Below are 121,896 nucleotides of genomic sequence, written 5' to 3'. Positions count from 1 at the left end.
TCTATAGGTGTGTGGTTTTATTTCTGGGCTTTCAATTCTGTTCCATTGATCTGTGTGTCTGTTTTTGTGCCAGTACCATGCTATTTTGATTACTATAGCTTTGCAGTATATTTTGAAGTCAGGGATTGTGATGCCTCCAGCTTGGTTCTTTTTTCTCAGGATTGCCTTTGCTATTCAGGGTCTTTTGTTGTTTCATATAAATTTTAAGATTCTTTATTCTATTTCTGGGAAGAATGTCATTGGGATTCTGATTGAGATTGCACTGAATCTGTAGATTGCTTTAGGTGATATGGATATTTTACCTATGTTTATTCTTCCAATCCATGTGCATGGAATATCTTTCCATTTCTTTATGTCATCTTTGATTTCTTTCAATAATGTCTCATGGTTTACAGTGGATAGGTCTTTCACTTCCTTGGTTAAATTTATTCCTAGATATTTTATTGTTCTTGTTGTGATTATGAATGAGATTGTATTCTTGACTTTTCTTTCCGTTAGTTCATTATTAGACTACAGAAATGCAACTGATTTTTGTAGGTTGATTTTGTACCCTGCAACTTTGCTGTAGTTGTTCATTATTTCTAATAGTTTTCTGATGCATTCTTTAGGATTTTCAATAAATAGAATAATGTCATCTGCAAACAGCAAGAGTTTCACTTCTTCCTTTCCAATTTGGATACGTTTTATTTCTTTTTCTTGCCTAATAGCTCTGGCCAAAACTTCCAGTACTGTGTTGAATAGGAGTGGCAAGAGCAAGCATCCTTGTCTTGTTCCTGTTCTCAGAGGGATGGCTTTCAGTTTTTCACTGTTGAGTATGATGTTGGCTGTGGGTTTGTCATAAATAGCCTTTATCATGTTGAGGTACTTTCTTTCTATACCCATTTTGTTGAAAGTTTTTATCATAAATGGATGTTGGACCTTGTCAAATGCCTTCTCTGCATCTATTGAGATGATCATGTGATTTTTATTCCTCATTTTGTTAATGTGGTGTATCTCATTGACTGATTTGCAGATGTTGAACCATCCTTGTGTCTGTGGTATAAATCCCACTTGATCGTGGTGTATGATCCTTTTAATGTATTGCTGTATTCGATTTTCCAATATTTTGTTGAGAATTTTTGTGTCTATGTTTATCAGCGATATTGGCCTGTAATTTTCCTTCTTTGTGTGGCCTTGGGATCAGGCTGATGTTGGCCTCATAGAATGAGTTAGAAAGAATTCTGTCTTCTTCAACTTTTTGGAATCGTTTGAGAAGCATAGGTATTACCTCTTCTTTGAAAGTTTGGTAAAATTCTCCAGAGAAGCTATCTGGTCCTGGACTTTTGTTTTTTGGGAGGATTTTGATTGCTCCTTCAATCTCTTTCCTTGTGATTGGCCTATTCAGATTCTCTATTTCTTCTTGATTCAGTTTTGGGAGGTTGTATGAGTCTAAGAATTTATCCATTTCTTCTAGGTTATCCAATTTTTTGGTATGTTGTTTTTCATAGTATTCTCTTATAATCCTTTGTATTTCTGTGGTATCCATTGTAATTTATCCTTTTTAATTTTTAATTTTATTTATTTTTGCCTTCTCTCTTTTTCTCTTAATGAGTCTGGCTAAGAGTTTGTCAATTTTGTTTATCTTCTCAAAGAAGCTCTTAGTTTCATTGATCCTTTCTACTGTTTTTTGTTGTTTTGTTCTTTCTGTTTCATTTATTTCTGCTCTAGTTTTTGTTATTTCCCTCCTTCTGCTTGCTTTGGGCTTTGTTTGTTCTTCTCTTTCTAGTTCTGTTAGGTGTAATTTAAGATTGCTTGTTTGAGATTTTTTTCTTGTTTGTTGAGATAGGCTTGTGTTGCTGTGAATTAGAACCACCTTCACTGCTTCCCATAAGAGTTGGTACAATCATTTTCATTTTTATTTGTCTCTGAATATTTTTTGATTTCTCCTTTAATTTATTCATGGATCCAATGGTTGTTCAGTAGCATGTTGAGTAGTCTCCACATATTTCTGACTCTCCCAGTTTTTTCTTGTAGTTGATTTCTAGTTTCATAGCATTATGGTTGGAAAAGATACTTGATATGATTTCAGTCTTCTTAAATTTATTGAGTTTTGCCTTGTTTCCCAGCATATGTCTATCTTTAAGGATGTTCCATGTGCACTTGAGAGGAATGTGTACTCTGCTCTTTTTTGATGGAGTGTTCTGTATATATCTATTGAGTCCATCTGGTCTATTTTTTCATTTAATTACAGTATTTCTTTGTTAACTTTCTGTCTGAATGATCTATCCACTGATGTAAGTGTTGAGGCCCTCTAGTATTATTGGGTTGCTGTCAATTTCTCCCTTTAGGTCTGTTAATAGTTGCTTTATATACTTTGGTGCTGCTGTGTTAGATGCATATATGCTCATAAATGTTATGTCCTCTTGGTGGAATGTCCCTTTTATCACTATATACTATCTTTCACTGTCTTTTTTCTCTTGAAATCTGCTTTGTCTGATATAAGTATGGCAAAACCTGCTTTCTTTCTTTTTTTTTTTATAACCATATTTGTGTGTGTGTGTGTGTGTGCGCGCACGCGCACGCGCTTGTAAACCATTCTGGCTTTTTTTTTTTTTTTGAGGAAGATTAGCCCTGAGCTAACATCTGTTGCCAATCTTCCTCTTTTTCTTTTTTCTCCCCAAAGCCCCAGTACATAGTTGTATATCATAGTTGCAGAGTTGTAACTCTTCTATTTGGGACGCTGCCTCAATATGCTTTGATGAGCTGTGTGTAGGTCCGCGCTCAGGATTCAAACCAGCAGACCCCAGGCCACTGAAGCAGAATGGGCAAACTTAACTGCTACACCATCGGGCTGGTCCCCAACACCTGCTTTCTTTTGCTTGCCATTTGCTTGGAGTATCATCTTCCATCCCTCCACTCTGAGCCTGTGTTTGTCTTTAGAGCTGAGATGTGTTTCTTGGAGGCAACATATTGTTGGGTCTTGTTTTTTAATCCACCCAGCCTACTCTGTGTCTTTTGATTGGAGAATTCAATCCACATACATTTAGAATGATTATTGATATGTGAGGGCTTAATGCTGCCATTTTATCACTTGTTTTCTGGTTGTTCTGTATTTCCCTTGTTTCTCGTCCCATGTGTTTTGGACTGCCAATTCAGTTCTGGTTCTCTATGATGGTTTTATCAGTTTTATCTTTATTTATCATTTGTGTCTCTGTTCTGATTTTTTGTTTAGTGGTTACTGTGAGGTTTGTATAAAAGATCTTGTAGATGAGCTAGTCCAATTTCTGATAGCCTCTCATTCCCTTAGTCTAAGTGCGTTCCATCCCTTTCCTCTCTCCTGTCTAAGTTATTGTTGTCACAACTTATTCCATTTTGCGCTGTGAGTTTGTGTTTAAAGTGAAGTGACTATAGTTATTTTTGATGTTTTCCTTCCCTTTATCTTTAATGATATAATTAAGTATTTGCTAACCTGTTCTGATAGAGAGCTGCAATTTTCTGATTTTGTCTGCCTATTTATCTCCTTTCTCAAGGCTTTATAAACCCTTTCTTTTTTTCTACAGTTATGAGGGCTTTCTTGATCGTTTCTTCTAGGGGGGGTCTTGTGGCAATGAACTCCTTCAGCTTTTGTTTATCTGGGAAAGTTTTTATTTCTCCATCATATCTGAAGGATATTTTTGCTGGATAGAGTATTCTTGGCTTAAGGTTTTTGTCTTTCAGAGTGTTGAATATATCATTCCACTCTCTCCTAGCCTGTAATGTTTCTGCTGAGAAATCTGCTGAAAGCCTGATAGAGGTTCCTTTGTAGGTTATTTTCTTCTGCCTTGATGCCCTTAATATATTTTCTTTGTCATTGACTTTCACCAGTTTTACTAATATATGCCTTAAAGAAGGTTTTTTTACATTGATGTAATTAGGAGTTCTATGAGCTTCTTTTATATGTAATTCCAGCTCCTTCCACAGGTTTGGGAAGTTCTCGGCTGTTACTTATTTTACCAAGCTCTCTGCTCCTTTCTCCCTGTCTTCTCCCCCTTCTGAAATACATATAATCTTTATGTTGCATTTCTTGATTGACTTGGATATTTCTCAGAGAATTTCTTCATTTCTTTTTAATCTTAGTTTTCTCTCCTCCTCCATCTGAATCACTTCTATATTTCTGTCCTCTAAATTGCCAATTCTGTCCTCCATAATATCAGCTCTGTTGTTTAAGGACTCCAGATTTTTCTTTACTTCATTTATTGTCATCTCATTCATTTTTCACCTCCAAAAGTTCTGATTGGTTTTTCTTTATAGTTTCAATCTCTTTTGTGAAGAATTCCCCCTTTTCATTAATTTTATTCCTGATTTCATTGAGCTGTCTTTCTGAGTTTTCTTGTAACTCATTGAGTTTTTTTATGATAGCTATTTTGATTTCTCTCTCATTTAGATACTAAATTTCTGTGCCTTCAGGATTGATTTCTGAGTGTTTGTCATTGTTCCTTCTGGTCTGGAGTATTAATATATTTCCTCATACTATTTGATGGAGTGGATTTATGCCTTTGCATAGTGATAGTATCTGGTCGCAGATTCCACCTGCTGTCACTGGGGGTGGTCAGGAGCTGTGTATTCGGAGCCCACCTTGATCCCCTGGCAGCTGTGCCTGTCTGAGCCTGGGCCACTCTCTGGCACTGCAGTGGCATGGGGCCTCTCCCAGTGGATGGGAAAGCATTCACTTGGAGGCTCAGGGCTGCCATTACGTCTTCCCAAAGTTGCACCCTCAGGGTTGCAGCAGTACCGTGGGTGCTCCAGCTGGGAGAGCAGTTGCACACATCCACTGTGCTGCCAGGGGGCCAGAAAGTGCTCACCTATCTCCACTATCTCCTGGGAGATAGTGCATCCACCTTCAGATGTATAGCTTCCTGGGTCTCTCAGGCATCCTGTTGTGCTGTGTGGGTATCCTCTGCTGATCAATGAATGTCCATTTAGTTGTAGTTCAAAAGGGGAGAGATAAAGGGAACAGTTCACTCCACCAAGTTGCAGACATCACTTGTGTCCTCCATTTTATCTGGCAGCCCTCCCCCTGGCAGACTGCTCAATTGTTTTATTCCCCCAGTAAAACTCTTCAACCATCTGCAAATCCACATTCACTTCAAGGGAGCCCCAGGAAACCGGGGGATTCATCCCCTGCCCCGCCCAGCCCTGATCACCTGGATTGAGTCCATCACCCAGGGCAGTACCTAAAACATTTTCCATGTCTAATGCTTAGTTTTTAAGTTGTGCTTGCTTATAGGGACCAAGGCAGAGCAATGCCAGATGGCCAAGTGGCAGAACTAGTTCAAACTAGAAAGGCCCGAGACGGCATGGGGTGCTGTGCACAAAAGAAAATGAGTGCAAAAGGTGCCGTCCGCAAGAAGGGAAGATCTGCATCCGTGTATGCCTCAAATGTTTCTGCCACGAGTGATGGTGCAGAGATCCCTCCCCCTTCACATCCCGCAAGAACCCTGCTCACCTTCCCTTGGGGGAGAAGGTGTTTTAGAGCACGAGCTCTGCCTAGTCCATTTGTTGACCAATGAATAATGTTTCTGCTCTGCTATTCTGAACCCAGTCTCATTCTATTGGCATGAGTGGTTCTGGGCAAAATGACCTACTTGGGGTCACTGGTCTCTTAGGGCTCAGTAACAAAATATGGTGACTCTGGTGGGACTGGAATGGTCCCTGGCTCCTCTCTTTGATTCCGGCCTCTCGACTCCCAATAGGTGAAACAATAGGCTGCAGAAGCATGTCCTGGGCTGACTCACCTATGTTGTCAGAAGCTTGTGAATGACAGGGAAACTAGGACTGTTCCGTGCAGTGGTTGGCCCCCAGACTCTCCCCACTGACTCCTAACTGAACCAGCACCTATGACCGCCCTTAGACTTTTGTCTTCTGTCACTTCATTCGAGTCAAGGGGGCTCTCCAGTGAGCCAACATAAAGTCTACCTTCTCTTTAGCATCAGAACAGGGTGTGTGCAGGCATGCAGGACTGAGGGAGAAGAGGGGCTTCTCCCCAGGAATGGACTGAGGGAAAGGAGAAGGCTTTCCCCAGGAATGAACTGAGGGAGCCCCTCTCCCCAGGAATGGTACCAGTCCAAAGGGACAGACTGGGTGAGGGGTCAGCGATGCCTGATCAACCCCAGTCACAGTTGGGGGCACCCGACCCTCGCAGCCAAGACACCTCAGCAGGAGGTTTCGAGGTGGCAATGGAAGGAGGTAAGATCAGCTTGTTCAGAGTTTTGTTTTGTTTTTCTTTGTGCTAATCTTCTTCCAACAGGACCGGCCAGGAATGATGGGCTTTGTATAAAGGTGATTACCTCTCTTATGCCTGATTGTATATTAAATTACATTGTGGGGATAAATATTGTGTCTGACTGGGAAACGTTTCCCTCGTCTGATATTGTGAGGGCACATAAATCCACCCTTAGGCAATGTTAACTAAGCATAGTAAAGGAGATCTCACTTTAAAAGGTCAAATTGACTTCAAAAACAGCTATAAAAAGGATCCTTACTGCAAAAAGAAAAAAATCTTTTGATCAAGATAACCTGGGATAATTTAAAATTACAGTGGCCACTTTGGGGCCCCTTTGAGCCTCCAAAACTTGTACATGGATTATTAGAAGGACCATTCCAATTGGGTAAGATCATTTAAGAAGTACACTTATTAAGTCATGGCTTTATGGACACCACCGTTATCTGCCTTCAAAGGAGGACCCAATATGAGCCCTTCTCAGGGTTAACGAGACTCTGAGAGATTTTCTGGGACACTGCTACCCTTAAGCAGTCAAGGAGAAACTGAAAATAAAAAATTAGTGGAGTTGTTTAATGCTGTCAGGAATAGTTACTGTTTGTCCCAGCTGAAACTTGACAAGATATTTGAAAGGATTTAGTAACTTATGATCAGAAATTTAGCCAAATTAGAAGCTGATATTTAAAAGTGGATAGGAATTTTTTCCCTAAATTAGGATCAAACTATGTACCCAGAGGGAAAGAAGCAAACTAAGAATAATGTAACTGGTTGGGCATTTCAATCCTTTGGTAAGTAACTAACCTCCCCTGTTAATATCAAAAACTTGTGTCCTCTCTGAGAGCTATCATCTAGACCATCCCAGATCCCTGAGATGAAAGACAGAGAGAAAGAGAGAAAGGGAAGAAAGGAAGGAAGGAAGGAAGGAAGGAAGGAAGGAAGGAAGGAAGGAAGGAAGGAAGGAAGAAAAGAAAGAAAGAAAGAAAAGAAAGAAAAGGAAAAGGAAGGAAGGAAGGAAGGAAGGAAGGAAGGAAGGAAGGAAGGAAGAAAGAAAGAAAGAAAGAAAGAAAGAAAGGAAGGAAGGAAGGAAGGAAGGAAGGAGGGAGGGAGGGAGGGAGGGAGGGAGGGAAGGAAGGAAGGAAGAAAGAAAGAAAGAGAAAGAAAGGAAGGAAGGAAGGAAGGAAGAAAGAAAGGAAAGAAAGAAAGAAAGAAAGAAAGGAAAGGAAGGAAGGAAGGAAGGAAGGAAGGAAGGAAGGAAGGAAGGAAGGAAGGAAGAAAGAAAGAAAGAAAGAAAGAAAGAAAGAAAGAAAGAAAGAAAGAAAGAAAGAAAGAAAGAAAGAAAGAAAAGAAAGAAAAGAAAGAAAGGAAGGAAGGAGATGCAGACTCCTATGAAAGCACCCTTGCCCAAAAATCTAAGGGAAATTTTTAAAACAGAGACTACAAAATCTTTTTTGTGTCTGTCTGTTGTTTATGTGTGAGTCTATAGATACACGTTCTCAATGTGAAATATTTTTCTACCTCCAGATAGTAGGGCCAAAATTAAGAGCTCTGTTTAATTGGCTTAAAGTAAGTGCTTACATAAATAATTTCTAGGGCTGGCCCCGTGGCTTAGCGGTTAAGTGCGTGCGCTCTGCTGCTGGTGGCCCGGGTTCGGATCCTGGGCGCGCACCGATGCACCGCTTCTCTGGCCGTGCTGAGGCCACGTCCCACATACAGCAACTAGAAGGATGTGCAGCTATGACATACAACTATCTGCTGGGGCTTTGGGGGAAAAATAAATAAATAAAATTATTTAAAAAAAATAATTTCTAAATGTAATAGAAACTAATGCAAATGTCTTTCAACTTAACATGATTTGAAATAATCTTTGGTAAATAAAAGCTTATTTAAGTTTGTTGGTTTGATTAAAATAGACATGTCCTCAGAGTGATCAGCATTGGAGATGAAGCAGACATGCAGCATCATGTTTATTCAGCATCATGGTTACTGGGTTTACTCATCAAATAAGCTCATGGTATCCCTGTTACAAATTTGTCAGCAAAATAATAGCTTTGAATGATAACTGATTTGTCTGATGTCTCAAAGTCTTTATAGGGAATCTAAATAATTATTTGAAACAGGTAAACTAAATAAATGTAAAAAAGGTAAAAGTTTTTGAGGAAACTTTTAAACAATGATTATGTGTTATGATGTATATACTTAAGATGATGGCTAACTGCTTTAGTGTCACATAAAGTTTTTGAGGGTAATCTGCATATGATTGTTACAAAAAATGATCTCAATGCAAGTGAGATAAGAGTTTATAGATAAACTTATAACAATAATTATAGTTTATGACATGAATACTTAAAATAGCTACCAAAATCTCTTTGGTAACTTGAAACTTTGAAGTTTTGAGAGGTTAAATTGAAAGATAAAAATTCAGGGTCAATCTTCCTTGCCAAAAACACACACAAGCAAACCAGAAATTCTGGATATGAATAGCACAATTAATGAGATAAGAAATAACCTAGAAACCATAAAAAATAGGGCTGATGTTATGGAGGACAGAATTAGTGAATGAGACGATAGAAATATAGAAATGGTTCAGGTAGAGGAGGTGAGAGAACTCAGATTTTTAAAAAATGAAGAAATTATTCAAGAAATATCCAACTCAATTAGGAAAGCAATATAAGAGTTATAGGTATTCCATAGGGAGAAGAGAGGGAGAAAGGAGCAGAGAGCTTGTTCAAAGAAATAACAGCTGAGAACTTCCCAAACCTGGGGGAGCAACTGGACTTACGAGTACATGAAGCCAATAGAACTCCTAATTACATCAGTGCAAAAAGGCCTTCTCCAAGGCATATACTATTAAAACTGGCAAAAGTCAATGACAAAGAAAAAATATCAAAGACAGCAAGGCAGAAGAAAATAACCTACAAATGAACCCCTATCGGGCTTTTAGCAGATTTATCAGCAGAAACCTTACAGGCTGTGAGAATGGAATGATATATTCAAAATAATGAATGACAAAAACTTTCAGCCAAGAATACTCTACCCAGTGAAACTATCCTTCAGATATGATGGAGAAATAAAAGCTTTACCAGATAAACAAAAGTGGAGCGAGTTCATTGCGACTAGACCTCCCTTACAAGAAATTATGAAGGAAACCCTCCTACTTCTAACAAATAGGCAAAGGTTTACAAACAATTGAGCAAGGAGATAAATAGACAGACAAGGGCCGGCCCCATGGCTTAGCGGTTAAGTGCACACGCTCCGCTGCTGGTGGCCCGGGTTCAGATCCAGGACGCGCACTGACGCACTGCTTCTCCGGCCGTGCTGAGGCCGCGTCCCACATACAGCAACTACAAGGATGTGCAGCTATGACATACAACTATCTACTGGGGCTTTGGGGGAAAAATAAATAAATAAAAAATTAAAAAAAAATAGACAGACAAAATCAGAAAACTGTAGATCTCTATCAGAACAGGTTAACAAACACTTAATTAAGCACAAAAGATAAAGAGAAGGAAAGCATCAAAAATTATTACAAATATTTCAATTTAGTCACAAACTCACAGCACAAAAAGGAATAATTTGATGATGACTCAGAAGGCAAAGAGGAAAGGGATGGAACCTGCTTAGGCTAATGGCTATAAGAGTCTCTCATAAAATGGACTATCTCATCTATGAGATATTTTATAGAAACCTCATGGTAACTAAACAAAAAATCAGAGCAGAGCCACACATCATAAATAAAGAGACAACTGAGAAAACCATCACAGAAAACACCAACTGAAATGGCAGTCAGAAATACAAGGGAAAAGAAACAATGGATATATACAACACTTGGTACACGAGAGATAAAATGGCAGTATTCAGCCCTCGTATATCAATAATCACTCTAAATGTAAATGGATTAAATTCTCCAATACAAGGACACACAGTGGGTGGATGGATTAAAAAACAAGACCCAAGCATATGCTGCCTCCAGGAAACATGTCTCAGGTCTAAAGACAAACATAGGCTCAGAGGGAAGGGATGGAAGACCATACTCCAAGCAAATGGCAAGCAAAAGAAAGCAGGTTGTGCCATACTTAAATCAGACAAAGCAGACTTCAAGAGAAAAATGACAATGAGAGACAAAGAGGAGCAGTATATAACGATAAAAGGGACATTCAACCAAGAGGAAATAACACTTATGAATATATATGCATCTAACACAGCAGCACCAAAGTATGTAAAGCAACTACTAACAGACCTAGAGGGAGAAATTGACAGCAACACAATAATAGTAGGGGATCTCAACACCCCACTTACAACAATGGATAGATCATCCAGACAGAAAGTCAACAAGGTATCAGTGGCCTTAAATGAAACACTAAAACAGATAAACTTAATTAGATACATTTAGAGCATTCCATCCAAAAACAGCAGAATACATATTCTTCTCAAGTGCACATGGAACATTCTCAAAGATAGACATATGGTGGAAGACAAGGCAAGCGTCAATAAATTCAAGAAGATTGAAATCATATCAAGCATCTTTTCTGACCACAATGCTATGAAACTAGATATCAACTACAAGAAAAAACAGGGAAAGACACAAATCTGTGGAGATTAGACAACATGCTACTGAACTACAATTGGATCTAAGAAGAAATCAAAGGAGAAATCAAAAAATACCCAGAGACAAATGAAAAAGAAAACACAATATACCAACTCATAGGGGATGCAGCAAAAGCAGTGCTAAGAGGGAAATTTATAGCAATAGAGGCCCACCTCAACAAACAAGAAAAATTGGAAATAAATAATTCTTTTTCTTTTTGCTGAGGAAGATTCACCCTGAGCTAGCATTTGTTGCCAATCTTCCTCGTTTTTCTATGTGAGCTGCCACCACAGCATCGTCACTGATGAGCCATGTAAGTCTGCATCTGGGAAATGAACCCGGGCTGCCAAAGCAGAGCATGCCAAACTTAACCGCTAGGCCACCGGGGCTGGCCCTCAAATATATAATCTTAAACTATACCTAACAAAACTAGAAAAAGAAGAACAAACAAAGCCCAAAGCCAGCAGAAGAAGACAAATAATAAAAATTAGAGCAGAAATAAATAAAATAGAGACTAAAAAAACACTAAAAAGGATCAATGAAACTAAGAGCTGGTTCTTTGAGAAGATAAACAAAATTGACAGACCCTTAGCAAACTCGCTAAGAAGAGAGAAGGTGTAAATAAATAAAATTAAAAAAGAAAAAGTAGAAATTACAACAGATACCACAGAAATACAAAGATTATAAAAGAATACTATGAAAAATTGCATGCCAACAAATTGTATAATCTAGAAAAAATAGATAAGTTCTTAGACTCCTACAACATCCAAAAACTAAATCAAGAAGAAATAGAGAATCTGAATAGATCAATTACAAGTAAAGAGATAGAAATAGCAATCAAAAACCTCCCAAAAAACAAAAGTCCGGGACCAGATGGCTTTTTTGGAGAATTCTACCAAATATTCACAGAATAGTTAATGCCTACCCTTCTCAAACTATTCTGAAAAATTGAAGAAGACAGAATGCTTCCTAACTCATTCTATGAGGCCAACCTTGCCCTGATACCAAAACCAGACAAAGACAACACAAAGAAGGAAAATTATAGGCCAATATCGCTGATGAACATAGATGCAAAAATTCTTAACAAAATATTGGCAAATCGAATACAGCAATACATTAAAAGGATATTACACCATGACCAAGTGGGATTTATATCAGGGACACAGGGATGGTTCAACATCCACAAATCAATCAATGTGATACACCACATTAACAAAATGAGGAATAAAAATCACATGATCATCTCAACAGATGCAGAAAAACATTTGACAAGATCCAACATCCATTTATGATAAAAACCCTCAATAAAATGGGGATAGAAGGAAAGTACCTCAACATAATACAGACCATATATGACAAACCCACAGCCAACATCATACTCAATGGTGAAAAACTGAAAGCCATCTCTCTGAGAACAAGAAAAAGACAAGGGTGCCCACTCTGAAAACTCCTATTCAACATAGTACCAGAGGTTTTTAGGCATGAGAAAGAAATAATAGGTATCCAAACTGGAAAGGAAGAAGTAAAACTCTTTCTATCTGCAGATGACATTATTCTATATATAGAAGACCATACAGAATCCACCAGAAAACTATTAGAAATAATGAACACCTACAGCAAAATTGCAGGGTACAAAATCAACCTACAAAAATCAGTTGCATTTCTATACACTAATAATAAACTAGCAGAAAGAGAAGTCAAATATACAATCCCATTTACAGTCACAACAAAAGGAATAAAATATCTAGGAATAAATTTAACCAAGGAAGTGAAAGACCTATACGCTGAAAACTATAAGACATTATTGAAAGAAATCAAAGATGACATAAAGAAATGTAAACATATTCTGTGCACACGGATTGGAAGAATAAACATAGTTAAAATGTCCATATTACTGAAAGTAATCTACAGATTCAATGCAATCCCAATCAGAATCCCAATGACATTCTTCCCAGAAATAGAACAAAGAATCCTAAAATTTATATGGAACAACAAAAGACCTTGAACAGCCAAAGCAATCCTGAGAAAAAAGAACCAAGCTGGAGGCATCACAATCCCTGACTTCAAAATAGACTACAAAGCTATAATAATCAAAACAGCATGGTACTGGCACAAAAACAGACACACGGATCAATGGAACAGAATTGAAAGCCCAGAAATAAAACCACACATCTATGGACAGCTAATTTTCCACAAAGGAGCCAAGAACATACAATAAAGAAAGGAAAGTCTCTGCAATAAATGGTTTTGGGAAAACTGGACAGCCACATGCTAAAGAATGAAAGTAGACCATCATCTTACACCATACACAAAAATTAACTCACAATGGATGAAAGCTTGAATATAAGACCTGAAACCACAAAACTCCTAGAAGAAAGTATATGCAGTACACTCTTTGACATCAGTCTTAGCAGCATCTTTTCGAATACCATGTCTACTTAAGCAGGGGAAAGAAAAGAAAAGATTAACAAACAGGACTACATCAGACTAAAAAGCTTCTGCAAGGCAAAAGAAACCTTGAACAAAATGAAAAGACAACCCATCAACTGGAAGAAAATGTTGGCAAATCATATACTGACAAGTGTTGATTTCCAAAATATATAAACAACTCATACAACTCAACAACAACAACAAAACAACCCAATCAAAAAATGGGCAGAGGAGATGAACAGACATTTTTCCAAAGAAGATATTCAGATGACCAATAGGCCCATGAAAAGATGTTCAACATCACTAATTATTAGGGAAACGCCAATCAAAACTACAATGAGATATCACCTTACATTTGTCAGAATGGCAATAATTACCAAGACAAAAAATAACAAATGTTGGCGAGGATGTGGAGAAAAGTGAACCCTCATACACTGCTGGTGGGAATGCAAACTGGTGCAGCCACTATGGAAAACAGTATGGCGATTTCTCAAAAAATTAAAAATAGAAATACTATAAGATTAAGCTATCCCACTATTGGGTATTTATCCAAAGAACATGAAACCAACAATACAAAGAGATTGCACTCCTATATTCATTGCAGCATTATTCACAATAGCCAAGATGTGGAAGCAACCCAGGTGCCCATCAACTGATGAATGGATAAAACAGATGTGGTGTGTATATACATATATCTAGATCTAGATCTAGATATATAGATATAGATATACAATGGAATACCACTCAGCTGTAGAAAAAGACAAAATTGTCCCATTTGCAACAACGTCAATGGACCTTGAGGGTATTATGTTAAGTAAAATATGCCAGACAGAGAAAAACAAATACTGTATGATTGCACTCACATGTGGAAGATAAACAAACACAGGGATTAGGAGAACAGATTAGTGGTTACCAGAGGGGAGGGAGTGGGCAAGTTCGCGAAAGGAGTAAAGGGGCACATATGTATGATGACTGATAAAAACTAGACTATTGGTGGGCATCACGATGTAGTCTATACAGAAACTGATATATAATAGTGTACACCTGAAATCACACAATGTTATAAACCAAAAAAGAAAGTTATTAAATATAGTTTTATCTATCTTTGGCTTCCTATTACAGAGAAACTAAAATACGTTTTGTATTTTATTTAGTTTTTATTTTAGTTTTAAAATACGTTATGTTATTAGTAAATGTGCCTTGTATTTTATTAAAAGATTGTACTATCAAGCAGTATGTTTCTAGAAATTATAAGAAGTATTTACAAATTTGCCAAGCCACAGAATGATAATATAAATGACAGTTTATAACTGCTTACTTCTTAGTTTTCACTAAAAATTAAGGTCTGTAAGGCTTAAAAATTCTAATTAATAAATGTGATTAAAGCTACTAAAATTTAATAAGAAAGACATCTTTGTATTCAAGGAAAGTAAAATATATGTTTTCAGTAAAGAAGGTATAAAGAATGTAAATTGTTTTGTTTTGTTTTGTTTCGTTATGTTAAGAAAGGTAAATTTGTCCTAAAGTACTAGGAGGGAAGAAAGAAGGCATGGGACAAATTCTGAATGTAAAAAGAAAGTTACAGAAGGTTTGTTGAAGAACCCTGAGGAAAGTGTTTCATGCATGGTCAAGTTGGCTAAGATTGAAGTAAATCTAATCAAGTAAACGGTTTTAATGTCAAAAGTAAGCTGGTGCAAAATTAGAATTTGGACTTTTTCTCTCTCTTAAAAGGATAACTGGGGCCAGCCCAGTGGCAGAGCTGTCAAGTTCGCATACTCTGCTTTGGCTACCCAGGGCTTGCCAGTTTGGATCCTGGGCGCAGACCTACGCACCAGTCATCAAGCCATGCTGAGGAGGCGTCCAACATAGAATAACTAGAAGGATGTACAACTAGGATATACAAATATGTGCTGGGGCTTTTAGGAGAGGAAAAAAAAATAGGAAGATTGGCAATAGATGTTAGCTCAGGGCCAATCTTCCTCAAAAAAAAAAAAGATCACTTTCTATAGCTTTTAGTCTGCTCTTGATAAAGAGATTATGAAAGGTTTTGTCTTTGAGAAGTCTACCAGAATGGTAGGGATTTTATGTTGTATTGAATTAAATTTCCTGTATTGATTTTATCGAGTCTTTCATCGCAGGCACTAAGGTTTTTCTTATAGCTACTTAGTTTTCTGCATTTGCCTGAATATCTTTGTCACCATGGTTAACTGGATAACTAAGCATTGTTTCATAGGTACCTATGATATTGTGTGGGTAAATATTATTATAAGTGTTTTCAAAATTCTATAATGTTCCTAAAATTCTGATCTCTCCTGGTTATCAGTCATAATTCTAGTCAGCACTTCAAAGTGTTGTATGTCACAAAAATAGCCAAATTTCTTTGTCAATTGCCATTTTAAAATCTTTTGTCATTTACAGACAGTTTTGTTTTATTCTACTTTTGCAAATATGTTTCATCTTCAAAGAGAGTCATGGAAAGGACTCTAACACTTACTCTAGAATACAAGTTTCTGAAACTTTCAGATCATAAAACTGATCTGGGTAAAAAAATTACAGAACTCTAATGGAGAAACTGATGACTTCATGAAAGTGCTAACGTGAGATCAAGATCAAGAGTTGATTACACAGGACTGAATGAACTGATGAGGATGATTATAATTCTTATGACTTTTCATTTGAGATACTGCTGATTTTTTTAATGTTTTGGTTTTTTTCAGATTTAAGGAAAATTTTCCTCTTTCCTCTTAAGCTGACTATGACTTATAGCAATTTGGTAATTAAGCTTTTGTAAGCAGAATTCAAACATTTCTCTTTTTCTCCCTACCTTATCCCTCCAGAATTTGGAAACTCCTAGTGAGTGAATATTGCTATTTTTGTGGCAATATAGTTATTTACATAAGTTCAATAAGAAACTGTCCTCCTTATAACAGGACACAACTGGAAAATTGATTATATTGCCAAAACTTTGACTGGAATGTCACATTTGAGAGAAACAAACAGACTCAGACATGACCAGACAGCTAAGAAACAAAGATTGGACTTTATGGAATAAAGCCACTCAGAAATATTGGCCTGGTATCTTGTTTACAGGGTTCCCAGAAACCTTACCAGATGAGTAAAGAATGTCACTTTCCTGACAGGTGCAAGGAATCTCAGGATATTTGGGGGAACCTCAAGAGAAGACAGGAATCCACCCAAATCTATAGGTATTACAGGCTGAGTCTGATGATAAGTCCTTGGCTTTGCTTTCTTTTGAGAGGCCTTTAACGTTCAGTCTGAGATTCCTCATAAAAAGTTCCAGCTAAGCAGATTTAAAAGGGCCTATATGATCAACTGCTATTCTTGCTGTAATTATGTAAATAATTGGGCCAAGTTTATTGAAACTATATTTATTTTACAAACCAATGAGTGTTAATTTAGCTATTTTTGGTAAAAATGAGGGTGATCTTAGAGAAAAAATTATGTTTCAGTAGAAACTATAATACACACTTGTTGATATTAGATTCTAGTTCTATTAATTGTCTTTGAGCTTTTGGTTTTCTACCTGTAAACTGGACTGGATCTTAAATTCTTCAAGTTTCCTCAAATATCTGGCTATAAATCTCCAAACTTACCAGCCAGAGGTGTAATATAGTGGGGGTATCAGGGGCCACAGAGAACAAGCAGTTTATTAAACCTTTAAGCTACAAGTTAGGTGAAAAGCAGTTAACGCATTCCTTTCTATATGTGCCAGAATGCCCTATTCCTTTGCTGGGTAGGGACCTACTACATAAAGTAGGAGCCTCCAATTATTTGAAAGGGGACCAATTGGAGGTAAATGTCCACTCAGCCTTTGGTCACCAGCTGATTATGCTCCTGACAAAAGGGACTGAGTCAAAAGATTTAAAAGGAAACTTAGGGGCCAGCCCTGTGGCATAGCAGTTAAGTGCACGCACTCCACTGCTGGTGGCCTGGGTTCGGATCCTGGGCACACACCAATGCACTGCTTGTCAGGCCATGCTATGGCGGCATCCCATGTAAAGTGGAGGAAGACAGGCACAGATGTTAGCCCAGGGCCAGTCTTCCTCAGCAAAAAAAAGAGGAGGATTGGCATGGATGTTAGCTCAGGGCTGATCTTCCTCACAAAAAAATAAAAAATAAAAAAATAAAGGGAAACTTAATGGAATTACCAGAGGTAAATCCTTGAGTTTGGGCCCAAGGAAGAGCAGGACATGCCATCTGAGAAGAACCCATGATTGCCAAACTAAAACCTAGGCAGAAGAGGCCAAATGTTAAATAATATCCTCTCAGACAGACTGCCCTAAACAGCATGGCCCCTGGCATAAAGAATTTGATCGATCAAGGCCTCAGGAGGCCATGCCAATCAGCATGCAACACTCCAATCCTCCCGGTCAAAAAGCCAACTGGGGAATACCAGAGGTACAGGAGAACAGCTAGAGTATGCCCTCCGGATAGGGAAAACAGTGAAGGCACTCAGCGTATGGCAACCAGCCCAACAGACCTGGCCCTCCATCCCTTCTAGCCTGGTGATTGGCTATACCTAAAAACATGGAAAACTGGAAGCCCACAGGACCAGCTCACTCCTAAGTGGAATGGGCATTATCTGGTGATTCTTACCACTCAATCTGCCCTAAAATTACAGTGAGTCACCCCTTGTGTGCACCATACCCAAGTCAAGAGAGCCCCCGAACCAGAAGACTTGGAAACTCCAAGCCATCCTGACTTCTATGAGCCCCTCTCAGACCTGAAACTCTTATTCCAGAGACACAAACATAAGTCCTTGGTGGGCTGGCATCCCACCCCCATGGAGGTGCTGGGACTCCTTCTTCTATCATCTCTCATGACTATACTTATCCTCACCCTGACGTGTGCTGCCCCTGGAGTGCCTATACCCACAGCACCTCTAGGCTACAAAGACAGGCTAACTGGTTAAATGAAAAAGGCCAAGCAGACCTAACCACACAGATCTGGAATGCGGTTGAACAGGCTCTTCCCAGCCTGACTTGGTTTCTACCACTTTTTTGGCCTCTGGTGGATATTCTGCTTCTTCTACTCTTCGGACCTTACATTCTAAACTGTCTGGTTTTCTTTGTTGGCAAAAGACTAGAATCTAGTAAACTCCAACTGGTATTAACCCAGGGATATGAGAGGTTGGCAGTTCAACCCGGTGACAACCAAACATATCTAAAATTTGCTAGGGATAAGTTCTGCTCCTCTATGGTCCCCAGTGACAATGCCCCTGGTCAGCTAGAAGTAGTTATGGAAGACAGACCTTCATCCATTGACCCCCATGAATGAGGAGCAGGACATGGTCAGAGGAGGGATTTTGTCACCAGAGAAGTCCCTAAAAGACTTTCCATGTCTAATGCTTTGTTTTTAAGTTGTGCTTGCTTACAGGGACCAAGGCAGAACATTGTCAGGTGGCCAAACAGCAGAACTGGTCCAAACCAGAAAGGCCCAAGATGGCGATGGGGTGCCAAGCGCAAAAGGAAACGTGTGCAAAAGGTGCCGCGTGCAAGAAGGGAAGATCTGCGCATGCCCCAAATGCCCCCTTCACATCCCATAAGAACGCTGATCACCTTCCCTTTGGGGAGAAGGTGTTTTAGAGCAGGAGCTCTGCCTCCTCCATTCATGGATCAATGATTAAACTTTCAGCTCTGCTATTCTGACGCAATCTCGTTCTACTGGCGCAAGCACCTCCGAGCAAACGGAGCCACTTGCAGGTGACTGGTCCCTTAGGGCTCGGAGGCAAGTCCACTTGGCCAGTGCCAGTGAGTCTGTAGGACTCTGGCCGGAAATAGCTGGAGGGTGTGGAAAAGCCTTAGCGCTGGGAATTGGAAGATCTGATTTTATGCTGGCATCCCTCATTGACTGGGTGAGCTTGGGGACATATTCACCTCTCTGAACCTCGGTTTTCTTGGCTCAAAATTGGAGGAAGGGGTAGACCGGATGGTCCTTTCAATTCTAATCTCTAAACCTATGAACACCCAGGAAGTGGGAAAGGATGAGTTTCCTTCTTGGACAAAACGCCATTGGTACTAAATGTTCCCAGGCTCCCTTACCTTGGAAGGTCCCCCCAGAGCAGCGGGGAACACTGGCTTTCCCAACAGTGGACAGCCCAAGATCTCAGGAGCCCTCTGAGCACCAGGCCCAGCCGCTCATCCCTGCAGGCAGGACTGGTCCTTAGTCAGGGAGCCCTGGTATTGAGGGGGCAGATTAGTTACAGCAAGGAACAGGACTCAGGGTCACACCCCAGGGACTCTAGTGTGCTCTGGGACTGGTGTGAGAGGGGATCTAGCAGAATGAGATCCCTAGCTCTTCTCCAGGCAACAAGCTTTTTAATTTACCTGGTCAGGCACCCAAGCCCAGGAGGAGGCTCATGATGTACAGACAGCAGCAGCCAGCTGTCCACAGTCCAGACAGCCCTTTGTGCCCTTCCTAGACAGCCCCTCCTCGGGGCTCAGTGCCCTGTCTAGCTGCTGCGCTCCCAGGCGGTCCAAGGAGTGTCACCTCCCTCCCTCCCTCCCTCCCTCCATCCCTCCCACCGCCCAGGCCCAGCCCAGGGCTGGCTGTAAAGCTGGCCCAGCCTGGCTCTCAGCACACCCCCTTGGACTCTCCTGCAGCGTCCTCAGGGGACACATTGCTCTGCCCCTCCTCCTCCTGAGCAGCACCATGCAGCCCCTGTGGCTCTGCTGGGCACTGTGGGCGCGGCCCCTGACCAGTCCCGCGGCGGCCCTGACCGAGGAGCAGATCCTGGGCAGCCTGCTGCAGCAGCTGCAGCTCAGCGAGGTGCCCGTCCTGGACGAGGGCGACGTGGAGCAGCTGGTCACCCCGGCCCACGTGGGGGCCCAGTACGTGGCCCTGCTGCAGCGCAGGCAGCCACGGGGCCCACTCCCAAGGGAAGAGGTTCAGCCAGAACTTCCGAGGTGAGGCCTCCCTCCCTGCTGCACCCTGGTCCCTGGGGAGGGGGGCTGAGACTGCATGTGCCCATCCGGGGAGGCTGTCTGGGGGCCCGGGGCCCACGGGGCAGTGAGGAGGGACCGTGGACTATGAGGACGGCTGGGGCTGGGCCCCTGTCTGCCCTGAGGGCCCCACCCAGTGTGCAGGCTGGACCCACTGCCAAAGCCGAGGCAAGAACAGAAATCCACAGGGAGGGGAGCAAAGAGGAAGGAGGGGAGAGCAGACAGGAGAAGACACACTGGCCAGAACTTCGTGCTGTGGACACAGAGGCTGGGCTCAGCAGAGAGCTGCCTTAGAGAGAACGGACCTCTGGGGTCAGTTCTCAGCTCTGACGTTTGTTGTTCTACTTTGGACAAGTCATAGAACTTCTCTGAGCCTGTTTGCTTCTCTGGAAATGAGGTTAAACTGGCTGTGAGACTTCCCAGGGTCGTGGGCAATAATGGGATGTAGGGGACGATTTCATCATTTTAAAGTTCATAGTTTGCAAAAAGGCCTGTCAGGGATATGGGACCTGAATCCCCCTCACTCCCTGGGGCCAGGGCTCAGCTCCTCAGCACCCAGAGCTAGACCCACACCCATCCCGCTCTCCAGCCAGGCTGGGTCCCCGGGGAGACGGGGAGAACGGTCCCCAAGGCCTCAGCAGAGGCGAGCGCTGGTGGCCGCGGGCTGCTCGGTGATCACAGTGCCAGCCGTGGAGCCTCGGGTGTTAGGGACATGCTGCCTGTGGCCTCTGACAGTGGTGCTGGACCTGTCCCCACCATTGACCTCAGGGCTCAGTTGTTTCCAGGTCCCGGCCCCTCTTCCTCCTCTTGGGGCATGACCCCCTCTCCAGAGAGGGAAAGGAGAGTAAAGGCGGGGCTCTTCCTCTGCCCCTTAGGACAGCCGGGGTCAGCTGGGGCCCACAGACTTCCCCGGGCTGGGTTCTCCGCCTCCCACCCCCATTGCTCCCCTTCCTGCCCGCCCCCTCTGCCTAAAGAAGGCTGTCCGTCTGCTCTGCACCTGAAGCCCCAGCCCTTGGCTCAGGGTCCTCAGCTGACCGGCCAGCGGAAGGGGGAGGTCGCCGGTGGCACAGCCCCACCCCAGACGACTGCTGTAGGAGACTGGGCCTGGCCCCAGAATTTCTTCAGAGAAGGGGGAGCTCCCTTTCCGTCCTGGCGCACCAGTTTCCCAGCCCCAACTCCTCCCTGTGGGTGACTGGGGAACTCTGTTCTCTGGCTCCGGGCCCTGCCACCCTCAGAGCCCCCCTGGCGCCCGGAGAGGCCCCTGACCCGCTCGTGTCCCCAGAGGTGGCCGGCCGGCTCCTGGCGTCCGAGGCCTCCCGGCACCTGCTGGTGTTCGGCCTGGAGCAGCGGCTGCCGCCCGACCGCGAGCTGGTTGGGGCCGCGCTGCGCCTCTTCCAGGAGCCGGTCCCCAGGGCCGCGCTCCGCAGGCACGAGCGGCTGTCCCCGCGCAGCCCCCGCGCCCGCGTCACCGTCGAGTGGCTGCACGTCCGCGACTACGGCTCCAACCGCACCGCCCTCATCGACTCCAGGTGGGGAGGCGGCGGAGGGGGGGGGGGGGGGTCTGTGTTGGGGGAGGGGACGGGGGGCGGGGCCCAGCGCAGGGGGGGAGCGGAGGGGAGGGGGGAGGGGAAGGGGGGAGGGGAGGAGGGAGGGGAAGGGGGAGGGGGCAGGGGAGGGGAGGGGGAGGGGGCAGGGGAGGGGAGGGAGGGGACGGGAGGGGGGGAGGGAGGGGAGGGGGCAGAGGCTCCCCAGGGCCCTCCGCGAGCCCGGCCCCGGCCCCGCTCAGCGCCGGCTCCTCCCCGTGTGGCGCGCAGGCTGGTGTCCGTCCACGAGAGCGGCTGGCAGGCCTTCGACGTGACCGAGGCCGTGAGCTTCTGGCGGCAGCTGAGCCGGCCCCGGCAGCCGCTGCTGCTGCAGGTGTCTGTGCAGAGCGAGCCCCCGGGCCCGCGGGCCTCCGGCGCCCACAGGCTGGTCCGCTTCGCCGCCCAGGGCCCGGCGGGCGGCGCGCGGGGCGAGCCCCAGCTGGAGCTGCACAGCCTGGAGCTCAGGGACAATGAACGAATGTATAAAATTTCTCCTTCACTCTTAGGAGTAATATCAGTTATTATCTATTATTTGGTTATTTCTAGTTATCCATCCATATCACACATAGCCAGCATCTGAACATAATGAGAGATGGCTCATAAATCTCCCTCCCTGATGCCCCACTAGGCCCCGCCCTGGGCCCCTGACCTCGGCCCTCCCAGCTGACCTCTGACTCTGCCTCTCCTTGCCCCCACAGAGCTCCGGGGGACTGTGACCCTGAGGCGCCAGTGACCGAGGGCACCCGCTGCTGCCGCCAGGAGATGTACCTGGACCTGCAGGGGATGAAGTGGGCTGAGAACTGGGTCCTGGAGCCCCGGGGCTTCTGGCCTATGAGTGTGTGGGCACCTGCCAGCAGCCCCTGGAGCCCCTGACCTCCAAGTGGCTGTTTCTGGGGCCGCGGCAGTGCATCGCCTCGGAGACGACCTCGCTGCCCATGACTGTCATCCTCCAGGAGGGAGGCAGGCCCAGGCCCCAGGTGGTCAGCCTGCCCAATGTGAGGATGCAGAAGTGCAGCTGCGCCTGGGAGGGGGCGCCGTGCTGAGGAAGCTGGAGCCGTACGTGCGGGTGTAGCCACTGAGGTCTTGGCTTCCCTGTGCGTCAGAAGTGTCCTGGGACACCAGGAGAGACGGCGATTGCTGCACCGCTGATGGGCCTGTGCTCTCTCCTTGGCGCCGAATTTGCTTCCTCTGACCAGTCAGCTCCCCTCCTAATTTTTGTTTCCCAGGAACAAGACTCCCTGGCCCTGGGGAGCCCTGCCCAGTCTTACCTATTCTTCATTTGATTCACTGCACTCTATCCTAAGCACTTACCTGAGCGGGTTCTGGAACCTAAGAGCGGAAACCCCAATTTGTGATTGTTCCCCTGTCCTATCGCTGGATCTGGGCTGAGCTCTGTGGTATGCACGGGAGACCCAGCTGCCACTCTGGGCTTGAAACCCAGGATCAAGAAGGGCCGTGCATTCCCATCTCAGATGCTACGGGCATTTTGCAAGAAACAAAAAAACACACTTTATTCTCTATTTCTATATTTGACCCAGAAGCCTGCAAATTTGGAGGGACTAGAAAGTTCTACAGGGATTAGGTCAACCTGATTAGAAAACTAAAAAAGACTTGTTCAAGGTCTCAGGTAAGGAACAGAAAGGTAGAATTGAAATGCATTTAGATTCTGGTGTGCCTGTCCTCTTAGAATTGAGGCAGAAATCTTTTTGTCATTGTCGTTGACATTTGTACTTTTCTGGGCAAAGTGAGTGGGCTCTATTTCAATTCTACTTGCTACAAAATAAAAAAAAAGATATGTTGTCCAAATCATGATCAGGACTACAAGAAGAGGGGTCACTCCTTTAGAGCTGGGGCAGATGAAGGGAGCGAAGGTTGAAATGTTGGGGATAAGATTTTAGGATGCCGAGATTACAGTGCCTTTTAAGCTGTGACTTGGATGTAGGATCCCGGCCTGGGGCATGGAGGCTTAGATTCCTTGCCAGTCTGCACAGCTCTTATTAGCTATAAATCCTACATCCTCTAAGTCTCCATTTCCTTCTCTATCAAATAAGAACAATCCCTGACTCCCGTACTTTTACTGGAGATGTAAGGAAATGTGTCTGCCTGACACATTAACAGAGGCTGTGGTTATCTCAACTCCCATTCTCATCCATCTTGGCCTTCTCTTGATTTTGAAATAAACATAACCTACTGAAAATCAAATTTAGAAATCCGTTCCCTCTGTGAAATCAAGGATCGTAACTTTCCTCTTTGTCAGTGGTTCCTCCATTCTAATTACCGGGGTTGGAATCTTGCCCTTCCCTGGACCCACGGCAGAGACCAGATAGGTGGTGGTGGCATTAATGAGCAGGGAAGGAATGAGGACAGGCAGGTTGGGGTGGGGGGTAGGGGGAGGGGGAAGAGAATGGACAGAGTCAGTCTGAGGAGCCAGGGGGGAGTCCGGTGGGCCACACCCAGGAACCGGCAGGAGGTCGGGTGTGGGGCCGGCAGCAGGAGGACACAGCCGGGGAGGAGAGATGGCCAGGCACAGGTGGGAGGGACAGGGGCTGAAGGCAGGGGCCAAGGGCGAACTCTGAGAAATAACTAGTGCCTGGGGTTTAAGGAGGGGGAGGGGAGGAGGAGGAAGCCAGATGGGGCAGAAAAGAAGTGGAGGAGAGGCAGGAGACCCCCCCCCCCAACTCCCAGAGAGCCCCAGGCTGGTGCTAGAGCCACGGCGGGGAGGCAAGGAGAATCCCTCTGTCATTACAATACAAGAGGAAAGCCCAGAAATGAAGAGAGGACAGAGGCCCTGCAGAGCTGCGCGTGCGCGGAGGGAAGAGCTGTTCAGGACTTGGAGATCTTCAGTGCTAGAAAGGGTCTGAGAGGAAGCTTCGGTCCAAGCCCCTGGTTTTGCAGAAGCGGAAACGCAGGCCTGCGTTGGGGGGCAGTTGGCGGCGGCGGCAGGCAGGTGGCGCTCTCCGGCTCCCCAGGACGCGCGGTCCTCTCTGAACCCCGTCCCGCGCCCTGCGCGGTGCACAGCCCGGCGCCCTCGGCGAGCTTCCAGTCCAGGCGCCGAGGCCACTGGCTCAGTGGAAACACCGTGCTACCCGGCCCCGGAGACACGCCGCGCTCAGCGAGCCGGGCCAGATCGGTGCCCCCGGCGGCCCGGGACCCGGAGAGCCGCTGGAAACACTGCGATCTCCCTTTGGGGCCAAACGGAGCACCTCGGGGCTTTCAGGGTCCCGGCTGCTTAGAGCGGCGGCGCAGTCGCGGGCTGTCGCAGCGGCCCCGGCGGCCGAGGTGCAGGATGAGCCGGCCCAGCTCCCCATCCTCCCACTGCCCCGGGCGGGCCTCAGAGCCCGTCGAGGACATTCAGTGCCATCCAGGGACGATCAGGACGTGTGCAGATGCTCTCCCCTCGCGTCCCCGGGCCCCGACCCCCCTGTGCTTGGCCCGGGTCTCCCCGAGGTGCCCGGGGAATGGGGACGTGCGAGGGCCGAGGAGAGGAATTCGCAGAGGCAGCGCCCTCCTCGGCCCCTGGACGCCAGCAGACGGCCTGGAGGAGCCGCGCGGGCTGAGCGGCCGCCCTGGGGCCGGGCCGGGGCGGAGCGGGGCCGAGGGGCGCACGGCCCAGGGCGCGGGTGGCGGCGTCTGGGCGGACATCCGCGCTGGCCGAGGGTCCAAACTGGGCAAGCCGTGGGCGCAGTTCTGCGGATGTGCAGGAGGCGCCGGAGTTTCACTTTGTAACTTTTCAGTGGTGGGGACCCCGCCCCGCCCGGCCAGGTGGTGCCAGAACATCTCCCCAGGCTGCGCCCGCCGCGCGACCGCTGCAGGTAAGGTGGGCAGGGCCGTGAGGAGGGGAAAGTCGCCCTCCGCCTTCCGGGACCCGCAGGACGGGGGCGCTAGGCCGGGGTGCCACGTCAAGTGTCTGGATCTGGGGCGCGAGGTTCTGGCCTCCGCAGCCCCACCACCACCACCAAGCAGGGGTGGGCAGGGTGGGTGGGAGGAGAAGGTCAGTCCCCGGGCCCCGTGGAGCAGGAACCAGTTCTGGGAGTTGGGGGAGAGGGCCAGCGCGGGAGGGAGCTCTTTGGGAAGAACCACAGGCTCCAGGTGAGCGTTTGAGTTCAGAGACACTGGGCAGGTGTGAGTGAGTGCAGGGGGATGTGCTGGGGGTCCGGCCAGAACCCCTGAGCCGGCAAAGGGCCGCTCCCACATGACTCTGGCCGTCCGTGTTCCTTCAGGGGGGTCTCTAAAGGCTGGTGCCCCCGACCCTGTGGTCAGGGAAGCCCTACGGGAAATGAGTGGCGGGACCGACGCAGCTTGAGAGGTGGCCGGGCTTCGGCTGCCTTTGCCAGAGCCAGCTCCCACTGAGGACCCCTCCAAGGACTCATCCACAGTCCTTCCTTCCACAGGCGTCTGGTAAGTGTGGGGACAGGGAGGGGCGGGCATTGGCCTCGCAACGTTGGGCTAGAATGTTCTATTGGAGTAGTGCCACTGGGTGGGGTTTAAAGGAAGGAAGCCAAGACCATCTGTCTCCCAGAGGTAACTTTCGGGTCTCTGTTCAGAGTCACCATTCTATGGCTCTGACATCACATCCTCTAGCCATTGCCAAATCTCTCATAGGGGTGAGAAAGTGCCTCAGCCTTTGGGGGCATCCTCCCGTGCCCTTGGACCTGCTGCCCCCACTTCCTGCATTTCCTGTCGTGTGTGTGACATGTGACCCCAACCCAGCGGTCCCAGGGGTCAGAATTGGGAATGACCCCCCTACTCCCCTCCCCCCACACACATACGCCCCACCAGCATTACCAGGTAGTCCAAAGATCTGTTTGGGTTCTCCATACTTTTCCTTCTTGTCCCCAAGATTTTTGTCCCTGTGACAGGTAGAAAGAGCAGCAGAAGTCCCCTGAGGATCTGGTTTCAGCAGACTGGGGAGGTGGGAGCTTGAGGAAGGGCCTGCTGAGCATCTCTGCTGGCTCTTCAGCCGCAGACGGTGTGAGAGAGGCCAGAACTTGGGCACCAACTCTGGGCCTTTGGTGTCGGGAGACAGACACTGGAGATTCCATGAGCTGCACCAGGGCCGCCAGGAGCCTCAGAAAGGAAAGGTCAGCCCCCAGCCTGGAGCTGGTCTGCTCTGGAAATGCTGGGCCTTCCTTTTAGACCAAAGGTACCAGGAGTGCAGGGGTGAGAGGGCGGAGCTGGGGGGGGCGCTCCCTGAGGAGGCCCTGAGACCCCCTCCCCACCCTCGACCACCCCCTCTTTGTCTCCTCCGTGTTCTCGGTTCCCACATCTCCTCTCCGGCTGCCCCTTCCCCGCCTTTCCTCTCTCGATGAACTAAGGCGTGGTCATCAGCGGGCTGGAGAGGGAGCATGGCACAGCAGAAAGGGAACTGGGAGTCGGAGGCTGGGTGTGGGACCTGATTCTGCCCCAATCAGCTCGGTAATCTTGGGGTGGGCTCTTAGCTCTGAGCCTCCGTTTCCAAGTGTGTCCAGTGGGCCTGTCTCTGAGGTCCCAGCCTGACATGCCGTGCGCAGTGGGCGCAAGGTCTCGTCTGTGGCTCGGGTGGATCACCAGCTCTGCATTGTTGGGTGTCCCTTCTCCCTCGTTGCTGTGTCTCCGCGCTGTCCTCTGCTCTCCCTCCCTGTACCCCTGTCCCCTGCCTGGACTCTGGGGCTCCAGTGGCTCCCACGGGAACACCTTCCCAGCAGTAGTGCTTGAGGCTGCAGGAACTCGGGCACCTCTAAAGCAGGCAGCCACTGCAGCTCCTGTTCTTCCCTTTCCTCTGGGTCCCCCCGCCCGGGGAGGCTGCCCGCTGTGTCCTGGATGAGCCATCCGCCCGTCCATCTGACCCTCGGGACTGTTCCACAATGGAGCTATTCTCTGTAGACTCTGCCAGGCACATGGGGGTCCGGTGTCCTTGCTGCTCTCCCCGAGTCCTTGCTGCTGGCTCCCTGCGCCCCGCCAGCCCCTGGAGGAGACACCCACCCTTGGCTCTGCCAGCGCTGGCTGGGGAAACTGCGGGAGAGTTCCAGCCCTGACCATGTGTCTGGTGCTGTTCTCCAGGGAGGACAGGCGTGATGACTGACTCCTCATTCCTGGAGCTGCAGTAGTCCCAGGAGATGTCCGTCCTTGGGCGGCAGGGCATTGGACACCAGCCCGATGACTCCTACTGCTACAACTTGGCCAAAAATGGCACTGTGCTCCAGGGGGTCAACTTCGGTGGCATCCCCACTGTCCTGCTCGTAGACGTCTCCTGCTTCCTGGTGAGACCCCTCGTGAATCGTGTCCCTGCCCTTACTTGTTTGTTTGACTCGAGCCGCCCCTATCCCTACTACGGCCTTCTGGAAAATTCAGGTTTTTCAGGAGCCAGACATACCTGGATCAAATGCCAAGTCTGCTACTTACCAGCTCTGTGACCTTGGGCGTGTTCCATAGCTTCTTGGGCCTCAGGTTTCTGCTCTGTAAAATGAAGTAATAATTCTCACCTCAGAGAGTTTTGGAGAAGATTAAATGAGGCAATGTATGGAAAGAACACACATTGCTGTTCCCTGGATTATTACCGAGTTATCAGCCTGTCGTGTGTTTAAGGCCCTCGGAAGGCTCTGCACAGGGAGGAGAGATGTGAATGGACAGTGTGGGTTAGAATCAGAGCAGCTGCTATTCCCAATTTATAAATGTCACCTCCTGTTCCCCAGTAGGTCCCTGGGCCTTTTAGAGTATCAGATGTGGAGAAAGCTGGGGAAAGGCAGACCTGGTCAGAGTGACCTTGAAGGTGGCCTTTCTGTAATGCAGACCTGCTTGTTCCCAAAGGTCCCTCCAATTTGAAATACACCATTTTCTTCCCTGTGCTGACTCAACATTGGCTGGGTGAAATTTACTGGGGCTGAGGCGCACCTTCTTTTCATAAATGCCGGTGAGATGGTCGGTCCCTCTCCATGCCTTCTCCTAACAGGCAGTGGAGACCATCTGAGTACAGAGGGCAAGGTGGGGGAGGAGGGAGTAGGCACCTTTGGGCTGCTTTTGGCCAGAGGCGAGGCTTGGGCGGGGCCTCGGGGAGGGGGAGTTAGGGTAGCATCCAGCCTCACCCCTGAGAGGAAGTGGGTATCAAACACGAGTTTGCTGGCACAAAAATGTTCATAGAAAGGGGGTAGTGAGTTCTCACTCCTCTTTCCGGTTTCCAGCCTGAGATTGTGGTCTGAATTGTTGTGCTCGAGTTTTGCTACATTGTTGATCCTTTATGGGCTGCCCGTGGGAACCTGCATGCTAATCATGTTGCATTTTTGAAAAGGGGCTTTTTAAGTGTCAAATAATGCATCTCTTGGAGCTAAAACCCATTTGCAAGAAGAGAACACTGTCCAGACTTGGTTGAGAGTGGGGAGTAGGCGGGAGTGTGGTGATGGATTTGAGGGTCGGTGGGATTAATGGAGGAGGGTGGCCCTGGAGCTGTAATCCAGCATCTTCAGGGAGGGGAGAGTTTGGGCCAAGGTGAGAAGTCTGGAGAGGGAGATGGGCAGGGCCCCAGGCGGGTGGGGTGGGTATGGCTGGAACAGGATCAGTGGAGGAGAGAGTGGCTGTCCAGTGGGGTGTGCTGGTGGGGGTGGGTTTTTATTGCAGGGAGTTATGGGGGTGCACATAAGAGCCAGAGGGGCCTGGGGAACATGGACACGTGGGAGATGGCCACACCACAGGAGCCTAGGAAGCAGCAGCCGGGCAGAGAGGGCAGTACTGTCTGAGCAGCCTTCCTGTTTATCCTCCAACACGCCTCTCCTGCCTTTGAAAATGTATCACCAACTTCCTGATCCACCCTGAGAAAATTCTGTGGGAATTCAGCCCCCGTGGTGTCCAGGCCTTCTGGATTCCCTTTAGGAAAACAAAACCCGCATTTGAAACCCCAGTTCCTGACTGGGGCAGGTAGGGATGTGCTAATGAAAACATCTCTCTACCTCCTGAACCTTGAAGGAGGGAGCCTGTCCCGGGAGGGGAGAGAGGCAGGAAGAGGTTCGGGAACCTGCCAAGATGACTGTGTAGGGAGAGAGGAGACAGACTAGAATTTATAGAATTTTAGAGCTAAAAGGGGTTTAGAGAGACGGCCTAGGGCCCCAGCTAGTGGAGGCTGAGCCGGCCAGAACACCAGGTCCTCGGTGGGCATTGTCCCCTGCCAGCTTCATGCTGGGCGTCCACAGGGCTTGCCTCCAGGAGAACCAAACTCGAAGTAGAGATGTGACCACTTCTGGCTCAGCCCAGGGGTGCTCTGTACCTTGGTTCTGTAATTAAAAATGAAATTATACATGATGGAACATTCTCAAAGATAGACCATATGTTGGGAAACAAGGCAAGCCTCAATAAATTTAAGAAGCCTGAAATCATATCAAACATCTTTTCCAGCCATAATGCTATGAAACTAGAAATCAACTACAAGAAAAAAATTGGGGAACTCACAAATATGTGGAGACTAAACAACATGCTACTGAACAACCAATGGATCATTGAAGAAATTAAAGGAGAAATGAAAAAATACCTGGAGACAAATGAAAATGAAAATACACCATAGCAAGTCATATGGGATGCAGCAAAAGTGGTCCCAAGAGGGAAATTCATAGCAATACAGGCCCACCTTTACAAACAAGAAAAATCTCAAATAAGCTATCTTAAACTACACCTAAAAGAATCAGAATAAGAAGAACAAAGCCCAAAGTCAGCAGAAAGAGAGAAATAATAAAAATAAGAGCAGAAATAAATGAAACTGAAACCAAAAAAACAGTAGAAAGGATCAATGAAACTAAGAGCTGGTTCTTTCAGAAGGTAAACAAAATTGACAAACCCTTAGCCAGACTCACTAAGAAAAAGAGGGAAGGCTCAAATAAATAAAATTAAAAATGAAAGAGGAGAAATTACAACAGATACCACAGAAAAACAAAGGATTATAAGAGAAACTATGAAAAACTATATGCAAACAAATTGGACAATCTAGAAGAAATGGATAAATTCTTAGACTCTTACAACGTCCCAAAACTGAATCAAGAAGAAATAGAGAATCTGAATAGACCAATCACAAGTAAAGAGATTGAAACAGTAATCAAAAACCTCCCAAATGGCTTCTCTGGAGAATTCTACCAAATATTCAAAGAAGATGTAATACCTATCCTTCTCAGACGATTCCAAAAAGTTGAAGACGGAAGGCTTCCTAACACATTTTACAAGGCCGACATCACCACGATCCCAAAGCCAGACAAGGACAACACAAAGAAGGAAAATTACAATATTGTTGATGAAGATAGATGCAAAAATCCTCAACAAAATATTGTGAAACCAAATACAGCAATAGATTAAAAAGAACATACACCATGATCAAGTGGGATTCATACCAGGGACGCAGGGATGGTTCAACATCTGCAAATCAATCAGTGTGATACACCACATCAACAAAATGGGGAATGAAAATCACATGGTCATCTCAGTAGATGGAGAGAAAGCATTGGACAAGATCCAACATCCAGTTATGATAAAACTTTTCAATAAAATGGGTATAGGAGGAAAGTACCTCACCATAATAAAGGCCATATATGACAAACCCACAGCCAACATCATACTCAACGGGGAAGACTGTGAGCCATCCCTCTGAGAGCAGGAACAAGACAAGAGTGCCCACTGTCGCCACTCCTGTTCAACACAGTACTGGAGTTTGGCCAGAGCAGTTAGGCAAGAAAAAGAAATAAAGGGAATCCAAATAGGCAATGAAGAAGTGAAACTCGCACTGTTTGCAGATGACATGATTTTCTATGTAGAAAACCCTAAAGAATCCATTGGAAAACTATTAGAAACGATCAACAACTACAGCAAAGTTGCAGGGTACAAAATCAACTTACAAAAATCTGTTGCATTTCTTTTTTTTTATATATATAATTTTATTTATTTTTTTCCCCCAAAGCTCCAGTAGATAGTTGTATGTCATAGCTGCACATCCTTCCAGTTGCTGTATGTGGGACGTGGCCTCAGCGTGGCTGGAGAAGCGGTGCGTCAGTGCCCGCCCGGGATCTGAACCCGGGCTGCCAGCAGCGGAGCGCGCGTACCTAACCGCTAAGCCACGGGGCCGGCCCTATTGCATTTCTATACTCTAATAACGATCTAACAGGAAGAGATGTCAAGAATACAACCTCATTTACAATTGCAACAAAAAGAATAAAATATCTACGAATAAATTTAACCAAGGAAGTAAAAGACCTATGCAATGAAAACTATAAGACATTATTGAAAGAAATCAAAGATGACATAAAGAAATGGAAAGATATTCCATGCTCACGGATTGGAAGAATAAACATAGTTGAAATGTACATATTACCTAAAGCAATCTATGAATTCAATGCAATCCCAATCAGAATCCCAATGACATTCTTCATGGAAATAGAACAAAGAATCCTAAAATTCTTATGGGGCAACAAAAGACCCTGAATAGCTAAAGCAATCCTGAGAAAAAAGAACAAAGCTGGAGGCACCATAATCCCTGACTTCAAAATATATTACAAAGCAATAGTAATCAAAACAGCATGGTATTGGTACAAAAACAGACACACAGATCAATGAGACAGAATTGAAAGCCCAGAAATAAAACCACACATCTATGGACAGTTAATCTTCAACAAAGGAGCCAAGAACATACAATGGAGAAAGGAAAGTCTCTTCAATAAATGGTGTTGAGAAAACTGGACAGCCACACGCAAAAGAATGAGAGTAGGCCATCTTCTTTTGCCATACACAAAAATTAACTCAAAATGGATCAAAGACTTAAGGTAAGACATGAAACTATCAAAATCGTGGAAGAAAATATAGGCAGTACACTCTTTGACATCAGTCTTAGAAGGATCTTTTCGAATACCATGTCTACTCCAGCAAAGGAAACAAGTTAAAATAAACAAGTGAGACTTCATCAGACTAAAAAGCTTCTGCAAGGCAAAAGAAACTTTGAACAAAACGAAAACACAACCCACTAACTGGGAGATAATATTTGCAAATCATATATCCAGCAAGGGGTTAATCTCTAAAATATATAAAAATCTCACACAACTGAACAACAAAAAAACAAACAACCTGATCAAAAAATGGGCAGAGGATATGAACAGACATTTTTCCAAAGAAGATATACAGATGGCCAATAGGCCCATGAAAAGATGTTCAGCATCGCTAATCATCAGGGAAATGCAAATCAAAACAACACTAAGATATCCCCTTACACCTGTTAGAATGGCTATAATCACCAAGACAAAAAACAACAAGTGTTGGAGAGGATGTGGAGGAAAGGGAACCCTCATACACAGCTAATGGGAATGCAAACTGGTGCAGCCTCTATGGAAAACAGCATGGAGATTCCTCAAAGAATTAAAAATAGAAATACTATACGATCCAGCTATCCCACTACTAGGTGTTTATGCAAAGAACTTGAAATCAACAATTCAAAGAGTCTTATGCACCCCTATGTTCATCGCAGTATTATGCACAACATCCAAGAAGTGGAAGCAACCCAAGTGCCCATCCCTGATGAGTGGATAAAGAAGATGTGGTATATATACACAATGGAATTTTCCTTAGCCGTAAAAAGAGACAAAATCGTCCCATTCGCCACAATATGGGTAGACCTTGAGGGTATGATGTTAAGTGAAACAAGCCAGACAGAGTGAGACAAACACCGCATGATTTCACTCATGTGTGGAAGATAAACTAACACACGGACAAAGGAGACAGATTAGTGGTCACCAGAGGGGAAGGAGGGCGAGGGGGTGGGCATAAGGGGTGAAGGGGCACATGTATATGGTGACTGACATACAATAATGTACAAGTGAAATTTCACAATGTTATAAACTATTATGACCTCAATAAAATAAAAAATAAATAAATAAATAAAATGAAACTCCATGTGAAGTGAGGAAGGGCGCTGGTCCACAGGGCAGCCGTGAGGCCAGACCTTGCCTTCCTGCTCAGGGGCCGCTGAAGGCAGATGAGCGGAGGAAGGTCATGGCTGCTGATGCTGCCTTGAGAGCAAAGGACAGGACAGGTGAGCTTGACTAGGAGGGCACCAGAGCAAGCTCGGCGTCGGCCTTCGTGACTTGGACACAGGCGACGGGAGCTGGTGAAGGGGGTGAGCAAAGCATCGGGCCATTGAGCTGTGTGGCCTTGGGCAGCTCAGTACCCTCTCTGGATTTGGATGATCTCCAAGGCCCTTCTAGCCCTACTGAGTCTAGGCAGGTGGGCTTTGCCCCTGAGACAGCTGTCTCTTCTAATTAGAATCATCCATATGCTTTCTCTTGGTTTCTCTTCTCCTTTTAGGTTTTAATATTGATATTTTCCATTATAAGAAAAAGATGCTGCGATTATGGCCGTATTGCCTTGGAGTCAGGAGCAAACAGGTAAGAAAGACATACCATGTTGAATGTGAGAGTGTGTGTGAGTGTGTGTATGTATGAGTGTGTGTGTGTGCGTGTGTCTGATGACTGGGATGGGATGGGGGCTTGTGAAGCCCACCAGGCAGGGCCCACACATGACGCTGATATTAGATTGTGTTCTTTGAGTGTATCTGCCAGGCCTGTACCGGAAACTGTGTCTCTGCTCTTCACCACAGACCCGGGAGGTCAGCCTCATTACTCGTTGTCTGATGAGAAACCAAGACCCACACGCCCAGCTCTCTCCTGGGGCTTTGGCTTGTCCGTGCCTGTGAACCTCGTTGGCTTCAGGCTATGGAGGAATCTAATTGCTTTCGATGGTTAGGGCTTTCATCGTCAGCCTAGGATGCCAGTTTCTTTCTCACCTTGAATATTTTCCAGTGTACCTTCTTTGAAATGCATTAGTTGGGGCCAGGGATGAGCTGGGGCGGACTAAGAAGGGCGGTAGGGCCGTGGGTGAGCTGCTCCCATCCTCCTTCCTGGTCAGTGCGGGCTGATGGCCCCGACTCAGCCGGCTTCAGGCGAGTCTGTTACAAAGCACAGACTCCCTCGGCCAGACCTCAGGGCCTTCCACCTGCACCCTGGGCTCTGACGGCTCTGTGCTCACGTCACCTGAAGGGGGAAAATGAATGCCAGATCTGCGCCACTGAAGTTTCCAGCTCCAGCCGGCTGTCGAACACCGCAGGATGCACCGCTGCTGTGGGATGCAGCAGTAGGAAGCGAGTGGGGAAGACATGGCGACTGGCCTGGGCTGCCCCGCCCAGAGCCTCCCCTGCTGTTCTCCAGGCCGACCCTCCACTCTTGCTCCACAGGCTGCTCCCGTGTTGAAGTGTGGTCTGTGCGGGAGGGGTGAGGGGTGTATCTGTAAACGCACCTTCTTTCCCCACAGTCTGTGCTCTGGCATTTGCAAAAGCCCCAGGGCGTTAACCGTGGGGTCAGGTGGTGGGTGCTACTTAGCTGTGTTGGAGCCTTAGCCTGTTGTGGGGGTGGGGGGAGCTTTTGGGACATCCCATGCATTTGTGGCACATTCACCCTTAGGAGGGGCCGTGTCCCGCAATAGAGTAGAGCACTGGACGTCAGGAGACCCCGCCACCTCCCTGGCTGTGAGGGTCAGGTGAGACAGTTCTCCATAAAGGCCTTGAGGGTTAAGATTCTCCATGTCTTATGCCATTAGAGGTGGGATGGTGGAGCCAGGATAGGAAAATAGAGAGAAGCAAAATTAACGTATTGCAAAGACTTCAAATTCCTAGTGCAGGGGCCATTTTTATGGGTTACTCAGAAGAAAGGATCTGATTAAAAAGCCACACTGTAAAATGTCATAGTTCATCAACTCCAAAACGCACATTTTGACATTTTCTCGTCTCTGAAATTGGGATGTAACTCAATGGTCGTCACAGTTGAATCGACAGCATTTTTTTCTTTCTTAGTGGTTCATAAAACAAGTATGTTCCTTACAACCAGTGATGTGTTAGATTTGATAAAGCACAGTATATTCCGAGTTTTATTTGCTCTATTGGGAAATATATTGTAAACAGGCAACACTTTGAAGTCACTTCAGGTCGACCAGTTACGGTGCTGAGGCTCAAGGGTGTGGGCACAGGATGGTCCATGATGCGCTGACCCCACAGTGTTCATCCCATGTAACAGAGAGTTTATCTCGCCACACCTAGGGATGGCCATTGCCCTCATCTGTACTGTTTACAGGGTGGGTTATATTTTGTCCCAGCCATTGAGGGCTAGTAGCTCTGCTCCTGAGCTCTAAGAGGCAGCAAGATACTGGACATAAGTGTTGAGACTTTTTTTAAGAATTATCTGTCATTTTTTCCTTTTGTGTTTCTAGTGGGTCCAGATTCCAGAGATTGTCATCGTCTTCCTTCTCAGGGCAATACGACTTTGAAAGCGAGCAGGTTGGTATCTGAGGGACAGTTGTGGTTGTCACCAGGCGGTAGGGGGTGAGGGACAGGGATGGGCAGTAACGAATTGGCAGGGAGAGGGCAGCTGTGCTCCTGTTCAGCTGCTAACCTAGTCCCCGGGTCTCGAGTGGCAGCTGCTGGTGAGAGCTCTTCTCTGCATTGACAGAGGCTCCTGAACTCGGGAAGTGCCACGGGGAACAGGGCAGCTGGATAACCCAGGACCCTGAGACTTGACTCTCAGGCAGTGGGCTGCGGAATCCCCTGTGGTCCCAGCACTTGTAAGGGCTTGCTGGGACAGTTAATTGTGGACTTGCCCGCTAGCTTATGAGCCAAATGTGGGCAGGAACCGTGTCTTACCCAGCGCTGTTCCCCACCCCCTGACACCCAGGAGCTGCTGAGTAATTGTCGAGTGAATGATGAATGAATATTTGTCTTTCCCAGCTGGTAACAGTCCTGCTTTAGGGAGTAGTAAGTGTAAGAGATTCGAGGGACAATAAAACCTACCGACACCCTTTTCCTTCCCTAAATCCCGCCCCAGGGAACTGTCTAATCGATTAGGCTCATTTCCTCACTTTAGTCCCACATCTCACTCCGTCCTTTTGAGACAGTCAAGCAGAAGCCCCTGTCAGCTTCTCCAGAGCTGCCCTGAGCTGTCTTCAGCTCTTGGTTCAAGTTTCACGTTTGACCCTGGAGCCAGTGTAACTCCACAAACTGTCAGAACTAGAGAGGTTTTCCTCAGATTTCCAGGCACAGGTGCATATTTTGAAGGACTGGGAGTGTGCAGACTCTGTCATGTGTGAGACAAGGGAGTCACTGGCTGAATTTGGGACAAAAGCCCTGTTTTTGTATAAGAGGAGTTAATGGTCATTTAATGTCAAAGACGACGATTCTGTCTGCCTCCCAAAGACAAAGAAGTTGGAAGCTAACCCCCGTTCTCTCCGTTTCCAGGGACTGTTCTCCTGGCTGGTTAGGATCTTCCACCTGAGGTGGGTTCAGCAGGGGCGGCTGGGGGTGTTTGTATGGGCGGGTCTGTTTGGGTGTTGGGCCAATCAGGAGGAAAGAGCCAAGACGCCTGGTCCTGCGCTGGGGTCTCTTAGATTCTTTTCAGTTCTTGTCTGAGGCAGTGTGTGGGGGCCGAGAATCCAGGTGGCCCAGGCTGCCCCCCCGCAAGCTAATTAAAGCCAATGTTTTGCTTTAGGCGGGAGTTTTATCTACTAATAGTTAACGCTGGTATATTTGGGTGGAAGCTCTTCTAGGCCGTTTCACATGTCTTTGAATTAGTGAAAAGTGGAGAAATAATGATTGCGTGATACATTCAGCTCACTTGGTTAAAAGTTTTCTTTTTTCAAAACTTGGGGCTGTGGAGAGAAATCCTGAAGAGGCTCTCGGTATTAAGAGCTGGGTGGTCTCCTCTCATGTGGTGGAGGGAGCCAAGATGTGGGTCTCGGCTCTGCCACCTGCTGCTGTGTCCAGCAAGTCTAAGGAGCCATCGTTGTCACACACACCTTATTGTACACAGCACTGGGGATGCGAAATGCTGCCTATTACACGGTGATCAGCTATGACTTTAGGGTGCACCCCATTTCAGAGGGGTTGAAATATGAAAAGGACGTCTTAGAATTGATGAAATATGGTAGTTATAGGACTTTGGGTAAGTCCCTCTCTCTGGGCCTCGGTTTGCCCAACTGTAAAAGGGGCCGAGGATAGCATCTGCTCTGTCAGAATCAAATGGATTAGTACGCGCGAGAGCGTGTTGTAAACAGTAGAGTTTGGTGGGAGCTGTTCTCAGGGGAACCGGCAGGAGGCAGGGTTTCAGGAGAAGCAGACAGTGACCTCTGGTCTGGAGCAGGAGGGGGCAGGAGGAGGGGCTTCACGGGGGAGGGGCCCGTGGTGGGAGGGGCGGATTTGCCAACACCACCCTTCCCTGCCCCTGACAAAATCATGTCACTAGGACGTATTTCCTCTTCATGTTGGAAGTGATACAGTCACTGTGATCAAGTCCATCACACACAGAAAAGAAGCAATAAGAAGAAATTTTAAGTCGCCATAACCAACCTCTGAAAGATGCCACAGCTTGTTTTCCTTTGGAGGGCCGCTCTCCATGGCCTCTGCTGGTGGGGGCTCAGACCACCCCTCCCACCCCTGGGCTGTGGACCCCACTCTCAGCCTGGACCTGATGGGGCAAAACCAGAGACTCAGGCTCATCCTTTTCCTGGTAACCAGCAAGGCTGTTGACAAGTTTGCAGTGCAGTCGCTCCCCTCGCCTTTCCTGAGTTTCATTGTTCCGTGTCCCCCTCCAGTCCCCTCCGCGTGGACACTCGTTTCTCATCGAGTGGGGCTGTCGTGTGGGTGCAGCTGTGTATTCTGCTTGGTCATTTTAGTGCCGTATCAGGCGTATTTTTCCTTCTCAACTCCCAGTGCTGTTTCTCTTCTCTTCGAGCCACAGAATGGACTGCCCTTTGGCTTTTTTGAAGCTACAATTAAGTTTTAACAGCTGCTCATGGCCAGTGTTACAAGTGACCTGTAAAGAGGCCTCTCCGTTTCCTTCTGAGTGGCCTTTCCCCAGCAGGATAGGGAAATCAGAAGAGCATCTCATGGAAAACTGTACTGAAAACTGCTGATTTGTTGGTTTTAATCTTCCTCAATATTTGTTTCGTAGGCACGTATTTTGCAAAGTATGTCATTTGGTGGTTTAGGCAGAAGTGAAAGCAGTGTAGTTCATTGCAAAGCTTCGTCCTCCGGGTAAATGGTAGAAAGGAGTCACGTTAGCGAGCATCCTTCCGAGCATCCGCCAGGTGCGGGCGCGGCGTCGGGGGCCTGGTCCTGCCGCCTCTTGGGCACCTGCTGAGTCTCCGGGGACCTAGAGGCAGTAGCTTCCCTGCTTCAGGTCCCAGCCTCAGGTGAGCCCGTGACCCGCTCCCGGAGGGGGCTGAGCTAGATTCCACTGTGGTCCGTCTGTCTGTCTGAGCTCACAGCCCACGCTCCACACCTTTCAGATCTGCCTTTTTATGCTGCAGCGCTGGCTTCCCTGACTCTTCCCAGGGCAGTGCTTTCCTGGCCTTCTGGAAGCAGGCCCCATCAGGAGAGTGGAAAGGGGGAGATCCCCCGGCTTCCTGCATAGCACGGCAGTCCGGCTGTGAGAACCTGGAATTTTCTGGGTGCCCCAGTGACCTGGAGCCTCCAAATGCAGCCCTGAGGGTGGGAAAGGGCAGAGCCAGTCACCTCCCATCTCTGGGGCCATGGCAGGGGCGTGGCAGGGGCAGCAGGATGGACTGAGCCACAGAACGTTTAGAGCAGTGGTTCCACCTCTCTCTCCCGGCTCGTCTGAGGGGAGATGGAGGAGAGATGGGGCCATGAGCCGGGGCCCCACCCAGCTTTGGTCAGGAGGGGCTGCCCAGCAGGCACCGTAGGTGGCTTTCTTGTCCATGGATGCGAGAGGGGCTGTGGGTGAGTGTATTTACACACCTCACCCACGTGCAAACGTGGGCACGAATGTTTCTAGGGCTGTCAGATGGAGTGGTGGTAGGTTCCCATGCCCAGGACTGGCGGGCTGAGGGCAGCTCTGAAGTTCTGTCACAGCTCTGCTGTTATAACCCGTGTGACCGTAAAGTTATGCAGTTTTTCTGTGTCTCTGCTTCCTCATACGTAAAAAAATGTGGATAAAATGAGAACCTGCCTCACAGGACGGTCATGGGGATTAAATGAGACAATCGGTACAAGGCCCCGGGCCCGGCCTGTTACTACTGCTCCCTGAGATCCCGTGTGTGTGTCTTGCCAGCGATGACCAGATCTGGGAGCGGTGTGGTGAGGACGCCATCCACTACCTGTCCTTCCAGAAACACATCATTGTCCTGCTGGTGGTGGTCAGCTTCTTGTCTCTGTGTGTCATCCTGCCCGTCAACCTCTTGGGAGACTTGCTGGGTAAGGACCCCTCGTCTTGTCTGAGTTGGGCCCGGGCAGAGCTGCAGCCCTAGGGGAAGGGCTCATCGTGGTGACCAGAACCCCAGGATTTGTGCCCACGTTCAGATGTGAGAGGGTCTCAAGGTGACTTTCTGGACTTTTCCATCTGATTAAAGATCTGGAGAAGAATCCACTCCAAACCTGGGCCAAGACCTGGGGCCTCTAATATCAATTAAGTAGGAGGAAAACCCCAAGATCTATGGAAACAGGGGCTCCCAGAGAGTGCTTTATACTTTCCCACTCCACCCAAGTCAGGAGGCCACAGTTAGTGGATCCGGAAGGTGTTTGTGACGCTCAGACTCAAAATCAGGGCATGGAATTATACTTCCAAGCAACTGCAGGAATCTGGCTTCCAAAATGTCATCACCAATCTACTTCTAATGCCCTAGTGATTCCCAGCCTTGGTTTTGGGAGCAGCTTAGGATGTTTCTAGATTTCTCAGGGAACGCCACAAGAATCTCAAAGCAAGACGAATTCCAATTTGACTTTGCCCACATGGTAGGTTGGGAAGTTGTCAGGGAGCGTCTTGGAGTGAAGTAGAGGCCATGGTGGGTGTAGCTGTGAAAAGACTGGACAGATGTCATTGTCCTCCCGCTGGTCTGGCCAGCTTATGCTTCTCCTCGGAGCTCCACACACCAAGGCTGGTCCTGCCCCTGTCCCCCTCCCCACTGTGACCCTGGACTAATAATCTGTGTTTCTCTGCAGACAAAGACCATAACAGTTTTGGGAGGACGACAATAGCAAACCTACAGACTGGGTGAGTTGGGGTGGAGGGTGTGGGGGTGCTGATGGGTGGGACCAAGCGGAAAGCGAATGTGCTGCTGGGCTGTGGGCAGGGACACGCCCTGGCAGCTGCTGTTTTGCAGCGGGTTTTAGGAAACACGAAGGCCCCGTGGGTCTGGGGTTCAGGTGTCAGGACAGGGCCAGGGGACGTCTCTAAAGTGTTCACGTGGGCCACATGGCCTCTATTGGAGGCGTCTGTTGTGATGAAGCCCTCGGCCCTCAGCCCAGTGTCATGAGGGCAACCCCGCCCAGCCCTTGCACCCTCAGTCCCTGCCTGGGAGCCCAGCCCTGATGGTGGGTGCTGTCCCCTCCTCAGCAACAACCTCCTTTGGCTGCACTCCATCTTTGCCGTCATTTACCTCTTCCTCACCGTGGGCTTCATGCGGCACCACACCCGGTCCATCAGGTGCTCAGAGGAGAACCTGGTGAGTGAGGCTGGGGGCTGGCTGTGCTGGTGAGGGTCTCAGGAGAGGCCGGAAGGAATGGCAGCCCAGACTCATTTCAGCGGACCACCGTGTTGTGAGCTTGAGGGAGGTCGGGGAGGGGCGGCCTCTGTGGAATCGGGCTTGCATATTTGTGCTCCACATTGGCTTAATCTTCTTTTTCTTTAATTTTCTGATAGATTGTTTTGGGATTTAGATATTTTTCCCCCATTCTGCCGACCAGCCCTTAGATTTGTAGGGTTTAGGCTTGTAGTTACTGACTCACAGTAACTTCCAAGAAGTCCGGGTGGAGAGAAGCCCCCTCTCTTTGCAACCACAGCTTGAGGGGGGAGGGAGAGTTTCTAGTGCTTGGTCCCGGGCCTGGGTCCTCCTCTGATCTGCTGTGTGACCCCATTTGAGTCACTTTCCCTCTCCGGGTTCTTCTCAGTCTCCTGTCATCAGGAAGCTCATGGAATTGCTTTGGAAAAGTATTCTTTGTACAGCCTGGAAGAAGATGCTGTGTGAATAACAGGCTTCAGGGCTCTGCCAGGCCACGGAAGAACACCTGAGCCTTCTGAGTTCCCACTGTTTTCCTTTGGGAGGCTTGAAAGGGGTGGAAAACCTGGGCTCACCTGCAGGCTGGCTGGCCCTGGTGACTTTTCTCCCTGGTGTGTTTCTCTGGCAGGTGAGATGGACGCTGTTCATCACAGGACTCCCCAGAGGTGCCAAGAAGGAGACCATGGAGAACCACTTCCGGTGAGCAGGGCTGTGGATGGAAAGGGGAGCTGAGCCCCCTCCAGGGGGGACCAGCACAGTCCCACGGGGCAGGTACCTTAGGTAAGCACCTGACGTCTTCCCCTTGGGCACCCAGGTGAGATTGGAAAAGGACCTGGCCCTGCCACATGAGCATCAAATGGCTGCCGTGTGCCAGCTCTGCTGGTGCTGTGGAAGGGCCAAGGACACTGGGCTGGAAGGCTTGAACCGGGGCCAGGAGCTGAGGTTTAGTCTGTATTTATTCCTCATCAATTCAGCATCACTAATTTGTAGTACAGAGTTGGGGTCGGTTATGCTTTAACTTTGTGTTATTCATAAAAACACTTGCTAAGCAAGTTAGTAGTATAAACAGAATTGTAAAATGAAATCTCCCAGAGTTGCCTGCTAGGCCACATTTGGAAACAGTAGTTCCACTGAATGTATAAGCTTAAAGAGGAAAAGGTCTCCTGCCCAGACAAACACTGAGTCACACTTTCTCCTGTCTTAGGAGGCCTTCTAGTGCCCCCTGCTGCAATCCATGGGGAGTGACGTGTGAACTCGCCTTGTAGCAGGGATGTGTACACCTCGGTTCTCTTCCTCAGAGCTCTTACTGGAACCTGAAATTGTCCTACTGATTACACTCACATGTCGCTTAACGACGGGGATGCGTTCTGAGAAATGTGCCATTAGGCAATTTCGTCGTTGTGTGAACATCATAGAGTGTACTTAACCAAACCTAGATGGTATAGCCTACTACCCACCTAGGCTATATGGTACTAATCTTTTGGGACCACCATCGTATATATGTTCCATCCTAGACTGAAACATTGTTATGTGGCACACGACAGTAAATGAATGATTGATGTGTTTACGGGCTGTCTCCCTCACTAAAGTGTAAACTTACCCAGGCTCCATCTCCAGCAACCCAGAACAGTGCCTGGCACATAGTAGGTGGGGATTTACATGTAGTAGGTGGAGATTTACACGGTCCAGGAAGCCCCAGGAGCCGTGTGTACGGTTTTGTGTGTACACTGAGGGAGCATCATATGGTGGCTATAGACGTGGGCCCTGGAGCTGGGCCACCTGGATTCACATCCTGCCTCAGACACTCACCAGCTGTGTGACCTGGGGCAGAAGTCATTTAACCTCTCTGACCTTTATTTTCCTCATCCGTAAAATGGGGACAAAACCTCACAGGTTATGGTGAGGATTAAATAAGTTAACGCTGTGACAGTACCTGGTCAATAGTGAGTATGTATATGGCACATTGATAAGTATTTTACGGTGATTGTGAATGTGTGTGTAAACATTTTCTGGGCTGAGGGTCCTTTACTTTCATTAGACCTAAAAAGCCTGTGACCTTCAAAAGGGTTGCAGACTGGATAGGATTTCAGTGATGGTCCAAGGCAGATAGGACCTAGAGCAGACAGTAAATCTGTTCCTTTGGGTGAGTAGAGGAGATAACAAACTGTTCATTTTTCCCCAGAAGTGCCAGCCGATTTAAAGCCAAGTGGGTATGAACTTGGCAGTTTTACTTTCATGCTGTTAAAACCCTATTTGTATTAAATTTCAAAACTTCCCCCTTTGGTAAAGACAAAGAGAAAAGAGGTTTCTGCTGGCACAGAAATGAGCAGCGTGATTGCTCTGCCACCCTTGGAGACTTGGGGGTCTCTCCCACCTGGGGGTTCTCTTTTCTAATGGCCGTCTTTTGCCTCTGGCCCGTGCTGGGCACAGGGACGCGTACCCCACGTGTGAAGTGGTGGAGGTCCAGCTCTGCTACGACGTGGCCAGGCTGATGGACCTGTGCCAGGAGAGGTAAGGGAGGGCTGGCGGGCGGGCGTGCCTGGGTTAAGCTGGCCCGCAGCTGTCTGACGCCTTCCCCCTCTGAGATGCTCACCCTTCTTCCATGGGGGCCTTGGCTCCCCGAGCTGGGGAGGAGGGAGGGTGGCTCCGCCCCTTTCTTGTTCAGAAAGCTGAACTCCCGGGTTGGTGGTGACCGATGGTTGAACGGTGGGTGTGGGGTCCGTACCACAGGACTGTGAGTCTGAAGTTTCTCCCTCCACTGCAGAGAAAATACCAAGAAGAGCCTGACCTATTACACAAACCTGCAGATGAAGGCAGGCCAGAGGCCTCTCATTAACACCAAGTGCTGCGGCCAGTTCTGCTGCTGCAAAGTGCCCGGGTGTGAGCGGGTGAGGACCCACACCCCAATCAGGAGTGCAGGCGCTGGGGTCCCCCTGACACCTGCCCAGGGCCACGTCGTCACAAGGGGCTGTGTCCTCTGGCAGGAGGACGCCATCTCTTACTACAGGCGCATGAAGGACCGGCTGATGGAGAAGATCACAGAGGAGGAATCCAGGGTCTGGGACCAGCCACTGGGAATGGCCTTCGTCACCTTCCAGGAGAAGTCCATGGCCACCTAGTGAGTGTGGGCGTGTCCCAGCCACCTCCTCGGCTGACTCCCTGTCCCCCAGATGACTTGCTGTCCCTCTGAGTCAGCATGGCTGGGATTTGTCTCTGGCATTTCCATCTCCTTCCCCGGACGTGACTGGGAGGCAGCATCACGCTCACTCCCTCTGTGAGCCCAGCCCGTGTTTGTGGACAGCTGGGCCCGAGTGATTCTAGCTGAGCCCCTCCCGCGTTGATGTGGCCTTTCCCCCTGCCGGGCTCTCTCCAGCTGCCCCCCGGGTCCCGTTGCCTCTGTGTCCCCCAGCCTTCTGCCAGGGGGGATGGATGCCGCCCTCCTTCAGATGTGCACTCTGGGACCACAGATCCTTCTGAGGATGGGCGTCCCATCCTCCTACCACTGCACAGCTGTGGGGAAGAGCCCTGGGCACCCAGGGCACTCATGGTTGCGGAGAGCCCGGCCCTGGGAGTGCATTCACATAGTGCTCCTTGGCCTGGGCCCCAGCTCATAAAGCTCCTGGGATCTGGTGTCATCTGGCCTTGGGAGCCAAAGGGGATGGGGTCGGGTGAGTGACGTGGAAAGGAGGCGGCCAGGCAAATGCCCCTTCCCATGTCTTCCCTGCTCGGGCAGCGTGGACCCTGGGAACAGTCTCCCGGATGTGCCCTGCAGACCCGGAAGTGAGGGGGCCTGGAGGAGGCCAGTGGCAAGAGGAGGGGTGCAGGGGGACAGGAGCAGGGCGCTGGTGGGTTCTTCATGAGACTAAAGGGGGAAAGAGTGGTGAGGGTTGAGGTGGGAGTCCTAGGGAGGGAAATCTTGGAGTCAGAATGGGAACAGGCCACATGTAACATGGTCTTGTGCTGCTCTGGGGCTGCGGACGAAGAGAGGGCTGGAAAGGTGAGGCCACTGGCAGCAGGGTACAACCATGCTCCAGCTTCCTGGGCGGGGCGGAGGGGGACGGCCCCGAGGAGGAGCAGAGTGCGGGGCAATGCAAACGGCATGGGCGCTGGAGTCAGATGGATGGGGCGCAGAACCTAACTCAGAGAGCATCGGTGTTCTCATCTGTGAAATAGGAATGGTAATCTCTGGCTTGCAGGGTTGTTCTGAGGATTAAGCAAAATCCTCCACATAGTGCGCCGAGCATGGCATCTCTTCATAGACTGAATGATAAGGGACTAATAATACGGCAAAGCCCTGTGCCATGAGGCTCCCACGTGTGTACGTGGTACCCCAGGTGGTGTGGGCCCTGGCATTTCTGCATTTCCTGGCAGCATCCTGAAAGACTTCAACACCTCCAAGTGTCAGGGCCTTCAGTGCGAAGGTGAGCCCCAGCCATCCTCCTACAGCAGAGAGCTCTGCCCCTCCAAGTGGACGGTCACCTTGGCCTCTCACCCCGAGGACATCTGCTGGTGAGCCCCGGGCTGGGGAGGGGCGGGAAAGATGCCTGGGCACCAGTGGGGGCTGCCCAGTCATCTGGAAGCACAGAAGTGACCTGCACTCAGGGAGACCACACAGGTGTCCTGCACCTGTCTGGGCCAGTGATGGGGGCAGGATGCAGGGGTGTGCATCCTCACCTGGGGCTTCACTCCAGTCTTGCTCCCTGACATCAGCGGTGTCCAGTAGGTGTATAATGCGAGCTACGTGTGGAATTTGAAATTTCCTTGTAGCCATGTAAAAAACAGTTGAAATTAATTTTAGTAATGTATCTCTCCCTATACATCCAAAATATTATCATTTCAACATGTAATCAGTTCTTTAAAAATTGAGCTGTTTTACGTTCTCCTCTTCATACTCGTGGTCTTGAAATCCAGTGTGGCTTTTACACTTCTAGCACATCTTGATTGGAGCAGTCACATTTCAGTGCTCAGTAGTCACATGTGGCTCGTGGCTACTGGATGGGACAGTGCCGCCTTAGGTCAAGTGTCAGCGGCCTGTCTAGCCTGGGGGACACGCTGGTGAGCTAAGCCGTGTCTGCAGGTCCATCTGGAGCCTTAAGCCCAGTGACCGGGGTGAGGGCAGCCCCAGCAGCGGCCCCAGCACGGCTGGCCGTCCAGCCCGGCTCAGTTCCTTACCCAGAGCGAGCTTTGGGTGCTCGTCTCCACTGGGCTCTAGTTCAGCCTCTGACAGTTCTGCTCTTGGGTTCATAGGGCTGTCTAAACCTGGGATTGGTTTGTGGGTCTGTTCTTGGTGGTTGAGAGGCCAGGGCAGGGTCCAGCTGGGTCTTTGTGCCTTTGTCCCTGCCTCTATCCTCCTTGCACCCCAGACCGTGGCCCCCGCAGGAAGAATGTGTCATTAGTCACAGAGCATAGCAGGCATGTCTAAGAATTGCCGTGTCAGAGCCTCGTTTGGTCTGCTTGCGTGCTCATGTAGCCCTTTAGGCAGGTTCTAACACCCAGACTCCAGCTGGGGAGCCACGTTAGCAGCGAATAACTTGTTTGCCCTCTGAGCTCACAGGAACCCGAAATTTGACCTTCCTATAGCTGAAGGTCAGTGCAGAACGCTTGTCTGTACTCCTGAGGTTGAATAGGCCCTCAGCCAGAGCCCTCGGGCTAGTCTCTTGCCTTGCCTAAATTTGACCTTCGACCCACCAAAGCCGTGGGCATTGTTGGTGTCTAGGTGGCCGGGGCCTGGGAGATTAGCCTACAGGGCCTGTGTCCTCCCCTCTGCAGGAAGAACCTCTCTGTCCAGGGCCTCTGCTGGTGGTTCTGGTGGCTGGTCATCAACCTCATTCTCTTCAAGGTGCTGTTTTTTCTGACCACACCCTCCATCATCCTGTCCACCACGGACAAGTTCGGTGTCACCAAACCCATCTATGCACTGAATGTGAGTGAGCATTCTGCAAGGCCCATCCCAGGAGGGCTGGAAACAGGAGGGCTGGTGTGTGGGGGAGGAATGGGAACCAAGGGATGTGGGGGACACTGAACCAGGAGGCCATGTCACTCAGTTCATGTCTGTGCTTTGAAGCCCTGAGCAGGCATGGCCACATTTATTACAATGTCTTTACTGTAATGATATATATATATATTTTAATGGAATCAATCTAAATGTTCAACACTAGGGGTCATTTGAGTTGAATGAGGTATATTGATTCTGATAGAATGTTAAACATCCATTAAGAAATTGTACAGACTTTGTGGCAGACGTGGGGGGCTTGTCATAAAGTAGAATGTAAAATTGTCTGTATGCAATGATCATAGTGATACATGTGTATGATGGATGCTGTGGGGACCGGGTAGGAAAGAATGCAAAGAGCTTTGTTGACTGGGGTGGCAGAATCATAAGTTAATATTTCTCTTACATTTCAGTTTCTGATAATCGTGTTATAAAGTCATTGATTCTAGATAGGGAATGAATGATTTTTAAAAATCTTAGATGAATCCATGAGATAACAGCTAAACATGCCGTGAATTGGCATCTACTTAAAAAGATATTGGTTTCCCACATTGCCTTTACTGAAAAGTCACCCTAAATCTCCTTCTGTCTTCCAATCCCACGTGGCATTTAATCCTTCTGGGAAGCATGCTGGGCTGGGGGCCAGAGGTCCTGGTCCTCGCCCGGCCAGTCCCTGGCTGACGGGTTCTGAGCCTTGGCTTTTCATCCAAAACCTGGAGTTAAAACCCCTGCCGTGTTATACTCACGGGGCTGCTGTGATGATGCTTGAATAGCTAACGTGTGGTTGAAGCCCTCTTATCTGACTCAGTATATATAAGAAGTACATAGGGTACATTAAGCAGTTTTGTTTAGATTTCAAGCGCGTAGACGTTCATTCCTTGCCAATCTATTGATAAGTGGTCAAGGCGTGTTCTTTTGAGGGAGGATCTGCTGATGAGAGTCCCCTTTTCTCTTTTACATAAACCACACCCTCATTTCATTGTCTGTGATTCCAGTTGTGGTTTCTCAGAGTAAAGCAAAAATGTGAAGCTACTTGCAAAGCTGTTCTAAGCATAGAGCCTCCCAGATTCCATTTCCTTCTGTCTTTTATAGTTGACTTGCTTTCCTCTAATTCAACAGCATTTGTAAGAAATTGGCCTTTCTCAAGTCTTTGGAAAGTATCCAACTTAGTTTTCAGGGATTTTCTCTCTATTTTGATGCACATTTAATCAGGGAAAGTACTCAGTTAATCGAACCATGTAGTTATGATAACAATACAACGGGCCTAGATGGGGTTGGGGACAAACATGAAGCAGTCCTGGTGAGTCGGATGGGAGCTGAGAGGGCAGGCCAGCTGGGGAGAGCCCTGGCCTGCATCGTTCCATCTTCCCTTGGCATCCATCATTGGTTTTCTCCAGGGAACGGAGGAGGTTGTCTCTGGTCAGTGAGACGAGTGGAGCTCAGTTGGATGTGAAGTTGCTTTCTTGGCTCTAAAGAGCTCTACAAATATCAGGTCCTGTTATTGTCTGTTCATCCAACGTTATGGAATATCTATGCTGTACCAGGCACAGCATTGGTTCTGGGGGTCAAGGATGATCAAACCCGACCCCAGGAGTTCACTGTGCCGCCCTGCTAACAGGTCATGGCCTCAAAGCCCCGTTGGTGGACAGCCCCCCGACTCTCTGTGCTGTGGCCCTTGTTTTCTAGAATGCATTCATCAGCCAGTTCTTCCCAACCCTCCTCCTGTGGTTATTCTCAGCCCTGCTCCCCACCATCGTCTACTACTCTACGCTGCTGGAGTCTCACTGGACCACGTGAGTGCCCGGGAGCTCAGGGCCCCTCCCCTGAGAAGCGTGTCTCTGATGCCCCCTCCCAGGGCAATGCACACGCAGCAGGGGCCTTACTGGGGACACCTGGAGCATTTGGGGGACTGTGAGGGCTCACCTCTGACTTCCTGCAGGTCTCAGGAAAACCGGATCATGATGAGCAAGGTCTACATATTCTTGATCTTCATGGTGCTAATTCTGCCCTCTCTCGGCCTCACCAGGTACATGTCAACACCTCCTGCCCTGAATTCAGACTCAGGGTCACATCTGGAGAGCACTGTCCCCAGGAAAATGGAAATGGTTTGGGACCGGATGCCCTGACAACGTTTAAGCCTCTCCCACCCACTTGGAGTGCAGTGGTGTGGCCCATTTGTTTTTCCGGAGATAGATCTCACTTGCTTAGAAAAAAGCTAAAAAACAAAACATCACCGACTTCCTACTTAGGTGGGGGTCTAATCCTGGCTTTGTTTATTTCAAGGAAGGAAATTTCTGTTAAAGCAGGCCCTGATAAGTTACATTGTAGTAACTGAGAGAGCAAATGTAGATTTTGAGATTCCGGCCTGTTTTGCAGAGCAGGAAAAAATGAAAACGTGTAGTGATCACATGGAATGTTAGAAATAAATTCTTATGGGATTCATTTTTCTTTCAGTCTGGATTTCTTCTTCTGGTGGCTCTTTGACAAGACTTTCTCAGACGCCTGTATCAGGTTGGAGTAAGTATCAGCCACGTTGAGTTTTGGAGTTTCCGGAGCCGTAGGGGCTCCGGCTGGGGCTGCACTCGGGGGAGGGTAGTCTGTGCTTCAGGACACACTGTCTTCCTCCCCCAGACCACAGGGCCTGGGGCTTCCCCACCACCCCTACCAGCGTCCTGGCTGGGCTGGGGCCAGGCAGGGCCTTTGGCCACACCATGGGAGCTGACCCACTTTGTGCTAGTGTGCAGAAATGTGGTTAATCTTTTAGGCCCAAACTCAATTAGTTGCAGTGTCATTCTATGAAACTTACTTACTGAGAACAGGGCCTCTTGGGGAGAAGGGATTGCTGGGTCTCAGTGGTGCCAGGGAGGGGGAAGGAGAATAATATTTAAACATTGCAACCAGAATGACTGTCTGGACTGGGGATTATTTTTTGAGGAGAGTGGAGTTAAACTTATTGCTGATGTGTGTCCTTGTTAGTATTTTAAGCTCGTACCACACCCATGTAGGGGAGGAAACTTTTCCCTTTTTCCCTTCCAGGTTCTTTGGCTGGTCTAATAATTAAATTGACATAAAACAGATTAACAGGAGAAAAACAAATATAATTTCATACGTACTGGAGCCCATAAAATATGAGACTCAAAGAAGTGACCAAACGATTCAGCTTTTTATACCTTTTAGACAAAGAAATAATAAATTTGTGAAGAATTGACAAGACAGGGCCAGCCTCATGGCTTAGCGGTTAAGTGTGCGTGCTCCGCTACTGGTGGCCGGGGTTCGGATCCTGGGCGCGTACCGACACACTGCTTCTCCGGCCATGCTGAGGCCGCGTCCCACATACAGCAACTGGAGGGATGTGCAACTATGACATACAACTATCGCCTGGGGCTTTGGGGGGAAAAAAAGGAGGAGGCTTGGCAGTGGATATTAGCTCAGAGCCGGTCTTCCTCAGCAAAAAGAGGAGGATTGGTGTGGATGTTAGCTCAGGGCTGATCTTCCTCACAACAACAACAACAACAGAAAAAAAAAGAATTGACAAAGGGGTTTGGACTTGGGGTAGCAAATTTGTGAAGAAGTAATAAGATTTCTTTATATATAGTATTCTTGGCCCTAAATTCCCTATCTCTGGTGATAAGCATGCCTTCTGCCCTCCTGGTGCAGGGAGGGTGCCCTTCAGATGGGAGATTTCCTGCCTTCAGGGGGACAAAGGCAGGTCAGAGGGTCCTTCTTGCACCAGCTGTTTCTGAAGTCACTTTAATTCAAAATAATCAATATGCCACAGTGGCATATTTTGAGGTGGGATATTCTGCTCCCCTTCACCCACTTAATAGTAATACCTATCGTTGAAGAAGGCGCTATGCCAAGTGTTTTATTCTTTTCTTGTTTAATCTTTACAACAAGCTACGAGGTATACACTCATATTAGCTCCATTTTACAGATGAGGAGACTGAGGCCCAGAGATGTGGAATAACCTGCCCAAGGTTATCCAGCTGTTAAGAGACAGAGCTGGGCTTCACCTCAGCCCCCCTTACACTATACTTTAGGTCCTAATAGAGGCCCTGGGCTCGGGATTGACTTTCCCAAAGGACTGTCTGTAGGGAAGGCTGGCCATGCTTACCTGGAAGAACAGAGTGAATTATTTTAAATGGGCTCTTGCTGGTAAGCTGACTCGGGAGCTGGCAGCCACAGACAGACACATAGACACCAACCAGCTCTTGTCTAGGGTGACAGTGACTTCCAGATTGCTAAATCCAGGGGTCGGCTATCAATCCACGTCTTATGTGGGCTGTCGGCAACATCTGACACAGTAATTGCGCCTTCCTCCTTGAAACACTGTCTTCACCCGGCTCTGGGTCTCTCCCACCTTGGTCTCCCATCCCTCGCGTCTCCCTCTCAGCCTCCTTGGCAGGTTCTCCTGCATCTCCGCGAGCTCTAAATGCCGGCTGTCTGAGGGCTTCTGTCAGACCTCGGTCCACGCCCCCTCTCTAGATGACCTCAGCTGGACCCTGGCTTTAATGCCACCTGACGACCCCTGAACTCTAACGCCATCTGCCCCTCCAGACTCACACATCCAGCTGCCTGCTGCTCCCCACCCGGAGCTCCACTGGGCATCGCAGACTCTACCTGCCCCAAACCACTCTCCTGACCTCTGTCTCCACGTCTGCTGCTCCCACAAACTTCCCCGCCCATTACTCCGGTTTTCCGGTTACTCTGGCAAAAACCCTCGGAGTTCTTCTTGTCTCCTCTCTTCCCTCCACCAGCAAATCCTGACTGCTCTGTCTCTGAGGTGGATCCAGAATCCGACCAGTCTCACCTCCTCCAGCCCGACCGCCCTCATTCTGCACATGGTGACAGCCTTGCCATCTGTGAGGTCTCCGTGCCCCACGGTCCCTCGGGCAGTCAGAGCTGCTCCGGGCCAGCCTGCAGGCCTGTCCCCACACCCTAGCCCGCCTGGCCCTGCCCTTGTTCCATTGACATGCCAGGCATGTTGTATCTGTTGTTTCCTCTGCTTGGAATGCTCTCTCCCCAGGTTTCTCCATCTCTCTCTCTTCCCCTCCTCCACATCTCTGCACAAACGTCACCTCATCAGAAAGGCCTCTCTGACCACCCTACACAACCTAGTAAACATTGCCGCCCTGCTTTCTCTCCCTCTGGAGCCCCTGTGGCACCTGGCATGCTGTGTACTTACTTGTTGGTGTCCCCAGATAGGATGTGAGCGCCAGGAGAGCGGGGGGGGGGGGGGCTGAGAAAGTGCTGGCACGTGTGTGTGCTGCACACACACCTACTGGGTGGAGGCTGAGCATAACATCTCCGGGACTTTCTGCGCCTGCCCAGGCGAGGGCCCCTCTCTCCCTCCAGTGGGAAGGAGGCTCCTCTGGCTCCCAGCTCACACACTGGCCGGTCCCCCAGGTGCGTCTTCCTGCCCGACCAAGGCGCCTTCTTTGTGAACTACATCATCGCCTCGGCCTTCATCGGCAACGGCATGGAGCTGTTGCGGCTGCCCGGCCTCATCCTCTACACCTTCCGCATGCTCATGGCCAAGACGGCCGGCGACCGCAGGAACGTCAAGCAGGTGCGGTGGCGGGGCGGGCCAGGGCCCCGACTCCCTCCAGAGCTTCCAGCGCGGGCACTCACCCAGCCCCTGTGCTCAGTGCTTCTCATCAGGGCACAGGGCCGCCTCTGCGGGGAGCGGAGGTCCGAGGAGCGTGGCGGGAATGTGGCGTGTCTTCATAACCCTCCACTCTGACTCGCAGGTGGAGGAGAGTTGGGAATCTTGCATTTTAACCAGTCTGATCACACCCATCCATACAATTAAAATCCACAGATTCCTTTTCCAGGAGCAGCTATTTGCATAAACTCTTAAGATTGCCACAGATGTCAAAGGCATTCTGGGCTTCAGGCATTTGTTCTGAGATTCCCTAAACTGGGTGGTGAGGGGTTCTCTTATTCTCCTTTGCCATTGTCGGTACCGTGAGTGGAGAGCTGGAGAAGCACTGCACTCTCATTTATCCTCAGACCCCCCAGGAGATGGGCGCTGGTGTCCCCACTTTGCAGATGCGCAGAGTAAGATGTAGGGAGGTTAAGCGCCTGGCCCAGGACGCACGGCTGGAAGGGGCAGAGCTGATGTTGGGTCTGACGCCAAAGTCTGTGGGGGGGTCACCCTACAGTCTGTCCTCAGACACACCCTCTCTGCCCTCCGGGGGCTCAAGGGCCTGAGGGTCGACATGAGTCGAACGAGAGAAACACTAAGAAAACATAAATCACTGCAGCTTGGGGGTCGGGGGTGAGCTGCGTGAAGCTGGAGAAGGCTAGTGGACGGATGCAAAGGACCTCGGGGCGGGGGGTAGCTGTGAGTCTCCCATTTCCAGGGTCCCTCTCCACCCTGCTCTCCCCTCAGCAGCTGCAGCGCACGGAGGGGTGTTGGGTGGAACAAGCCTGTAAGCTCGTCGCCTCCTCCTCCTCCCAGAACCAGGCCTCCCAGTCTGAGTTTGGAGCCATGTACGCGTGGATGCTGTGCGTCTTCACCGTCGTCATGGCCTACAGCATCACCTGCCCCCTCACCACGCCATTCGGTGAGTGGCCCTGGAGCCGGGCCTGGGCTGGGTAGGATGGCTGATTCCGCCACGCGCCCGGGGCAGCCGTCACCAGGGCATTGTGGAGCCCCCACGCCGGTCCTCGTGTGGCCACAACCACAAGCTGCCATGGAGCCCCTGGGCACCACGTTTAGTTTCACTTCCCGTGGACTCCTTCCGTTAGTCTTCCTCGCTCAGTACTTCTCCTGGTCTGAGGCTCTCTGCCAGCTGAACACTTGATTCCTGGTTGATTCTCCAGCAGCAGCTAGGACAGCGCCAGCGGCGATGACCGAGGCTCTCACGTTTGCGCCCTCGCTCTGGCCGGTCACCATGGCATCCGCACGGATCATCGCACTTAATGCTCACACAGTCCTACAAGGCGGGGCTTGTTTCTGTGCCCTTTGCACAGAGGAAGCACTTGACACGTTGTTAGTGAGGAGAGCCAGGATTTGAGCTTAGGACGGTTTGACTTTAAAGGCCGAGGTCTTGCAGCTACAGTCATGTGCCACATAGCGACAATTTGGTCAACAACAGATCACATACACTGCAGTGCTCCCATAAGATTAGTCTCATGGATTAGCCCCACCATAGCCTAGGTGTGTAGTAGGCTGTACCATCTAGGTTTGTGTAAGTACACTCCATGATGTTCTCACAAGGACGAAATCACCTGATGTCATGTTTCTTAGAATGTATCCCATCGTTAAGCGGTGCATGACTGTAACGGAAAACATCAGGAACTGGCAGAAAAATGGAAGACTCTGGAAGGAAACAGAACACCCAAGAGATTGCTGGCAGTGATAGCTGAGGTTTAGGGGTAGGAGGAAGTTTTAGTTTTCCCTGTATATTCTCTTGTACTATTTAAAAAATCTACAGTATCATTCCTTCAAAACCAAAAAAAATTTAAAAGAAGCTGACAGAATAGAAAAGGCAGCACCCCCCTTGTGTGCTGCCCCTGGGGTAAGACCCTCGGGCATCTGTTGACTGTGATGAGTGCAGGGGTCAGCTTGGGGGGGAGAGGGAGAGTGCGAGCACTGAGGGATGGGGGGCTCAGCATGGGAGGGGCCTAGACATCTGGGTGCAAAATAGCCTCTTTCCCCAAAATGATCCTAGAATCTCAGTGTTCCATGGGGACAGAATCACAGACACCTCTACTCCTCGGGGTGAGAAAGAGGGCAGGAAGAGGAGGGGGGAGAGGAGAGGGGAGGGAAATAAAGGGGAGGGGAGGGGTAGGGAGAGAGAGAGCACTGCAGCCAGGAGAGGCATTTATGCATTTAGCCCAACTTCAGGTTCCTGTGGTCGAACAGCAGACCCAGCCCCAGTTCCATGCACAAGAAGCCACCCCCAGGAGGAAGGGGCAGAGGGGCCCCTGTGGCCCAGCCGGGTCTGCAGCTCACAGCCCCGTCTCTGCAGGCCTCGTCTACATCCTGCTCAAGCACATGGTGGACCGGCACAACCTCTACTTCGTTTACCTCCCGGCCAAGCTGGAGAAGAGGATCCACTTCGCGGCTGTGAGCCAGGCTTTGGCTGCTCCCATCCTGTGCCTCTTCTGGCTCTACTTCTTCTCCTTCCTGCGCCTGGGTGAGGGGCCCTCCTGACTGGGCAGGGGTGAGGAGGCAGACCCTGGCCTCACGTTCCTGCATCCACACTAGCCAGTAAAATCCCTCATTGCTTTAATAGCGTCAACTCAGTGTCCAATCAGAAGGTGCTACCCAGGGTGAGGGCTGGTGGGGTGTCCAATCAGAGCGTGTTACCCAGGGTGAGGGCTGGTTGGGTGTCCAGTCAGAGCGTGGTACCCAGGGTGAGGGCTGGTTGGGTATCCAGTCAGAGCGTGGTACCCAGGGTGAGGGCTGGTGGGGTGTCCAATCAGAACGTGGTACCCAGGGTGAGGGCTGGTGGGGTGTCCAATCAGAACGTGGTACCCAGGGTGAGGGCTGGCTGTGTGTCCAATCAGAGCATGGTACCCAGGGTGAGGGCTGGTTGGGTGTCCAATCAGAAGGTGGTACCCGTGGTGAGGGCTGGCTGGGTGTCCAATCAGAGCATGGTACCCATGGTGAGGGCTGGCTGGGTGTCCAATCAGAGCGTGGTACCCAGGGTGAGGGCTGGTTGGGTGCAGCATTGACTACCCAGTTCCTGAGCTGGCCTGAGCTCAAGTGCAACCCTGGTGAAGGCCAGGTCGATTGCCCCAGACAGCCTTAGAGAGAAGACAGTCCCTTTATGAGCTGTGAAGGGGCTGAACCAGAGGGGGTGGGAAGCTGGTCCCGATTGCTTTTGGGGGTGTGGATGGGCTCAGGCCCTCACAGCTCACAGTGTGGAGGAGGTGGGGCACGCGGGAGGGGAAACTGACACTCTTGGGAAAAGAAAAAGGCAGAGGAGGTGTGTGACTCTGCCCCGGTCAGGTGGGGGAGCCTCCATCCCACCTAGCCCAGGACTCTGGAGCCTGGAGGAAGGTGACCTGGCAAGGAAGCTGGCAAACTGCCACTGACTTGGTGTCCCAGTTCCTGAAATCTGACCAGGGATAATGCCACCCTTCAGTGGGTCCCTCTCTGTGCTCCGGGCTGTGAAGACACCACCCCAGCTGGAGGGGGTGGGGGGGGTGGGGGGTGATGCCATCTCTTTATTTTCTGCCTGAGGAGGAAGTCACACACAGTTCCTGCACGAGGGTGGCCCCTCTGCCTCAGCAGGGTGAGGGTGAGTGGCAGCCCTGCCCCCCGCAGCCCCCAAAGCCGGACCTTTTGTCCACAGGTCCGAGGGCCCCTCACAACATGTTCACCTTGCTGGTCCTGCTGCTCACCGTCCTGGTCGGCCTGGCCTACGCCTGCTTCGGATGCTTTAAGCACCTCATCCCTCTGAACTACAAGGTAAAGCCCCTCCTTCGACACTGCCCACTGGGGCCTGGGAGGAGAAGACCGTGGGTTCACCCTCCACCCCTCCTCCACCCCTCCACGTGTCAGCACGTCAACAGCCTTCTCCAGGTTTTATTTATCCACGGGGGAAGGCGTGCGTGGTTGGGTACTATGTGTAGCTTCCCTCCCCACCCCCTTCCCTGCTCCCTGCACTGCCCCCCATCCTCTCTTGGGCTGCAGCTGGGAGCCTGCTGCCAGCTGGTACTATTGTTCTGGGTGTTAACAGTCTGTTTGTTTGGAGGGTGTTAGTTCAGGAAGATCAGTTTTGTTTATCATTGCAAGGTTTTGCTCTTATCTGCAGACAGAAGAATTGGCAAGTAACACAGGAAGCAAAGCAGAGGCCCACGTGCCTCCACCCTTCACAGTAAGTTGTGGTTCTCACCCGGGCACCAAGTCCTTGCAGCCATCACAACCACACGGGCCCTCAAACGTCCTTTGATGGTTCTTGTTAGGTGATTAGTTTTGCCACGAGGCACGCCTATCCCCCTTCTGGTCCCTGCTCACTTTCCCCTCTGCACACTTAATGCCTGGTGAGTGTGGGCCTTCAGTGAGCAATATCGCAAGGCCCTCTGGCCTGATGAAGCTCCATCTTGAGCATTTCACCAGCCCCTGCCTGTGGGAGGTCCCCTGCCAGGCCCCAGGAGGGTGTCGCACCAACTCCCCTTTGAATTCAACAAATGAACCTTGCACCTGCCTGGGAGGACGGCACAGTATTAGAAGGACACCAGGACTCCTTTCCTTCCTGGTTCTCCCTGCTTCCAGCCTCCAGGATCCTGCTTCTGGGGGGGGGGAGCTGGGAAAGGAAAATGGAGTCACAGGACCCCAGGACTGTGACCGCTGCCTTCCTGACAGACCCAGGGCCCGGACAGCGGCCGTCTCATCTGCAGCGTTCTTCCCAGTGGCCGCCGCCCGGGTGTCAGGCAGTCTTATCAGTGTCTGTCCTTGCACCAGCCCCAGGGGAGAGGGTTCTCAGACAGGTTCATTACCCAGAGGCCCCCGGGTGTGACTGTGCCCCCCAGACAAGGGACGAGCAGGACAGGTGGATGAGGGAAAGCCCTCATCGCAGCCTGGGTCTGCCCGGGCTCGGCAGCCAGAGCCTGGGACTGGGAGGAAATATCACTTATGTGGGTTCCTTCCGCTTCCCGGAAGTCCCATTGACGGCATTCTAAGCCTGTCCTGTGTGGGTAGACCTGTTTCCTATATGAAGTGAGGAATTCTAGAATCCAGTGCTAGGAAAAGTTCTGTTTCTGAGAAATCGGGGTGCTTCCTTCTCTGTGGTCACGAGAACTGGGTGATTGTGTTCTCTGATTAACTGTGGCCGCTCGGAAATCCTGCAGTTGGCATTTTTTGGGTCCTGACGTCCTAAGTTGATATTTCCTTATGTGTCCGATCTGAGCATTGTATGTATCCTCCTGCTGGAAGGGGGAGGGCAGTGGGGGAGGATGGAATCTCATGGCTGCCCCACCCGAGCACTAACGCCCCATTTTTTGCAGCCCTACGTGCCCCCAATTCTGAGCAGCTTGGCCTCCGAGAGAACGGCCCTGTCCCCGCAGCAGCAGCAGACCTCTGGCGCCATCCACAACATCAGTGGGGCCATCCCGGGGCAGGGCCTGGCCCAGGGTCCTGGGGACAGCGTGGTGGCTCCCTCAGGAGGGCTGAGGATGGGCGAGCTGCCAGGCTGGGCCAGGCTCCAGGAGCCGGGAGGTGACACAGGAGGAGAAGCACCTTGACTCCGACCCCAACCCGGACTTCTTTCCACCTGTCTTCGGCCCCACTATCACCGACGGGGTGCCCCGGGAAACTCAAGGGTGGGTTTGGAAGCATTTAACTGTTTTTCCAAGTTGTTTTTTTCCCTTTTGTTATGTTAAGGAGATGCAAACACCAGCCACCCTGAACCAGACCAAGCCTCACCACAAGAGCTGTGCCCGTGACCTTTCCCTTATTTTTAATGCTAAGATCTCTCCAGGGGGAGCTTAGGCCTTATCACCCTAACCTGCAGTGTATGTGGAAGCGTGTTCTCCAACTGAGCCTGCGCAAGCGAATATCCGCCTCTCCCTTTTGAATATTGAGTCCACATCCAAAATGAAGGTCTTTTCTTGCCTTTGTTCGGGCCACTATGACTTTGGAAATGATTCCTCATGGTCTCCTGTTTGCTGCAAATACAGTTTACTTTGTGAGACAACTTGCACTGGTGTAGATAGAGTCTTATTTAACTCACCAGGAGGGCGAACCCACTTGGTTTGGTAACACCACTGCTCTGAAAAGATGGGACCGGGAAGGGGCTCAGGCCCTGGGCTGACAGGAGGGCGGGACTGCCATCGGGTGGTGGTCTTTTCTAGTCACAGCTGCCGAGCCGGGAGCCCGTGCAGCTCCAGCCACCTGAGGCTCTGCCCATTTCCAGTGCCCCTTCTGCACAAGTGGCCAGCTCAAGCTGGGACGATGTCCCCAGTGATTTTTAGGCAAGATCGTGATTTGCAATCGCACCCCTCCAGACCCATTAGCTCCCATGACTGCCGGGTCACAGGGAGAGGGTAACAAGTGGAAGACCTTCTCCCTTCTGAGCACGCAGACCCCGCCCGCCCTCCCCAGGCGCTCACACAAGTGCACGTGCCGATAACCACAGGGACTGCAGCTGTCCCGGGCCTGAGACGGGTCCAGACGGTGGTCCAGGTTCATTCCAGCCTCCCCCTCCGTGTATGGAGCCATTCACCCGCCCGTCCCGGGAGAGAGCTGTGGCAGCAGGAAGGGAACGGTGCTGGGCTGCAGAGGCTCCTGCAGCTGCGCACGCCTCCGCATCCCGGCGATGGGTCCGTGTTCTTGTATCGCGTTGCCAGGGAAGCTGTGGCGGGGTCAGGGTCGCCCTGCAGCAGGCAGGGACAATGAGGACCACTAATAGAGTGCCCGTTCAGCCGGACTGGGAGATTCAGCCTCTCTCACCTCTTCAGGGCGTGGGGCGCAATCTCCATCCCTCAACCCCATCTGTCTGCTCCTTCCAAAGGGTGGGGAGTGGCAGGGCTCAGGGCCTCCTCGGAGCCAAGAGAGGACTGTGGCGGGGCGGGGGAGAGGAGGGGGGGTGTCTGGGCTGGGTGCAGGGCTGTGCACCACCCTTGAGCTGTAAACCCCGAAGGAAGGACAGGCAGCCCCTTGCCGTCTCTCTCCGGGTGTGATCCCGGGAGCTGGGACGAGACTCCGGGCGCTTGCTGGGGAAGCCGCCTCCTACTGCCCCCAGGGGGCGCCAGAGGCGCGAGTCGGCGTGGGGCGCGGCGGTGCGGCCGAGCCCTCAAGCCCCCTCTGCAGACCGCGCCCCCAGCGGTCGCTCAGCCTCGGCCTCTGCTCCGAGCTGCCCCGGGCACCGGGAGGGGGCAGAGCGGCGTCCTGGTGCCCCCAGGGGGGCCTGTCCTGCCCTTCCCAGCGAGGGTGGGGGACGCCCTCCCCATCCCAGATGCGGACCCGCCAGCTCCGCTGGAAGGGGAACCCCTCGTGGGGTCGGGGCACGCGCGTCACTTGGTTCCAGCCGCTTAGAAGTAAAATCGTTTATCGTCAAAGCCAGGTTGCTAACACGTGGCGGGGGGAGGGGAGCGCGCGTGGAGGCGGTGAGCACGGGGTCCCAGCCTGGGCAGGGGACAGAAGCAAACTCATTCTCAGAAAAGGGGCGTCTTCCCCAGGAGGAGACGGGGAGGCCGCCTCCCTGGCAGCCCCCCTCCCTCGGGGAGCTGGCGCTGGGAGACGGGGCTTCCCGGTGAAGGGGCAAGGTCACTGCCGCTCCAGCAGCCCCACGAACTTGCGGATGTCCTGAGCCATCAGCTGCGGCTCCTCGAGGGCGGCAAAGTGGCCCCCGCGGGGCATGTAGGAATAGGAGATCAGTTTCGGGTACTTGAACTTCACCCACTTTTCTGGGGCGTGTAGTAACTCACAAGGGAAGGCAGCAAAGCCGGTGGGCACGTAGACCTTCATCCTGGAACGGACAGGTCCCCCAGAGGGGTGAGGCTGCGGCCTGGCCCCTCTCTCCGTCCCCCACAGCAGGGTCAGCTCGCCCACCCACACCAAGACATAATGAAAAGGATAGCCCCAGAGTTTTAGCCACTCCCCTCAATTCCACCCCACTAAGGGCCGGCTTTTCTGGAAGGGCGGCCCAGAAAGGGGAGAGATGGAGAACAGGCCCAGAGAGGGACGGGACAGCCTCTACTGCTCCTTTTCCTTTGCTGCCACCTGAGGGTCTCCACCTGAGATTTGGAAAGGGTGCTGGGGAAGTCCCAGACCATCAGTGCCACACCAGGCCCCTACCTTGGCCCTGGGGGAGACCCTGAAGGACGACTGGGGGCCAGGCCCCCTGTTCCCTCGTGAGCTAATTTTAAAGGCACAGGGATTTCTCCCAGCACCCGACCTTCTTTAAATCGTGTTCTCCTCCTCCGCACCCTGTGCACGCCGCAGGCAAGGCTGTACTCCCACCATCAAATGCTCTCCGGTGAGTTCAGGACTGGGTGGTCCCCCTGCCCCTGCCTCAGAGGCCCCTCCTCAGAGGCCCCGCTCTGGCTCAGCCACGCTCACCGCTCATGCTTCTGGGCCAGGTAGCCCTGTCCCAGGTTCTCCTTGTAGAAGCGCTGGGAGGAGGTGATGGTGCCCGTGGTCCAGTAGAGCATGATGTTGGTCAGCAGATCGTCCAGGGAGAACTTCCTGGGAAAGCAGAACCGGAAGGCCACCCTCAGTGCCACGTGCAGTGGTACGACAAACAAGAGCTGCCACTTTCAGGCTGCGAGCACATGCCAGGCGCCCTGCCCATCGGGCGTCCGTCCCCAGACCTCACTACTCGGGGGTATTGTCCCCGTAACACAGGCAGGCTCGGCCCAGGGTCACCACGACGACAGGTAATGCAGGGTTGACCACATACGAGGCAGGCTACGCTGGCTGTCACCGTCACCTGCGTGATGTCAGCCGACTCCCCCCACACCAGCCCCCAGAGGAGCAGCCCAGGTGGGAAGGAGCAGGCGAAGTCAGCTGAACCCAGGGGCTTTGGGCTGGTCCCTGCCAAATGTCCAGGACTGTGAGCAGGAGGCTGCAACCCCTGCTCAGAGGTGGTGCCCACTCCTGGGCCCTCAGTATAGGCCATCCTCAGAGCATCCTCGGGTGGGCCTGCCCCTCCCAGGCGCTGGGCAGAAGCTGGTCTCCAGCAGCCTTCGGAGCCCCTGGACCGCCCTGCCAGGCACCACGGGCAGCAGGGCAGGGCTGGCAGCTCCTGGGGCGTTTTTATTCACCAGTCTCCAGCTTGTCAGCGTGCCTCCTGCCAAACCTGTGTCACCCCAGGAGGGGGCCCTGGGGCCCTGCAGAGAGCCCCTCACCCAGCGTGGGACGCCCCTTTTTTCCTCCAGCCTGGGAATTGCTGAGCAGGCAGACCCCACTCCGGGAGGAAATATTCATTTGGCACTCACTGTTGGAGCCTGTGGTCTGTGGACTCTGGAAAGCCCCATGTTCTCCTGGCCCTGCCCTCCCTCTCCTGGTGCTGGGCTCCCTCAACCCCCAGCAGCCAGAGCCCGCAGGAGCCCTCCATGGCCTCCCCATCTGTCCACTTCAGGTGCTGGTGCTCACTGGGGGAGCTTCCTGGGCCTCCACTTCTTCCCCTCTGCTCCCCCCCAACTCATCTTCCTTCATTATCAGCACTTCTCCCCCAGAATAACCGTGCACTGCACCCCAGGCCCTCAGGCTCCCATGACATCACTCACCCCTTCAATGCCCTCATCCCTGGGGCCTTCTGCCACCCAGGACCCACCTGATCATCCACAGACCCGAGGGGACCACAGCGCTGCTGACAGGTCCGTTATAAGCATGCTCTCCAATCTCCGCTGCCACCTCCTCAGAGGGTCCCAACCATCTGTGTCCTGATGGCTCTGTGCCCACCCACAGCCTCCTGCCATCCCTGCCTTCCTCTTTGAGGAAATGCAAGTCCTTGGAGCAGCAGCTCCCCCAGGTCCTTCCCTGCTTGATTCCAGATTGGGGGGCTTAGGAGAGCTGCTGCCTCCTTGTGCTGGCCCTGAATCCCCCCATCCGCCTCCTCGGGCCTAACTCTGTCAGTCACCTCCTACCTCCACCGCCCACAGTCTGTCAAATGTCACCCCAGGCCTTCCCTCCCCTCCACGCCCTGTCCTCTCTCCCCTCCCTCCCTCACCTCCTCACCCTTGCACACTGACACTGTCCACCTGCAGCCGCCCTGCTGCCCAGGCCTCATGGGTGGGGGCCTCTCACTAGCTCTGTCCCCCAGACTCCCTCTCTCCCTCTGGTCCTCCTTCTGTAGCCAACCAGGCTTCTGCCAGCATCCCTGGATGCCGCTCTGCCTACACTCTGTCTGAGGACATCCGCCCCAGGGTTCCACTGCTAATTCACCTCGAGCACAGCGGGAAAATTTCCTCCAGTCTCCCCCCTCCCCGAGCTCCAGATCCGGGAGTCCAGTCACCACGTGGACGTCTCCTCTGGGACATCCTGCCAGCACGTCCCCCTCAGCATGTCCACGACAAAGATGAGCTCCGCGTCTCTGCTGAGCCCCTCCCCTGACCCCACAGCACACTCACACACTCACACACGCAAGTGCACTGGCACATATGCACACTCACACGTGTGCACATCCATCGACCCCGGGTCCTGCCCAGTGGGGTGGGGGAAACATATCCCGGGGCAGGGGCTTGTGAGGTTCCTGGAGGACCGCCCTCCGGGAACGAGCTCGCGGTCTGGCTCCAGCGTGCCTGCTCCCGCCTCTGGACAAGACAGCCTTTCCAGGCACACCTTGCATTTCAATCACTCCAACCTTTGCTTCTGCTTTTCCCTTTGCCTAAATTCCCTTATTCCATCCCTTCCACCCAGCAAACTCCTACTCATCCTTCAAGACCCAGACCAGATAGATTCTCCCAGTCATTTCCCCTCCCTGCCCCTTAGACAAAGCACATCCCCTTTCTCTGGGCTCCCACAGGCCTTTGCATGTGTCTTTAGAGCTCATTTCTTGAGCACCTGGTGTATGCCTGGCCCTGTTCCAGGGGCTGGGCTGGGGCACGGCCCAGACAGAGTCCTACCCAGAAGGCGGGACCCGGTCTCATTCACTCTCTGTTCCCCACCCCCACACTGTGTCGGGTGCTCTGCAGGAATAGACAGGCCTGGGCCCTGGAGAAGGCCGGTCAGGCTGACCGTGGTGAAGCCGGGTCAGGCAGGGACCGGGCAGACGCACAGAGGAGGCTGCAGCCTCTGAGGTTCTGGGAGGCGGGACAGCCCCCCGTTTCTCTGCACCACCCTCCGGGATGGGCCTCCACACACGCACAGTCCTGTGGCCGTGATGCCAGGCTCTCCAGGGGGTCAGGAGGGAGAGGCCCCGACCGCAACCGCCTCTCGGCAATGATGGATGCTCACTGCCCTCGGGACTCCCTGGTCCCGGGAGGGGCTCTGTGGCAGAGGGACAGACAGCCTCGAGCTCCGCATCCTCTTCTTGGCCACCCCACTGGGAGGCTTGTGGAAATCACTGGATCTCTCTGTGCCGCCGCCTCCTCATCCAGAGATCGGGGCTCCGCTGGTCACAGGGTGAGGACCTGTGGGTCCTCCCACAGCACCTGGAACTTGCCGACCATCCCCCCAGAGGAAGCCACCAGAGATGAGGATGGAGAGGAGGGTGATGGGGAGGAAGGGGCGGCCGGGACGGGCCGACAGCAGGGGTGCGTGGGGTCTCACCTCTCCAGGCCTCCGTCCTCCAGGTCTCGGAACTCCGAGTTGGTCCAGGTGGAAAACTTCTCTAGAATATAGGCAGCCAGGCCCACGGGAGAGTCATTGAGGGCACAGCCTGGAGCGGGGAGAAGCGAGGGAGCGGCTCAGGCCCGGGCCAGGGAGCTGGGCGTCAGGACTGAGGTGGGGGCAGGAAGCCCTTGTTGGGGCACAGCTCTGCCCAGCTCTCAGGGGCTCCTGCACCCCACTTACTTACCCCTCGGCCCGATAAACAGGGACAATGCCCCCCACTGCCTCGTGGGGATTCACACACTATATGGCAGCTTCCTTCACCCTGAAGGGTCTGTGACTCTGGGTTTTGAGATCCAGGTGAGAACTACATCTGAATGCTGTTTTTAAAAATGTGGGTTTTTTAGGTTCACTATTATCAGTGAAAAATGAGAAACAACCTAGAAGTCTAAACTAGGAGATCATTTATAAATAAATATTGATCCACCCCTAAGCTAGAATACTGGGCAGGCATTAAAAATGGCGAGGACAACAGCCTGGAGGAATCTCACAAACGTAAGATGGAGCGAAAGCAGCCAGACTCAGAGGAGCCCCCTGTAGGAGGCCGTCTCATATGAAGCTAAGTACAGGCGGAGCTGCTCCATCTGTCAGATGTGGGGAGGGTGGTTACCCTGGGGGGGTGGGGGGTTAGTGCCTGGAAGAGGCCAGGGGCTTCTGGGCTGGTGGGTCATGTTCTGTTTGTTGACGTGAGTGCTGGTTATAGGGACGGTTTTCCACTGGGGAGAATTCCTCAACCCAATGTTAGCAAGTTCCTTTGAAGGCTAGGGAGAGGGGCGGTGGGGAGGGACGAGAGGTTACAGGTGATCAGCTTTTCTGTTTTGTGTTTTTTGCATGTTTCAATTTTTTAACAATGAACTTAGATTACTTTTATCCACAGAGGACAAAACTGGTTTTCTAAAGCGCTATCATTATTATCGTGAGCTCCTAACGTGTGTGTGAGAGACGGTCATGAAAACTCATAGAAGACTTTGAAATGGGCAAAATGATTCCTGGGCATCCTCTGGGTGGGACTCGGGAGTTATCTCGTGGACACTGCCGGGGTTATCTGATTCTGTAGGGGTCCTCTCTTCTCTTCTCTTCCAGTGTTTTACAGCTCTGTAAACTGTAGAAAACAGAGAGTATGCAAGTGGTTCTTGTTCATAGAGAAGCAAGTGAATTTTGTCCAGAGAGTAAATCCTAAAAGTTCTCACCACAAGAGAAAAAAAAACTTTTTTTCCACGTATTTATGTGAGACGAGGGATGCTAACTAAACTTACTGTGGTCATCATTTCACGATATATGTAACTGAAGTCATGATGCTGTCAAGCCTCTTATTTGCCCCCAATATAAAAAATGTTCAAAAACATTCACATAAACTAGTCTTTTTCCCTAAATCTTGCCCTGAAGAAGGACTTTCTAGAAGCCTATTCCTCCTCTTTGTCTTCAATTAATTAAGCCAATATTTATTGACGATTTTGCCCTTGGGATGAGACCGACCCTCTTAATCTCAAGTTCATGTGCCCGTCGCACAGAGCGCTGATCATTGAGACATCGGTGCTTGGAGATGGAGAAAGATTTACCAGAGTTGGCCAGAACGGGTGGGCGGGAGCCTCGGTTCGCTCAAATCTGCCTCCCCAAGAACAGGAAGCAGGGGTTTATCGAGCTAAGGGGCTTGGCAGGAGGAGCTTCAGGGAACAAAGGGGTCCCTCCCGATAAGCCCCGGGGCAATCTAACTTCTGGCTGCTGGGGGCCGGCTGACGGGTGTTTGCAACCTCCCCAAAAGTATTCTCTTTCTTCTGTAAAACAAACTCAGAAATCCTCTAGACGCCTGAGTCACCCCTCAAGTTAACAACAGCAAATTGGTTTAATATCTACAGTACCCCTCAGGTACCCAGCTTCAGACACCTGAGAGGACAAAGAGGCGCTGCCACAAAAGGAAGCTCCAGTGCAGCAGGGGAACCCCAGGGGAGGGGGGCACTCTGCAGAGCTGTGTTGGGGAGCCCCAGGGCACCCTAAATGCCCCTGCTTTAGGTGGTCCCACAGTGTCCCCACCCCCACCCACAGTGTCCCCACCAAGGGAAGCTGTGGCCTCGGGGCAGCCTGGCCTCTCCCTCCGCCCTCCCCACCTCCCGTGTCTCATTCGCTCTCCCCAGGAGGGTGACACTGTGGACATTGCACCAAGGAGGCTCAGAGCAGTTAAGACCTTGTCCAAGATCACAGATTGTTGATTAGAGCCCTGAGGGGGCCAGTCGTGGCCGGCTGACCTTGGACAAGTTCCTCACCTGCCTGCTGCCCGGTTTCTGTGTCTGTGGGAGGGGCGTTAACACCATCCGTCCCGGAGCTCCTGGCGAGGGTCAGCGAGCACCGTGCAGGCCCGGAGTAAATGCCCATCAACACCTGCTGTGTCACCTGGCTCCTTCCCGGCCCTCTTTCCAGAATCCCGGCCTCGCCTTGCCTCACCCAACAGACTAACAGACAGCTGTCGGAGGGAGGGTCACAACTCGCCTGAGGCCACACAGCTGGTGAGAGGCCCAGTGAGGACTGCGCCCAGGACTTGCTCTTGCCAGGAAGAGGCTGGATGAGCTGAAACGTGGGTCTCATTCCTGCCCAGGGAGCCCCCCAGCTGCTCTGGGAGAACAGGGAGGCCCACTCCCCACCCAGGGGTGTGTCTGCAGACTCCAAGGAGCCACATAGGCCCCCAGGCCTGGAGTCAGGGAGGCTGATGGGTGCAGGGTTGGGGCAGCCCAGGGCACCTGGGGCTGGGCTTGGGGGCGTCCCTGGAGCGCCCACAGTAGTGTCTGCCCCTGGGCGGGAAGGGGACAGGAGCTGCCCTGGAGGCCCCAGATGCTGGGCTATACTCTAGAAGTGAACCAGCTCCTGGGCTACAGCCTTCATGGTCCTCAGAGTCCCCTTTGGTTCTGAGGCCAGGCTCAGGTCCAGCTCGTCCACCCACGGAGCCCACGTTTTCTCGTTTTCTGACCTCATGTTTTCTCCTGGCCCTCACCTGGCAGCCTGGCTTCTGGTTGGGGTCAAATCCTGGCCCATAGGGATTTCAGGCCCAATCTGATCCATAGAAGGCCAGACTCTCCCCCAGATCCACAGCCAAGGAAGCTAGGCTCCTTCCTCTGCATGACAAAGGATGGGGCAGCCCTCCCTCCTGACGGCTAATCAATCGTTGTAAAAAGTCTGCCAATCCACAGTCGCTTTCTTCTGGCTGATTGCCCAATTATTTTATTTCCCCAGCAAAGCTCTTGAACCCATGCGGAATCCGCATTTGGGAGGGGCCTGTGTTTGCAGAGGGATAATAGGTCTGAGGGATTTGTCGTGTGTCTGCCTCTACTGAGCCCCTGCTAGTCCACACTCCATCATCCCCTGTATTAACAGTGTCTCGCCAGAAGGGCCCGGGGGCTGACCCGCGTGTTGCAAACAGCCTGAGGTCATGGAAAGAACCCGCTTCTCTCTCTTCCTAAGTGATCTCGTCCAGTGTCACGGCTTCATGTGGCATCCACTCACTCCTGACTCCGGGCTCACGTCTTCAGCACGACCTCTCCACTGGGAACCAGTGTACCCGACTGCCCCTCCGCCCTACCTGTTCCCCTCAGTAAATGGCTCCACCCTACACCCAGCTAGGCCTCCAGAGCTAGGGGTCGTTCTTGATTCCTATCCCAGATCCTTCAGAATCAATCCCCAGCAAGAACTGTTGGTCTCACCTGCAAAATACACTTGTAGCCACTCACGACCCTCCATCACTCGCCTGGGCAATAACAACCCACCCCCCAGCTCCCATTCCTCACCCCATAGTCAATAGTCATCTTTGACAAACTTTAATCAGATGTACACTATTAATGTATTCTATTAATTAAAATCCTCCAAAAATTAACTTAAAATGGATCATAGATTTAAATGTAAAATGCAAAACCATAAAACACCTAGAAGATAATGTGGGAGAAAAATCTAGATGATATTGGTTTTGGCAATGACTTTTTAGATATGACACCAAAGGCATGACCCATAAAAGAAATAACTGATAGGCTGGACTTCATTAAAATTAAAAACTTCCGCTCTGCAAAAGACACTGGCAGGAGGGGCTGGCCCCGTGGCGTAGTGGTTAAGTGCAGGCGCTCCGCTGCTGGCGGCCTGGGTTCACATCCCGGGCGCGCACCGATGCACTGCTTGTCAGGCCATGCTGTGGCGGCGTCCCATATAAAGTGGAGGAAGATGGGCACAGATGTTAGCCCAGGGCCAGTCTTCCTCAGCAAAAAGAGGAGGACTGGCATGGATGTTAGCGCAGGGCTGATCTTCCTCACAAAAAAAAAAGAAACACACTGGCAGGAGAATAAGAAGACAAGCCACAGACTGAAAGAAAATATTTGCAAAAGGCATAACTGATAAAGGACTGTTATCCGAAATATAGAAAGAACTCTTAAAACAACAGTAAGAAAATGAACAATCCAATTAAAAAATAGACGAAAGACCTGAACAGACACCTCACCAAAGAAGATATACAGATGGCAAATGAGCACAGGAAAAGATGCTCCACGTCGTACATCATTAGGGAATTGCAAATTGAAACAATAGAGATACCACAAGTCACCTATTAAAATGGGCAAAATCCAGAGCACTGACAACACCCAATGTGGAGCAGGAGAAGCTCTCACTCGCTGCCGGTGGGAATGCAGAACAGCGCAGCCACTTTGGAAGACAGTTTGGAGGTTTCTTACCAAACTAAACATACTCTTACCATACGATCCAGCAGTCGTGCTCCTTTGTATTTACCCAGAGAAGCTGAAAATGTACATCCACACAAAGGCTGCACACGGATCTTTACAGCAGCTTTACTTATCACTGCCAAAGCCTGAAAGCACCAAGTGTCCTTCAGTAGGTGAATGGATAAATAAACTGTGGTCCACTTAGGCAACGGAATATTATTCAGCACTGAGAAGAAATGAGCTATGAAGCCATGAAGAGACATGGAGGAAACTTAAATGCATATTACTAAGTGAAAGGAGCCAATAAAAAGGCTGTATACTGTATGATTCCAACTATATGTGTATCTGTACTACATACTCTATGATTCTTTTACATTCTGGAAAGGACAAAGCTATGGAGACAATCAGAAGATCAGTGGTTGCCAGGCGCTGAGGGGGAGGAATGAATGGGGGCCAAAGAGGATTTTTAGGGCAGTGAACATACCCTGTGATAATATAATGGGGGATGCATGTCCTTCCGTGCTTGTCCAAGCCCGTAGAACATACCACACCCAAGTGAACCCTAATGTCAGCTGTGGACTCTGGGCGACGATGCTGCATCAGCAGGTTCATCTGTTGTAACAAACGTACCCTCTGGTGGGGAGGTTGATAGAGGAGGAGGCGGGGGTGGGGGTAAGATATAAGTGAACTCTGTATTTTCCACTCAGGTTTGCTACGAACCTAAACTGCTCTAAAAAGTAAAGTCTATATAATAAATAAATAAATAAACAAACCTCTAATGGCTTCTTACTACGCTTTGGATAAAATTCAAATTTCTTACTATGTCCTTAAAGCCCAGGTTCACCTTCCTGCCTCACGGCCTGCCGCTCCTCACTTGCTCCCTGAGAGCCAGCCACACCAGCCTTCTCACTGTCCCCGAACATGCCCTGCTGGTCCTACCGCAGGGCCTTTGCACTTGCTGTTGCCTCTGCCCGCAAGGCTCTGCATCCAGACCTTTGCAGGGTTTGCTAATTCTTATCATCAGGACTTAGATCAAATGTCACCTCCCCAGAAAGCCCTCTCTTGTCCGTTCATGAATATCTGTAGGTCCCTTCCTGCCTCCACCAGTTACTGTCTCCCTTATCATCCAGGTTTATTTTCTTTGTGGTACTTAGTACTATCTAAAATTATCTTATCATCTGTTTGTTTAACTGCTTGTTGACTGCCTCCCCATTAGGAAGCGGATTCCGTGGGCTCAGTGACTTTGTCCAGCCCGTTTACTGCTGGGTCCCCTGCCAAAAACAATGACCAGCACTCATGGTGGGAACTTCCTCAATATTTGCTGAATGAACAAATTAATTAAAAGATGGGAGTTTTAGGGGAGCTCTAAAGACCGGGAGCCCTCTGAGCCCCAGGTGCATGGCTGCAGGCAGGATTGTTTGCCAGGCAGCCAGCCCTGTGTTGATCTGGAAGTTTCTGCACCTGACCAGGACTCAGTTCCAGCAGGGAACGGGGTTCCAGGTCCACACAGTGGCCCCGTTGGTTCTACGCCGCAGGGCTGACCCAGCGCCTGCAGGATGTGTCTTGGTGAGCAGGTGGACTCGACTTCATCTCCTTCTCAGGAAAATAAGCTTTTAATTTAAGTGTTTGGTCTCCCCAGGCCCAGAGGGGCTCTGGCCACCCAGAAACTCCCAGAGGTCCTCGCCCCCCTGGGCATCTCCTGACAGGAAGGCACCTTGTGCATTTTGTGTGGGCCTCACCTGGTGAGCGGGACAGCACCAGGGGCCTGGCCTCCCACAGCCCTCCTGTGACAGCAGGTCCTCGCTGAAACCAGCCTGTGCTTCCAGCCCCAGAGAGCTCCCGGGGGGCTCGATGTTGGGGGGTGGGGACAGGGCATGGCACGAAGAGCCGGCCCAGGGAGACCCCTGGCGTAGGAGTCTGGAGACCAGGATTTGACTGGCTCTGTCACCAGCTCATAAGGAGGATACTTCTGCACTCTGGGCCTGAGGGACAGAGGTCCTGCAATGTCAAAAATCAGTATCTGTCCCCATCCTTTTGGAGCAAGAAGGCTGCACTGTGCGCAGAGAAAGGAGGAGGGTCAAGCTATTGTGGGGAGAGCTTCCCCACCCTAAGTCAAGTCCCCATCCTTGCGCCTCCCTGGACCCACGGCAGAGACCAGGCAGGCGGTGGTGGCATTAATGAGCAGGGAAGGAATGAGGACAGGCAGGTTGGGGTGGGGGGTAGGGGGAGGGAAGAGAATGGACAGAGTCAGTCTGAGGAGCCAGGGGGGAGTCCGGTGGGCCACACCCAGGAACCGGCAGGAGGTCGGGTGTGGGGCCGGCAGCAGGAGGACACAGCCGGGGAGGAGAGATGGCCAGGCACAGGTGGGAGGGACAGGGGCTGAGCGCAGGGGCCAAGGGCGAACTCTGGCAAATAACTAGTGCCTGGGGTTGACGGAGGGGGTGGGGAGAAGGAGGAAGCCAGATGGGGCAGAAAAGAACTGTCAGAGAAGCAGAAGACCCCCCCAACCCCTCCCCAACTCCCAGAGAGCCCCAGGCTGGTGCTAGAGCCACGGCGGGGAGGCAAGGAGAATCCCTCTGTCATTACAAGAGGAAAGCCCAGAAACGAAGAGAGGCCAGAGGCCCTGCAGAGCTGCGCGTGCGCGGAGGGAAGAGCTGTTCAGGACTTAGAGATCTGCAGTGCTAGAAAGGGTCTGAGAGGAAGCTGTGGTCCAACCATCATTTCACAGGTGGGGAAACTGAGGCCTGCCAAGGTCCCTACTTGTTGATGGCGGAGCCAGGCTGGAGTCAAATGTCTTGGTCCCGGGATCCCCACATCTCCAAGCTCCAGGCACCACTGAGCCCTTTGCCCCTGGCATGTTCTGTGCAGCGGGCCCCAAGGCTTTCCTTCCAGGGAAACAAAAATCCAATTAAAAAGCTGACTTTCTGGCTCAGCCTGGGAGGCTTGCTGCCTTGGCTCTGGAATTAAAAATGGAACAACAGGTAGAGGGAGGGAGGGGGCTGGTCCCAGGGCTGCTGTGGGACCAGCCTCTCGTTTCCCTCATGGGGCTCCGACTTCCTGCCCAGGGGCCCTGACAGTGATGGAGGCCCCAGCCCGGAACAAAGCACCAGGCTGCTGTGCCCAGAGGGGGAGCATCTCCAGGGCCTGTGTGTGGGTCGGTGTTGACAAAGGTGGGCCCCGGGCTGCCCTTCAGGGCTTGAGCACCAACCTACAAGGGGGAGTGGACACGGCCCAGGCCAGCGAGCTGTGCGGTCTCAGGCAGCCCAGGACCCTCTCTGGACAAGGAGGGATTTGCCCTGTGTGATCTCCCGGTTCCTCCAGCCACTCTGCTTCTAGACCACGGCTGTCGCCCCAAGTGAGGAATCATCCAAGATGTGTCTCTGTTTTATTTCGCCTCCATTTTTGCTGTTAGTGTTTTCCGTAAGAAGATTCTGAGATGTGTTAGTTCCGTGTCAGCAGCACCACAAAAGCATCCTCGGGGGTGTGCGAGCCTGTGTGTGGGTGTGCGTGTGTGCCATCCCTTCCCCCACTACGAGCTGACCAAGGGCAGCACTGAGGACCGCGGGCTCCGTAACTGCACGGTGACCACAGCGCAGGCTCACGGTGGTCCCAGCAAACGTTCCGTCTGGATTTTAATGGGAAGGCGGGTCCTCCTGCCAGGCACCCCTGAGACCCCCAGGACGTGTCCAATAACAGGGCCTGGCCTTTCCCATCTTACAGGCCAGGGTCCCTTGGTCCCCAGATGGGAGCCGCTCTAGGTGGGTTCCAGCCGCGGGCAGCGCGGGGAAAGCGAAGGAACAAAGCTGGCCCCTCCGGGGACGGGGCGATGAGGAGAGGTCACAGTGCCTCACAAACGTGGGTCGGGCTCCGGGCCCTGCGGTCAGCGGCTCAGCGGCGCTCAGGACACCTTTGTCCCAGGTATGGACCGGGCCTGAGGCAGACCCCATGCGCTGAGGGGCGAGGACACACCTGGAGAGAGCCTGCTCCCCTGTGGCCTGGATGTCCAGCTGGCCACGCCAGCAGGGAGGCGGTCAGGGCAGCAGGAGCCCCGGCCGCAGCCTGGGCAGAGGCCTTCCCTCTCCCTGATGAAGACCCCGCGGCCCCGCTGGCGATGACCAGAGGGGCCCTCCACGACCGCGCTGACCTGCGTCTGCGGCAGGTGGAGGTGGCCACTCCAGCCACGTCCATTGCCTCCTGAGCATCCTCCCGTTTCTGGAAGTGCTGAGTTCAGAACACAGCCCCATTCACCTGACCCCCCCTCACCCGGATCACCGGGGCCTCGTCATCTGCGGGCCTCGGGGCTTCTCCTGCACCCACCTCCCGCCAGCTCCGCCCACCTCCCGCCAGCTCCGCCCCCTCCCGGCAGCCCCGCCCACCTCCCGCCAGCCCCGCCCACCTCCCGCCAGCCCCGCCCTCCTCCCGCCAGCCCCGCCCCTCCCGCCAGCCCCGCCCTCCTCCCGCCAGCCCCGCCCCCTCCCGCCAGCTCCGCCCACCTCCCGCCAGCCCCGCCCTCCTCCCGCCAGCTCCGCCCACCTCCCGCAAGCCCCGCCCCCCTCCCGCCAGCTCCGCCCACCTCCCACGAGCTCCTCCCACCTCCTCCTGCAAGCTCCGCCCTCCTCCTGCCAGCTCCCTGCTCCAACCCCTGATCTGCCCCTCCTGTCCTCCCAAGCTCTCGCTGGTCCTTCTCCCCTCAGCTCTTGAATCTTCATGATCCCCAGGCTCTGCTTGTTATGGGCCAAATTGTGCCCCCCAAATTCATATGGTGAAGCGCTAACCCCCAGGACCTCAGAATGTGACTGTGTCTGGAGAGAGGGCCTTTAAAGAGGGCACTAAGGTAAAACGAGGCCATGAGGGTGGGCCCTAGTCCAATAGGACTGGTGTCCTTAGAAGAGGAAATTAGGACACAGACCCAGGAAGACCCTGTGAGGACACAGCGAGAAGGCGGCCATCTGCAAGCCAGCAAGAGAGGCCTGAGAAGAAACCAACCCTGCCCACACCGGGATCTTGGGCTTCCAGCCTCCAGAACTATGGGAAAATAAGTGTCTGTGGCGTAAGCCGCCCAGTCTGTGCTACTTTGTTATCCAGCAAACTACTATTCTGCTCTCCTCACACAGTCGCCCCCAGAGCTCTCCCCTCCTCAGCTCCAATTTACGCTGCTGGGTTGCAAACTCACGCCTGGTTCTCTGGCCTCTTCTAAGGCTGCCCCTCAGGGGTCTCCACCTCACCCTCGCCTCACCCTGATGGCAGAGTGGGGTGAGCATAGGCTCTGGCCTCTACTTCGAGCAAGCCTCAGTTTCCTCATCTGTAAAAATGGGGATCAAACACCCACTCCACAGGGTTGTTTGTGAGGACCGGCCTCGCCCTGGGTGGACCTGTCCTTGGCACTCAACGAACAGCAGATGTTATTTCTCTCAAACCTGACCTCCTTCCCGGCACTTCCCCGGTCAGTCCAGGGAGTCAGGAAGCTGGAGGTGTGGCCTGGCCTCCACGCCGGCCTCCCCTCCCCACCCCTGTCTCAGGGATCTGTGTTGGCTTCCTTAGGTCAACAGTCCCCATCCAGCTCCTACTGAACCACAGCTCTTGTGCTCTGCTCAGCACACAAGGGGGCCTGGGGGCGGGGGGAGCTCGCTCACCTGCTGCAGCTCCTCGACGTGGAGAATTGATTCTTAAACGATCAATTACGATACAGGTGGGTGTGCTGGGGAAGCAGGGGTGGGGGCATGGGGAGGGGTCCTTAAGCCTTGTGGATTACCCTCTTCAACCAAATAGCCACAAGACTCCAATGACTGTTCTCCAAGGCTTCCCGAGTTTCCCTTCTTAAGCAAAAACAAGCCTGACTCCTCCCACGGCTGCACCTGCCTTCCCATGGGCGTCTTCACGTCCAGCCTCACGAGCCTTCCCGTCTCCATCCAGTCACCCGCCCCCCAGCACACACTGTCTCCACTGTTGCCATGTGAAGGATGTTCCAGCACCGGGCATCCGTCCCACCACCACACCCGGGCACCGGCAGTGCCCTCGCCCGGGGTGTCACTCCTGAGCCCGCCCATCGCCCTCACCACCTCTTTCTACCTGGAAAACCCCCCTTATCTTCAAGACCTTTCCGACATCACCTCCCTCACCGTCTTCCCATTACCCTCTCTCTGCTCGCTCTTTACTGCCCCATCAGAGCACTTAGCGCCTTGCCGTATGGAGGTTGCAGCAATTTCCTCCGTATCTGCTTTCCCCACCAGATCAGGAGCCCCACTAGGGAGGGAAGAGATCGGGGCTGGTTTTATTGGGGCTCCAGGGTCTGGCACACAGTGGTGCTCCATTTGTGCAGACTGAATCAACGGCTGAATGATTAAATGTATGCGAGTCAGATTGAGCCGGACACGTCATCCCATTTACTCCTCACACAGTGGAGGAAGGACACAGTTATAGGAAGGCCAGCTTCTCTCTCTGCCCTCCTGTCCCCCTGACCCCCACGGTCCCCTGGGGCTTCTCGTGACCTGAGCCTCCCTTTCCCAGGGCTGGCCCCGAACGCCTCAGGATATGGACACCATGACATCAAGGATCCTGGTACAGGAGTAATTTGCATTTCATGTGCCCATGATAAGATCTAAATAAATACATATTGACTGTAATCGTGCAGGTTCTCTTCTCTGGTTGTCTCCTTTCTGCTCTATCTCCTTGGATACCTGGGATGTTGGCTGCCGGCCACGATCAGCTCAATTCAACTTAACAAGCATTTGTCAGCTCACAGGGCAGCAGCTCCCACGCTGGCTGAGGGCCGGAATCTCTGATTCCGAAGTTTGGGGTGGGAGGTGAGGATCTGCCACATTTAGAGGCAGAAAAGACAAGGAGAAGGAATTTCCAGTGGAGGAAATGGGGTGACCAAAAACAGTGGGGGGCATGCAGGTCGGGAGGGTCTGGGGCCCGGAGGGAGCATTTTGGAGAGTAGAGGGTAATAAGACTGGGAACAGAACTCAATACATGTGGTTTCCTCTCCATTTCCCTTAATTTAAAAAGGCAGCCGATCCATCGGTTTGAGAACAGGTGTGGGCACCAGGTCTGGAGCCTTGGTGCCCCGGGGAACAGGGGCCATAGGCCCCCCAGACCAGAGCTGGACTCCAGCTCCACCGGGTCTGGCTCTGGGACCCATCCTCCTGGTCAGCCTCCCTGAGCCTCAGATTCCTGAACAATGACCGTGAAAACAACAGCACCCTCTGGTTATTAGAGCTCACCTCCTGCCAGACACCAAGCCCAGCCCTTATCTCATTTCATCCTGTCTCAGCCCTCCAAGGAGGGGACCGTTATCGTCCTCATGCTGCAGATAAGTTCCTGGAGGGCAAGTAAGTTGCCCAAGGTCACAGGGCTTGTAAGTGATCTGACTCTCCGGGCTTCTTGAGCAAGACGGTGTGTGTTGATTCAGACGGCCAACAAGAAGCCTGGACGCAGGGGCACTCGATAAGCCTCGTGTCCCTCAGCCGGGACGCCCGGGGAGGACGCAGGTGTGTGGGCAGCTGCCTGTCACCTGAACGGGGCGGCTGCCCCGCCTTTCCCACCGGGGATGACGATGCTGAGGGCGGAAGGCAAAGGCTGCGCGGAGGGGAAGATCCAAGTGCTTCCCTCTAACCAACACTCAGCTGCTCTGTTCTGTGAACACATGGAACCGCCCGCCACAGCTGGCACGGGCGCCGAGCCGGGTCGGGGTCTGTGGCCGGGGGTCTCCCCGCACAGGAGTCCCACCAGAGTCAGGCTGCCTGCGCGCTCAGCGGTTAGCGCCTGGCGCCCTCTAGTGGCGCAGGGGAGCCGTTCCTCTGCCGCTGGGCAGGGAACGCGCTTTCCTCGTGGACCCGCCGAGGAGGGGGCATTTTTAGGAGCCGCCCGCTGTCCCTGGGAGCTCGGCTGTGAGACGCCGGGGGGGAATTGGAAAGAGGACTTAGAATCCGGAGGCTGGGATTCTGGCCCCAGCTCCCCAGCTGCCTTAGATAAGTGTCTTGGGTTCTTCATGGGGGAGACGGGGATGCCCACGCCCTCCCCACCTGCCTCCCGGGATCGCTGTGAGAATCCCATTGGATCTGATGGGTGACAGCACCTTGTCGGCTCCAAAGCGCTACTGAAGAGCAACATACTGTGTTCACGAGAAGACAACTCAGTGTAAGTCCAGGATGCTCAGGACCAGTGAGGGGCGGGGAGTGGGGAGGATCTGGGGCGGAGGAGCCGCGGAGAAGCGGAGGCACCCCCAGGAGAGGGGGTGGTGTGCGCAAGACCGCGAGGGCGGTGGGGTCAGCAGAGACAGACACATCTGTTAGGGCAAAGGGAGCCTGATGGGGAGATGGGGTCACGGTGTAGGCAAAGGAAGTCCATGAATGCTCGTCTGGTTCCTTTCTCTTAATTCAAAAGGCAGGTAGGAGTGAAGCAGGTTATATTTGCTTCTATAAAACAGAGAAAATTAAAATGTCTGCTTCTCTGAGCGGGTTTCCAGTGGCTTGGTACCCTCAAAACAAGGTCCCCCCACCCCCTCACCCAAGGCTGTAGGGAGGCCGGTCCTGACTCTCTGTTCTGGTCTCCTTCCGGGGCACCTGCCAGCGAGCCCTGCAGCACTGTCCCCTGCCTACAGCCCCCACTCCTCACCCAGCTGAGTTTTCCAGTCCAGTCAGAGCAGTGAGGTGGCAATGCCCGCCTGGGGCAGGACAGTTCAGGGCTTCAGGAAACGGGTCTGGGTTTTAGGTACCTGGGCCTTTCCCCTCACTGTCTTCCTAACATCTCCAAACCTCAGTGTTCCCATCAGTAAAATGGGGAAATAATAACTAGGTCATAATTATTCAATTAGAGATTGAATGAGCTTATGTATCTTGCACGTGCCACATTGTGCCTGTGCCTTACGAAGAAAACACGTGTTAGTTCATTAAGGAAGTGTCTACGTCTTAGGTGACATATGAGAGCTCAACAAGGAACACCGGGCGGGCTTCCCATCTCGGCAAAGAGGAGACCTTGCAGTGCTTGGGGTGCAGAAAGGGGAGGCGCTGTGACTCCAGCTACGCTAAGTCTTTACCCAAAACAACAACCAGCCTGGGAGAAGCACGGGCAATTATTGTTATTTTTCCATTTTAATGAAATAATAATAAATTGAAACTGAAACCAACTAATGACTTGCCTGAGGTCACCTGGCCAGTGAAGATGAGAACCCAGTCCTTTGCTCTGTTACCAGAAATTTACTAACTCAGCTAATTAATATTCACATATCTTATAATTCAGGGTGGACCTGGAACTGAGAGGCGCACACACACCCCCCAAAGATGACTCATCAGTTGTTTTTCGTCCCAGAGGCAGAGATTTTTCAGGCGCACTAATAGAGGTGCCCGAGACAGAGTGGCCAGCATGGAAATTAGCTAAACTGCAATTGGGAGCTGCCCAGGCCTTTCACCCCAGTAAACCAGACGCCTCCATTGGCACAGCCAGGAACGGCCCAACTTGACATTTAAGCAGAAGAGGTGTCATTCATTCCTTCCTTCATCCATTCAGCTGTGTTTATTGCCTGTAGTGCACTAGGACCAGAGGAACGGCGTATGACCCAGCCCGTTCCCCAGGGAGCACCCACTCTGGTGGGGGAGACAGACAGGAGACGATTACCACACAACTTGGTAGATGTCAGTGGGGAGGAGGCCCAGGTGCCCAGAGCCCAGAGCAGGGCTCCAGCCAGTCGTGGGGGCTAGAGGCACAGAAGGGGTCTAGAGGGAGAGAAGAGACTGGGGCACGGAGGACCTGTCTGCCCGCCTTTGCCGAGGAAGACGCTCTCATGCCCGGGTGTCCCTGGACACAGCTCGAGACGAGCCTGACTGCCCACCTGGGGCAACCCATCCTGTAGAGCACGGCTGGCCAGGGCAGCCGGCAGCCCCTGAGGGTTTGTAAAAGGTATTTTGTGAGTGGGTTACACCCTCACATGACTCCTAATCAATACAGTGGGAAAAGGTTTATAACAAAACGTCTCACTCCTGCCCTGCCCCCATCTACCACCTCCCCCATCCCCTCCCACACGTACCCCTTTTCTTGGTTTCTTGCATATCCTTCTAGAATTCCTTTATCCAATTTCCTGTTTTCCTCCTTCCTTACATAAAAGTAGCATCCTATCCACACTGGCTTGGACCTTGAAGAGAGGCGCATTTCATTTTCAAAATGCACTGAGTTCACGCAGTCACCATATCTGTTTCTGCCTGTGTTCTGGTTTGTTGGTAAAAGTGAAGCACAGGTCAAGGCTTTAAGGCTTTTTTTTTTTTTCTGTGTGTGTGTGTGTGTGTGTGTGTGTGTGTGTGTGTGTGGAAGATCAGCCCTGAGCTAACATCCGTGCTAATCCTCCTCTTTTTGCTGAGGAAGACCGGCCCTGAGCTAACATCTATTGCCAATTTTCCTCCTTTTTTTCCCCCAAAGCCCCAGTAGATAGTTGTATGTCATAGCTGCACATCCTTCTAGTTGCTGTATGTGGGACGCCTCCTCAGCATGGCCGGAGAAGCGATGCGTGGTGCGCGCCCGGGATCCGAACCTGGGCTCCAGTAGCAGAGCGAGCACTTAACCGCTAAGCCACGGGACCAGCCCATAAGGCATTTTGATTCCATGCGCAGAAAGGCCTGTCGACACTGCCTGGCTTGGTGAGGGGAGCGCAGTCAGCCTCTCCGGTGTCCCTCCCAAGAGTGTTGCTTAGTAACCGTCACACTGGAAGCAGGTGGTGTTTGTGTTCCCGCCTGGCCTGCCAGTGGGAGCAGGGAAACATTTTCTGATCTTTTAACTACGGAGACCACGCCTGCTTATGGCCATCAGCCGTGTAAGGAAAAGAAACAAGAAAGAAAGAAATCAAGTGAGAAGTTGACCTCCATCCACTTCCCAAAGTAACTATTGTGAACAGTGGGGGCAGGGGGGTTGCCCCCATTTTATAGGAGAGCAAAGTGAGGATAAGTGTTTTCTGGGGTCCTGGGGGATCCAGTTATGGGACGGGGCTGGAGGGCTGCTCTAGGCCGGCTGCCCGGGGGTCCCGAGGGCAGAGGAGGGAGGGAGCCAGGACGGGGCAGGGGGTGGTTAGCACCCGTCCTTCCTCTCTCACCCCTCCCTGCTGCCTTTTTCTCTGCCTCCCCGCCATTTCCACATCTCCTCTGTGTCCACGTCTGTGCTCGGCCCTCGTGCAACTCAGGACGAGGAGTCTTACCGACGGGGGCACACCCAGGCCTCGCGGACGCTCAGCACAGAGGGCTCAGCGCCTACCTGTGGGAAAGGCTGCGCTGACCTGCACGCTGGCTCTTACTGCTGAAAGGCTTGCAGGGGGCATTCGCCTGCCTTCCTGTGGCTCAGGAGACGAGCTCCAGGACCGCCGTCCAGGGTCTGATGCACTGGGGGGGCCCCTGCCCACCTCAGGGAGTGGCCAGCCCCTGGCTCTGCCTGCCTGCAGCTCCAGCCCCGGGGCCGGGCCGCCCTGGGAGAAGGTGGGCAGCTGGGAGGGGCCGGCCTGGGGAGAGATGGCCAGAACTGTCTTCCAGGAGATGACCCTGCTCTCCCTCTCCCTGGGGACTGGAGGCACAGCCACCTCCAGGCAAGTCTGGCCCTGACCGCACTGTCAAAGCTCAGAAGGGAAGGACAGGGGTCCTGGGCAAGGGGGAGCTCACCTGAGCCAAGTGAACCCCACACACGAAGACATAACCCGGGCCAGGCAGGTGGTAAGTCCTCAGTCAATGTGTTGGTGGATTTGGGCCTGGGAGGGGGTGGGGGAGAGAGGAGGGGACAGTCTCCTGTCACCTGGGACAGCTCGCTGACAGCTCGCCAGCCAGCCTAGTGCAGAGGACAGATTGGGTATCGGATGTGGATTTGACTCCTGGTACTACTGGCTAATGGAAAGGTGGGCAACTTATTTCCGTTTTTTTAAAAGCTTTATGAACTGTAATTTACACATCATAAAATCCACCCACTTTAAGTGTACAATTCAACGACTGTATGTACAGTTGTGCACCCATCACCCCAACCTTATTTTAAACCATTTCTACCACTCTAAACAGAAACCTTGCACTCTTCCCACTCCCACCCCAGCCCCAGGCAACCACTGTCTCTGTCTCTGTCGATTTGCATTTTCTGGACATTTCATATAAATGGATTCATAATTTGTAGCCTTGTGTGACTGGCTCTCACTTATATTTTTGAGGTTCATCATGTTGTAGCATATGTCAGTACTTCCTTTTTTGTTGCTGGATGATATTCCATCGTGCGGGTGTGACACATTTTGTTTACCCATTAACCAACAGATGGACACTTGGGTTGTTTCCACTACTTGACTATTATGAATATGCTGCCATGAACGTTCACATGCAGGATTCGTGTGGACACATTTTTATTTCTCCTGGGTAGATACCTCGGAGTGGAACTGCTGGGTCATATGGTAACTGTTCAACATTTTGAGGAACTGCCAGGCTGTTTTCCAAAGTGGCTGCACCATTTTACATCCCCACCAGCACCACATGAGGGTTCTAATTTCTCCACATCCTTGCCAACATTTATTTATTTGTTTATTTATTTTTGGTGAGGAAGATTTGCCCTAACATCTACGCCAATCTTCCTCTATTTTTTTTTTTCGTATGTGAGTCACTGCCTCAGCATGGCTGACAAGTGGTGTAGGTCTGTGCCCAGGATCTGAATCTGCAAACCTGGGCCCCTGAAGTGGAGTGTATGAACTTAATCACTATGCCACAGGGCTGGCCTCCAACATTTTTTTTTTTTTACTAAAAAGCCACATTAGTGGGTAGAAGTGGTATCTCATTGGATTTTGACTTGCATTTCCCTAATATCTAATGATGTTGAGCATCTTTTCACATCCTCATTTGCCATTTGTGTATCTTCTTTGGTGAAATGTCTCCTCAAATCTTTTAGAGCAACTTCTTTAACCTCTTTGAGCATCACCTTACTCTTAACTATACCCAGCTCCTCAGGCCATGAGATTTTATGTAAAGAGTTCGCAAAGGGCTTACCATATAATGGGGCTTAAAAATGACAGCTCTTAGTATTATGGAACTCGTCACTTTGGCCCCATGGCAAGAGCCTTCCCCACGGGCCCTCAGGTTTGGAGTTGGAGCCAGGGCTGCAGGAGGGTGAAGGACGAGCACCACTTGCAGGAGGGTGGTTCCACCACGTTCTACGTTCTGTTGAGCAATTCCACAAGGTCCCGTGTCATACCCACCACCACCTTTTGAGAAAGCATGATCTCCACATTTATGGATGGGGATGAAACCTTGAGGTCAGAGACATTTAGTAAGTTCTCCAAGGTCGCTGAGTTGAAAGTGGTAGAAACTAAGATTTGAACTCAGCGCTGACGCTGATGCCAATGCCGCAGGCAGTGAGCTCCAGGGGAGAAGCGCTGGGCACAGCGGCCCCCACGGGGAAACCGCAGGCCCAGTGCAGCCGTGTGGACAGCACACCCAGCCTCAGCTTCTGGGAGGCAGGAGAGCCAGTGGCTAAGAACAGGGACGGCCCCACCACTGACCACAGCTCACCTGGGGTCAGCGGCTTACCCCCTCTAGGCCTCAGCATCTTCTACAAAGTGAGGAAGAGAACAGGTCCTCCCTCAGGGGGCGGCTGGAGGAGCCAACGCTTAGCCAGGTGCCTGGGCCCACAAAGCAGGCAGCTTCCTCCCGTGTCTGGGCTCCTGCCTCCCCCCACCCAGGCCACTTGGCTCTTCTCTGCCACGAGCGTGGGCCCATCCTAGGACACAACCTCCTGAGCCTGATCCTGGGGGCCGGGCTGGAGCAGAGTGTCATTACAGCTCTCGGGCCTGGGCCCTTAGTTCCTCTCATCCCTACTTCGTGCCCTTAGACAGTGCTCCCCACAGAAGCAGGGACCACCTGGTAAGGGCCTCGAGTTCTCTAGAATGATGACTTAAGATGAAGTCTAAGAAAAGCAGGGTAATAAAAAATAAAACTTTATTAAAGTAGCTACACTTAGCAGCACTGAAGAGCACTTTTTCAGTGGTACACCTAGGAAGAGTTAAAAATAAGCATAGTCTCATTTCGTGCATTTCTGATTAATTATGACAATTCTAAGTTGCTCACTTTCAACTGAAAGGAAAAAGCCCTTGTCATGTTTTGTACCTCTCACCTCCCTCACTTGGCATCAGCTGACCCTGCCTGGGCTCCACTTGGTCCTCTGGGGGACCTTCCCACCGAGCCTCTCTCTCCTGCAACAGTGGGAGGTGTGCAGGCTGCACCTGGCTTCCAGCATCGACCACCCCTTCAGAGCGTCTTCCAGCACGGGACAGGAGGGACTCTAGTGCTGCCTGGTCTGAACAGATTTAAGGAGGTTTTACAACAAGGATCTGAAAACTGAAAATCAGAGCCTGCCCTCTCCCTGCACGGCCCCTCAGTCAAGGGCTCTGGTCACAGACGAGGGCAGAGGCTGCCTTAGTCCTTCTTGCCTCCCGGGGCCGGGTTTCTTGTGAGGAGCGTCCCTGAGCCGGAGGGGGTCAGTGTGGACACTGTGGGGGACTCCAGCTTCACTCTGTCCAGGAGGGTCTTCTTGAGGGCGGCTGGGGAGATCTTTTCCTGGTCAGCCATGGACTGCAGCTCTCTGCAGACAAAGCCCCAGAGGGGTTGAAGGAGGAAGGCAATCAACCTCGGAGCCAGAATTTCACGAGGCTTCCCGTCCACAGAACCCCAACCCTTGTTGACTTGAGAGCACCAAAAATCAGAACCCCCAACCAAGTAATCCCCAAGCTTCTCAGAATACGGATGGGTTACTACACAGATGTAGAGCTCCAAGTGGTACCTGTGATCATATGGGGAGAGAGAGTGGAAAATCACAGGGTCTGGAGCCATGGACTTGAAGTCAAATCCTGCCTCCATCACTTCCCAGCTGCTTGACCTTGGGAAAATCCTCTCTCTGACCCTTAACCTCCTCATCTATACATCAAAGCTTATCCCAGCTGTCAGAACTGTGGCGAGAATTAGATGAAGTAGGGCCTGTAAACCCTTAGCTGAAGTCTAATTAATCGTGGTTATTAACAGAGCACAGACTCCAACACTGCTAACGGGACCAAAGACGGCAGGTTGTGGAGGCCGGCGCCCGGCCCACACCAGCGGCCGCCTGGGAGTGGAGGGCCGGCGCGGAGGAGGAGAGCGACCCACCGTGTGCGGACGCAGGAGGCCTCCACCGCGTTGATGAGCAGGGAGCGGAAGCCCCCACTCTCTAGGAAGTGCAGGGCGTGGATGGTGGCCCCCCCGGGGGAGCAGACGTTGTCTTTGAGCTGGCCTGGATGCTGCTCCGAGTCCAGCAGCATCTTGGCAGCCCCCTACGGCAGGAAGCAGGCATTAGAGGAGAGAGATGCTGCTGCACCTCGGGACGGGGAAGCCCACCGCTCTTCCCCAATCCCCATCCCAGCTTCCCAGCCAACCCCTGCCCCCAGACCCACAGGAACCCCCATCTCACACCCTGGTCCAGAACACGCAGGGGGCAGATACTGACCAGCAAGGCCTGGGCCCCCAGTCGGACCGCCAGGCGCCGCGGCAGGCCCATCTTCACCCCACCGTCGGCCAACGCGTCCAGGGCCATGAAGGCCTGCGGAGACCCTCACTGAGTCCCGGCCGCGGGCCCTCAAGGGCGCCCCCTAGAGTCTGCTTTTCCCGATGACTGGAACTAGCTCCAGGGGTCAGCCTTCTCCACCAGTCGCACCCAAGAGGTGGGCGGCACCCCAGCCCGAGCCTGCCCGCCAGCCCATCCTGATCATCTGGGTGCCCAGAAGCTGAGGAAGTGTACGAGGGCCTTACGTAGGCAGGCCCGCTGCCGCTGAGCCCCGTGACGGCGTCGATCAGGTCTTCCTCCACCTCAGTGCAGAAGCCCACGCTGCTCATGAGCTGCTCCAGCAGCCGCCCATCCTCCACCAGGGCGTGGGTGCCCGTGGCGTACACCGTGGCGCCCTCCCGCACCACCACGGGCGTGTTGGTCATGCAGCGAATCACCTTGGGGGCCGGCTGGAACGCCATCAGCTTCTGCGCAAGGAAGAGGGCCGAGAGGGTTGCCAGGGCACAGCTCCCACGGGCACCCACCCCTCCCCTCACACAGGGACACCAGGGCTGAGACGGGCACCTTCTCCACAGAGCTGATGGTGACACCGGCCGCACAGGAGACCACGATGTGCCTGGCCTGGACGTCGGCCCCGATCTCGTCCAGGATGAAGGGGATGATGTGCGGCTTCACGGCCAGGAACAGCACGTCGCTGTGCCTCACTGTCTCCTTGTTGCTCCGGGTCAGGTTCACACCCATCTTCTGCAGCAGGAGACTGCCGGCTCACAGCGAGGGGCAGCCTCACCAGGCCCAGGCCCTCGCAAGGAGCGGCTCAACGGCCAAGCCCACTCTGCCGGCTGCAGCCTGAATTCCCTGCTCTGTCACCCCAGGGGCTGCCCCTACCCCCACCGGCACAGTGCTTTCCAGCGCTGCTGCTGGGCAAGTGCGCACAGATGCGGGGCAAGGACAAGCTTCTCCATGGCACCCAGGAAATGGCTGTCTCCCACCCCACCACTCCTCTGGCACCCAAGGCACCCCTCTGCCAGGTAAGAAGCTTCCATGGCTGGAAAGTGGGGAAGGGAAAGATGAAATGGTAGTGCCCGACGGCCAGAAGCAGAGCGGGGTCAGGCCTTATCCCAGCCCCGGACACTTGCTCATCAGCCTGCATGGTCTCCCTGTGGTCCAGGGGCGGGCTGGAGGACACCGCCCCTCCAGGACTGTAAACTGAGAAGCGGGGCCCTCCAGAGCTAGGAACAGGGCACAGGACACCGCCTGTCACCTCATTACACGTCCTCCCCCACACTGCCCAGGCTGGGGGTGAAGACTTGGGACATTCTTCTATTAAGAGAGGAACAACTAACTCATCAGGCTCTTTCTCCACACGCTCATTCATGCTCAGAATAACTCAGGGAAGTGGCTCCTGTGGTTTGCACTTTATAAATGAGGACACTGAGGCTCAGAGTAGCTGAGTACCGTAACGTCACACAGCTAGTCGATGAAGAAAAACGAGTATTTCTTGGGTACCTACTATGTGCCAGGTGCCCGCCACACACAAATACGTCAGTTAATCTTCTAACCACCCCAGCGTCCGGATCTGAACCCGAGTCCGCCTGCCTGGGTGCTCCCGCCACACCGAGCTGCCCCAGGGAAGGCGGGGGGGGGATCGTGATGCTGCTGGCGGGGGGTCCGCGCTGGCCACCAGCTCCGGGGCTCAGCTCATCAGGCCACCCTTCTGCTGGGCCTCCACCCCCTTCCCCACCCCCCCGCCCCCCTACCCTGAGCGCGGACACCGTGGGCAGGTCCAGTTCCGGGGAGCTGGCTATGATCTTGCGAGCCGAGAGGATGCCTGCAGAAGACGCGGCCTTTCAGCTGGGGCTCCCGGCCGGCGGTTCCCACGCTGTCCGCGGAGAGCAGGATGGCCCCACAACGCTCCCCCGGTGCCGGCCGCGCCTCCCCCCCCCCCCCCCCGACGCGGGCAGAAGACTGGCTGCCTACCAGGACCCGCAGCCCTCGGAGCAAAGCCGCCTTCCTCACGCGCTCGTCCACGCCCCCGGGGCGGGGGCGGCGCCCAGCCCAGCCCAGCCCAGCCCAGGGCCCGCCGCGCCCGCGCGCGCTCACCCGCGGCCGTGAAGCCCCGCGCCAGGGCACAGGCCAGCTGGCCGGCGCCGATGAAGCCCACGCTCATGGCCCGGCTCCGCGTGTTCCGGCGGCCGCAGGAACCCGCTCGGCGCGGCCGGGGGCGCCCCGGGGGAAGGCGGAGAGGGCGAGGCAGCGGGCGGCGGCGCCCCGGAGCCAGATCCGGGGAGTCCCGCAGCTTCCGCCCGGGTCCGCGACCCTCCTCGCTCGCCCGCAGACCGCGCCGCAGAGCCAGGTGGGCCCGCCCCTCCAGGGCGGCCAATCCGCGGCCGGGAGCTCGGGGCGGGCCAATCCGCGGCCGGGCCGGGGCCGTGCGCCCGCCTCCTGCGCACGGGATTGGCCGGCGGACCCTCGGCCGCCGCGCGCGGAGGCCGGGATCTCCGCCTCGCGAGCGCCCCCTCCCGGCTGGCCCGGGGGCCCCGCCCCGCCCGAGGGTGGGGGGCGCGGTCCAGACCCCGTGGGCTCAGGGCGGAGGCCGGGCGGAGGGCTGGCTGGTACTGTTTCCGGCGCCGGCCACCAGCTGCCCGCCGTGGGCCAGGGGACGCCTCCAGGCTGCCGACTTGAGCGGCTGAGTGGGACCCTCCTGGCGGGGGCTCAGACGGGAGCGCGGAGACCCGTGGGCCCCGGCCGGGCGCCCCGGTGCCCGGGACCAGCGGGGCTGGAGCCGGGAGCCCCGCCTGCCCCGCTCCCTCCGGCCGCGCGGGGAGGCGGCGGGGGGCGCGGTGTCTTCACTGGAACGTGCACGGTTCCCGCGAGCTGGTCTCCTTCGCTAGGCTGCACAGAGGGTCGGTTCCTGTTTAGGAAACGATCGGCTCCTGAGGGCCTGGCTCAAGTGTGACAAGTCTGTGACTCCTCTTCCCCCCGCCCCCACCCCCGCTTGCTTTGAAAAGCTCCGCAAATGCGACGTTTCCTTTTCCTCAGTCGTCAATGTAAGGACTAGGGGAACAGGAGGCAGAGAAAAGCACAGAGGAAGGAGGTGGCGTCCCTCGAGGACTCGGAAGAGCCGCAGAGACCCTCAGTTCCCCTCCGCCTCTCCACCAGTGCTGCCACAGCCCTTTCCATGGAATCCGCACCCCCAACCCCAGCAGGGGCCGCCCTCTGCAGTTTCCCTCTAGTTGATCACGTTCCTGAGCAAGTCCCGGGTCCTCAGTTTCTGCACCCTGAAAAGTGAGGACCCAATATTTACTAGTAAACAAAATAGTATTTCTGTAACTTTTTCTGATTAGAAAAGTGATACATGCATATTGAGGAAAATTTGGAAAATACAAAAAAAGTAAAAGCAAGAAGGTCAAAATCACCCGTAATCACACTTCCCAAGGAGAGTGTTTTGCAAACATTTTTGGTGTATTTCCTTAGATTATTCTGTGCATACACACCTTTTACATGATTGGAAGTAAATGATATACATATGGTTTTGAAACATCTATACTAGGTATACAATAAGCCTTTTCCAATGTCACTGAAAAGTTATTTAAAACAAGATTTTAGTGACTACTTAGCATTCCGTAATATGGAGGCACCATACTACTTCAGCTGTTCTCCCAAAGATCAACATTAAGTTTATTAATTCAATATATTTATTGAGCCAGGTTCTGGGGATGCAGCTGTGAACAAAACAGAAGTCCCTATCCTCACAAAACTTACATCAATTTTTAAAATTACTATTTGTTCTACTGTGATAAAATCTTTGCCCAACTTGATTATTTCCTTAGCGTGGATCCCTACAAGTGAGATGTCGGGGTTCAGTGTGTAGAGGCTTTAAAGGCTCCCCATCGTGGCCATGTTGCAGCCTAGCCTAGTGGTCACCAGCATGCGCTCTGACACCGGAAACCCAGCAGTTCAGACTGGCTGAAGGAGGAGGAGGACTTTTGACCCCGCCCTCGGGAAAGGTACCGGGAGCACACTACCTAGAAGGAGCAGCTGCGTCACGGGCACCGCGGAGACTGGAACCAGACCCAGTGCTGCCAGCATCCCGCCTCTCCTCTGTCGCTCACCTGTACTTGCCTCCACGCCTCTTCTTTCTTGCTGCAGGAGTCTCTGGCAGGCAGTGGGGAAGATGGGAGCCACCTTCCTGCACAGCTTCCCAGTGCTGCCTGTTCCCCTGAGGGACACTCGGGCTCCCCAGAGTACACTCGGGAGGCTGCAGGGTCCCTTTGCTCCCTGGCTCTGGCCTGCAGTACAGGAGGTTGTGCCAAAGCCGAATGTGTGTGTGTTGGGGTGGGGCGGGGTGTGGGGGACACTGGTGTCTCACTCCTGTCAGACCCCTTACACACATCCATCCCTTACCCGGTTGCCTTAGTGTCTCCTGCCTCAGCTTCTAGGAGTAGAGGAGAAATAGGAGGAGGACTACAAGAGCCTAGGAAAGGAGGCCATGTTGGTGACCCCCAATGCTGGCTTGACCCCCACCCAGGGCAGGCCACGCAGGAGAGGGAGCAGCCATGGCGCTCGGTCCTCCTCACTAAGCTTGGACACGTGAGCCAGTGACTGGAAACTGGGTAATTTTGGTGGTACTTTGAGATCTATTGTCTTTTCATCTCTGAGATTTAAAGTGTATGTGTACAAAGCTTTTAATATATATTTTAATTGCAGGCAATCCCATTTCATTTTCTTGTAATGACCATGCTGACTCTACAGGCCCGTTTCGTTGGTGCAGGGGCCCCAGCGTGGCTCCCGTGGTGATTACGTCTCATGCCTGTGAAGTCCTTTGGGCACAAGTGTTGGATGGATGAGATGAGATGAGGGGAGGAAAGACCTGTCCTCCCCACCCAGCCACTTAGGACACACCTCAAGGAGGGCCCCAGCCTGGGACTGCCATCCTGCCGTGGATGTATCCTCTCCATGTCTGGCCCCTGTCTCCTTGGGTGCCCACTCTATCCTCTTACGCCATCTGAACAGAGAGAGAAGTCCAGAAAGAAGACAGGGGAGTTCACTAAGCTTCCAGGGCTGCCCGCCTTCACCCCTCTCCTCCGATCCTCTCCTCCACCAGCAGATGGTTCAGCTGCTTCTGCCCACCCTCCCTCTCGCCCCCCACCGTCTGCCCCCTCTCCCCCTCCAGCCATTCCAGACAAAGTGGATAATGCTTCCTTTCTGCCTTCACTCATCCAGGTTCTTCACTCTCAGGGGCCGTCTCTAAATAGCAGGCTCATCTCTTCTAAGAAGGGAGATGATCCAGGGAATGAGGGAGAAGCCTGAGCTGCTCCCAGCGGGTCAAATGGCAAGTCCACTTGAGCCCTCATCCCTCCTGACTTAGGGACCTCTCCAGGGAGGCACATTTTGCATGCACTTTTGCTCTTTTTGTTGGTGTTGTTATTGCACCAATAGTCTATGTTGATTGTAGAAAAACTAAAAATTAGATCAAATGGAAAAATGAGCATTGCCTTTAATCCCACCCCTGAAGAGAACCAATGTGACTCTTCTGGAATATAGCTTGACCCTTCTTTTCGTATGCAGTAAGGCACATCTTAAACTTGATTTTTAAAACAAGTATGTACTCACGTTGAATGTAAACGGGTCAGGTTGCGTGTAAACAGGAGATATGCAAAAACCAAAATGATTTTGTTTTAGGATGGTGGGGTTATGGGTGGTTTTCAATTCATTCAAAATTATCTTGAATGTTGTTACTTCATCTTTTGAGTGAAAAAAAATTGTAATTACAGCTCACTTCTAATGGGATTTGGTTTACTGTCTATATTAATTTTCTATTGCTGCCATAACAATCCACCACAAATTTAGCAACTTAAAACAAAAAAAAATTTGTTATCTCACATTGTGTAGGTCAGAAGTCTGAGTGGGCCCAGCTGGTTTCTTTGCTCCGGGCGCCGCAGGCCAAATCAAGGTGTCAGCTGATCTGGGTTCTTATCTGGAGACTCTGGGGGAGAATCGGCCTCCAGACTCATTCAGGTTGTTGGGAGGATTTGGTTCCTTGTGGCTGTAGGACTGAGGTCCCCTTTCCTTGCTGGCTGTTAGCCAGGAGTCGTTCTCAGCTTCTAGAAACCACTCACATTGCTTGGCTCATGGACCCCTTCATCTTCAAACCAGCAATGGCAGGTCGAGTCCTCACCCTTCAAATCTCTTTGACCTCCCCTACTGCCTCCTCTCTCCTGCCTCCAGCCAGAGAACGTTCTCTGCTTTCATGTGATTAGATTGGGTGCACCTGGCTAATTCAAGCATCCCTATTTTAAAGCCTCTAACCTCAATTACATCTGCAAAGTCCCCTTTGCCACGTAACGGAACATAGTCAAAGGTTCCAAGGATTGGGGGGACACGAACGTATTTGGGGAGAACATTCTTTCAACTGCCCTGTCTCCCTGTGCTAATGAGCACATCCTTACATTTTGAAATGATGCCAATCTCCTGGGATTTTTAGCTCACATGGGATGATGTGAGCAGGCCCATCCTTGCCACTGATTGCATGTGACTGGCTGGGGGTCCACAGACCTTTTAGAGCCACAGATCCATCACTGAGTAGCTGGTGGAATTCTTTAGATGGTATTGATATCCTTCTTGTAGAGAGATCAACCGTATCCCTGGTACCCACAACATCCCACACGGAAAGGCTTCGTTCTGATGTCTTATAGAGGTGATCTAGCCATTTACGTGTCCGAGCCAAATCTTTTCCTTCTCTGCCAACAATGTTCTCGCCATGTCCTCAAATCCTGGCTGGCCACAGACTAGCTCATTTTCGCCCCCCATTCAGTTGCTATGACTTAGCTTTGTAGGTAAAAACAAAGAGTCCGTGAACATCAATAGTCAAGCATAGGAAAACCCAGCACCTGGGAAAGGTAAATGTAGGGGAATTGTCAGCTGTGGCACCTTCCAAAGGATGCGGTAACTAACGCCTGTGTCATAGCAGAGCTCACTCCTGGGGCGTGGAGTGGGAAGGAGATTTAGAACCCATCCCATGATGGGTTTTCATGGGTAGAGATTTCATCTTCATGGGTAGAGATTCAACAGATTTGCACTGCCTCAGCCTTGATTTCTCCATCTGAAAAATGGGAGTAATACCTACCTCGAGGAATGGTTGCAAGAATGAAGTGATATAATGATATGAAATTGCCTAGCATAGCTCCCTGGGTCATAGTGAATGCTCGATAACGTCAGCTTGCTTACCACACCGTTGTCACCTCCACCTTGTCCCCATCCCCACCATTGCAATGGTAAATGCTTTCTAAAGAGGTGGCACATGTGAGTGATTGTTTACAATACTACTTTTGGAATGAGAGTGGGGGGATATAAATATTATAAATGAAAGCGGAATCTAAACTTAGTGCAGTCTTCAGCGCCCCCTACAGGTTGGGGGTCCTGAGTCACCCCATTTCTTCAGATCATTGTGTTGCTCTCATTCACCATTATTGCTCCCTTCTCTCCCATGTAAAGGGTACTAGAAATTAAACACAGAGATTATTAAATAGTAAAAAATACAGAGACATGGAATGAAACATCACTTTTATTATTTCAGCAGATTATCTACATTCAAAAAAAATTTTTTTTTTGCTAAATTAAAAAAATGTAAATACATAAGGGTTCTGGTGATAAGTTCTCTAAAACAGTGGGGGAAAGAAGCTAAATATGCACAGGCAATGGTCTCCCGAGGAGCGGTGAGGTTAGGGCTGTCTGATTGCCAGGGCAATGAAGTCTTAGAGCTGAAACCTGACTCCTCCTTTTTAAGAGGAAGCAGTGGCTCAAAGGCATGTGCATTTGCTTGAGGTCACAGCTGGTGGCTCCAATCCAGAAACCAGGTGTCCTGATTCCCTCCCTGCCCACTGCCCCCAGCCAGAAGCCCTTTTCCTCCCTCCAAGCATCTCTCAGGGAAACGGAGATCAAAGTATGTCTACAAAAATCCAGAATGGGTCAACATTTTGGGGGATGGGGTTCTTTTTTAGACATCCTATCTAGGGGAAAAGGAGAGATTTTTTTGGTTTTATTTTAATTCATCAGGTAATAGAGTAAGTCAGTCTCTTTCCCCAGTTCTCATCATAGGGTGTGTTGTCTCATACTCAGTAGAGACTTTGCCAGAGAACAGAAGCTCCCAGCTGATGATCTGTCCATGCTCAGCCACATCCTTTAACAAGGAGCCTGGAATTTCCTTCTAGAGCTCAGCAATTGAGTTGCATTAGTTACTCATGTAAGTGCTTAGGGTGGGTGATGGACAGGACGAGAAATGGAAGAACACGTGGGAAAGGTCAAAAAGGGGCACTCGGCTGGGGCAGGGGGGACTTGCTAAGCAGAAGACTAAGACCCACACTAAGACCTGCTTCGGTGCACGTATCTAGTCAGAGGCCTCAGTGGCTACACCTGCACCTATGGCTCCAGCTTCCTCGGCACAGGTGCCCCGTCCGAGGCGCAGCTGCACTTCTGCACCCTCATGTTGGGCAGGCTGACCACCTGGGGCCTGGGCCTGCCTCCCTCCTGGAGGATGACAATCATGGGCAGCGAGGTCGTCTCCGAGGCGATGCACTGCCGTGGCCCCAGAAATGGCCACTTGGAGGTCAGGGGCTCTGGGGGCTGTGGGCAGGTGCCCACACATTCATAGGCCAGGAAGCCCGGGGGCTCCAGGACCCAGTTCTCAGCCCACTTCATCCCCTGCAGGTCGATGTACATCTCCTGGCGGCAGCAGCGGGTGCCCTCGGTCACTGGCACCTCAGGGTCACAGTCCCCCTGAGCTCTGTGGGGGCAAGGAGAGGCAGAGTCAGAGGTCAACTGGGAGGGCTGAGGTCAGGGGCCCAGGGCGGGGCCTAGTGGGGCATCGGGGAGGGAGATTTATGAGCCATCTCTCAATATGTTTAAAAAAAAACTGGATATTTGTGATAAATGATGAATAAACATATCCAAAACATAAATCATAAATCAGCTACTGTTCATTAAAGGTCTCCTAATCTGCCAGGCACTGAACTAGCTACTTCACATATACTATCTCAGATGACACCTGCATTCCATCCTCAGATGAACCTTGACAAGGTTCTGCATTATCCCTATTACACACGAGGACACCGAGACCCAAAGGTGTTATGTGCCACCCCAGAGGCCCTGTAGCCAGGAGAAGGCAGAGCTAGATGGAACCCAGGCTGCATGATTCCAAAGGCCTGTTACTAACCACTCTGCTACACAGCCCTGTTCACTCCAAATAGCTAACTTGTTCCACGAAGAAAGAATTCACCAGTGCTCGAGGAAGGCTGTTCAACCTCAGGAACAGCTAATGCTAATATTTTTCAAAGAAGTAATCATGGAAAAGGGTAAAGTGAAAATAGATGATGACAATAATGTATATGCATCAATGATAACATTGAATGTATCTGAAGATATTTTTCAATAAAATGTTTAATAATAAAAATTTCTACTATTAGAAACTCTATCATGTAGTGGGGTATCAGTCGCATCCTGGAGCTGTCTGCACCCGCCCCCCCAGCTAGTCCCGGGGGACGTGGGCCTGGACCACCTCGGCGCGCGCCTACCCGTACTCCCTGAGGTCCAGGCTGTGCAGCTCCAGCTGGGGCTCGCCCCGCGCGCCGCCCGCCGGGCCCTGGGCGGCGAAGCGGACCAGCCTGTGGGCGCCGGAGGCCCGCGGGCCCGGGGGCTCGCTCTGCACAGACACCTGCAGCAGCAGCGGCTGCCGGGGCCGGCTCAGCTGCCGCCAGAAGCTCACGGCCTCGGTCACGTCGAAGGCCTGCCAGCCGCTCTCGTGGACGGACACCAGCCTGCGCGCCACACGGGGAGGAGCCGGCGCTGAGCGGGGCCGGGGCCGGGCTCGCGGAGAGCCCTGGGGAGCCTCTGCCCCCTCCCCTCCCTCCCCCCCGCCCCCGCCCCTCCCCTCCCCTCCCTCCCCCTCCCCCTCCCCTCCCCTGCCCCCTCCCCCTCCCCTCCCCTCCGTCCCCTCCCTCCCCCCGCCCCCCTCCCCTCCCCCCGCCCCTCCCCCTCCCCTCCCCTCCCCCCCGCGCTGGGCCCCGCCCCCTCCCCTGTCCCCTCCCCCAACACAGACCCCCGCCGCCGCCTCCCCACCTGGAGTCGATGAGGGCGGTGCGGTTGGAGCCGTCGTCGCGGACGTGCAGCCACTCGACGGTGACGCGGGCGCGGGGGCTGCGCGGGGACAGCCGCTCGTGCCTGCGGAGCGCGGCCCTGGGGACCGGCTCCTGGAAGAGGCGCAGCGCGGCCCCAACCAGCTCGCGGTCGGGCGGCAGCCGCTGCTCCAGGCCGAACACCAGCAGGTGCCGGGAGGCCTCGGACGCCAGGAGCCGGCCGGCCACCTCTGGGGACACGAGCGGGTCAGGGGCCTCTGCGGGCGCCAGGGGAGCTCTGAGGGTGGCAGGGCCACTGAGGGGATGGCCAGGCGGGAGAGACGAGCCCATTGTGTCTCTCTGGGCCAAGCCCAGTTACCTGAAAACCCCCCTTGGGTCTGGGGCCTCCTTTATAACAGTCTCCACCCAGCAGGAAGGGGCCGCTCTGGGACCCTGAGCGGACAGGGCTCCCTCAGCTGAGGTGCTGTGGATCAGAACCCTCCCCTGGGGGAGCCTGGCCTTGGGTCTGGCTCTGGGCGCTGAGGAGGTGAGGCCCAGGCCCAGGGAGGTGAGAGGCGGAGCAGGATTCAAGCCAGCTCATCTTTGACAGCTGAAGAACTCCGTGTTGGACTTGAGTATATTTCAGTTAACCTGGCACATTTCTGTGCACTCTTTCATATTCACGGACTGGGAGATAGGTCAAACATGATCATGCCAGTGTTCCAGCGAAGCAAACAGATTCGGAGGTGGTTTTAAAGCCGTTTGCTCAAGGTCAGGCTACGGGTGGCAGTGTGAAAACGGAACCGGGAAGCCGGACTCTCCCCCGGCACCCTGAGGCCAAGCCAGGGGGCTTTCTCTTCTCCACCCTCCTCTTCCCCCATGCCTGGGCTTCAGCAGTTGGTCCAGCCTGCACACTGGGTGAGGCCCTCAGGGCAGACAGGGGCCCAGCCCCAGCCGTCCTCACAGTCCACGGTCCCTCCTCACTGCCCCGTGGGCCCCGGGCCCCCAGACAGCCTCCCAGGATGGGCACATGCAGTCTCAGCCCCCTCCCCAGGGACCAGGGTGCAGCAGGGAGGGAGGCCTCACCTCGGAAGTTCTGGCTGAACCTCTTCCCTCGGGAGTGGGCCCCGTGGCTGCGCTGCAGCAGGGCCACGTACTGGGCCCCCACGTGGGCCGGGGTGACCAGCTGCTCCACGTCACCCTTGTCCAGGACGGGCACCTCGCTGAGCTGCAGCTGCTGCAGCAGGCTGCCCAGGATCTGCTCCTCGGTCAGGGCCGCCACGGGACTGGTCAGGGGCAGCACCCAGAGTGCCCAGCAGAGCCACAGGGGCTGCATGGTGCTGCTCAGGAGGAGGAGGGGCAGAGCAATGTGTCCCCTGAGGACGCTGCAGGAGAGTCCAAGGGGGTGTGCTGAGAGCCAGGCTGGGCCAGCTTTATAGCCAGCCCTGGGCTGGGCCTGGGCGGTGGGAGGGAGGGAGGGAGGGAGGTCACACCCCTCGGACCGCCTGGGAGCGCAGCAGCCAGACAGGGCGCTGAGCCCCGAGGAGGGGCTGTCTAGAAAGGGCACAAAGGGCTGTCTGGATGGCACACAGGCCTGGGACCTCTGCCCGCTGCTGTCTGGCAGCTCAATAATAATTTTAGTGCCTGTTGAATTTCCCTGGCCCTACCCCAGTCCTATTCTATGTAAAAGTGAGCCTATTCTGTGCAAAAGAGAGTCCCATTAGCACGCTGTTTAAATCTCTTAAACTCTCTTTCCTGGAGGCTAGTCTGGGTCTAGGTTTGTTCATTGAGAAGGAAGGAGGGAAAGTATTCTGCATCCTGCCTGCTCTGGGCCAGGCCCTGTTTGGGGCACTTACAGAAGCCCCTTGAGTCACCTCCCTTCATTCTTCAGTCCCTGTGCGACCCGCTCCCACTCCTGTCCACAGTCCCTCAGGGGAGCTTGTCCTCTGCAGTGACAGAGGAAGCTAGATGCCATCAGGACGAGAAAGCCGGCAGCTCGGCGCTCTTTGACAGTCCCAGGAACAACAATTTCTGCAGGCGTCTTTGCAATCACACCCCTGCGCAATGGGAGACCCCCTCCAGGCAGCGGCATCGTTCTGGGGGGCTCTACGCAGTGAGCCTGGCCACTGGCTCCCACCACCAGCACTCAGTTCAAGCCCAGGTCACGCCCAGACACGGAACAAGGGACAGGAACCTGGGAAGCAGAGGTCAGAGCTGCCCAGAGACGCATCCTGTCCTAAGCCGCAGGCACTGGGCACATTGGGGTGCAAGTCCCCCACAGCCTCTTCAAATACACGTTTTGGAGTGGCTGGATGCAGATATGGGGCCTGCTGCTTGCTGGCTGTTTGACCTGCTGACAAGGTCCTTAACCTCTCAGTGCCTCAGTTTCCCCATCTGAAGGAATGGGTGATGATACTGTCTTGCGACACATAACGACGTTTCGGTCCGTGTCGGACTGCATATACGACAGTGCTCCCATAAGATTAGTACCATACAGCCTGGGGGTGTAATAGGCTACACCATCTAGGTTTGTGTTAAGTGCACTCTGTGATGTTCGCACAACAACAAAATTGCCTAATCGCATGTCTCAGAGCATGTCCCCGTCGTTAAGTGACGCATGGCTGTAATCGGGTCGACTTCACAGGGCTAGTGTGGAGATTAAATGAATTAACACATGTGAGACGGTTAGCCCAGCTGGGCGCATGGTGAGCACTCTATAAGGGTCTGCTATGTTTATTATCTATCTGATCATTGCATTCTTGGAGTGTGGCTTTTCTAAAAATGACGGTAACAATAAGTGCAATCAGGGCCCGGCCCCACGGCATAGCGGTTAAGTGCGCGGTCTCCGCAGCTGGCGGCCCAGGTTCGGATCCTGGGCACGCAACCATGCACTGCTTGTCAGGCCATGCTGTGGCGGTGTCCCATACAAAGTGGAGGAAGATGGGCACAGATGTTAGCCCAGGGCCAGCTTCCTCAGCACAAAGAGAAGAATTTGCATGGATGTTAGCTCAGGGCTGATCTTCCTCACACACACAGAAAAAAAAACAGCAATCATTTTTGAGTGCTCCCTGTGTGCCAGGCGCTATTCTAAGCTCTGAAGATGTATTCACAACAGCCCTAGGAGACAGGTGCCCACGTCAGCCTGCCTTCCAGATGCAACGTCATAACACGCCCGGTGAAGGAAGCCGCCCGCGCTCACTCAGCAAGTGGAGCACTGGGGAGGTCAACGCAGGCATCCGTCCCCAGCGGCCCCTCCTGGCCCAGGGCATTCGAGGATGTGCATGAGGACGTTCTTCCCAAAACTTGACAGCCTCGCTTCCCCCGTCTGTCGCATGGGAGGTGAGCAATGAGGGTGGAGGAGGTCAAGGACTGTGGTTGGGGCCAAGGGGCCCGGTGGGCAGGGAGTACCCCCTCTTCTCCTTCCCAGCAGAGGGGGCAGTCTGGCCTCCTCTCTGGGTATGCTGTGTCACTGATGGGTCTCTCGGGCACCGTCCCCTTTCCTCTGTGCTCCTCATACATCCCATGCAGAGGAAGAGAGAACCTTCTGGTGCTCAAGGGCAGAATTTCCCCTGGATGAGAGCCAAGGGGCATCGTGCACAAATTGCCACCATGTGCATATACCGCACATCCACATCTACATATGCATATTCATATACCTGTGCATGTGCATATACATAGAGGGGTTTTAGTAGTAAGTGGAGGGGCTTAGAATTTGAGGAAGGGGAGGAACGATAATAACCATAATGGCTAATAGCGCTCACGGGCCGTGCACTGTTCTGAGTGCTTTACGTGCGTTAACTCTTGATCCTCAGAACTTGCCATTATTGCTCCCATTTTATAGATGAAGAAACTGAGGCATAAAACTTACCTGACTTGCCCAAGGTCTTACAGCTGGTAAGTGCCAGAGCTAGGATTGTTCAGTGGGGAGGCAGGGATTCTGTCAAATGTGTGCCCAGAACAAGGTCAGAGGAACCACAGAAACGCCGGCCCTTGAACCAGGGGAGGAGAGTCTCAGGGGGCGACAGAATCATGACCTCAACTGCTTCTCCTCTCCCCTCTCCTTTCCCCTCCCGCCTCTATTTCCACGGAATTGATGTCTTTCACGGGGAGGAATTCCAATCCCATCTCAGAGCTCAGATCTCACCGAGTCTGAACATCCTCTGAAATAGAAGGCGCCACCTCTGGTCGGGCCCCAACAGGCCCTCCTGCTCGCTCTGTGACAAGTGCAGCCCGCTTCAAAAGAGTAGCTGTCGCTTTTCTTTGCAAGTGATTAGCAGGGAAAGGACTTACTTGATGCAAACATTTGGGCGTAAAGTCAGGCCAAAAGGTGCAGAAGTGTTCGCATTTACAGGCGGCACAGGACCTGTGGCCCTCAGTCCCTGGAAACGGTTCAGAGCTGGTGTTCCATAAATATGCAATAGTGCACCACCCTTGCTGCTGTTTGAGAGGAAGCCCTGTGGCTTATCACTGGCCAGGGTGGTGCCCAGGATATAACACCCCGGCTGCCTTCGCCTGCCACGGCCCCTCCCCAGGCCCCCAACATCGAGACCCCAGGAGCTCTCCGGGGCCGGAAGCTCACAGTGAGGCCTTGCGGGCCCCTGTGCTGGTTCCAGGAGGGACCTGCCGTCACAGGGCCGAGGGAGGCCAGCTCCCTGGTGCCGCTGCTCCCTGACCCGCGCAGGCCCACATGAGGCCCTCTCCCACCAAGGAGACACCTGAGGGCCTCGGGGAGTCCCCGGGTGGTCAGGAGCCCCCTTCTGCACCTGGGGAACTGACCAGTTATATGGAAACCTCATTTTCCAGAGAGCAAAGTAGAGTGCAAGGACCGTCCTCTGATGATTCTCTGCCTTCTGTTGACCTCCCAGCACAGCAATGACTCTACAGCCGCGTCCACAATGGGAACTGGAACTGCAGGAAACAGTCAACGTCCAGCGTCTCCCGCTGAGGACCAGGCCCACCTGCAGGGATGGGCTTGGGGGCTGGGGCTCAGGGAGCTCCCGGGGGCCACCGGGAGCCTGGGCAGGTGGCCCGTGCTTGGGGAGCTGAGAGCCCTTCCTGATCTTGGGGACCTCCCTTAAGGGGGGACAGCCTAGGAGCATTTGGCGCCCAGAGGGTTTGTCCAGCAAGGTGCCCTGTCGTCCTCCTTCCCCTGACACTTTGTAGACTCAGAGAGCTTAGAGCTGAAAAGGACTACCCAGGCCATCCTCCTGTCCCCCAGTTTTTAGAGCTACGAAAACCGAGGCTCAGAGAGGTGACGACATCCCCCAGTTACTGAGGGATGCCAGCACAGCGTCAGGTCTTCCGGTTCCCGCCCAGAGTTCCTTCCACACCCTCCAGCTGTCTCCAGGCCATGTCCTGCCTGACTCCCTGAAGCTGACCAGTGCCGTCCATTGCTCCAGGCCACCTGGGGACTCAGTCAATCCAGGATCTGGGCTAGGCTGGAGGGGGAGGCGGGAGAAGCAGACAGAGGCCAAATCCCCCAGACCCCTGTGGCTTCCTGGACACAGGCTCCAGGTCCTGAATGTGGATTCCAGGCGGACTGAAGAGCTTTGCTGGGGAAATAAAATAATGGGGCAATTAGCCAGAGGCCAAAGAAGAAGGCGACTGTGGATTGGGAGACTTTACAAGGGACTCGTTGGTCGTCAGGAGGAGGCAGCTGCCCTTTGTCATGCAGAGCGGGGAACCAGGCCTCTCCTCCGGCTGTGGATCTGGGTGGAGAATCTGGCTGGGCAGTCTGTGGGGTCAGGCTGGGCTTGAAAAGCAGAAAACCTGTAAAATAGCCTCTTTTGACCTGGGAGGGAAGACTACTTAGAAAGCTGTCTAAACAGACCTCTCTCCCAAGGCTTTCTAAGGTGGAAGAAGCTCATACTCTTAACAAAAATGTATTGTTAGGGATTTGAAAATTTTGTGAAGACTTTGTGCTCCCATTTATTTTGTGGGCGTGCATATGCCTTAGGGCTGAGGACACTTAAAACCAGTTTCCTCCAACCTGGATGGCCTTTAGATAAGCCGACCTTTCAGCTTCGTCTGTGCTCTCTGGACAGGATTCCGTGGTCTCTGTAGCAGCTCTCCCTGACCTGGTGTCATCCGGCCCGGCCATTCCACGCAGCTTGGCCATCACGGAGCCACCCTGCAAGCTGCCCCTGAGACGTGGGGGTGGGCCCCTCATGCCTCACCTCCCCTCAGCCCCAGACAGCTTTGCCACAATCCATTTTCTGGCACCTCCCACCTTCCGCCAGGTCTGGGTTTGTTCCATGGGGAGCCCCTGGGGCCGGGGACATCTGCCCAGAATCGCCTGAGGAAGTTGTTTAAGGACAGATTCCTGGACCCCTGCCCAGGCCTCCTGAGCGGGCCGTGCTGGGTGCGCTGTGCAGGAATCGGAATGTTAAAGCTTTTCTGCACATTAGGTTTCAGAAAGAGGGTGAAGATGGGTGGGAGCGCAATAGCAGGCCTACGAGGGAAAAGACATCCATCGTACCATCAAGGTTATATGTCACCTGGCCCATTCCAGACGATTCCTCAGCTTTCGGGTCGCGTATGATGAGAGGAAAGAAAATGGCTAGAAAAAAAACGGAAAAGAATTTTTTCCTGAGATCTTTGCTGGGCTTTTCCTGAAAATTTGAGAATAAGAAAAGGTAAACAGAAAGGTTTTTTTTTCTCTGAGTACTCCAAGCATAATCATGTTATATGCAAATTAAGTTTAATATTTAATGCTCCAACGTTAACGTTGTGTAGGTCAATCCATCTAATGAATTGTAATCGTCATTTTCCTCTAAATTTCCGTTTCTTCTCCACCACCTCCCTCTCCGGCAAAAAACCCTTTTGTGTCTTTCCCTACGGCTTCACTACTTCTGAATATTTTCACATTCAAGAACGGTGACATAAGGGGGCTGGCCCAGTGGCGTAGTGGTTAAGTTCGCATGCTCCACTTCGGCAGCCCGGGGTTCGAAGGTTTGGATTCCAGGTGCAGACCTATGCGCCGCTTATCAAGCCATGCTGTGGTGGCATCCCACATATAAAGTAGAGGAAGATGGCACAGATGCTAGCCCAGGGCCAATCATCCTCAGTAAAGGGAGGAGGATTGGCAACAGATTTTAGCTCAGGGCTAATCTTCCTCACTAAAAACAAAAAAACAAACAAAAAGAATGGTGACATAGGAGGCAGGAGACCAGGATGCTAATTAGGAACTGTCCCTCTCTGTCTGGGGGGCCCCTAACCTGTCACTTCTGTGGCCACGTGTAGCCACACGGAGCCACACGCAGCACAGACAGAGGGTCCTCCTCTTGAGCCCAGCTGGAGGCTCTTCTCAGGCCCAGCCTGGCGTTCCCGCCCTCACGTCCTGCCCCATCACCCTCCACCCGCCACTCAGCCTCCAGCCTCTCACAGAACAGCCCCTGGATGGTCATCCATCCGCTCATTCTTCACCTCTTCTTTGCCTTTGGAAAATTCTCATCTGGCAAGTCTCAGCATAAATTTCACTTCCTTCCTGAAAAGTCCTTCCTCGGTTCTGACCACCCCATATCTCCCCACCCAGTTCATCACTAGGTTCTCTGGGTGCCCTTAGTCCCTCGTGAGAACAGTTGGCTGACACTCCCTCTGGCATTCTGGAGAGATGTGCTCAGGTGCAGGTCTTCCAAGAGAGCACCAGCTCAGAAAAGGACAGATACCCTCTTGTTTGATGCTGTAACCATGCCTAGCATGGTACTCAGCAAATAATTGGTGCTCAAACAGCATTTGCTAAAAGAAATGAGGGTGAGGGGAGGAAGAAAAAGAATGGGTGGATGGATGAGCCCCTTCGTGCTAAAAAATGTGAAATGGGAAATTAGAGACATGAAATCTTAGTCCAAATTAAGACTAGTATTCATTCCAGAAACTAGGAACCAACACGTACAACTTAAAAGTTGGCAAGCACGTACACTTTGGCCAGGCTGGGCCTGAGAAGTGGATAGACAGTGAGAAATGTCTCCTCTGCTGACACTGAACTACTGGCAGCTTCCCCAAAGCAAGGCTGTATCTCATATGCACTTCTGGGACATCTGAACTGCACAGGCCCAGGCGTGTGATAACATCCGTGTATGGTAACATGTTCTCCTGTTTTCACCTGACGACACTTCCTCGGCCACCTCCCTGCCCTCAGAGACACAGCCAGGAGTTGTCAGGGTCAGACCTGGGCCCCAGTTCTCTTGACCTCCCGTGATTCTCTTGGCCTTTCTTTAGGATCACCTTGTTCGAGATGGAAAATTCTTTTTTTTTTTTCTGGTAAGGAAGTTCAGCCCTGAGCTAACATCCATGCTAATCCTCCTCTTTTTGCTGAGGAAGACCAGCTCTGAGCTAACATCTATTGCCAATCCTCCTCCTTTTTTTTTTTCCCTTTTTCTCCCCAAGGCCCCAGTAGATAGTTATATGTCATAGTTGCACATCCTTCTAGTTGCTGTATGTGGGACGCCGCCTCAGCATGGCCCGACAAGTGGTGCATCGATGTGCGCCCAGGATCCGAACCCGGGCCGCCAGCAGCAGAGCGCACGCACTCAACCGCTAAGCCATCTCGGCCCCCCGAGATGGAAAATTCTTAAAGACCTGGCTCAGATCGTGTTTTCTCGGCTGTAGGTACTGAGTTCATCAGTGTGGGGCCAGTGTTCTAACCACTCCAGGGAGAGCGTTAGTGGAGGACAGTGGTATTGAGAATGAGGGTCATTACCCTATTCTCTAATCTCCAGAGCAGGGCTGATAAAGCAAGGAAGAAGGATTTGCACGTTCTGACAGGTAATTGGAAAGGTGGGCTGGTAAACAAAATACATAACAACAAGCACGGAGTCATTTGGGAATCCTAGGATTAGCTCTGTCCTGCTGGGACAGATCCTTTCTCCAGAAACTTCAGCACTTTATCAACAGCTCAGCACGGCAGCTATCACGGAAAAAGGAAACAAGCTTTTGCCGTCCACTCTGGTGAGAAGCTGCTGGCGTGTTTTACCCTCTTCCTGCATGTTCATTAGGGGGTGTGACGCTCCAGCCACCAAGCAGCCCCGACACCTCCTGGAAACACTTTTTGTTTCCTCTGCAATGCAACTCTGAGCTGTCCTTTGAGCATTTGGCTGCCGCTTGGTCTTGGGGCTCCGAGAGGTTCCTGGTGGGAGCTGATGAGTTTTTTTTGGGGGGGGGAGTGTTTGTGTGTGTGTGTCTGTGTGTGTGAGTGTGTGATCAAAGACGTGAGACATCCATGGTACAAAAATCCAGTTGCAGAGAAGGGGTTATAATGCAAAGCCGTAGTCTCCCACCCCCTCCTTCCCCACTCTCAGACATCGATCCTGATGGCTTACCTCCCAGACCACAAACAGTATGCGTAAGTCTCTATTCTTTGGTTTCTTAACTTAGATAATGTCTATTGACTCCCTGCTACAAACAACAAGCATTTAGCTCCTTTCCCCACTCACTCTGCATTCCATCCTCCTCGCAAATTTTTAACGAATTTTTTGATAAATTTAGTTCTTTTTGTCACTTTTGCAAATTTAAACAATATGCTAAAACCTCTATTTCTTGCTCCTCAAGCTTTAGACAGTGTCTCGCTATTTCACCACGTAAAACAAGACTACGAAACAGCCATGGTCTGTCACCTCCTCTCCACCCTCACCTCCCAGCCTCTGCCAGTCGCACCTTAACTTTTGCGCCGTCAAGCTTGGTAACCGTTACCTTCTGTTCAGTCTTTTGTTTATAAGTTGATTTAAAATGCTGAAAACCAATAAATAACATTTATATTACCATTATTATGCAAATATTATTTATTGTAGGGCCAAAAAAGATGCCAAGATTACATTTATTATACTATGGGTCCAAAATACACCCTGGGCGGCTCAAAGAAAAGCATGTCTGGCATTGAAGACAAAATGGGTTCTCGTTTCTTATACTCCATCAATTATTTCCAATCTACCTCATTTTCATTTGCTTCATATTTGGACCATGATTTTCTTGTTCAGCCTTTCATTTTCCCTAGAGTTGCTGATTACTTTTCTTACTTCTTGTTGACAAAAGAATAACGCGCCTTCACCAGATCTTCAAAATGCCCTCGCAGAGAAGATAACATAGAAGGAGGAGGACACTCACGCGGCCCCGTGGGGAGGCCGCCCAAAATCTCTCCAGAGAGAGACTGCTGTGTAACAAAGTATCTCCAGACTTAGTGGCTAAAACACCAAACATTTTTATCTCACGGCTTCTGTGGATCGAGAGTCCACGAGCAGCTTGACTGGATGGTTCTGGCCTAGAGTCTTTCATCATGAGGTCGCGGTCAAGATGTCCGTCAGGGCTGCAGCCAACTGAAGGCGTAACTGGGGCTGCAAATCCACTTCCAGGCTGGTTCACGCGCGCAGCTGTGGGCTGGAGGCCTCGGCCCCTCGCTGGTGGACCTCTCCACACAGCCTCAGGAGGCAGCTGGAGAGCCTCAACTTTTGCTGGAGAGGAGGTCAGGGCTAGAAACAGAAATCTGGGAATTGTCCAAAAAGAAGTAATATGTGATGTCACAAGAGCGAATGTCTGAGAAAGGGACTGATTCTGCTTTTGTTTTTATATGTGATATTTTGCTCATTGTGGATTTTTTTGGCATTAATTTTGATTTTTTTAAAATATTGAATTAAGATAGTATTTGATTACTGAGTTTTTTGGAGCTTCCCTAAATTTTGCATCCGAGGTGAGTAGCTCAGAGACCCCAGCCTAGTCCCAGCCCCAGAGAGAGCAGAGGGCCCGGCTCAGGTGGGACCGGGGAGAATGCCAGGAAAGAGAGACGGGGAAGGGTCGAGAGAGGAGCTTCAAAGAGGCCGCAGGGCAGGTGGGCCCTTGCTTCTCTGGCTCCGTTCCTTCCTCCGCCTTGGCCGCATCGCCGCCGATGCTTCGTAATTTGTGAAAGGTGGGAGGCAAGTTGAGAACTTCCTGGAGTCCAGCCTAAGCCAGCGTGAGACATTTCCAGGCCGACCCCCAGTGGCCTTTGCACATCGGCTTCTTGTCTCCAGGAGGCTGAAGCCCGGTCAAGAGAGCAGAGCTCCTTCAGGAAAAGCATTAGTGAGGAGGGGGGAGTCAACCCCGGAACCCCAAATGGTGTCGCCTTTCATCAGAAGGATCCAGGCTGGGGCCGGCCCCGTGGCTTAGCGTTTGAGTGCACGTGCTGCGCTGCTGGCAGCCTGGGCTCGGATCCCGGGCGCACACCGACACATCGCTTCTCCAGCCATGCTGAGGCCGCGTCCCACAAACAGCAACTAGAAGGATGTTCAACTATGACATACAACTATCTACTGGGGCTTTGGGGAGAAAAAGGAGGAGGATTGGCAATAGATGTTAGCTCAGAGCCGGTCTTCCTCAGCAAAAAGAGGAGGATTAGCATGGATGTTAGCTCAGGGCTGATCTTCCTCACAAAAAAAAAAAAAGAAGGATCCAGGCTGGAGCAGACCAGGGACCCTGTGGCTCATTGATCGCCATCCACAGGCTCAGCGCCCATGGGTTACATCTACCTGGGGCTCCTTGCCCTCACATACACTCCATTTCTACCCTCAAAACAATGGGGGCCTTTGAGAAGGGAAACTGAGGCCAAAACACATGAACTAATTTCGTCCAAGGTCATGCAGCTTGACAATCGGGACCCCAGTGGGATTTGAACTCAGGCCCCCTGACCAGTCTAGCCTGCACCCTCAGCACCTTAATCTCCTGGGTAAACAACTCCTAATCCCATAGAGGGGCTACTTCTGGGCAGCCAGCCAATCCCATCCACAGTCCATTCATTCAATCAGCTTTCACTGAGCACCTGTCAATCACTCAGAGCTGGGGAAACAAAGACAGGGGCCCACCCTTGGGGAGTCACCCTTAGTAAACAGACAGCTGTAGGGGTGATAAGTGTGGCTGGGCGGAGCCGATGCTGAGGATGACATGGATTCTCGCTAGCTTCCCTATGAGGAGCCGATTTCACATTTTCCTTCCTTTGGGGTGGGGGACCCCAGCGCCTCTCCCAGGCAAGGTTATGTGCCGGGCAAGCCCACAGGGTCCTGAGCACATTGCCCAGGCCGGAGCCAGCTGGACCACTCCACGAGTCAGGCGGCCTTGGGCTGCCCTCTGTGCCTTAGTTTCTGTGTCTACAGAATGAGGGGGATGAGAACAAGGCCTTCTTTGCAGGGTTGTTTAAATCAGTTAGTGTTTATGAAGCACTTAAACAGCTCCCAGAATGTGGAAAGCACGATGTAAGTGCTTTAAAAATATAAAAGAAGTGGGGGCTGGCCCAGTGGCAGAGTGGTTAAGTTTGCGCGCTCCACTTTGGCGGTGGCCCGGGATTGCGGGTTCAGATCCCAGGCACGGACATATGCACCATTCAAGCCATGCTGTGGCAGGCATCCCACATATAAAATAGAGGAAGATGGGCACAGATGTTAGCTCAGGGCTAACCTTCCTCACAAAAAAAATAAAAGAAGAGATCCAAGAGGCTATCTAACTGGGCCCACTGTCTTCAGCCAGCATCCCATTCATGGAGCGTGGAGCTGTTGCAAGGGCACGGCCTTCATCAGCAGGAAGGTGATTATTCAGGCACCAAATTAGTCAAGACCTCTTCTGAAAAGTTCATAGTCAATTTGCTGAGAGAGCAGTGAGCTGGCTGCTGCGTGTGTTTACAGGTGCCATCTTTTAGGAGTAATTTGGTAATATGTATCAATGACCTCAAAAATATTCCTAGCCTTCCCAGTCAGGGAACCTAAAGCAAAAAGCAAAAAAACTCCCAAAGTAAACAAACAAAAAAAATCTTCCTAGCTTTGTCCCAGTAACCCTCTTTTTGTGAATCTGTCCCAGGGGGATAATCTGATCTGATAATCTGATATCAACACTATCAATATACAAAGATTTTATACAGCATTTTATACAATTACAAAAAAATTAAGAAAGTGCAAATACTGAACAAAAGAAAGATCCAATGATGGTGCATGCACAAAATAATTGTTAAGTAGTCATTAACAACCATGTTTGGAAGAATTTTAAGGACAAGAAGAAAGTTCACACTGTGCAGTGTCAATTATAAAAGGATACACGGCGTCATTTATAATGTATGATCCCAGGCACTATACACGGAAGAAGAAAAAAGAAATTTACCAATGTGTTAACAATGATTATTACTGAGCTGAAGAAATCTGGGTGATATTTAGTGTCATCTTTATGTTCTTTCTATCTTTTCCAGAATTTCTGAAAGCTGTTTTTTGATAATCAGAAAAATGAGATTTTCATTTTCCTCTGCTTTGTTTTTCACGCACCAACTCTGGAGTTACAGCAGAAAAATGCTGCCAATAACCTGCCTGCTTACAACCTTGGGCAAGTTATTTAACCACCGACACTCTGTTTGGTCAACCACAAAATGGCAGAAAGAATATCTAGTTCATGAAGTTTTGGGATGAGAAAATGAAGAGCCGGTGCCTGGCGCTTCCTCACAAACGTGCGTTCCCAGGCACTGCCCTCCACCACGCTTGATGCTGGAGGGGACGCCGTTGTGAGAGACACATCCCCTCTTGAATGTCAGAAGACCTTTTGGGAGTTTAGAGATTGGCTTTGCTGCCCTTACAGTTTTGAAAAACATTCAGAAGGAAGTGCTTCTTGGCTGCATAGCTGTATTCATTAACCTACACATTCAAAGAAATTTCCTTCCGAGCATTCAAGTGAAGGAGCGTTCGTAAAACGGTCTTGCAGACTCAAGTCAAGAGCTGTTCAAGGGTAGTGGATTGTTATTGGTAAGAACTGTGCGACACACTGGATATTTCTCAGCCACAAAAAAGAAGAAAATCCTGCTATTTGCGATAATACGGATGGAGCTGAAGGACATTAGGCTAAGCAAAATAGACAAGACAGAAAGAGAAATACTGTATGATCTCATTTATATGTGGAATCTAAAACAGACCCAGAGAAGTGGAGAGAAGGGTAGTGGTTGCCGGGGGATGGGGGAGGGGAGGTTTCGGTTGTACAAGATGAATAAGTTCTGGAGATCTAATGGACAACATGGGGACTATAGTTAAAAATATCATATACTTGAACTTTGCTAAGAGGGTATATCTTAAATCTTCTCAACCCCCACACGCAAATGGTTGAGTACGAACAGGTGACAGATATGTTAATTAGGTGGATGGGGGTGATCATTTTGCAATGTAGATGTGCATCAAAACATCAGCTCAGACATGTTAAATACATACAATTTTTATATGTCAATGATATCTCAATAAAGCTGTTTTTTTAGAAAAAGAACTGTGTAAGTTCTGCTGGGGCCCCTATCCACCCCAGGGTGTGGTGGGCGGAGGAAAGAAGAGGAAAGGAAAATGGACCCTGACTTGGAGTGGGGGGTTCCCCTGGGCCTGCCCCCGACCAGGCTCTCAGCAGTGCCCTCCTGGGCAGCACAGAGGTTAGCGGAGTAGGCGTGGGCTTTCCCTGACCCTGACCTTGAGCCGGAGCCAGCAGCAGGTGGGGGTGGCTGTGGGTATGTCCGCAGCAGTTCCAAGGCGCTTTTGCTCAGTGGTCATCTCCTCTTCTCCCAAATCCCGAGGGACCGCAGATCCTCCCAGATGAAGAAACAGACCAGAGAGGTCACAGGACTTGCCCAGGGTCACCAGCTGGGTAATAGAGAACACCTGCTCCTCTAACTTCAGGTCAAGCAGGATTCAGGCAGCGGCCATGAGGCCCTGAGGAGAGGAGGAGTTAGGACATAAGCTCATCAAATGTTTAGAAAACATTTTACAAAGATTCATTGCTTTTTCTATTGCTCATGTAGAAAAATTTGAAAATATAGAAAACTATAAAGAAGAAAATTTATCTATAATCATACCTCCCACATACAACCTCCGTTACCATATATTGGTGTATTTTCCTTCATGCTATTTTAAAAACTAAGGTCGAGGTGTTCATAGATTTTTATCCTGTTCTTCACTTAGTAGTATTATGTTGTGAAATGAAAGTCTTCAAAAACACGATTTTCAATGACTATGTGACGTTCTGTTATATAATAGTCATCATAGCCAACACTTCCATAGCATGTCATGTTAGCTCAGGCTGCCACCACAAAACACCGCAGGCTGGATGGCTTCAACAATGGACATTTATTTTCTTGCAGTTCTAGAGGCTGACAAGTCTGAGATCGAGGTGCTATCTAACTCGGTTTCTGACGAGAGCCCACTTGCTGGCTCGCAGATGGCTGCCTTCTTGCTGTGTCTTCACGTGGTGGAGAGAGAGTTCTGCTGTCTCTTCCTCTTCTTTTTTTTAATTTTTTGTTTATTGTGGTAACATTGGTTTATAACATTGTATAAATTTAGGTGTGCATTATTATACTTCTGTTTCTGCATGGATTATATCGTGTTCTCATGTTCACCACCCAAATACTAATTACAACCCATCACCACACACATGTGCCTAATTATCCCTTTCACCCTCCTCCCTCCCCCCTTCCCCTCTGGTAACCACCAATCCAATCTCTGTCTCTATGTGTTTGTTTGTTGTTGTTATTATCTCTTCCTCTTCTTATAAGGACACTAATTCCATCATGAGGGCCCCTCCTTCATACCCTCATCTAAAACTAATTATCTCCCAAAGGCCCCACCTCCTAATACCATCACACTGGGGGTTAGGCTTGGACCTGTGAATCTGGGGGACACAATTCAGCCCACAGCATGCACTTACTGTGACCCCAGAAGACAGTGCCCTTTACAAGTACCCATGTGCTGGTTCCTCACCACAACCCTCTGAGGAAGGTGCTGTCATTACCCCACTCTACAGATGAGGAATCTGGGGCCCAGAGTGATGAGTAACTTGTTAGTAACCTGGAGCTGAGATTTAAACTCAAGCCATCTGGTTCTATTTATTTTTTTTGTGAGGAAGATCAGCCCTGAGCTAACATCCATGCTAATCCTCCTCTTTTTGCTGAGGAAGACCGGCTCTGAGCTAACATCTATTGCCAATTCTCCTCCTTTATTTTCCCCAAAGCCCCAGTAGATAGTTGTATGTCATAATTGCACATCCTTCCAGTTGCTGTATGTGGGACGCTGCCTCAGCATGGCTGGAGAAGCAGCGCCTCGGTGCGCGCCCGGGATCCGAACCCGGGCCGCCAGGAGCGGAGCACGTGCACTTAACCACTAAGCCACTGGGCCAGCCCACAAGCTATCTGGTTCTAGAGGGAAGGAGGAAGTGCAGAGGGGGAAAAGTACAGAGCACTTAGAGAAAATGAAAGTCTGTGTCTGGAGTCTAACTTAGGTAGGGGGGTCAGGTCTCCTTGATGAGGTGACATTTAATGTGATACATAAAGAACGAAGAGGAGTCAGCCAGGCAGAGACTGGTGGAAAGAGAGGCAACCTGCTCCAGGCTGGTGACTCATTGCTCCCCACTCTTACTTTTAAACTGAAAACACCCAAACAGCCAGATTTCTGCTGATCATTTTGAAACTTGGAAAGGGGGGAAGTAAAATGAATTGCACCTCTCATCCTCAAATTTTCATTCCTTTTTTTATTCTCTTACAACTTGTGTATACCCCAAATTTGAATAGATAATCTATATCCAAGTTTAATGGATTACGTTTTTAGTTTAGTAGAATTTCATACTCTTCCTTGTTTTACATATTTATTATGCTTACCATTTTGATAGCTGTGTGATTTAATTGTGGGGGCATGCCATAAGTTGTTTCCAGTTTTTACTACAGGAAGCACTGCTCTTATAAACATCTTTGTGCATGTAGATTTTCTTTTTTGACCTACTTCCTTGTGGGGGTAAATTTACAGATGGTACTGGCAATTTTGTTACTGTGTCTGCCTAGTTGCGTTCCAAAAGGAATGTTCCCGTATTCTAAGCCTCCAGCAATGAGATGAGTGTATCTGTTTCCCAGAATCCTCAGCAGCACAGGAAATTTTCAAAACTAGCCTTCTTGTGTAGCTATGGATACGGTAGCTATAAAATGACTCCTCAATATCGTTTTAAGCTGCCCTTCCTCACAGTTTTAATTATCTTTCATATTTATTGTTTCATTTCTTTTGGATTGTCATGTTGATAAGGATAATTTTAGACATCAATTGTAGAAAATATCAAGAGGCAATAGCCCCCCTTACATCCTCAGCAGCAACCTGTCTTTAAAGTCTTTAGCGTAATTAAGACAGTGTGGTATTGGTAGGGATAGACAAAGACACCAAGACCACAAAAGAGAGAGACGGAAACAGACCCACGAGTATGTGAACACTTGATTTATGACAAAGGTAGAACAGCAGTGTAATGGAGAAAAAATGGCTTTTCAACTAATAGTGCTGCATCAATTAATTATCCATATGAAAAAAATAAAATTGGACCCCTACCTCACATCATACACACAAATCAATTCCTGGTGGATTATTGACCTAAATGTGTCAAAGGCAAAACGATTAAGTTTTTAGGAGAGAACATAGGGCTCATATCTTAATGAACATAGGGCAGGGCAGGATTTCTTAGACACATGAGACACTGAAAGAACTATCATAAAAGATTGCTCAATTTGACTATATTAAAATTATGGATGTTGACTTATCAAAGATATTTTAACTAAACAGAAACTGAAAAGAGTTAACCATAAAGGGAAAAAATTGATAAATTAGACTATATTAAATTTAAGACTTCTGTTCCTCAAAAGCCACCTTTAAGAGTGAAAATTCAAGCCAGAGAGTGGGAGAAGATATTCACAATTCATATATTTGACAAAGGACTTGTATTGAGAATATATAAAGACTTCCTAAAAGTCAATAAGAAAAGGGCAATAAGAAAACAAACAGGGGCCGGCCCAGTGGCACAAGCGGTTAGGTGCATGCACTCCGTTTTGGCAGCCCAGGGTTCGCAGGTTCGGATCCTGGGCATGCACTGACGCACCGCTTGTTAAGCCATGCTGTGGCGGCGTCCCATATAAAGTAGAGGAGGATGGGCACGGGTGTTAGCTCAGGGCCAATCTTCCTCAAGAAAAAAGGGGAGGATTGGCATCAGACGTTAGCTCAGGGCTAGTCCTCCTCACAAAAAAAAAAAAAAGAAAAGAACAAACAATCTAACAGCAAAATATACAAAAGACTAGAACAGGCACCTCACAGAAGAGGATATCTAAATGGCCAAAAAACATGAAAAGACGCTCAGCTTCATCAGTCATCAGGTAAATGCAGGTTAAAACACAATCCCAATATCACCATACTCCCCCTGCAATGAAAAAGACAAAAAGTACCAGGTGTTGGCATTTCTCCCAATATCTCCCAAAGCTGAATATATACATATCCTATGGTCTGCATAGGTGTATACCCAACAGAAATGTGTCCGTGTCCATCAAAACCAAGTACAGTCGGCTCGCATATATCCCCATGTTCCCCACACTCAGATTCAACCAACTGTGGGTGGAAAGGTCCACAATGGTTGCGTCTATACTGAACGTGTACAGACTTTTTTTTCTTGTCATTATTCCCTAAACAAGACAGTAAAACAACTATTTACATAGCATTTACATTGTATTAGGTATTGTAAGTAATCTAGAGATGATTTAAAGTATACGGGAGGATGTGCATACGTTATATGAAAATACTCTGCCATTTTATATAAGGAACTTGAGCATCTGCAGATTTTGGTACCCATGGGGGTCCTGGAACCAATCCCCCACAGATACCGAGGGACAACTGTAGTAGAATGTTCATAGCAGCACTATTTGAAATGCCTCCAAACTGGAAACTGTCCAGATGTCCGTCAATATTAGAATGGATAAACTGTCACAGATAGAGTACTATAAAGCAACGAACATGAACGAATGACAACTACCCAAAACAACATGCTGAACCCCACATACATACACACAGAAAAGAACTCACTTCATATTCTATTTACATAAGTCAGGATAGTGGTTACCCTGGAGGGGTGGTACCCAGAAAGAGAAAGAAAGGGGCTTTGGGGATGCTGGTGATGTTCGGATTCTCTATATGAATGCTGCTTACACAGTTCATTTGTAAAAAATTAACATTGTACATTATGATTTATTCACTGTTCTATACGTATGTTAGATTCAATAATATATTATCTTAAGACACCATTAATGAAAAGGCAAGAAGAGAGTAGAAGGAGATATTTACAACACATAGAAAACATGCAAAATCTTTGCCTGCACACTATATTAAGCAAGGGCTTTTCTTTTTGGATCTCTCCATCTTTCTCTATGTATTTTCATGTATTTCTATAGATACGTGTAATTTGAAAATAAATTACTTTTTGTATTTATTGACTAGATTTCCCCCCATTACAAACTTAAATGCAGATGAGTGGAACGTGTGTTATTTCTCTGGGGAAAAAATTTCAAATTACTTATGTTGCCCTTGGTGTCTTATTTCCTGTGGTTAACGGATTTGATATATTTCTTTTTAAAGCTCTTTATTTTTACCCACTGTTCTTAGTTTTTCTGTCTCCGTATGTCTTCACCAAAGATCTTCACTTCACTTCTCTTGATTTGTAAGGAGAAACAGACTTGCAGTCCAGCTAAATGTTCAGGAGGGTATGGATACGAGGACGAGGGGGAGAAAACCAGGATTCCTAACAATCTAGTTCAGCCTCTTCCAAGGCCAGACACCACCTTCTAATATAAGTATTTTTAGAAATGAGCCATTAGGACCAGGGAACAAATCACTCAGGCCACCCGCCCCCAGACAGCCTGACAGTGCCCATTCACCCAGGTGCTCTCAACACATCTTTGCTGAGCCCGCATGGCAGTGACCCAGACGGCCAGGCCTGTGCCTTGTGAAGCTCCTATTCCAGTGAGAGGAGACAGATGATAAACCAGCCACCAAATAAACCAGACTACGTGAAGGAGATAAAATAAACAGGGCGATGAGAGAGAGAGTGACTGGGGAGGCCTCACCAAGGAGGCGACATTTGGCATGAGACGGGACCAGCTGGAGAGGGAGTGGGGATGATGGTTCAGGCCAAGGGAGCAGCGAGAGGGCAGCTGAGAAAGGGCTTGGCGTGTTCCAGGATCAGGAAGCGGCCCATGTGGCTGGAGCATGGAGGACGAGGGGCGGGGGCTGGAGGAGAGGGTCCCAGGCCATGGTTAGGTTCTGACTCAGAGAGCCAGGGGAGGCCACTGAGGAGTTTCAAGCCAAAAAAGTGATGTAATCAGGGCCGGCCCCGTGGCATAGTGGTTAAGTGCACACGCTCTGCTGCTGGCGGCCTGGGTTCGGATCCCCAGCTCGCACAGATGCACCACTTGTCAGGCCATGCTGTAGCGGCCTCCCATATAAACTGGAGGAAGATAGGCATGGATGTTAGCCCAGGGCTAGTCTTCCTCAGCAAAAAAAGAGGAGGATTGTCATGGATGTTAGCTCAGGGCTGATCTTCCTCACACACAAAAAAAGTGACATAATCTGATTTGCATTTTAAAAGATAATTCTAATGGATAAACAAAATGTGGATTCCACAAAATGGAATACTATTCAGCCTTAAAAAAGACAGAAATTGTGATACAGGGGTGAACCTTGAGGACGCTGTGTTAAGTGACATAAGCCAGTCACAAAAAGACAAATACTGTATGATTTCACTTGTATGAGGTACCTGGAATGCTCAAATTCATAGAGCCAGAAAGTAGAATAGAGGTTAGCAGGGGCTGGGGGCACGGGGGAATGGGGAGTTAGTGTTCAATGAGTACAGAGTTTCAGCTTGGGAAGATGAAACTGGAGATTCTGGAGATGGATGGTGGTCATGGCTGCTCAACAATGTGAATGTACTTAATGCCACTGAACTGTACACTTAAAAATGGTTAAAATAGTAAATTTTATGTTATGTATATTTTACAATAAAATAAAAACTTTTTAAAGATAATTCTGCCTGCTGTGTAGGAGATGGACAGCGGTGGGTCCGGGCTCAAGAGAGGAAGCAGACACCCTGGAAGGCCACGGTACTCACAGCCTGTGGGCGGGGATGGAGGCCTGAGTAGGCAGCAGACATGGGGGTGGGGAGAAGTGGGCAGATTTACCGTCCAGTTCATTCAGGACTTGCTAGGGGAAAGGGGAGGGAGAGGTCAACATATTTGTGACCTAATGACAAGGGGCCAAAACAGAATACGAAATGGAGTAACTAGAAAGCATTCCAAAATAAGTTGTGCTAGCATGGTATCTAATATGTTTTAATTTTCAGAATTGTCTTAAAACTGCTGTGTTAAAAACAATATTGTATCAGTTTTTTCAACAACAGGATTTTAAAACCCGCAGGTGAGGCCACTGTGAATCTCCAAGCCCAGCCTGTATCAGGCTGCAGGACGCCCAGCATCAGATCCCCGTCCACGACAGCTCCGGTTCCAGTGGCGTCCACACCCTCCTGACTCCTGGCTTTTGTCTGACAGCAGAGGGTAAGTCGTCCAGTCCCCGAGGCACCGTGATGGGTGCATTAGGGAAATCTCTCATTGAATCCTAGAGACCACCTCGAGAGGCAGGGACTGTGGTCCCTACTTTACAAATAAGGAGCATGAGGTTCCCAGGTTGACTCGGCCATGAATCTCTGCTGTCCACAGCTGAGAATGGGCCCTTCCATCAGCCGAATGCTGCTCTCTGTCCCAACGTGGCACAAGGGGGATTCTGAAAGCAAGGTGGGAGACCACAAAGCCACCTGACAAGAAAGGAAGAGCTGCTCTCAGTCCCCAAGGGGTGGGAGGAGGCTCAGGAAGGGGCCTCATCCCCCACCCCCCTGGGCCCAACAGAGGCAGAGAGGGATACAGCGATCCTGAGGGCCGGGGCCTTTTCCTCTGGGCCCCGCTGGCTGAGAGCGAGGGCCACGGGCCACTGCGAGTGTCTCCTGGAGAAGCTGTGACTGGTCCCCCCTCGGCGGTGCTCCAGGGCTCTTCTGCGGAGGGAGCCCCCACCTCATCAGGCTGGACTCGGGGAAGGTCAGCAGGCAAGGAGGCCAGAAGGTGGGTGGGAAGAGCCTGGCTCAGAGTGGGACGTCCTCACTTCAGCCCCAGCTCTGCCCTCTCGCAGCTCCGGCCCGGGGGCTGGCTATTTAGTATTCGTAAGCCTTATTTCCAGTCTGCAAAATGGGGATGATAGCACTATTGACTTTGAAGGGTTGTTGTGAGGAGCAAATGAGATAAGGTATTTGAACAGTGTTTTCACTCAGATTGTCTGTTTATCTGGGGAGGCCTGCGAGGGTCTGATGGAGGTTACGGGGGTAAAGGGCAGTAGCTGAGTGTCCCCACCCCAGCCAGCCCTGGGCACTACTGCCGACAGGAAAGGATTTTAGAAATCACCTCCCCAGTGACCCTGCCTCACTCTGCCAGAGGGAATGACTCCTCTCTCTTCATGCCACTTCCCCCATGAATACGCTTCATTATTGCACATTCTGTGTTTAAAACTACTGTAACCACATTATAGACGCCTGCTTCGGTTGCTAGATTTGAGCTCTCTCCGTGAGAAAGGAACCCCAGGGCTGTGTACAGTAGAGCACGGAAGGTGCTCAACGGATAGTGAATAAAATTGAACCAAACTATAGTGACATATTTCAGCAAAGGAGCCATAACATGTTTCATTATTATAAAAGTAATATATGTATATATACATATATACAATGGAATATTATTCAGCCTAAAAAAGAATGAAATCTTGCCATTTGCGACAACATAGATGGACCTTGAGAGCGTTATGCTAAATGAAATAAGTCAGACGAAGACAAATACCCTATGATCTCACTTATATGTGGAATGTGGAATCCAAAAAAAAAAAAACAAAACGAAAAAGACCGAGCCTATAGACACAGAGAACAGATTAGTGGTTGCCAAAAAAAAAGTAACCTGGTTGTGGAATATTTAGGGAATTATAGGAGATTGGGAAGTGGGGAAAATAATCCATTTTCACATCCCCCAATGATAATTTTAGCAAACATTAACCTGTATTTCCTTCCAGCCATTTTCTCCTAGTTATAATCTTTGTTTTTACACAATGATTTTGCAATCTCTACATGCAATTTTTTAATCTGGCTTCTTTTACACTACAATGGTTACAATATTTCATTCTTACATCTCTGCATCATTTTTCATCCTTTTTTCCCCTTTTACTCAGTTCTGGACTATCCATTTTTCCAAAATTCATGTTTCCAAAATAGCTATATAAAGAAGTAATGCCTAGAAGCTTTCAAAATTGTTTTATCGACAAACCCTATTTTTATAAATAGAATCTTATGTAGAACTCCAATATACGTACAAAGAAATAACAATGATATTTTACTCACATAAATTTGTTTTCTAAGTCAAAGGCCTGGTATTTGCTTATGGCAATGTCAATCAAGCACACTAGGCTATTTAGATGAACACAACATTGGACCCGGAGCCGCTGAAGGTCCGTGTTACAGCCTCCGAGGAGCCGCAGAAACACAGCACCCGGAGCACCCGGACGCTGGCAGCTACACAGAGAAGGGGACAGACACGTCAGCTCCCCGGGAGCCAGGCGGCCGGGTTCCCCTCCCCACGCCTGGCTGTGCCCACTCAGGGTTCCAGGCAGTTCCAGGAGCCTCTCTAATTCCACCAAGTGAGTGGAAGGGAAGAAGGGAGCCTCTGAGGAACCCCATCTGCCTGGACACTCATTTAGGGTGACTTGGGGGACTGACTTGAAAAAAAGCAGCCACCTTTCCCTCATTTTCCAGGGCAGAGGCTGGGATTCTGTCCCCACCGCCCAGCCTGATTTCTCTCCGCCTTCCCTCTCCTGCAGTTCCCTTTCAATCTGTGGCTGAATCTTCTTACCACTTTTTCCAGAGAGGAGAGAGAAGGAAGACAGTGTATTTCCTTGCATCTCTGTGTTTTTCTAGAAGCCGGCTCTGGGCAGAGGGCTCTTTTGCCCTGCTGCTCTAAGGGCGGTGCAGGGCAGGGGTATTGGGCTGAAGCATCACATCAGTACGTACATTTCCCACGAAAGTGACATAAATATGTCAGAGCTGTACCAAACAGCTATATTCAAAAAAAAAAAGTTTTTTCTAACACAAAAGTAAAGCAACTGTTGAATATGCAAGGATACTCAAATTCCTCCAGCAGAAAACAATAGCAAATGATTAGGAAAGAGTGGTTTGTTGGGGAGGATATTCAGCAAGCCCATAAATGACGTATTCACCTCTGGGAGAGTGAAAGCTGAAGCTGAACGGGAGAATTCAGGAATCGGAAAGGACAGAGCCGGGTCGAATCCAGGCCGGCTGCACCCGACCGTGTCTGCCGCGTGTTCTGTGGGGGAGCGGGGCAGCGGGTCCGCAGGCTCTTCGAGAGCGGTACCTCATCCCCGCCTGACTCCCGCGCAGGCTCGCCTCCTGCCCGCTTCTGCTCCCACTTGTTAGTGTCCAACACCCTCTACCGGCAGCAGGAAGCATCTTCCCTCCTCGCAGAGATTGGTAGCGTTTTTGATGGTTGGCTGGTGGTGAGCAACAATCCCATCGCCATTTGCGCCTGCACTTCGATTGCTCTCAGATTTTCTTTTGGTAAAATATTCAGTCCCAGTCATTTTCCTCAACCACCTTCAAGGCACCCCATGCCTACAAGCAAAGGTTTCAAATGCACCCCCTGGGCTATGCCATATGATGCACCGATGGATGGTGAATATATCTGGAATTCTGTTTGTTTATCGTTTTATAAAATAGATCACATTAGTACAGGAGTGCATTCATTCATTCAATAAGTATTTGTTGAGCACCTTCCGTGTACCAGGCACTAAGTAAACAAAAATCTCTGCCCTGATGCAGCTTACTCTCTATGGTGGGAGAGGGATATTTAACAAGGAGGTAAAACAAATAGTATGAAAATTGGTAGGATGAAAAAGAGTAGGCAGGAAAGGAAGATAGGGATGTGTATGGGGAGAGGTAGTTGCCATTTTAAATTCGAGTGAGAAGTGAGGGAGCCATCCCTGTGGACATCTGGAAAAAGAATGTTCCAGGCAGAGGGACAGTCAGTGCAGAGGTCGGGGAGTGAGGTGTCTCTGGTGTGTTGGGTTTGTTCAAGGAACAGCAAGGAGCCACCTTGGCTGAGGCGGAGTGAGGCAGAGAGCACACGAGGTCAGAGAGGGGAGAGGGGTGTAGATGTGAAGGGCTTGCAGGCCATCGTAAGTGCTTGCTTGGGCTTTTATTCAGAGGGAGGTGGGATCGAAATGGCAGGCTCTAAACAGATGAATGACACGATCTGGGGTGCACACCCCCAAATGTTTTACCGATAGATGTACACTATTAATGAAGTTTGGAAACTATAGGTCTGCAAGATAAACTCCATAATAAGCCCACTGCTTCCTTTCACTGAGACCCACTGTTGGAGGAGATAAGATGTGAGCTGTCTTGAAAGATGAGCAGAACTTCAACAGGCAGAGCCACGACATGCCTTTCGAGACTGACTGCCATTCCTACGCTAAACCATAATCGTACCAAGTGACCTACTTGGTCAGACTTGAGGTACCAGCACTGGGGTCCTTCTCAGTATTGAATGCCCGTTTTCATTGAGTATGTGTCTACATTCCCAATTCCTTACTACTGCTGATTCCTTACCTGAATCAGACCTCTCCCCAGAAACAGGTCAACAGGCAAGTGGCTTATGGCGATGGCCTGTGACACAGTGCCACCTGGATTCCACAAGACTCTTTCCCGTATTCTAGTTCAGACACACAAGCAGTGCCATGAAGTTTAACAGTCGGTACCTTCGCAATTTTGATCAGAGCCAGCCTAGAGCTGTTAACACTTGGTGTTAAGTTACTGGACTTTCTAGGGCACTTTTGAACTTGAAAACCCACTAACAGGCGCTGGTTCAAGATGGTAATCTGAGCACATATATTTAACGCCCTCTTGCAAACTCCCATTGAAGTGGCCAAAGAATGTAATAAGGAAGCTCTGTATTAGCACCAGAAACTGAGGAAGGAGAAAGGCTGTTATCTCCTAACCAAAGTGTGAGCAAGTGAAATGGACCCACAGCAGAAGCCCATTAACATCCACATGCGTGGACCAGTGAGAGCAGGACAAACTACAGCCACATATAAGGATGGCAAGATGGTCAGTCTCCGGTCATTGCAAACCTCCTTACTTTCAGCCTTTAATGCTACAAGAAAGGGGCAATTTCAGAATTACGGAGTTTTTACTTGGCCCATCAAGGTCCGTTTGCCTGTGGGGAGCAGAGCAAGGCTGCTCATGCTTCCACACTAAATGAAGCAGGGCACAGCTCACTGGCCCTGAAGGGGACAACCATGCCAGTCAGGAAAGGGGCACCGACCCCACCAACATCATGCTACCACAACAGAAAAGAAATTCTCCAAGTATCCCACAAGTGAAAGGACCTCTGCTCTGACAATGCAAACCTCCACTAAAACTAAGCTTTTCCCTTCCCCGTTTGAGTGTGCTGTTTAAGATTTGCACAGGCACCCAGGTAATTTGAAGAAAATTGTTTTCAACTACCCAAACTAGAAATATAACCCTAAGCAACAGAAAAACATACTGTGGCATCCATGAATCCCCTCAGATCCACCTGCTGTGGGAGCGTGACTGACTGACGGCCCCAGCGGCTGCCTCTCTGGATCCACCAGGATCACCCCCAGGCCACACTCTCTGGGGACTCTTTCTAACCAATGAGCACGGTGGGAGTACTAAGGCAGGCCCATTCCAGCGCCATGCTGGATACCAGCAGGTGACTGTGGCTTGAGGACCCTCCATCAGCCTGCCAAACCGTCCCTGGAACTGCACTGCAGCCTGAGATCCTTCCTACCCAATCCTCCTTGCCCCCCCTCTCCTTCCGTGGGTGTAGAACCTGCATCTGAAGCCTCTCCCTGCCTTCTCCTGCAGTGGCCCCGATAAGTCTCTTGTCCGTCTAACCCCATCCTAGAAGACCTGAATTCATGCACATACGGACGTACTGAAAAAATGAATAATTGAGGGGGCCAGCCCCGTGGCGTAGCGGTTAAGTGTGCGCGCTCTGCTGCTGGCGGCCCGGGTTCAGATCCCGGGCGCACACCGACGCAGGGCTTGGCAAGCCATGCTGTGGCGGCGTCCCACATAAAGTGGAGG

At 51.3% G+C, this 121,896-nt stretch overlaps 5 protein-coding genes and 1 pseudogene across 8 annotated transcripts; 3 read left to right on the top strand and 3 right to left on the bottom strand.

The window, feature by feature from the left end:
* Nucleotides 1-19,831: 19,831 nt before the first annotated feature.
* On the top strand, nucleotides 19,832-22,857 carry LOC131399405 (left-right determination factor 2-like; annotated as a pseudogene).
* A 2,948-nt stretch (nucleotides 22,858-25,805) lies between these two features.
* On the top strand, nucleotides 25,806-36,882 carry LOC131399404 (CSC1-like protein 1). 3 transcript variants are annotated; one of them, XR_009217124.1, is made up of 5 exons: nucleotides 25,806-26,196; nucleotides 26,759-26,941; nucleotides 27,838-28,037; nucleotides 34,093-34,172; nucleotides 36,055-36,872. XR_009217124.1 is itself a non-coding variant. In XM_058533608.1 (4 exons), exons 2-4 carry the CDS (start codon nucleotides 27,894-27,896, stop codon nucleotides 36,122-36,124), a joined length of 303 nt encoding a protein of 100 aa, XP_058389591.1. In that variant the 5' UTR covers nucleotides 25,806-26,196; nucleotides 27,838-27,893; the 3' UTR covers nucleotides 36,125-36,882. The 3 variants fall into 3 exon arrangements, 1 of the variants encoding a protein (XP_058389591.1); XR_009217125.1 differs by lacking the exon at nucleotides 36,055-36,872 and adding an exon at nucleotides 34,385-34,606; XM_058533608.1 differs by lacking the exon at nucleotides 26,759-26,941 and having other exon boundaries at nucleotides 36,046-36,882.
* A 97-nt stretch (nucleotides 36,883-36,979) lies between these two features.
* Nucleotides 36,980-58,986, top strand: LOC131399543 (CSC1-like protein 1; the record flags this gene model as incomplete). Its single annotated transcript, XM_058533892.1, has 20 exons — nucleotides 36,980-37,104; nucleotides 39,897-40,039; nucleotides 40,784-40,835; nucleotides 41,178-41,286; nucleotides 41,969-42,039; nucleotides 43,771-43,851; nucleotides 44,105-44,228; nucleotides 44,325-44,458; nucleotides 45,712-45,849; nucleotides 47,110-47,263; nucleotides 49,019-49,125; nucleotides 49,272-49,358; nucleotides 49,787-49,849; nucleotides 52,739-52,901; nucleotides 53,796-53,901; nucleotides 55,312-55,479; nucleotides 56,644-56,759; nucleotides 57,106-57,168; nucleotides 58,298-58,508; nucleotides 58,674-58,986. Coding segments are annotated over 20 exons (2,277 nt in total), but the record flags the coding sequence as incomplete, so codon positions are not given.
* A 1,319-nt stretch (nucleotides 58,987-60,305) lies between these two features.
* LOC131399402 (epoxide hydrolase 1-like) lies at nucleotides 60,306-67,040 on the bottom strand. The gene is made up of 4 exons (XM_058533605.1): nucleotides 66,827-67,040; nucleotides 64,506-64,614; nucleotides 61,353-61,478; nucleotides 60,306-60,759 (listed from the first exon to the last, which is right to left on the bottom strand). Exons 1-4 carry the CDS (start codon nucleotides 66,933-66,935, stop codon nucleotides 60,558-60,560), a joined length of 546 nt encoding a protein of 181 aa, XP_058389588.1. The 5' UTR covers nucleotides 66,936-67,040; the 3' UTR covers nucleotides 60,306-60,557.
* Nucleotides 67,041-83,162: 16,122 nt separating this feature from the next.
* Nucleotides 83,163-87,016, bottom strand: PYCR2 (pyrroline-5-carboxylate reductase 2). Its single transcript, XM_058533604.1, has 7 exons — nucleotides 86,879-87,016; nucleotides 86,536-86,606; nucleotides 85,343-85,522; nucleotides 85,024-85,245; nucleotides 84,722-84,814; nucleotides 84,385-84,548; nucleotides 83,163-83,827 (listed from the first exon to the last, which is right to left on the bottom strand). The coding sequence occupies exons 1-7, from the start codon at nucleotides 86,943-86,945 to the stop codon at nucleotides 83,662-83,664; spliced, it is 963 nt and encodes a 320-aa protein (XP_058389587.1). The 5' UTR covers nucleotides 86,946-87,016; the 3' UTR covers nucleotides 83,163-83,661.
* A 5,308-nt stretch (nucleotides 87,017-92,324) lies between these two features.
* LEFTY2 (left-right determination factor 2) lies at nucleotides 92,325-96,425 on the bottom strand. Of its 2 annotated transcripts, none has more exons than XM_058533602.1 (4): nucleotides 95,974-96,425; nucleotides 94,892-95,165; nucleotides 94,348-94,590; nucleotides 92,325-93,560 (listed from the first exon to the last, which is right to left on the bottom strand). In XM_058533602.1, exons 1-4 carry the CDS (start codon nucleotides 96,221-96,223, stop codon nucleotides 93,197-93,199), a joined length of 1,131 nt encoding a protein of 376 aa, XP_058389585.1. In that variant the 5' UTR covers nucleotides 96,224-96,425; the 3' UTR covers nucleotides 92,325-93,196. The 2 variants fall into 2 exon arrangements, with proteins under 2 accessions (XP_058389585.1, XP_058389586.1); XM_058533603.1 differs by having other exon boundaries at nucleotides 94,892-95,138; nucleotides 95,974-96,422.
* Between the last annotated feature and the right edge of the window lie 25,471 nt (nucleotides 96,426-121,896).

The sequence above is a fragment of the Diceros bicornis genome, chromosome 38 (genome assembly GCF_020826845.1).
Source record: "Diceros bicornis minor isolate mBicDic1 chromosome 38, mDicBic1.mat.cur, whole genome shotgun sequence".
In the NCBI taxonomy this organism is placed as follows: domain Eukaryota; kingdom Metazoa; phylum Chordata; class Mammalia; order Perissodactyla; family Rhinocerotidae; genus Diceros; species Diceros bicornis.
Note: the sequence above shows the minus strand (reverse complement) of the source record. Positions and strands in the feature narration are given on the sequence as shown.

Coding starts and splice junctions, on each gene's coding strand:
- LOC131399404 (XM_058533608.1), top strand. CDS start 27,894: ATGTCCGTCCTTGGGCGGCAGGGCATTGGACACCAGCCCGATGACTCC. Junction 28,038..34,092: donor TAGACGTCTCCTGCTTCCTG/GTGAGACCCCTC, acceptor TTCTCCTTTTAG/GTTTTAATATTGATATTTTC. Junction 34,173..36,045: donor TTGGAGTCAGGAGCAAACAG/GTAAGAAAGACA, acceptor TTGTGTTTCTAG/TGGGTCCAGATTCCAGAGAT.
- LOC131399402 (XM_058533605.1), bottom strand. CDS start 66,935: ATGGGCATTTACTCCGGGCCTGCACGGTGCTCGCTGACCCTCGCCAGG. Junction 64,615..66,826: donor AGAAACCGGGCAGCAGGCAG/GTGAGGAACTTG, acceptor TCCCCGCTCCAG/GCTGTGCCCTCAATGACTCT. Junction 60,760..61,352: donor CTGGCCCAGAAGCATGAGCG/GTGAGCGTGGCT, acceptor TGTCCGTTCCAG/GATGAAGGTCTACGTGCCCA.
- LEFTY2 (XM_058533602.1), bottom strand. CDS start 96,223: ATGCAGCCCCTGTGGCTCTGCTGGGCACTCTGGGTGCTGCCCCTGACC. Junction 95,166..95,973: donor GTTCAGCCAGAACTTCCGAG/GTGAGGCCTCCC, acceptor TGGCGCCCGCAG/AGGCCCCTGACCCGCTCGTG. Junction 94,591..94,891: donor ACCGCCCTCATCGACTCCAG/GTGGGGAGGCGG, acceptor TGTGGCGCGCAG/GCTGGTGTCCGTCCACGAGA.
- PYCR2 (XM_058533604.1), bottom strand. CDS start 86,945: ATGAGCGTGGGCTTCATCGGCGCCGGCCAGCTGGCCTGTGCCCTGGCG. Junction 86,607..86,878: donor GCGGGGCTTCACGGCCGCGG/GTGAGCGCGCGC, acceptor CGTCTTCTGCAG/GCATCCTCTCGGCTCGCAAG. Junction 83,828..84,384: donor GCCTCCTGCGTCCGCACACG/GTGGGTCGCTCT, acceptor CTTTGTCTGCAG/AGAGCTGCAGTCCATGGCTG.